Genomic DNA, 121,896 nt, shown 5'->3' on the forward strand with positions numbered 1-121,896 from the left:
ATGAGCGCTTTTAGTTTCATAAGCAGTGGAGACAGGCCATGGAGACATGCTGTACAATCTGTGTGAAAAATGTGTACCACATCATCTCTGTGTGATAATTAATTGCAAAAGTGGATTTTTTCCACCCGTTAAGCACAATCCAAATGTCATGCTGGGATGCTCATTTGGTTGATAAGGGGTTTAGCCTGTGAAACCCGGATGTATAGATTTGTAATTAGAAAATTACTGATCAGAACAAAAATCATGATATGAAAGACTATCAATTTGACTGCACTGCTGTGCTCATTAACCCGGACCCCAGGTAGTCCGCAACAAGGGCATGGCCTAACCTTCTCTCTGCTCCAGCGGATTGGTGTATTGGTGTGTGTGCGTGCGTGCGTGCGTGCGTGCGTGCATGTGTGTGTGTGTGTGTGTGTGTGTGTGTGTGTGTGTGTGTGTGTGTGTGTGTGTGTGTGTGTGTGTGTGTGTGTGTGTGTGTGCGTGTGTGTGTGTGGGTTTGTTGCTCTTTGTGTAGATTATTTGGCTCATGCCTTTATTGACTACATTAGCCATGTGTGCACAAAACCATTAAACTATGTCTACATAGAGACATTGTAACTGCATCAGAGCAACAGAGATGATGTGAGCCGCATTATAGCAAAACGGTTGTTGATCAGGGATCTGGAGCCATTTGTGATGGAGATTTTCCTTCCATTCAAACACTATACCAAGTAATTTCAATGGTTTCTTCTTCTGTGGTTGAAAATGCCTTATACAATGAAATCACCTGGTTTAGTCCTCATGTGGAATGAAAACCTGCGTACAGTCGAGCATGTTGACTTGATTTAAAGATGCATTAAGCAATATTTTGTGCCATTAATTATACGACTCCCTCCTGCTTATGGTGTTGGTAGTATTGCCGGTATCCTTGGGAATCAAAATCTCACCAGGAAACTACACAGCTTTCGACCCTTTTCCACTCATTGTTATGGTTTCTGGAACGACATATACAAAACTACGTTGGCTCTGACTTGGCTACGACTGTGGGCAGCTGCTCCCAACAAAGGCCTAAAACAAGCTAATTGTATGCTAACTGCCCAGCGCTAAAAGGCAAAGAGCCGAAGTAACTTGTGAAGAAACTAGAACATATAGCAATCTAAAAAGAGACATATATATATCTCATGCGCCGGAAGACCAAACAAGGGCTAAACGGCAGTGAATATTGGAATTACATTCAACAGGTGGCCAGAAAAAGGAGACCAAAGGGATGTTCGTGTTGCTCTGTTTCTGCTGGATTTGTAAGTAGGCAACTGTTTGCTAACATGTTAGCCATAACAACTTCATAAGCTAATTGCTAACTGTTGTGAACTTGTTCTGGAGTCTTTCCGCCCCCGAGTGGTCAAAAATTACTTAATGCAGCTTTAAAATCCATTCCTGGCAGCTGAATCAGTAAAACCCTGGGCACAGGGTAAAACGAATGCTGACAATCAATCTTTGGATGATTCAATGATGTAAGCCACCTACAATTTTTCAGAGGCACAGAAGCAACTCTCAATTTGTCTGCTACCTCTCTCAAAAGTCATATAAACACTCTAATGATGTAATAGCTTCCTCTTATATGCTTAATTGGAGGTATTAGTTGATCATACACGTCACTGGTTGAAGACTAAAAAGGGTTCCTTGAATACCTAAAACATATTAACTCCAATTAGCAGTAATTTGTTTTAGATTAATCCTTTGTGCACCCTTGCACTTTGTGCATTTTTCATACAATATGATCTTCTACATTATTAACCTGCTGAGTCCAACTTCAAAATTCACATTACATTAAATGCTAATTTGATATTATGAACCAGTAAAGTAGTTCCCTCATATAGTCATTTGTTTTTGTGATGCCCAGGACACCAGCTACAAGCTCTTTTGCTGAATACAGTGAACTGCTCTGTAAATGATACCTTTGTGTTTTGGCTTCCCTCAGACTGTGTTTGTCCTACAAGGATCGGTAGTTGACCCTAGGGCATTAGCTGTAACATTAGCTTCTTTCCAATGAGGTTCCCTCTTTCTACTCTGCTTGTCTGTTGTATGCGAGTCAAGAAGCATTGTCTATACAACCACTTTGTACAGTTTTATGTGAGTATTTGAGGCTGTAGATCCCTTAATTTGTTTTACCATTGTCAAGCAGATCTTTATGTTATCCCAGTAAGCTAACTTGTTTGCAGGAAACATCAATACAAGTATACAAGAATTCTTATGCAGTTTGGTGGGTTAGGGTGTAGCAGTTTTTATTTTTTTTAAATGGTGTTTTCGATCTTGGCTTTTTTACCTGGAGCTAGACTTTTTAAACATAAGACATTCTTAGCAATAACACAAAAAACTACTAAAGATAAAGACTTGATTCCTAATCCTAAGCATGTGTCTGCATGGTCAGGAAATTAATGACACATTTAAATGATCAGAATGATGTTTTTGGATGTACCAGCAAGTTGGAGAATTGTTCACCACTGGCACAGTTTTGTGCTGTAAAGATGCCTCCTAGATTGTTAATGAGCAACTCCACACTAAATCATGTATGGAGCCAAAACTGTTGCACTGACCTCTATGGGTTGAAAGGTTCAAGTCTGTTGCACCACTGACCACACCCAACAACCCAGTTGGGTGTGGTCAGGTGTGGTCTGTTGCACTTGTGAACACAACCAACTGCGATGTAAAGTTGCACTGTTGTGCATTGTGAAGTCCTGCACTTCACAGGTTGTGGCCGGAGCATGCAGCAAACGCTAGATGGCATCACATGTACTACGTTCAGCCTGTGTTTAGTTTCTTTGAAAGAGATGCATGTGTGCGCTTGCAACAATGCCGTTCCAAAGATCAGAACAGTGATGTCTCCCCATGGCTGAAAGGTCTCCCCTGCATTAAAACTTTGGAACATGGTTGCATGTCAGTCATCTGTTTGAATGACTACTCTCTTATGAGGAGGATGGAGCTCCACCATTAGACTCAGATCGCATTGTTGGATGTCTAGACTGTCTAATCCAGCTACAATTAAGCTGTTTCTTAATTGTAGGTTTTAAGCTAACCTATGCCCTGGCATAGGATAGATAATTATCCTAGGCGTACGTAACAGTGTTAAAAATAGAGACGGCCGGTCTCTAAGCAGTGGCATAGGTTAGCTTAATTAGGGTCTTTGAAAGAGACAAAGAAATTGAGAGTTGCTTCTGTGCTTCTGACTAACACAGGTGGCTTGCATATTATGACTCATTCAATGTGTGTGTATTGTGATTTCCATACGCCTGACTTCTAACTGGACAATGTACATACAGCGTGTGCATGGATAACCAATGACTGTAATAAAGAAATCATTGTCAAGGCTGCATTAACCTCTCTCTCCAGCCCAAACTAAATGTGTATATCACAGTTATAACGGCCTTTGGGCCTTGACCATTAAATTACTAACACTTCAGTTTGGCCTGTAAAGTGTCTCAATGTAGATCACTAGGTGTGATAATAATAAATACAAAAAATAAGTTTCTGCTTTTGATCAACAGAGGTAACCTGCTAAATGGTGAGGAAAAACCCAGGTTAAAGATATACTTGCATTTTATAAAAACAACTTCAAAACGATGTGTGAGTTTATTCTAGCAGAACTTGAAATGGACCATACTCTTGCTTGCATATTTCTACACATTTTCATCCACATAGACTGTGTGTTGACTGAGTTTCAAAGCAGCATGTTGCTTCAACTTCAGATGAATACACTTGTTATAAACATCTATTTACCTATTTGTGTTACCAAAGTGAATAAAGGACTTATTGATGTGGTGAGGATACACTGGTATACGTGTTTAATATATAACACCAGCAGCCTTGATAATGTTTGCAGTTTATTTGATGTTGTTCACATTATGACTTATTTGGTACAGGTTACAGGTTTGCAACAAATAGGGTAGGTCTGGTGTGGCATTTTGGATAGGAGTCTTGTGTAAATAGGCAAGTCTTGTTTCTTCAATTCAATTGTGCAATTCCTTTTTACATTACATTGCTTATTAGACTGGTATTTAAAAGAACATGACATAATGAATGGACATGATTAATCCAGTGGGATAAAACCGACTGCTTGTATATTTTGTCGACCCGCCAAATATAGAACTTTTTTTCACACATCAATGCAAACAACTCAATGATAAGGTCATTCGTTTGGCTTCTAGGATAATTGGACCAGGTAGACCTGAGATGATTTTTTTTTTTCTTACATAGATGGTTATTGATCTTTAAGGACTACCCTAAATACTGTGTGTACAAATCTGATATGTGACATAATTCTGTGATGCATATTTCTTATTCATGGCGATAAAATGTATTATACACAACCCATTACATATTTGCTTCTTCACATGCCGTGCTCAGGTGTTCTACAGACATCAGGTGTGCTCTTGTGTGTGTTCTACCATGAGGTGACGAGGCCTTTGGGTTTGAGTTAAACACATTGCAGGTAGGATGAAAGCAAGAAAGGAAGGAAGTGTGTTGTGCATCTTCCTCTATACTGCAATGCTGTAGTGAGGTCAGTGCCAAAGACAAGTAGAGCGCAGAAAAAAAAGACAAGAGGCAGAGATAATGTAGCACCAGAGTGATCTAAGGAAGATCAAATACTAAAGCCTGCAGGATGGAAGGATCGAGAGGAGAGGATTTGAGCTGTAGAACAAAAAAGGATACAGAGGAGGGGGTAGGGAGGGGAGTAGGAGTTTTCCTCTGCAGAGGTTCAATGCTGCGAATCTGTGTCAGAGCTCCTTTCGCTGACTGACCCTGCTGCTGAGGAAACGGTCTGCACTCAATATGTGTCCTCTGCATTGATGAGGGCTTCTAAAAACACACAAGACCTTAGTGTCATTTTAATTTCACATGTATCTTAATGTAACGCTCTAACTGTAGCTCTTATCACAGTTCAGCACAATGAGAAATGACATGCAATGTTCAGCATCCTTGCAAACACAGCAGTGCAGCATTGGCTGAATAAACACCACCTGTAAGGTCTGCTGTTAAAGGTGTAATGAGCTCATCCTGTATGTGGCATTACCCTCATGACATGTATATGGCAATAGTTTCAATCAGACATTGGGTCATATTTAATTAATTGACTTAATAATAATCTGTATCCATTTACCTGTTATTTGTTGTTCCTGCGGAGAGAGACAGATCTATTATTCACCATCTATCACTCCTCACCCTAGCATTATAAGTACTTCATAAAATCGTAATACATGTTATGAGGCCCCTTGTTGCAACTGATGTCAAGTCATTCATTAATAATGTATTCAGATTTGTCCAGCCTTTTAATGTAATGGATAAAGTGGTGTACAAAGTACTTTGGTAAAAACAACAGCACTTGAATTGACAGTCTGAAAGGTTTGATACAACCAAATATATCTTCACCCTTGTGTTCCGGCTCTAAAAGCAAAATAAAGACAACAGCCTGTCTAAAAGTGGTTCACTCCTGTAGTGCCCGTGCACATATTTGTATTCTCTCTCCACTTTGCCTAAATAGGTCAGGATAGCCACAAGAAGGAGGTACCCTGCTTTGAGAAGGGCACCCTACAAAAATAATGTAAAATGTTGGAACGCTCTGCTTTAATTCAGGGCATCATCCTGTCTGAACCAGAATGTATTTCATGTTTCATTAATGATAAACCTCCTGGAGCAAATCTATTCTGTCTTTGTGTTGCAAAGCAGACAAATGTGGAAGCAATACTTCAGCTTTTGAAAGGATTAGTTATCCATCATCCTCGGGCGAGGAGCAGCACTGTCTCTCAAATTAAACCATTTCTCTGCACATCTAGAGTTGTCATTAGTTTATTTGTGTAGAAATCCCTGCTGTTGAATGTTATTGATTGTTCTGTTCGACAGGGGGATTTTGCCGGTAAAGCTGAGCTCAGCTCTCATTCAGCGCAGGCTATTATTCATCTTAGCACCATATTGATGGTGTGTGTATGAGCTTTACCGGGCGTGTAATGCTTTCCTACACATAGCTTAAATGTCCTTTATTGCAACGATTTCCCTACGTGTTGGATTCACTTAATTAGGTTTGGAAAGGATTTCCTTGCTTTTAAGCCGTTTTTAGATACCTAGAAACACATATACCCAGATGTACAGTACCATGTGTTTGAGAATAATTTATGGCTCTATTTGACTATTTTCTGTACAGAGATTGTATGTACTATGCATTAAAAAGGAATCCAAGTAACACAAAGGATACATCGTAGACATGTTATTTAATGTAAGGATCTAATATGGTCAGATATTGTAAAGCTCTGCAGGTTTGTTGTAATGAACAATACATAATTAATGTAGTCCAATGAAGACCAATCCTTGTTTTTGTATTTATTTAGACAAAATAAATGTCAATTTGAAATGTAAAGAGAATTTAAAGGAATCTGAACAACTTCTTTATGTTGCATTCACAATGAAAATATATATTTGCTATGTATGTAGCAGTTCATTAAGATTTAGAATGGGATTTAATTACAGTAAGATATCTTCATAATGTAAGTACATAGTACATCAAGGAATTACAGTATCAAAAGGTGTCCCAATGGGTTTATTTATCAATGAGACCTATTTTCTTTACATTCTTGTTTGTGTGCTTTTCATTGTCAGAGTGGATCAATAATTAGATTTATATTGTATACTCAACTTTAGATCAGGATAGGTGGAACATCTATAAAGGAATGATGGAATTAAACACATCTAACTCAATTTATGTTGCAACTCAGAAAAAAAACCTCGAGGAACAATTATGAGCCACAATCAGGTTGCATAAATATGAAGAATTTTCCAAAAGTTGACCAAAGCCCAGAGAAGCAGGTGATGAGACACATAATCAAAGCTTTATTCAGAACAAGAGCAATTGTAAACCTTTCACATTAATGTCAAGTGGGATTTCCTTTCAAATCCTTGATTTATCCACCCATGACTTTTCTTCGCAAGCTGCACGCCCACGTTGGGGAATGCCTTTCATGACTTTCAGCCTCACATTCACACCACACAGTATTAACCACAACTCTAAGAAGCCTGCATCACCTGACCTGTAACCGTGTTAATAAATCATGACGACACCTCCGCCCGACATGATAAATGGACCGTAAGGTTAGCCATGTAAATTCCAGTTAACCACAACTGAACTTTTACCTGAGAAGCATTTTGCATTCACATCATCTATCGATTGACTCAGGTGTGATGTATATGGGTCCTATAGGGTTAACTAACATAATTCAAATAAAGCGGCTCTGGTTGGTTACTTGTAACTGCAGGAGGATAGCAATTCCTTTTCAAGAGGTGAATAAATGTTAAAGGCCTCAGGAATGATACATTTAAATCTGAATACAGCTCCATTGAAATATTTAAAATGTAAACTGTATTAACAGGAAACATCTTAACATGTTTCCTTGTGAGTCTGTTAGAATCCAAGAGAGAGGGATTTTCTCTTGTCTCATTGTTTCCTATTAACTACAGACTATGAGTCACTGCAGGTCCGTCCTCAGCAGAGCATAATGCAATGCAGCCACAAGAGGATTACATTTCCTTGAAAAATAATGCTTTACTGCAGCTTTAGCTAAAACAAAAGTGCCTATAATAATTCCAGCCCTGTTCAAAGAGAAAATAAGTTTGAGGAAAATACTTTTAATGAGTTTAATTTTCATTTAAGAGATGCATGCAGATTAAACTTGGTTTTCATACAACTTAGATTGTGAGTTAAATGGTTTTACAAACATAAAAAGAGTTGGTTGAATGAAAAAAAACATAATCTGCTTTTTGTCGTGCTGCAAAACTGATTATTTTCTCTGGGATGAAGCTTAGTCCTCCATCAAAAGCCCAATTAAGTCATCATTTTACGGCACAATGTGTGCGCATCTCTGCAGAACCTTTCTGCAGATAAATATGGTCTAATATTTGACATCGGGGTGAACCTCTTCCTCTGCTTTTATTTTTAAATTTGCGATGCTCATGTAGCTGTCATTGCTGTGAATACTGAACAGCAGCGAAGTGATTTATGGAATATCCTGGAAACGCATATTGATGCAATCAGCAAAAATGTGCTGGTTAGGAAGCAAAGAGGAGATGCTGATATCATGCATTTGATGGTTTACAAGCTATTCTAGATAGAAATAATTTAACATAATGTTTGCTATCCTTAGCTAGAATTGAGATGAAAGGCTAATTTGAAGTGGCATCGAGACAAATGTGAAAAGGGAAGGATGCATCTGGTTTACACTGACATCATCAACACGCACGGTTAGGCTGTGCAGTGAGTTAATTAAAAAGTTGTGTTTGGAATTTCTTCAAACACGATATCCTCCGGCCTTGGGCGATGGTTGTGTTATCTATTTGTTTCAACAAAGGAGTTCTGCTTTCAAAAAAAAGGAGATGGAAGATTTGAGCACTTTAAGGTTTTATCATAACTCAAAACAGCCAAGGTATAATTTAGGCAGTTACCTGTAGCGTCTCCCCCAATTAACTTTATTTGTCTCCTCCTTTATTCCTGAAAAACAGCTGGAAGTCATTTCCCTCAGAGTTGTTTGAATGAGCAAGTGGGATAATTGCTTTCTGCATTTTCTTCAGGCATTTTACAGTTATAAGGTCTTTATGATTGTTCAAAAACATCAGAACGGGCCTCTTTATACACGAGTAATGATTATTTAACTCTCAATTAAATATTGCTGATGAGTATTTAGTGACGTAAGTTAACCACCACACTAATGTCTCTGTCAAGACTCTTTGAGGCACCTCGGGGCGGTCGTGCCTGATACGTGGGCAAGACCTGAAACTATTAAAACAGTTTGAGAGAGGAACAGTAGATGGGGGGGGTACTCTGATAATTAAGCTGCACAATTTCTATGTCTGGTTAGGTCTTTATTCATCATGTGCTGCCATCGGCAATCAGTGGAGCTTATTATTGAGACCTGAAGAATATTTGTACTGCAGATAATACTGCACTTAGCCAGTCAGAATCCTGTCAGTGTACCTATATGTGCAGACGTGTGTTCGTTGACTTGTTTTCCAATGCTGTCCTCGAAGCATTGTTGTCTCTGGAGGCTGGCGACAACAGCTGCTGTATGAATGAATGTGCAGTGTGTGTGTGTGTGCGTGTGCGTGTGCGTGTGCGTGTGCGTGTGCGTGTGTGTGTGTGTGTATAAAAACCTCTGGTCCAGTTGACACACCAGCAGCTAGCATTACACTATACTCACAATCTCGCAGGTCAATCGGCTACAGATCACTTTGTATAGTCACACCGCAGCCGAGTATCATGTCCTTATCTGTACTTGCTTCCTCTCTGCACCCTATGGAAATAGCAGCTGTGACTGATGCAGCACAAGGAAATTGTGAACATTAGACAAATAACTTTCAAATGTGAGCCCAATCCAGGGATGCAGACTCTATTAATGCTCTTCCGAATCTTATTAAATCTCTGGCGCAGTGTGAGGGATTGAAAAAGTCTCCAAAAATGTGATGATTAGTCTCAGCTGAAGGGAGAGTAGGCGGATAAATGAGGTGATGAGTGGAGACTGATGTGGGAGATCCTTTACTGGAATTAAATGAACTCTAAGGAACCAAAGCACTGTAGTGCCTGCATATTTTTTATGCTTTCTTTTTTAAGTCTAATAAGCTAGTAGCCTTGCCCTAGGATATGATATTCTAAATTTCCTGGTATCTTTTTCATAATTTTTTGATGGTGGTCATTGAATATTCTGCAGCTTCAGGCTGTCCTGTCCCAATCTGCTCTATTGGCTCGTTACTCCGCAGGACTTAAAACACTGATGTTTGCAGATAACCTTCGTCCACTGCTTTCTGCTAATGCAGCAATCTGCCCCGTGCTGATTATCCTGTTATCCAGCAGTATAGCACACACACACACACACACACACACATGCGCGTGCACACACACACACACACACACACACACACACACACACACACACACACACACACTGCACAACACTCAATACTTGCACAGTCTTGGAATTTTTAAACGACATAGATCTGACCAACAAACAAGTATAGACAAATAACTGCAGTACAGTGCTTAAGAAAAGTTTTATATCTGAGGGAAGTCAATCTTTAAACTCTTACTGCTGAGGGAGCCGCAGTGGAAACATTGTATTGTATGAAATGCAGAGTTGCAGCAATGAGAAAAGGGAGACGGCTGTAAGCTGTTTTGTTCTTTTGTTGCTAATCCCCACAGTCACAATGATTTACATACATTAGGATGGAGAATTGGGAGTTACATCTTTATTAATTACCAAGTGCACTGGTTGTTTTCCATGTGATGAGGCCGTGATAAACTAGGACATTTTTACTTTTGGTTTATGTTAACTTAAGCAGGTTCAGCTGCACTCAATTAAAAGGCTATTCATTTGTAGGTGGTGCCTCTCTGTGGGTGAATACACGGAACATGTTTTATTTATAGCACCAGCATCTTTATTTTAATGTCATGTAGGGACAAGCAGAGAAAACTGCTTCAAAGTGCTGATGAGGGGTATTTAAACACTGTCTTATTTATATCTTTAGACCCAAAGACCTTTTTCAGTACATCTTTACAACGTGGATTAGTTATATATTCAGTGATTAAGAGGTCTTTGTAGACCTGGAGTTTGGATAAAGTCACTAATAGACTGCATTATGGTTTTACTTCTTATATTTATATATCAAAGTTTTGTATAAATAGTGCAACGATATTTATTAGAGGCATAAACTGTGTATTTTTCCCTTTTTTGGGGTTCCTGGCAGCTTTATACTTTGACAAATTATAGCTGAAATGTGGTGGAAAAAAAGGATACCATGCATGTGTACTATGGACAGTTAAAAAGGTGCTACACAAAAATGGATGCTTAGAGAGTCACAAAAGCAAGCTTCAGATAAAGCAGAGTCTTGTGTGGGAATCAGGAAAGGACATAGACAGTGTCCACTGGTAATGAGGAAGTCACTGGTCTGCAAATTGCTTTCCATTCCAGTCCATAAACACATATGTAAATAACAACACAAGCCATCTGTTATGTCTGTTTTTCAAAGAAAGTGATCACATAGTAGTGGACATATTACTATGACGTGTCCAGTCTCTGATCCTGTGTCACCGTACTGAGATGTGGAGAGCAGGCAGACTTAGTGACATTTAGGTAATGCTATTATGATGTAGTAATTATCACTGGCACGAGAAGAAGCAGACCCTGAGTAGAAACAGACAAGGGAATGCAGATGTTAACGCTTTCTATCCTGTGACTTTTGAATCAGCATCCGCTCTAAACATGAGCTATTTTCGTACAATCCAAACAAATATTTGCATATAAATGAGCAGTGTGGATTGCCGATTTCTATCTAATTGAGCAGCATGCGTCAGATGATTCCTTGTGGAGCAGAACACTATCAGTGTCAGCCCTTTGGTCAAATCCTCTGCTGTCAAACCACCAGTGAAGGCAGATACATCACAGCAAAGGATCAGAGAGTGACTTGATGTAAATTGCATACATGAACTGTTTTTAACTTCTGGAAAACCAAATTAGCAGGGAGGTTTTGTGTTGTTCTCTGAAACATACTGAAAGCCAGCGTAGCGCATATGCTCACAGCTGCTCCGAGCAGTGACGAGCGGACATGTTTGTCATTTTGCACAAGTCACACACATGACTGACTCTCCCTCTTTGTCTCTGTGTCCGCGCGTGTCTGTCTTGCTTACACACACAAATAAACACACACACAAGTAGGCTCTCGCAGGTGAAGCAGGAATAGTCCTGCAGCGGCGCAATGCTCTATTTTAAGTCGCTAACACGTGTTTCTTTGCTAAACCTCTCACCTTTAAAGAGCTGCCTCCTTAATCGCGTCAATGGAAGACATTTCTTTTTTTACCCCCCAAGGAATAACATCTCTACAGATCCTCACCTTTCATTATAATCCGCTGGTTGCTGTGGTAACTGGCCATGGAAATAGGGCGTGGGCATATTAAATGCTACATTATGGAGTCTCATTTGACACAACAACATGAAGAACGCTGACCAACTTTTCATCTTTCTGAAAAGCATTACGTTACATCGCCTGTTTAAATGTCATTGCCATATGTATCTGCCGAGTACCACAGTGGCTGTAACCCACCTGGGGGCCGCCTCCCATCTTTCTCTGTCCCTCGGTTTGCCCTGGGTGGCCCTCATGTCCTCAGAAACAATTGGCTCCTCCACACAGGGAGCATGCACATCCACTGCATTGTGGCATAAATACCAGGGAGCCCCATGATGTGCAGGCTTTCCTCGCTCATTATAAAGAGCTGACAGTGCAGCCCTAAAGCCCCAGTCCTCCTCCGCAGTGCTCACGCTGGATCGACACCAGGAGATAACAGTACAGCACACCAGTCTCTCAGAGGCCTCTAAAAAGCAGCTGCACTGATCCTCTCTGGAAGCTCCAGCCCCTGCACACAACTGCAGCACTGCACTAATGAGCCTCAATGGGAAGATGACACCTGTATGGTTCAGCATTAAGTTGCTAATAATAAGCCTAGCTGTTATTCTATAATCATGGGAACAGCAGCCGCCTCTGTATTTTGCCAGATTTGAGGATTTTTTTGGTTTCCGATCTCTTTAAGCGGAAAGACCCCTAAGACACTGTTTGGCACACACATGATGATACCAGCGATAAAGAGGTCAAAAAAAGATTTCATGTGTACAGCGGTTGAATGTTTGTTAAATAGCTCTTCAGTAATGATAAGATTCATGATATCATGAGAGGCAGGAATTGATATTATTGAAAAAGTACTTACACTTTTCCTTAAAGGGATAACTAAAGATTGCTTAAAGTGGGGTTTTAGGAGGTAGGTTTTCAGAGTAAGTGTATAACCTAAAATAGATGACGGTCGGCATGCCTTCAATTTGAAGCAAAGTACTGCTGTGGAAAGGGGCTGCAGCAAAACCTATTTTAGCATCCTTAAAGAAAAGCAGACGAAAATAATCCATATCAGTTTAATTGTATACTCTACCTAGAACCTTTTACTGATTTCACTGAATCCTTTGTATCCAGCTGTGGTCTTATCAAAGCTACCAGCTACAGTATGTCCATGGGAATAAAAACCCTGTAATTTTACCTTGAGGAGTTGTTGTGCTGCTTGATTGGTTAGTAAGTGTCACTTGAGTTTGCAGGCATAGGTAAGATTGTCTAAACGGCTTCCTGTCGGCAAGGTCAAACAACGGAAATATTCTTAATAAAGCTCACACAGATCGAGAATTTTGTAAGAATTTCACATGGCAAAAATAAGTTTGCATCTGCCCCTCTCCACAACAGTTCTTTGCTTAGCTCATGTGTCCTAACTCATATCTGTTTCTCCAAACTGGGTGCATGCCGACCGCAATCTACTATAGGTCATACAATCCCACCTCAAACAATCCAAACTATCCTTTAAAATCAATGAATAGCATGTTCAAGCATGTATGTGCAGACACACACACACAGAAGTGTGCTGATGCTGTACCATTTTAACTCAGCCGTGAAGAGTTAGTATGAAATCCCCTTTTTCTTCTGACAACCCCTCCTGTTTTGTTTTGTTTTGATTAGCGAGCTCATGTGTGCATGCCATCTAGAGCGCATCTCTACCATCCTGTGGTGTTGTTTGTCACAGCAGCTGAGTGATAACTCGGGCAAACACACACACACACTCACACACTTATGCATGAACATGCACACACACCCAGGAACAAAGTAAGGTACAACACCAGCCCCAAAACGGTTGATTTAAGGTACAACGTGATCATAAACAAAGCATTATCCAATAAGTTGAACCAAGACTTGCAAACAATTGTCAAAATTATACCCAGAAATCTCCTGAATCTCTGTTCATTTGGTCATTACTAACTGACATTGCCTTTCTCCCTTTCACCCCCTCCCCCTTTCTGCCCTTTCCTTCTCCTTCTGTCTCTCTGCAGGATCCTGCTGACTGTGGTGGTGATTTTCCGTATCCTGATCGTTGGCATTGTGGGGGAGAAGGTGTACGAGGATGAGCAAATCATGTTCATCTGCAACACCATGCAGCCCGGCTGCAACCAGGCCTGTTACGACAAGGCCTTCCCCATCTCGCACATCCGGTACTGGGTCTTCCAGATCATCCTGGTGTGCACGCCGAGCTTGTGCTTCATCACGTATTCTGTCCACCAGTCAGCCAAAGCACGTGACCGAAGCTACGCTCTCCTCCATCCCTACATGGATCATCACGGTCACAGCGGTCATCACGGACGCCATGACCATCACTCCCGCAAACTTCACTCACGCAACATCAACGGCATCCTGATGCACCCTGACAGCGGCAAGGAGGATCACGACTGCCTGGAGGTCAAAGAGATTCCCAACGGACCCCGAGGACTCCCCCAAACACACAAGAGTTCCAAAGTGCGACGGCAGGAGGGCATCTCCCGTTTCTACGTCATCCAGGTGGTGTTCCGCAACTTGCTGGAGATCGGCTTCTTGGCCGGCCAGTACTTCCTGTATGGCTTCAACGTGCCGGGGATGTTTGAGTGTGACCGCTACCCGTGCGTGAAAGAGGTGGAGTGTTACGTGTCCCGTCCCACAGAAAAGACCGTGTTTCTGATCTTTATGTTCGCGGTGAGTGGCGTATGTGTGCTGCTCAACCTGGCTGAGCTCAACCACCTTGGCTGGAGGAAGATAAAGACGGCCATGCGAGGGGTTCAGGCCCGAAGGAAGTCCATCTGTGAAGTGCGGAAGAAGGATGTTTCACACCTGTCCCAGACCCCAAACCTGGGCAGGACCCAGTCTAGTGAGTCAGCCTACGTCTGACAGAGGCCTTTCTGCCTGGGGGCTCAAGGACCTCTTACATTTTGGAGAAGAGCTTTTCCCTGGCCCAGGACCCCCGATCATTAGGGCACAAAAACTCACCTCTTCATTATTATTCAGGAGCACACACAGACTCAGTGCAGTCATGATGAAGCATCAATTCACAAAGTAGAGTCTTTGACACTTCAGGAGGGGAGAATCCCCTTCCTAAAAAGGTGACTGTCTCGTTGTATCAAAGCTTACACCTAAAGCTTACATGATGTAGAGTTCTGCTCTGCCTAGGTGAAACTAGGTGCCTTCAAAGAACCCAACAGCTAGAACTGAGCAATTACTAATTATAATAAAATACTGTAAAGATAGCCTGAGGTTGAGTTATCTGAAGTTCTTCATTATTTGCCTTTGCTGTAGGTCAGAAATAATCCCCTCATTTTCCAATGATGTGTGCATATGCAAAGGCTTACGCGTGTGCATGCATACGCATGTGTGTGGGGGGGAAAAAAGCCAATGTCTGACTTAAGTCAGAAAAATGAATGCTAAGCTAATCTGAGCTACTGAGAGAAATATATTGTTATTTCGCATTGTCCATGATTTTCGAGTAAAGTCACTCAGCGGACAAAAAAGCACCTTTTTAAACATGTTCTAAGAAATGTACACAAAAACCAACAGCACTAGCAGAAACTGGAACACAATAGTTGTTTTCAGTGTACCAGGCTTTTTCTTACATATTGTCACTCTTACTCATATTCTTTGTATCACTGGGTGCCAATCAGACAGCAGACTGACATTGCCCCGGGAGCTGTTGTTCAAAGTGAGACACATGGTGCTTTGAAGATGAGTTAGATTTACTTTCCAACACTGTGTCACGCACCGCAATGCTCCCAATGCCCGCAAGGCATGCTGTTTACTCTAAGAATACCACTGAAAACAGTCAAGAAAAAGCGTGCCATTGTTTCCACTTTGTTCCTGAAGTGTGATCGCTGTCTAAGGGGCTGAATAGAGTTATATAAAGAGTTTTTCAGCTAAAAAGGAAAAAGTATTGTAGTCACAAATATTTTAACTTGTAACCTCAAGCTTTTTTTCACAAGCAGATTTGGTGCCATATTTCAAAGTTACTGTACATAGATGAAATGTAATAGTTACACTTAGCCTTTTCCCTATGCGCTGTAGATGGGCTTCACACGGATGGGGGAGCAGGGGTTCGGGTGGTAATGAAGATTAATCATAGATTGCCAGCTTTAACAATATGTATTATTAATGTGCCCTTTGTTAAGCCCTCGCCCTCTAATGGAGACTATACTTTCCGAAAAAGTCCCCCTCCCTTCCCTCCCTTATGGACTTTGAAAAAGGCATGTTACCGAAGCATTAATAGAATGGATAGATTATGACATGTAACTTAAAAAGAGACTGTTTTATTTATTTGCATCCTGCTCCTGTGAAATGTTATACTCAGCATGCATGAAGATGAAAAATATAAAGAGATATGAACATAGAATCCCGTTGTGGGAATATTGAAGGTGAATACCTGAAAGGCTCCAGAACTGCAGCAATAATAATATATAGTATGTGAAAAAAATGATGTGAATAAATTATTATGCAAACAGAGATTTTGGCTGTGCTGTGTTTAACGAACAAGCGGGAATTAACGTGTAATGCTGCCATTAAGCTTTCATCAGGATGTTTTGAATGTTAAATAACTATACAGGCAGTTACACATACCGAAATCTGACCACTGCTGCCGCTAAACTATGAACACAGTGAGAAAATACAAGCAAAAGTCTTTCAAAAGTGTAATCAGCTAAATGTTGTTGAAGTATCAATAGTGAAAGAATGTGTTAATAGGAAAACAATTCCCTGTGAGTTTATGATTTTATATAATGTTATCTTTAATACAAATGCAATGTTTTATAATTAGCCTTTTATTGCTGTTCTAATGAACAGGCAATCGGGTAGTAAGAATTCCTCCTACATTTCAAGTAAAGTGGACTAAAATTCAGCATTACACACCAAGTTGAGGCAGAGTGGGATAATTAGGTGGCAGAAAATGGAAAAACTGAGCCCCTTTTTGGGTCTTAAAGCACTATTTGGTGTGAGGAAAAATCCCCAAAGATTTGTTATTATTAGTCGAGAGTATTTAAATCTGGTATAGTCATACTTTGGGCTTGAAGCCTATCCATAATGTAATAACAGCACATTTAGATCACCTGTAAAATCAGAGTGAAACAACAGTCAAAGGCAGGACTAATAAACTACAAAAGACACTTTCATTGTGTCTATTAAACCTATATGATTTTTCTTCTTTTTTTTTAAATATCTTTAATAATTATCCTGTTAAAAGTTCATTGATAAGAAATACTTGATTGTGCTTTTTGTAGTTTCTCAGATAGACCAATGTACTATTTTTACTTTTTGGACATTTTTTAAAAATAATATAATGAGATGAAAATCAGTAGTCCCAGGCATAAGGGTTAGTATTCATATTTGTGCTTGGCCCCAGATAACACTTTAAGCAAAGGACATTTTATATTTCAGTGGTGGCACAGATGGGTTATAAGTACCCGATCAAAGCTACTTCTTTACGTTTGGTGTACATGGCAGTGCGGTGTTACTGCAATATAAAATATACAGAGGCTTTTCAATGCCGTATATCATACATAGGTATATTCAACACAGAGTGCAGCTGCACAGATTGAAAACCCGTTTAAACATTTATTATTCAACGCTGAGAAATGATACATCTCTGAGAGCGGCATTAGTCGACTCTCAGATTCAGTTTATAAAATATAGATATTTAACATAGTTCCGTAATATAAGGGGGGGAGATGTGTGGGGGCGGTGACCCTTTTAGTGTTATTAAACCTTGGGCCGTGTCCTGGGGATCACTGAGAGCGTGTGGTGGGATATAGAAGAGGGACCGAAGTGATGGAGAGGCATGTTAATAAAGCTGATTGTCTGATAGGATGGAGAGTAATGAATTTCGTCGTTGTTCATTCACTTAAAGGCCACGCTGTGTTCTTATTGACATGTGGGTAGCCGTGATCGACTCTCTGCTGGGTCCGATATACATTCACAACAACAAGCACACAACAACCATGCACACACAAGGGTCACACAAGTCAATAAATGCCTGAACAAAAGCATTTTCTGAGGATGAAGTCAGGCCGGTTGCTGTGGTGACAGGAGGACAGTAATGGCATTAAGCACCACAGAGACTACAGTATGAAGAGCAGAAACAGCAGCTCTGCACCATCTCTCGGCCCGTCGCTTCACAGCAGCTCCTCGACCCACAGAGCAATTAGAGACTCACTCATGGTGAAAGTTAGACTTATAGCCCACTGTGCTCTTTCTGCTGCTGCAGCACATTAAGCTAAAATATAGGTAAGTACAGTTATTACCCTGCTAAACTGTTCTTTTGTTTTAAGGAAGGCTCATCTGCACTACTAGTAGACTGGTCTTACAACATAACCTGCAGTATTTTATTCTAATCTATCCTACTGTTTCATTTAGCTATTTTCTTTTAGTTGCATTGTTGGAGGTGCTAAGGATTTAAGATTTTCATTGCCATAACTACACTGTAGCTACTGTGCATGTGACAATAAAACCCTTGAATCTTGAATTAGTTGTAAAGTATGGATGAACAGAGCAGAAATAAAATAAAAACTAACATTTAAAAACATTTACCATTTAAAATGTAAAAGCTTGAGCTAGTTCAAGTTTTCAACATTCAGATTATTGTGTTGAAAGTATTTTTTTTTTATAAATATTGTAAAATGGATCATCTTGATGAAGTCACAGTTAAATTGATTTAATGCAGGGTAAACTGTTGCATTTCACACATTTAGAAATGCATTTTTAATAACCTATGTACATTAAATGTAAACACCTCATGCTCTTCCATCTGGTGCTCAGTACAGCGTAGTTTAAATAACAAACTTTAATAGCCTCCGCCTTCAGCATAATGACAATACAAGCAGACAGTGTATTGTACTTGTGGTCTGGAGGAGATATGCATGTGTATCTATATGCTCAGATCACGGTTATTAACAGAGCTGTCACTCAACACCCACATACCCCCACAAGTGTGCGCTCGGTACATTTAGCACAGATTCATAACTACAACTTAAGAGTTCATCTGCTTACTCATGCATTAAAGCTTGCAAATAAGCTTTCAACCCGCACCGTGTAATTACAGAGAAGGTAGAGGGCGGAATAAAAAGTTTAAAATTAGCAGCGGGTCGCATGCGAATAAGAAAAAGAACAAAACGTGAAGAGAAACTAGAGACCATCTTGAGATTGGATCACAAGTGGTGCCAGGGGTGTAAAGTGAGTGGGCCTCTCCCCCACTTCCTACTCTATTGCTCACATCAGACCCATCTTCAAACTAAACCTTAGATAGGATCTAAACTAAATACCTGTAACGTTTCATGACTGCAAGTGGCACGGTTGAATTGCTATTGCGGTGAAAAAACTGTCCACAAGCACATAAACAATACAACAACAATAGAATATGGATGGGCAAGCAGGTGCATCCCAACCAATGAGCCGTGTGCTGGACTCAGACCAAAATCATTTCTGCTGTAGTGGATAAGAAAACCTATTTAACCCAGTTATGAGCTATGAGATAATCAATCAACCATCCCTTTTGCTTTAAATTAGAGTGCCTAAACCCAAAGGTCTTTTCTTTTTCTACTAAAGTGGCTGAAATGAAACAGCAACATGTTAAACCCCTGTATGTTTGGCAGTACATTTCTGTATTTCTTTGCTTAGGGATATTGATGTAATACTGACCTACTTCATTGCTAAACCAATCGTTTTTCAACATTAGTAAAAACAGTACCCATATGAATCAGTTTTTTTAATTTACAAAATCAAACAAAAGCGGAAATGCATTCATGACCAACTACACTCCATCAGTTTCACCTTTGTTCACTTTAGTTTTTGTATCTTGATCAGATCAAGCAGCTCTGAAATGTCTTTTTGTTTCACTCTATCAGTTTGATCCTTTTTTAATTATCATGTTCGTTTTCCCAAGGTGCACTTAGGAAGTCTGCACATAAAGCTTCTTGAAATCGCTTATTTTGGATTGCAGATATAGAAAAGTCTCTCTTGCACTCATGCCATAGTCTATTACAAGACATTGTTTTGTCGTCCTTAACAAATGAATTTCCTCCATGTTTAAGCCTTTTAATTTAATGCGATGTTTTCCTTTTATCCCACTGTCTTTTGCTGACCTTGACCATACCGTTAATAAGTGCATTCACGAAAGTAAATATATACTTTTTTCCCATGTAAGGATAATCAAATAGATTTCCGATCGCTTCCCAGACATTTGACTTTTCCTCCTTTTTCATTTTCATCTGCTGTGTGACCTCCTCAGCTGATCCATTACTACCCCTGTGATAAGACGGCAATAAGCGAGGAATCATTTCATTATTAATTTCCCTTGTTCTCTCCAAATTTCCCTCTATGCCTCTTCACTCATTCATAAAGATGAAATTGGAGTTGGCTTATTCCTCTCCAGAGCCTGCTCCACTTCTACCCCTTAATGTCTTGGCCCATCAATTTGTGTCAGTCTCCATTCGGCTCTCTGCAGGGCCTCGCTCTCTTTGCATGATGTGGCCTCTCTCTCTGTCTCCATCTGCTCCTCTCCTCCACCTGACTCATTCGTCTCTCTTTCCACAGCTTCCTCCACCTCCACGTTTTATTCTGCCCTCCTGCCTTCTTCTGACCTTCTCTGTCCTCTTTCATGCAGGCCGGCTTTGTCTTTTCCACCTGGATCTCACTCCCTTTTTCCTCCTTGTTTATATGTGTCAAAGCTGTAGCTGAAGCACTTCAGGAAATCTCTTATTCACTCTCTGCACTCCTAAACCGTCTTTGACCCCAATTCCTTCCCCTTTTTCTCCCACCACAAAGGATTTTGTCTCCTCTCTCAAAGGGAACGCTGACAAAAAGCTGAGAGATCTTCTCCCGAAAGCTCAGCAGCTATCATTAACTCCTTGTATAACTTGTCTGATGTCTGCTTGACACCTCTCTCATCTCCTTAGAAATCCTGAAAGCACGATATGTGTGGAGCGGATAATGTGCAAGTTCTGTCTGATGTTATTATTTAAAAGTGTGACTTCCAGATCCAGTCGAGACTATTTTGACATCTTACGGGGTTAATCCATCTCTGGGGCTTGCTGTTTGTGAGAAAGATTCGAGTTTCATCTTTAAATTTCCCCTCCAAAAATCCCTCCATGAAGTCACTTTTACACTCTGCACAAATCCGTCTTCTGTCTTCTGGTCATTTCGTTACATGGTTGTCAAAATGATCACTGTATTGTGCTTTATTCAGATTGATGTTTCTAATTTGGTATATTTGTGATGACTGGGAGTTTTTAGCGGAAAGAAAAGTGGTGTGAAAATAAACATAATCTTTTGGATATTGCCCCTGCAAGTGGTCATCAATAATCCAGGATACCAAGGAAAAAGATTGCCAGTGTAAGAAGGTTGGTAAACTGGAATTTTCTACATGCAACCTGTGCATCTTGAAGGCAAATGACCCTTCTTCAGCTGAAGATTATATGTTAAAATCCATGTACCTACTTGCTCAAATTCAGTGTGACAGCTCCCAACATATCTTTAAAGACCCTCTTAAAAGTATGTAATCCCGCACTGGGAGCACATAAACCTACATCACATGAAACTTCATTTAGGATTATTACTGTCAAACTACTAATACCATGGTTTAAAAGCATATTTTGAGTGATACCGTACAGCGGTATGGTAATGTGTGTCAAATAAATCCTCTTCCTGAGCTGAGGAGATGTCTGCATCTATATCATACACAAATCTCAACATACAGTAAAACTCCTACTGCATCTGTTCTCCAAGACACACAGAGCAAGACTTACACAGCATCCCAGAGATGTTTTAAGAAACCTCAAGCCACACAAAGAGGAAGGATATTTCATTTTAGTCGGTGCAATGCTGGAATTTAAGGAAGGAAGGAGCTGGATGTGACAGAAAAGCACAAACTGTGCATCATTCTGTACAATATGATCTCCTCCTGTACAGCATGATCTGTCCAAACAAACATCCGAAAAAACAGGGTTACCCACGAATCTTAAACTCACAATGTGCCGCCTCTGCACCCATCCCCCACACATACACCTCTGCCTCCTGGATCAATAAACAGAGGTCACATCAATTAAGAGGAAGTCTAATCTTATTTTTTGTAATTGCCTTAGATAGCATGTTGTTGGCAAAGAGCAGCGTTCGTTGTGCACTGAAGTCACAGAGAATGCAGATGTTCTCACTGCAGGTGGGACACTGCTTTGAATGTTTTTACAAAAAGCCTTGGCACACAGTCTCATTTCTAAAGGGAAGAGGGAACAGTCATCAGATTTGGGCTTGAATGTAAACAAGTACTTACATGATTACTGTTTTGATTGACACCCGCTCCACCTTGAACATGTGATTTGCACTGTAGATGTTTTTTTCTGCACAGCTGGTTCCTGTGTGAAAGCATTATTAGAGGGGGGATGTGAAAAGCAAAAGATTGATATGGACATTTAGGGGTCACAGTTTAGAGGCTGAGTGTCAGCAGTGTGAACATTGTGTTTAGTGGTGCCGATCACACTGAGACACATCGCCTCCAAGAGGACCAAGCTGCACACTACAGCGCTCTTGTAAGAAAACATGCAAAAGAACGTGTGTTTATAAGGTCAAATATGAAATCTAACTCAGAACTTAACCATGCAATCATGAGTTCTTATGTCCTTTTACAGCAGTATAAATCCCTGCTGTAGTTGTTGTGGTGAAATTCTGCCAATCACAGTGTACTTTTAACTTTTTTTTTTACAGTGTTACTGTCATATTCAGTATATTCTTTCAAGCAAAAAGGTGTTCCTTCTCTATATCTGAGGTCATACTATACAGATGTTATTCATCCAACTTCTGAAACTGTACAATATTGTCTTGGTTGAAACTGCTGCATTCACTTGTCTAAGAAGAACAAAAGACTGTAAATAATTGTATAGCGGGCACCTGGCACAGATTCACAGACTGAAAGTGGAGAGAAGGTTGGGAATAAATGAGGAATTCAAACAGATGTTCCCTGCCCAGGATCAGGCACTGCTGGACCACCTGTGGTCTTAATCTAGGCTTTTCTATTCATCCACATATCTCATCATCTGGTTCAAAACTTTTTCTGTTTATTAATACAACATTGACAGTGCACAAGATCCGTTCTTTATCATTTCTCTGAGGGTTGCTTTTCAAACAAGCACATGAAATATTAAATGCATGATTTCCTTTCAGCTGACACGCTGCACAGTTTGTGGAAACCCAGTTTCAAGGACCAACAGCACACAATCACCTTAGCATTTAGCTTCAAGCTGGCTTTTGGCCACAGGAGCTTTTACAGAAATATGCAAACATAATCAAGGCCTGCAGTCCCATGTCTAATACAATGAATGAAGGCAATACATTAACAGAGGTTAAAAGGATAAGAACCATCCTGGGCTTGCCTCCAACATTTAAGATTTAATGATTTTACTCTCTTGATAATCTTATTCTTCAACTAAAAGGTTAAACATGGGCATATTCTGGTTTTTCACATAGGCATCATGACATTTTAGGATGAAGGACAAAATAGACTGCCTTTACGTACAAATCACATATTCTTAATATGTCTGTTAAGTGTTTATCTCCACAGCAGAGAAATATAATACATATTTATTTTATGATGGTGATCCCTTTGTTTAGCCAGTAAAAACAAGTGTCGGCAGCTATGCTAGCAGCTCTGTAAGCTAAATGCTAAAACCCTCACAATGCTAACATGCTGGTTTAGAAGTTATGTTATGTATACCATTCAATTTGGTTATTAGCACTGAAACAAAGTCCATCTGAGGCTGATGGGAATGTCATTAGTTTTGCATGTATGGAACATTTTAAAAATGCTATCTGATGAAGGCAAAAGATGAAACGTTTTGGTAGGGGCATTAATGGTTGCATACAATTTTGTGTCAATCTATCTCACATTACAGTCTGTTTCAAAGTAGTGGACCAGCCCGAGTATTGTCCAGACATTGTAATGTTTATTTCTGACCAAATAAAGCATACACCACTTAGAGTATTAACAACACTCTAAAAGTCAAAAACCACATGACCCATGTGATGGAGCATCTAAATAGAGCATCCACATTTTGGGGGGTTTTATACCCAAAATAGGCTTGTACTTGAATAATTCAGGCTTAAAAACAAACAACAAAAACCTTCACTTTTCTCTGACTATCCTCCTTAGTGCTCAGTTGCTCTCCTCCATGTGTTTATTTTCTATTTACGTGAAACAGCTTCAGATTTCACACCCTGATGACATTATAGTGTTGCGTCCACAATGCAGCACTTTCTCAATTAGCAGCTCTCAGCATGGGTATCAACACCCAGCAGTGCGTACCTGAAAATAAAACTATTGTGTTCAAAGGACAAGGTTGATTCTAGAGGATTAAACGTGAAATAGTTCTTTTGATAAACAAAATAACATTTAAAGAATAGCTTGCTGAGCATGGAATATAATGCTACATTTGGCTGTGCACACCCCTGCAGTGGAGTTAAGTGCACACCACAGAGGAAGAGGCAAAGTGTGGATGTCTGCTTTCTGCCCCCCTGAGCCACCAGATGTTGCTGTAGTGCAGGAGCAGCCTGTAAAGACTCAGGAGGGCTGCTAAGCATCTGGAAAAGAAAGCTGCAAAACAAGCTGTAATTCATATTTCCTGCAAAGGCAGCATTTTGTGGATGAAAAGGTTTGAGTGATTTTAGGTATATGGCAGGACGCCATCAAGTGCAGAAACAGGTACCTCTGTGGGATAAATACAAAACCAGGAGGAGGGAATTGCTCCTACTTTAAATTAGGGGGTAGGGTGGGTGTAAGTTTACACTTCGCCCAGAACTCAACCACATGTGGAATTTCTCATCTGCGTGTATTTCACCTTTTTACAAGTTTGCTGGATCATTTCCCCATGTTCTCACAGACACAGCTATCACAGGTTGAACATGAACAGTCCTCTTAGTAACAGCACCAGTGTCAACAGGTTCACTGTATTCACAATAATGGGTTGCCAGGGAAGAAGAACTGAGATCATTTAGTAGTAATGCCTGAATGTAACAATAATCCACTACAGCTAAAAGTCAGATTCCAAATGAAAGTTACCAAAGTATTATTGCCAAAAAATGTATCCAAATTAAAAGTGCTTACTATGGAGAACGGGCCCTAGTATGCTATGCTATGCTATATACTAGTATGCTATATTAGCCTTCAATTATATTAAAACAATCAATGATGAAAATAGTTGTTCATCGCAGCCCTTTACTTTATCAAAACTGACCCTTAAGTGAAATCCACATAAAAGCACTAATGTCCTTATTTTAATAAAAATGGTAATTGCTGAAAAATTGAAGATCAAAAATTCCTTAATGTAAAATAAAGCAATGAATGTATGATAAAATGAAATATTATTGTCAAATGATTTACCTTTTTTAAGCATGCATTTATTGCGTCATAATGACATGTCAAATGTTTATTAGAAGGACAGTTATCTAGCTTTTCGGCTATGAGAAAGCGTTACATTTAGAAAAAGGGCATTCGAAGATCACAGACCTCAACCAAGGTTGTGTCCGTAAGAGAAGAATACTGTGTGCATCTGATCCAAAATGTAATGGGTTCTTCTTTGGCCCGTGCTCCACTCTTCCACCCAGTTTCATGTCAAATTGCTCCTTGTTTTTTATTATAATCCTGCTGACAAACCAACGAAACGAACCAAAAACATAACCTCCTTGGCAGGGGTCAGAGGAAGGTGTGTTACACTGCAGTGTTGTATAACAGAGGGCAGCACGACTTCTTTCTTTGTTTGATTTGTGTTTTAAGTAAGGCATTTTAAGGCTTCAAAAGAGGCTGCTTCTGATTAACTGTATCTACAAAATATAAATTAAAAATCAAAATGCCATCACATGTTCATGATCACTTTGAGTTCTTTTTAAGTTCACTTGATAAAAAAAAAAGATCCTAAACCGTCATGTGATCACAGTTTGTTCGCAGGAAAGAGGAAATGTTTTTCTGCAACGAAACCCCACTCAGGTAGTGAGAATGATTAACTCTTTAAAGTCCTGGTGGTTAAACATTAGCCTGTAGTCCTGCAGTTGAATAACACTAAACAAAGCTGACATGGCCTGTCTCAGCTACATGACTTCACACATGCCAGCTCCTCACATTGTTATCACGTCTGATGTTTTATCTCGGAGCCCCGCCGGGTCCTGACATGCCTCTGAGGGAGTGTCTCTCCCTGTTGTCATGGAAACCGCCTAGATTTTCACCTCTGTGCTACAATTAATGACAAAGGGACAAGAGTCACTTCCAGATGTCTGTGTTTACATCTCCAACTATTAGGTAAAGAAATGCTGTGACGTGTCATGACCTGTTTATTCCTCCTCTTTGTGTCTCAGCATGAAACTCAACAGAGAGGAAGAGATTTGCATTCAACAGCTGCCTGTTTATTTCAGACAAACAAACAAAACCAGTTTGAATTAAGGCAATACATAAACTCCTACTCGTGCCTCACTGCTCTCTAATTACTGTAACTCCCTTCCTGGGCAATATTCTCCAGGATTTTTTATCATCCCTCCCTCTTAATCCTGTCTCATTCTTTAGTGGTGGAGGGAGAAATTTGGAGAATTCTTTTCAGTAACCACACCAAACTCCCCGGTCACATGCCCACTTTTTCCTTCCCGCCTTCTCCTAAATAAGGAATTACAATCTGAGTGAGGAACAGGGAGAAAGAGCAAAGGGGCGGGCCCTAGAGTGAAATAAGAGGATGTGAGGCATCTCTCTCTCTCTCTCTCTCTCTCTCTCTCTCTCTCTCTCTCTCTCTCTCTCTCTCTCTCTCTCTCTCTCTCTCTCTCTCTCTCTCTCTCTCTCTCTCTCTCTCTCTCTCTTGAATGTGGTGAAGTCATATATTACAGACGAGGGTGTTTGCTGTATTTGTGTTGGCCGTCCTGAGTGGTGCACTCTGTACTGTGTATAAGGAAGAAGAAGCGCGAGAACACACCTATTCACCTGAAAGCTACTACACAACGTAAGTAAACGCTTCTTGTTGTTTTTTCTCAGCCTCATTCAACAATCTCAGCTTTCTGGTTTCTCGCTTCTTTGTTAGGCTAACTCAAAGCAGGAAACAAGAAAAAAAGGAGTGTAATGTATCAGACACCCTCCCCTCACTCCCTGTCTCCTTCCCTCTTACTCTTGTTTGATCTTTGTTCTTTTTGTGTGTGTTTCTGTGTGGATCAGATGATTTCTGAACAGCCCACTAGTTTGTACATTCCTGTGTTATATAATCCTGTTTCTTATCTACCTTTAGTTTCAGCACTTACAGTGTGAGGCCTCATAGCTTCATGGGTTCAGGCTGTAGTTAAATCTCTAATAAGAGAGCTTTCAACATGTAACCAGTATGCTCTAATAATATGTCATTTTCAAGTTTAATGTATGCTGTGAGCACCAGGCTGCTGGTTCAGGATATGGCAGTTAAACTGCGTATATGTGTGCATCACATATGTTGTTCCTTTATGGTTCATGGTACAGTTTTATGTGTAGGCGAGCGCTCTATGCATGTGACATAACTTGAAGGCCGTGACTGTTCTCACTATCTTCAGTGATAAACTGATAGATACAGAGATGAATTCACAGTCAGCAGCAGCTGCTCAAGTATCGTTAATCCATTGCGTTCACGTCACAAAACTTGCCAAATACCCTTTAGCCTTTTGCGAAATGACTCAAAAAGCAAATATGATGAGTTTTGATGCTGTTGAGTTGACTCAGAAAATAACTGCGATGATGCAGTTTTACGCAGGCCTGTCGCAATAACAAGAATGTTGTGAAACATCTTGAACGGATGACTGCGAGTTACTATGATACAAAGTGGAGAATTTGTGCGGGGTGGATACGACAAATATATAAATAATAACTGGAGTTGCATCTGAGTACAACACTTAACCCTCTAATGACCCACAGGAGCAGATGAGTGTAATGAGGGAAGAGATATAAAGGACTGAGTAAGGTAAAGCAGAGGATTTGTGAAAGTCAGCCACATCAGTACGCAGCGGTTTTTTATTTCACTGTTGTTTCGAGAAAGGCCGCCAAAAAGAAAAGATAAAAAAGAAAACCTATCAGTGTGGTTTGTACTGCAGCGTAGGCGGACTGTTTGACTTTTGGCTGTGGTCAAAATGACAAACATCTTCAGTTAAGTTGTTAATGCAGCTGGTGTATAGTAAGCTTTATATATAGACTTCCATAATTTAACTGTGTGGCAATTATAATAAACTCTTTACTGTATACAGTAATTCGTATATTATATTAGTCAAACAGTAAAACTTTGTAAGCCATGTGATGACCGGTCGAGCGCTGAAGCATTGAAGTACACAGATCAAAAGTGTATGTTGTTGGATAATTCATTACAACATATTAAGACACATTAATTTAGATGTGGAAACTAAAGACACTCATTTAAAGAAATGTGGGTAGGAAATGAAAACGTGTTACTTTAGTTACTCTTTGCCAGAGCATGTTTGAGCAAGTTTAATAACAACACACATCTCTGTTTAATGACGCAATGGTTTTTGTGGGGTGTTGTAGCTGCTACTCTATGATTACAAGATGTTCCCATTGAGTACTCTGCCACTCCTAGTTCATTTCTAAAGTCTACATGTCCACACAATCTTCCAAAACATGCACTCAAACCCCATTACACACTTGCCTTTGAATGGCTGTGCTATTATGCTAGTTCACACCTTAAAAGTCACTTTGAAAGTAAAAATCTGTCCCACAAATGGTAGATATCAGTGCAGAGTTACAGAGTTATGATCCAATCGGCAGTTGACATGTATAGTCCAGAGATCAGAGCGCAAGTTACACCTAATCCAAAAGAACAAATACTTTGACTTCATGAAACTCCCAGAAAGAAATCTAGATGTTTGCAGCTGCTAGATGTTCTCTGGGCGTGCCAGGACAAAACAGATGGCAGTCCTCATGCAATTGAGAAAGAGGTTATCGAGTGTTTAGATATTTACTTTGCTCATGTTGTCGCAAACTGGTTTTGGAGTCACTCAGCGGACAGGAAGTAGCTGCTTCTCCACTTAACCACTGCAACCTTAGACAATGAACAGAGCCACAAGTGTGATCTATGGCAGCAGAGGCTCCAGTGTGGGACTGTTAGACACAAGGAAGATTTGTCATACCATTACCACATATTGTTTAAAACTGAGAAGCCTCTGTTTTGCAAGATATGTAATAGATGAACATATCTATCTGTATAATAAATCTGAGATTTTTGAACAATCTAACATGAACATGAATAAAATGCAACAAACTAGTACAGTTTCCCTGAAGGGCAGAACATATACAGTACCAAAAATGTGTTTGTATATTTGGCAGAAAGAAAAGGCAATCAAGATGATTTTCCTATCAGCTAAAAACACCTAAAGATTTGAATACACTTCCCTAGTTCTTCGGAAATGTGAGTGACTTGCACAACTCTAATAATCAGATCTGCAAAATAGCTGCAGCATGGTGGTTAACACGTACGTCTTGAACTTTCATGTTTTAACAGGCTTCGTGTTTTTTTTTCCTGCTTAAAGATTGTTACCATAGTGATCAGCAGTGTGTTGTTTTGTTTAGAGTCAAGTATACACACATTCTGTAGCTACCTTTGTCAGGGAGGGAGGAAGGAAGTGACAGCCGAATGAGCAAACAGGATGCAGGGTGCGAGGCAGTTCTGCTGAAGCCAACAGGAAGCTCAGACTGCATTAATACGTGAGATAGGCCAACCATAATGACTAACAGCAGGGTAGTAATTCTTCAAGACATTAAGCATTGTTCAACATCCATGGTACAAAATGTCTTTGTTAAATGGAGACACTGACATGGTGAGGATAATGCCATTTCAAAGCTTCAATCTGTGGTTGTTTACTTCACGAGGTAGTTATTAAATGTGCACATTGTAGTGTCATGATAAATAAAGAAGATGACGGACTCCATTAGAATTACATACCCTAATGTATTATAAAAGGCACACTCACTTGTGTATGTCCTTGTTCTGTACTTTTCTCTTATTTGGATTATATCCCTATTGCCTTCACTTTCAGGCGGAGAGTTAGATAAAAAGATCATTACCACCTGAAGGTTAGCTTAGCTTGGCATAAGAAATGGAAACAGGTACAAAACGGTGGTTTGGATGCAAAGGTTAATTTGCATACTAGCACCTCTTTAGCTCATACAAAAAAAAAAGAATTGAATGATTACAATCTAGTGTTTTCTGAGGGCTTATGTGCTATTGTTTGATTTGGAGCAGTACATTAGAGTTAACTGTACACTTAGGCTTTTCCTGTGATTGAACACACAATGTCTTTAGTGACCCTTGGAGGTTCTGGTTAGCAAACTTCAGACAAAGCTAGGCTAGCTGTTTCCCCTTTCTTCAGTCTTAATGCCAGGCTAAGCTAACCAGCCTTTGACTTTAGCTTCATATTGAACTCACAAATATAACAATGGTATCAATGTTCAACGGTTTGAACAGTAAAATTGCTCTTGGAACATGTGAGGACAAGTTAAACAAAAACAGAAAAACATATTCTGAACATTTTAAATCAATACGTTCCCAAAAAACTAGGTCTAACTCACAATAGAAACACATTAACACACGCATTAGGCAGAAACAATTTGTTCTGACCGCAGGCCAGGACTGTGGGTCTGGATAGGGCAGGGACTTCACTCTGAATGGTTTGTCATATATTAAATATCCATTTTGAAAGGACAGAATTTGCTGCCAAGGAGTACAGTTTGCTCAGCTAACTGTGTATCTAACACAAATCTTCCCTCCCAACAGGTTCAACATGTCCAACAAAGGTCCTCAATTTGGTTTGTCCCGGGAGGTGCAGAACAAGATTGATAAGAAGTATGACCAGGAGCTGGAGGAGAGGTTGGTGGAGTGGATCATGGCCCAGTGTGGCTCGGGCGTGGAAAGGCCTGAGCCAGGGAGGACCGGATTCCAAAACTGGCTGAAGGATGGATGTGTGAGTGTTCAGTTTGCATATAGGTGTAAACATAGACCTGCATTGTGTACAGTACTGTGTTTACAGAGATCTACAAAGAGGCTCAATTGTCTACAAAAAGCCTCAAAAAGACAACAAGACACAAAATTACTGCAAAGAATCTCAAAATTATTACAAAAAGATTCAAAAAGACTACAAAGAGATTCAAAGTTACAACTACTAAGGGACACAAAATGACTACAAAAATAAACAAATTGAAAACAATGACACAAAAATTGACTTTAAAGAGAAACAAAATGACAACAGTAAAAAAACAACTACAATCACTTTGTGTCTTCCTCGTTTGTAGGAAAAGTGGTGGGGCATTTACACATCATGAACCCATTGTCTAATAATGCACCTTTGCTTCATCTAGCTGCTGTGTGAATTCATTAATACCCTGTTCGGAGCCAAAAAGCCCATCAGGGCCATCAAGAAGTCCACCATGGTGTTCAAGCAGATGGAACAAATATCCATGTTTCTCAAAGCTGCAGAAGACTATGGAATCACCAAAACGGACATATTTCAGACTGTTGACCTCTTTGAAGGTAAGACATCCCGCAGCACTTCAGAGTAATTAGAGATAGTATAACTGTTTAGGGTAAACATTCTGTATAGTACATATCAATATGAAGAAGACATGTTTTGTATGACAAGTTTCCTGAAATGTTATGTTTTAAAATACAAATTGAGAATTATATTAAGGTTACTTTTGCAGAAATGTTAAGGCACATACAGAAAAGTGAAGCAAAATTAACTTTAATGTCTTTTTTCTCTTTCCATTTGTCAGAAAGAAGACATGCTAAAGGCTCAGAATAGCCAATACTCAAAATGAACCATTGCATTAAAAAACAATGTTTTATTGCCTGTAGTGTCACACTTTAATGGTGTGGCAGATGTACCTTATTGTATATATATATATATATATATACACAGTATATATATATATATATATATAAAATAATATACCTATAAGCAAGGAGAATGAGCTTTATTCAGTGGTGTACAGCACAGGCCACTGCCCCCTTCCCTGTATTTGGTGTGTGCTCTGTTCATGTGGGACTGTTGCATGTCTTCAGGCAAGGACCTGGCTGCCGTGCAGAGGACCCTGATGGCTCTGGGCTGTTTGGCCATCACAAAGGATGATGGGTGTTACAAAGGAGACCCCAGCTGGTTCCACAGGTGAGATTCCTCAATAGAAGAAATGTGTTTCTTCTCTCTTTGTTGGTAAAACAAAATAGGTTTTATTCCGGTGCTAAGGAGTGAGATTGTGGACTGAGATATGTCTGTATGTGTGCAGGAAAGCTCAAGAGAACAGGAGAGATTTCTCAGAGGAACAGCTGACCGAAGGCAAGTGTGTTATCGGCCTGCAAATGGGCACAAATAAGGGAGCATCTCAAGCTGGAATGACAGGCTACGGACAAGCCAGGCAGATCATCAATAACAACCCCTAAACCCTCCTCCAAGAAACTCCTTCTCCTGACTCTTAAATTGGCCATCTGGAGAAATGTAACCTGACTGTTTTCAACATAACTGGACCAAAACCGGGACCAATGCACATTTATCATGTTTGGCACACATACATAGATCGATACCTTTAACAGTGCAAGTGAACAATTAGACAGAGCATTTAACACAGTGAATTGTAAAGGATTTTCCTAAAGGGTCATTCCAGTTGTTTTGCATGTTTTAACCCACTACCTAAAAAAGGAATGTGCTTTAGTTTTCTGAAAAACTTGATTTTAGATTACTGTTTTCACCAGATACGCAAAGGTTTCAGTTATTTTCAGTTCACTATAAAAAAGCACCTTGCAGAGAGCTGTGACTTGCTTGAGACACATTCACATTCAACGTAGTTTTTTTCAGTTTTTATTTCAACACCTACATTATTGCAGCAGGCGATTTAAAAAAATCTGCCCGTTGGTGCATTCAAGGACACTCTGAAAGCTGACAATGTTTAATGGATGAAAAAAAACAATCCATTATTTTACACGATGTCCATATTTGCTTGGTTGCAATTATACCACAAATGAATGCATCCCTAAGGAGAGATTTGAAGAAGTCTGAACAAAACTGATATATAGCTAAAACCAAAAAATGTGCCAAAGGGAAAATGATACACTGGTTAAGTGAATAGTGATAATGTTATCAAAAGCAAGTTTGTCTCATTTGTTGTGTACTGGACTGGATTAAAGTGCAACGTGGAAGGTAACAAGTGTAGTGTTGTGGTTTACAATTATTTTAAGCACACCATTTAAAATGATTAGGTTACAACAAACAAATCCGTCTTGTCAAGTGTTATCGTTAAATACAGTTTTGTGTGTTTGACCTGCTCCATAACACAACCTGCAGTTAGTTAATTCATTTCCAACTCATCAAGATGTCAGTCCTTCTTTTTACAGTTTAATACATCTTATGTAAAGGCTTGGTTTTGAAATAAACTTAGATTTTCCTTTTAAGAAGACTCTTTTGTGTTGAAAAGGCAGTAGCAGGATTTGTCCACGTATTACTATTGATCACAAAAATCACGGTGCTTAGTGAGGCATCAGGTAAACCGTAAAAGTAATGTACTCACTAATGTACATAGCAACCACAAATGTGAGTGTCTCCAGGTAACATAACACTGCCTTGTTTGCTTTAAACCTGAGCTTTACTCTATAAAGAGATACACAGATGTAATAATGCCTGTTAAAAAAGACAATCTGTCCCAAAGGAAGGAGAAAAGAGAACATGAAGCCTGGATTTTTCCTGGCCGGGCTTGCCTGGTTGGATGGATTGAGAGAAACAAAGGGGATTCAGAGGAGGGCTATCACTATATCCTGCCAAGGTTTTGTTTATACTTTGATTTTTAAGCTGTTCAGCATGAACTGACTCTGGAGAGGCCGGAGATGGAGAGGAAAAGCAGGAAGGAGACGACAAAAAGAGAATTAAATCAGGTTTGTGGAGAGAAACAGATTACAATGAAACAAACAGGAAGAATTAAAAGAAGAGATTTCGTACGATCAAGGTGGCATTCAGGAGAGCAAAGGACCTATCAAGTCAGAGAGTGTTTCCAAAAAAGGAGTGATAATTGCAGAGGAAGGGCAAAAAAAACATTTCCTTTTCCTCTTCCTTCTTATTCTTAGTCTGTTAACAGGATGCTGTGTGTGTAACAGTTTGACACAAAGGGGTCAATTGTAAAATCAGGAGAAACAAGTATGAATTTGAAAAAAGTAGAAACAATACAGTAGACAGGTCTTACTTAGTTAATCTATTATTTTCACTATAAAAGCATTAGAAAAAATGCTTCTCTCCAGTCACACTTATCAAACAGTTCATGAATAGTTGTTATTCTTTAATGGATGACGATCCCTTAAAGCTGTTCTCAACACTATATAATATTTTAGTGTTGATGCTACAGGACATTAGTGTCTGTGGGACGGCGGCTCTGCTCAGCTCTAGATTAAATAAATATAATTGTGAAACCGTGTTTATTATTTCAACACTAATATTTATTTCCACACTAGCGTTTTCAACACTAACTAATGTTCTTAGCATGAGTGAGCACTTTGAGTCTCACACTGCTAAACACACATTTATCTCAGAGGTCCAATCAAATATCGTGCCAGCTTTTTGTCCCTAAAAGACCCTTCTTCACTCTCTACTGTTTTTCTGTCTGCAGCAAACACACTGCGTAGGTCTGGTGATTCTACTGTATGTGGATAAAATGGTTATTTAAACAGACATTTTCAACCTTTTATTTGTTATATTTTAGTTTTTTTTATTACTGTTTGATTGCCATGAGGAACTTTGCAATCATAGGAGAAGCAGGATCTTCCATTCATTTAATCAGAAACAATGCTATACCTAGTCCTCCTTTATTGACTTACTGAGCTAACAACCTTTAGCATATAATCCACTCCCTCACAATACAATCTTATCAGCTATTGTTGGTTACACTGTAGTGAAGTTAATAACACATTTATGAAACAAGTGAATCATGATAAGTGAAAGATTTGTTAAAGAGTAATAAATCATGAGCTATCCAGCCATGAGATCATTTAACACTTTGAGCAAGGTAAAGCACTGTGGTTGTGTAAAACTGCCTCAATTGTACCTCAAATATGTTCAGGTAAAACTGATAAATGCATATGATGGACTCATAATTCACTTTTTACCTGAAGAAATGTAGAACATAATATTCTTCAGATATTTTTCAGACAAGCTCAAGCAAACATATCACTCACTGCCTCCATGTAGTAGCTTTATCTCACAGTCGCAATGAATTAAACATTCCTACAGCTAGTTTTTTTGTTTTTTAACTGGCGCCCGGCCTTTTTGACACAGGAGCTATTTTTTCACATTCCATCAGGGTTTTAATAAAAGTGTGGAAACACTAACACACCGCCGGCCTCACAGCAGAGGAATGCACTTTGCTGCCATACAGGGGCATAACAGGGGCGACTATTAGACATGAGGTTAAAGAAATGGCCTTGTGACTGGAGAGATGCCCGTCTGATCCTTAGACTGTCGGAGAAAATGTGAATGGGGGAGCTGATGTAATACATAGTCCTAACACTAGGCTTTAAACAAGACAAAGGAGAGGGGCTCCAGTAGACAGCTGAATGAATTAACACAAAGGAAGTACAACAGAGTATTAGGGCTGTAGGTCAACTAAATAGCAAAGCTGGATGAGGGGGGTAAGATTTAGAGTTTAAAGTCTGTGGTGTATTGAGGTTGATACAAACTTGTAAAGCAATGTGGGTTAGGTTTACGGTTAGTTCCTTTGCAACATAGCAAACAAAACATTGATCTTTTTCCTGTACATTTGGTAAGCATTATGTGTTTTATTTTTTTATTTTTTGATACCTATATATATATATTTATCCATGAATATGTGTCCCCGGTGTTCCAGGGAACTCACCAAGTGTCAGAAAACACAACCCTCTCTATTTTCCTCCATACCCAAATCTCTAAAAACGGGGCTGCAACGGATCTGATACAGACTGATCCAGATTTGAATTATTTTCTACGTCACAGAAGTGGTGCTCCGCCTATATGGCCAACTCTCTACCTATCAGGGGAATGTGGGGCTGAGCCACCGCCGGCCATTGCCGCTCGAAAGCGCTGTAGACGCTGTAGTACATATGCCAGGCCTGTAAGTGGCGCTGTAGTCTGCCACAAAGGCAGCGAAGAAGACTTCCCGCGCATGGTTGCCATGGTTGCCCTTTTGTTTATTCTCCGCTGTGGCTCTTTTTCTCCCTCCCCGGGGCAAGGGTTTGCTCCTGCTGCTGTTATTCATTGCAATCCCTCCCTCGCTGTAATTCTCTCCGGTAGTCCACCAGCAGATGACAAACACCCACCTCTCCGCCTCTTCCAAGGAACAAGGGGACCGTGCGGCAGAGTTTCAGTTAGATTTTTTTCGCCGGTCAACATGTCCATTAAAGTTTAAATCTTCCGGACAAAATTTGAAAAGTGCCTGTCAAAGGTTTTCTTGGTTATTTATTGAGCTTCAAAACAAATGAATAATGACTATATAATCATATAAGAATAAAACACGGAGGACGGATATCTCTTTTTGTCCCCCTCCTCTCCCCGCTGCAGCCTAGCAGCTGATCTCAGAGCACGATCCCCTCTCCTGCAGGGGGGCGTGGTCAGCTGCAGCTCACAGAATCAGCCCCCTGCAAAAACAGAGCTGGAAAGAGCATATAGAGCTAAATGAGGCATGGCTAAAATGCAGGATCTGTTTGGTATTTGGAAAGAAAAACTATATTTATATACTTTATATAGTTATGGCCCTACAATATATTGTTCAAATATAGCATGATAGGTCACCTTTAATGTTAATCTTTATCCCAATTTTCTTTCTCGTATATGTTCTACTTTTATCTCTGGGTAGTTGTTTTAACGTTTAGTATTACACCCCTCACCTGGCTACGTAATGTATTTATATTCAACATACAATGGCCTCATTACGGCGTAACACAAAGGTCATTGAAGGTAAAAAAAATAGCTTTCAGCTGTGTCTCAATAGGAAGAATACAAGGTTAACCAGATGTTTACAGCAATTCTAGTCACGTATGTACAGTAACAAGCACATAATAGGTCCCTAATGTGAAACTCTTAAACCACCATACCAAGTAATGGGGTACAGTTTAAGGTAAACATTTGAACCAGTTTGAATGAATTAAAGTAAATGGCCTTTCAGTCTGATTATCAGGCTACTAATGCTTCAGATGAAGTCACTAAAGTAGGACACTGATCAAGGCTTCTGAGTGATGTGATGGAAAAAGTTGTCGCCCGGGCAGCTTTGATTCTGGCTTGACCCGCAACACAACCTCTGAGACCGTCCTCCCATGAAAATCCAGTCATTTCAGAAAGGGCCACATAAGGACAAAGTCAAATGGCATATCATGGTGTCAAATCAGAAAACGCTTTTATGTGCAGTTCTAGATAGCATCAATTTACTTTTATTAATTTTGAGGATTTGTTGTGTATCTTTTACCAAGGAAAGACTTATTGCACTTTTAAATTGACCGTTTTGGGGTTTGAATTCACGCATCTCAAAATAAATCTCTATTTAATTTTGAAAATGCTTATCTTGTTTTACAATAGCTGTCTTTCCATAAACAAGAAAGTACTTCAATTCAAAAGTTCTTTGTAGGCATGTTCAGTTTGTATAAACTGTAAAGAAGAAATGTCAGGCCTTAGGTTCTACTTTCTCAAAAAGTCATCATTTTTGTTTAAACATTCAAATTACAAAGGAGGACAAGTGGGATGTGAGGAAACCAGATGTGTAGCAGTTTAAATTCTGCTGAGGGAGAAAGGTTAAGACATGTTATTGGAGCGAGAGAATTCCAAAGGGCAGCTTGTCCTACAGATTATTCTGCGCGGAACCACATTTTAACACGGAAAAATAAGAAATGAATTGACAGCAAAAGCAATGTCAGGCTGCTTTGGTTTCTACTCGGCAAGGAGATGTCAGTCAGAAGTCATTAAGTGGTGCTAGTTAAGACAATATTGCCCTGGGGAAGTAAATAGGACAGCCTGACCCTGACCTGAGACCTGCTGAATTAGCTTTGGGACACACAATTACTGTGAAGTGCAGTGCAGAAATCAATGAGTATTAATGAATTTTGATGACTATAGTCAAGGAGTAGTAAGGCCCTCTGGAATCCTTCAGCACTGTGCGAGTGAGGTAAAGACACTCTTACACAAACCTCTCTGCGGGTAAAAAAGCAGGGCCAACAATGAGCCAGATTGGTTATTTTCTGGACTGTACAGCCTTTGAATGCTGTTTAATTCAGGTGAAATTTGCATTGGAGATCCCCAACGCATGAAGTGTTTTTTAAATGTTGAAAAGCAACTTGTTTGTGAAACATAGAAAAAGGATTTTAAACAACACTACGCAACACATACAATAAATATTGCCTCTGAATATCTGTGAATGACTCAGAGGCTTTTGTGGTTGATCCAGAAAATCACAGAGGAAGGTGCAGCAGTGTGGCAGCATGCGTCTGAAACTCTCTCTGTGGCTGCATTGAATGAAAAGAGGGTGAAAAGGTAGGTCACAGGAGTATCAGGTGTAAATGGTGGGTAATCTGAGTCAGGAATATGGCTACAAAAGGTTGTTTTAGAGGCCAAATATTCTGAGACCTGAAAGGTGAACCGTTCATTTAGACGCCATTAGAGGAGGACAAAGCTGTTAAGGCAGCGTGACAAGATGGAAGCTCAGAACGACAAGTAAATATCCACTGAAATCCCTCAAAGCTCACTTTGAAGAAATGCTGATCAGGTTTTTCTTAAACTTGCCAAAAACCCACATGTCATTCCACTTTATGCTACAATTTATCGCCTTGTCAACCAATTATTACTGTCTGTATGCTGCATTGAAGCAGAAAAGCATTTGGCGTTAGGAAGAAGTTCCTCAGGGAATGTGATGAGGCCTTTAGTCTGTTTATGAATCCCAAGAGGCGCAGTCATGTAAAATCATGTGCCAGATAACGTCCTTTCTGTTGACATAGGAACATGCTTTGGTCATGAACACGTACAAATAAATATACTCTATACTCTGAATATAGGGGGGGATGTGAGCATGAGAGTGTGATTGCATTCTCATTGTTTATATCATCTTTTAAAAATGACTTAGTCTCAGGCTGTATATTTAAAACTCAAAATGAAATGACTAAAAGATATAAAATACCAATACTCCTCAACCTCCGCACTACGGCATTATACTTACTACAGTACGCTAATGAGAGCCCTCCCCTGGCTGGTACTGGTTACAGCAGGTAAACCCAATATCAATCCCACCATCCATTGTTTCAAATAATTGCTCTGCTGCTTAGCACAACAAAAGGAAATGCTAAAAAAATTCCAATGTCACATTTTCAAACTTGTTTTCATGATGACAACAACTTCTGTATTTAATTTCCTCTTAAATGATATGATCTGATTGCATGGGCTTCAAAGACACTGAAACCCATGAGAAAATGTGACTAATTTAAACTGTAGAACTTCTTGTTTTCAAGTAAGTGAATTAGATTTGATCTGTAATTTATTATCAGACATCTTCAATTTAAAATAACTAATTCCACAGTACACTTGCATTGCAAATAGCTTTTGAAATTCCGCAAATAATCCATAACTTATGTTATACCGGGGCTGTTTTATACATATAGTTTTCATAGGTCTCAAATGCATTTTCGTCCATGTATCACTTTTGCCATTATATTGCACACCCTGACCCCACAGGTTATTCATTAAAGTAACCCCCTGGTAGGTGAGAACTTATATATCTAATCAGAATGTAGTGTTTCCCTTCTTGCCTTCAAAGTTCATTCAGGCCCTTGAGATGTCATGTTACAGACACACCAACATTGCCCGGCTTGTTAATACTGAAGTCCAGCCAAATCTCAAACAGGTCGATAAAGCAGGAACGACAAACAGAGCCAGATATAGATTTTATCAGGGTGTAGTCTCAGCCTCTAATGCCTGTTGGGAATTGGAAAGTTATCATTTTACATTTTCAAAATGTGTGGTGATAGACCAAGTGGGCAAATATTTATCTACAGAGAACATGTGTGGCTTTAAGACTATTGAGAACATTAAGTACATCATTAGATTTGAATCTCTCGCAGTCTAAACATATACTGTGTTGCTAGAAATGTACAACCCGTGGACTAAGTGTATACAATTATCTCTCTAAATAAAAAGGCACAGGAAAGTGCGTTTCAACGTTTCACCATTTCATTATGTGACATATGTAATGATTGTTTTTTTTATTGTTAAAATAGCAGCTTCAATAGGTCAGTAAATCCAGCATTGAATAGATTCGTTTTGGGCTGAGCTTGGTGTGTTAACAGAGCCTCAAACTTCAGACTTAGTCGACAGTACAGGTCTCTTAATGAACCAAATGTTACACCGGAGAAGCTTTGACTCAGTTCAAATGAATGAGTTTAACATTTAACATGAACAAATGGTTTAATAACTACGCATTTTACAGCTTGCAACAATAATCATATACACTCCAGCACAGATAACTACATGTTAGCACGAGTCTACATTGCTTCTAAAGGGCTGTTTGTGAATAATTACATTAGAGATGAATGGATAACATAATCTAATCAGGCATTAAGGAACTCTTTGTGAGGCTTATTATCGTCTCCTTAAATGAGTTGTCTGATGAAATGGTTCCCTCTGCTGGTGAGTGTAACACACAGCGCTGAAGATGACTAGCCTTTATTTCAGAACCACAAGGAGAATAGAGAATCTTCATCCCTAAAGAAGCCCTGAGAGGCAAGTGGGAGGGGGGGGGGGGGGGGGAATCACATATATTTCCTTAATAAAAAAAGAAATAAAGGAAAATAAAAAATAAAATCCGAGCAAAACCCCTTTCCTTGTCAGTGTTTTTGTCTGAAAATCACATACAATTATTTAGATGCTTTTTGTTTTTTTTCACTTTTTACCACTCAGGGCTTCCGTAGCCCACTCTTCAAAGCTATTGATAACAGGCAGAAATCAAAAAGACCACTCCCCACACATGATCAGATCCTTATTTTCTTTATTGGAATGCTTTACCTCAACATGACATGAGCCAAACAGTGCACATGTTGTATCGCACCAAACACAGACTCCCACAATCTGAACCCCCTTCAAACATCATTTCCTCAAGTTTCACGTCTTATATACAGCAGGGGTCACAGTTAAGACACTCATATGTCCAACTTACACAATCCAATACCAGACATACTGTACACAACCATCCCTAGGAACACTTAAGGCACACACACATACACCATTTATATGTCACGCAGCACGCAGGCGTGCAGAGCTTAAGACAGCAACATCGGATCATTTGACTCATGAAGAAACAGCTACAGCAGAAGCTAACAGACGTCATGTTTTTTTAAGGTGAATTGTATTTGCTTATTAGCATTTCGCGCGACAATGATCTGCATAGCCGTGTTCAGGAGATTAACCATGTGGCTACTTTTTATTCCTAAAAAGATTCAGTAACTACAGATGTCAGGGCCGAGGGGGAGAGTCGACTATAAATACAACAGGGAGAGAAGAGGAGGCGAGAAGCAGAATAAAGAGGTGATTTTTAGAGAAAATAATGAATATCCATGTATTTAGGAGGGAGAAGGAGAGAGAGCATGTGCTTGTCAAAGTGTTAGACTGCTAGTGTTTTAACATTAGTGTGAGATACAGACAGAGAAGATTTTCCAAATCCATTTGTATTTTCATATGGAATAACACGAAGACCGGAGCTGAAGCGAGAATCCCCATTTGTTTTACTTCATTTTGAAAAATAAAAATAAAATTAAGAGCTCGGTTGCACTGCAAAGCTTATGAAACAGTACAATCACAATTTTAAAAAGACGGCAGGTCTCGGTTTTGGCAACACAAAACGTTTGAAACGCTAGTTTTAAGACATCAAATGTCACAGTAGATTTATCTGTAAAATGTACAAGTAAAATGTAATCACATGTTTTACACAAGGGTGTTTGTGTTAGTTATCAGGGATCATCATTAATGAGTAAATAGGACGACATGATTTTCACTTGATGTTCAATCACTTAAGACAGAAGCGTGGTGAATGTGTGGTTTGTCGGGAAGTAGTTATCTCCCCGGATATACACGGATATATCTGATATTGATAGGTTAAAAATGACTTCCAAGTATTGACTTAATTCAAAAGTAAACATTTAGAGTGCTCTTGTCTTGCAGAGAAAATGAAGTAATAAACATGAAGCGCTGGACAGACAAAACGATATCAAAGTAAATGTGTGTAATTTGTATGACTTTTGCTACACTGGATTATTAAAGCAAAATCATCTAATAGTGAGATTTTTTTAAATAGTGCGATACATAATTGTATAAAGACAGTGACTCCCGACCCTTGGACCAGGCAACCTTAAAATGTTTACTTTACTTCTCAGATTGTTTCAATTTGGCTGAAGAGGTAAGTATATTTTCCCATCTTAACTCTTAACTATCTTTTGACCTTTAACATTTGTGGTGCCACCTTAGGGGGCCGTGACCCTCGGGTTGGGAACCACTGCTCTGCATCACGCAGGTCAGACTCGTAACATTGTTCAATGTTTTTTAACATACTCGTTCTGTATGTGTGGAGCAGTGCACTTCTTATGTATTAACATAAAGTTCACACAGCTAACTGTTTTGCAGTCGAATCACAGAAGAAGAAATGTCATCGTTTTTCTGTTTTGCATCATATCTCAGATGGAAACACACTTTTATTGACTAATTAATCTGTGTGTTCCACTGCAGTCCTGCGTGAGCTCGGTATATCCGTCTATAATTCATAGTAGGCTGACATTGGTAAACCTTTTGCATTCACAGTGTGTACGTCTGTAGTGAGGTCTCTCTCCCTCTCCACACCCACCCCTCATGTATGTGATCCCACACCCCTTCAGGGCCCACTCACATTGGTGTGCCTCCCCCCCACCCTATGAGTGAGCCCTTCCTCCTCCAGATACCAGGGACATGTCTCCCCCGTCTCCCACAGCAGCGGGTGAGACATACCTCTGGATAAATGTGGTGCTGGGCCGCGGCCCCTCAAATCAGGGGGGCTCGCCGCTCCCCTGGCTTCTCCTCCAGGATCTGCAGCAGCAGGTCACTGAGGGGCTTGGACAGCGTGCGGTAGCCTGTGGGCGTCAGGTGGAGGAAGTCAAACATGTCCTGCGGGCTGATGGCGCCGTCAGAGTGAACAAACTCCCGGCTCACGTCCAGGAGCTGAGCCCGGCCCAGCCGCGGCAGCGAGTCGCACAGAATCTCGTTAACCGCCGCGTTTTTCTCCCTCAGGGGGTTGGGTCGCTCCCCTCGAGGCAACAGACCCTGAGTCAAGACAAATATTTTTAACCCATTTATTCAAGTCCATATGTGAGTCAAACCTTGATATATATATATATATATATATATATATATATGTTTTTATTTCAGTTGTTTGTTTATATAAAAAAGAGGGCATTTGATACCCAAGGGCAAGGATAGTCTTCCACATTATAAACCAACACAAAAAAATTGAGGATCCTTGTATGTTCATTTGTACTACTACTCCAAGTATCATTCATTATGGCACACTAGCCTTTTAGCAGAGCATCAACAGTATTCCAAACTGCAATTTACTGAAAATATTTAAATCAAACACCTTTGAACCTTAAACTAATTGTATCATATTATATATTTGTTCATTATGGAAACAAATTCAGCTTCTTTCTCATTCCTGCATTTTGAAGATGGTAACTTGTGAGGGAATTTTTCTTTATCATGCAATGTTCATCATAAAAGGACCAATCGTTTGTGTCGATTTTAATAACAATGCTAAATCTTTACAAAATATTGAATCAAAGTTAACTTGGAAATGTAATGTTTTCTCAATGTGATAAGTGCAGAGAGAAGACAACAAAGGAAACTAAATGGCAAGTTTAAACGTGCCTCTTAAAAAAAAACTAGAGTACTTACCAGAACAACTATCTTCGCCTTGGGTAGGCGGGAGGTGAGCAGTTGCGCAATAGCATGAACTCCTCCTGCAACTTGCTCTGCTGTGTGTTGGTGGTTATTGGTTCCTACCCACAACACCACAACCTGGACAAGGCCACAGACAAGACAAATTGTTCATGTTTACTGAACACAGTTATGTAGCTGACGCTCAAAGTGCCCTTGTTTATTGTTTTGTATTTTTTGAAGAGTGCCTAATGTATGATTGAACTTTGTTAAAAATGATAATAGTTTTCTTTCCGGAAGTCAAGTGACCTCTAGCCCGGATGTTTACTTTGTGTTTGTGAGAGAGTAAAGGGCGCTAAAAGTGTAAACGATGTATAATGTAATTCTATTGCTGGTCTACTAGGCGAACACGTTTTCACGGTGTTTCATGATTGTACAAAGAAGAAAATAAACGTGATTGTGGACATCAGTTCGATGCGTAACGTTCTTTCAAGACCAGAGAAGTTACAAGTTAAATTGACAGAAGTGTGATCAAAGTATTGCATACAGTAATGCTAACATCCTGTTAATTTTGACTGTAGGAATGAGTTGTCTTGGCTTTATATCTGGGTGAGCAATGCAAGCTGTTCCCTATGTCTATATCATCAGCACCACCATAAGCACTGTGAGGGGGATACAACAGACTCTTGCTCCTCCTAAAAGGGATCCTCCAAATCTGGTATTTCACAATACCAGAAATGTGTTTATTGCTAGGAATACCAGTGAATTGTGCTATTCTTGATACCAATTCATTGTAAAAATCAATAAATAAAAATCAATTAAACCATGGCTCAACTCACTTATACCGTTGGCATACTGCTTTTTGTCAGGAAGTTAACTATGTCATAATTCCCTGTCTTATATCTCTTTTATATTGCAAAAATAACTTGTTTTTATTTGTTTCTTGCAAAAAATTATGTTTCACTATAATATAATTGAGCAAATCATGGAAAGGTTATAATTAACCTTAGCCCATGTAGGTTTTTACTAAATAGAGCATGAACACATCATAGTGCAACTTAGAGGAACCTTGCTACACCGACTGCTAACAGCTAAAGTTAACTAGCTCTCCTGCCGATTTGTTTTTCACAGTGTTACAATATAAAAGGAAACCGTAGGATGCATTCCCTGGATGTGTTGTGAGTGCCAAACCAAAAAAGTATCTTTGCCTACAGGAGGATGATTAGAAATGATAAAGAGGGCAGGGAAGATCACATGCAAGATTTTTGTAAAAGGACCAAACTGATTTCTGAGTCAAAGAGACAAAAGAAGTGTATGCACATGGATAACGGAAATGAAATGTGTATGCAGAGTATTTGTTGTGCATGTGAGATGTAGAAGAGTGAACTGTATGCTGGAGGTCTAGGCAGGTGTTTCTCACCTTGGGACGGATGTTATCCAGCTCTCCATTCTGCAGCCTCCACAGCACATTACAGGTGTTGTCCCCTCCAATGCCAAAGTTGAGCGCATGAAGAGGAGAGAATAACTCCCTCCAGACCTGTGCGGAGGAAAACAAAAATCTACAATTCATATGAACATTTCTGAACTTTGGTGACTTTTATCAAGCAACTCACTGAGGCGGAGTAAATGTCAAGAGAGTAGTCATTACAAATGTACATTTACATTAGAGTAGTGATTGAGAATAATATGGTTTAGTAAAAGCTACATAAAGATGCAAGTGTGTCGAATGAGCCTGTTTAGAAAGATAATTATCTTGTCTCACCTCATACTGCTTCATTAGTTGTATCATAGAATCTCCCACAAAAAGCACGTCTGGTTCAGCATCCTTACACTCCTGCACAAATCTTATGTGCTGTAAAAAAACACCCAAAAACAACACAGCCTCGTCACAACAGAGTATGAGATGCAGTCAAAAATCATGATCAAAAAATACACTTTAAAGAAAACCATGCCATTTAAATCAGTTACTGACATGCATTTCAATCTGATCTAAGGCCTCAGTTTTTTAACGTTTAGATAATTGTCCTTCCGAGTCAAACAAAAATAATGCAACCTTCTCGCACGACAAGACTAGTTGTAGCTTTTGAAAACTACATTTGAAAAGACAGACCAGAAGGTGCCACTAAAAAACTACATAAAGTGATGCTCTGAAAGAAAAACACCCATCTTGGGAATGGTTACTTCAATCTTTGCCCCACATTTGTAAATTGTATAATTGAAAGTACTGTCAAAGCATTATCTCATGAGAATGTATTTTTCTCGCCTCTAGCTGTGGGATCAACGAACAATATTGAAAATGAATGGTGGATATTTAACACAATATTAAATGTATTGTTGCTGCATTATAAAATGTGTTGTATTTGGGGCAGATTAAATAATAAGATTTCCAAGAATATACATTCTAACAGATTCAAGAGATGTGAATGTCAATCACTTGAGCATACAGACACATTAGAAAAAATATATTAGATAACATACGTTTTATATTTATTGTGCATGTGTTTGAGTGGGAAGGGTCAGGCAGAGTTGCAGTGGTTTGTTGTTTAGACAGAGCAGAAAACAACAAACCACTGAGACAACACTAACATAAAGCATGCATAATAAAGACAAAGCCCAATCAAATGTTCCATCTGATCAAGAATGGAAAAAATACAAAACGTTCAATGAAATAATGCCAAATCCTCCAGATGGTAATAATGCATTGTAAATAGTGAATACATTGTCATTTTGATATGATATAGCTATTAAAAAAACAAACCTGAGACATCCACCGGTCATCTCCTTGCACATCCTCTACTGGCTTTGCCACTGCAGCTGGGTTCACTTCATCACCACTCATCCTGCAGGAGAAACCACCACTTATTCACACGTAAAAAACAACATATAGCTCTAAATTAACAGAGACACGAGGCGTATATGAAAGAGGACGGGTTCATGTTGTGGTAGGTTGGTGGGGCTGCGTTGAAAAGGGAAAGCATCAGCACTAGCAAGCAGAAACCTATGCTGTGATGCAGACGCTTAACATATCAGCAGCAGAGACTGGCCTAATAGAGATACAGGCAAACGTACGTTCGCATCCAGGCTTATGGATCACAGAGCAGGTGGCGATACACTTGCTGTGTGACAGTTTATATGACGTTAGCTTGCTAGCCAGCTAGCTATCCTGCTAATGACTGGAACCTGTTATGTCTCTCCAACGTTTGACAAGACCGTCATAAATATAACAATGTAAAAACATATTTCGTCCTTGATTTAAAAGATAAACTACCTGGCAGGGTGTCAGCCGTCACGTGTCGACTCCCTCGGCTTCAGAGTTGCTGTTTTGCCCTAACTAAACTTCACCGCTGGCGGGTGATGTTCGCTAGCTAGCAACGGTTAGCCAACTCTAGCTAGTAGCTAGACGAGACAACAAAAGGTGTGTCAAGAAGGCAAACTACAGAGAGTGTAACGCGAGAAGAGCGCCCATTTGATACCACTAGCCGTAACCATTCAGTCTGGCCGTTCGAGAGCACTGCAGTGAGCTAATGCTAGATGATGGAGTTTGTTCCCTGGGTATTGTCTGACAGGCAGGCATTTGTGACTGGCTGCATACATCACCAGAACCAAACTCTTATTTTCATGGCAATAAAAAGCTTGTGTAGCTTAAACCAAACATGCTGTGGAGGTTTTTGAGGTCGACACACAGCTTAAAGATGCTCTTTCCTGACAGACGATTCTCAGGGGAAGGAAAACCCCCAAAACAACTGGTCCCGCAATGTATCATGGGTGATACATTGACACACTGACACACACACACTGACAAATGCTGCATTAAAACCATATACTAGAACTTTATAACCCTAATAGAGTTTACTTTCGATTCACAAACAACGAACTAATCCGTGGTTAGACACTAAGGAGGACATTCATTCGAAGTGTGAGGGTATAGTTCAGACAGTATACAGCACTGCTGACATATGTTCTGTATGACTCTCTTACTTCCACTGTTTAACCATCTTAACACCAGAGACCGTATGTTTAGAGAGCATCTTTGTTAATATACCATCTCTGATCTCAGCCATGCCTGTCAGATTATCGCAATGCATCATGGTCACGTTTGATAAAATACTGCATTCCTGTGCAGTATGAAATACAGGAAATGTCATGAATCTATTATTTTTAGCAGTTGTTGGAAATAATGCTTTAAACACAACCAACATTAATTACACAATTTCATGAATTAATCACTATAGATATAAACAATTGTGTCATGGCCTCTTTAGATATTTTACCCTAAATTACAGTGACCATTTGAACATGGTTGTTGATGTCACATCAAATCTGAACTAACACATGATCAACCAGATCGGCAATCCATCCAGACTGTTGATTTCCTCTTTATGCCATACACAGCCACCTCTGAGAGCGGTAACACCACAGTTCTTTGTGTAACTGTACACTGTTACTATCTCTTTAGTTTATTTTTATTTATTTTTTTAGCTTTGATGGCTGGTAATATCTTGTCTTCCTCGAGCAATCAATCTTTCTATATCTGATTTATAATGCCCTAACATCACAGCAAGGTATTGTTTTATATATCATGCACAGTACTGAGATGCATTCAGACTCTGAAACAAAAACAGCATACTGTACTGTGCAACAACATGTGTACAGACTCCTAGAATTGAGTCTTGCTTTGCCTAATAATCATTTGTGTTATGCAAGCGCATAAGGAGAGGTGTCAATATTCATCATGAGATAATCATGATAACCTCCTAATTCCTTTTAGGCTAATTTTACTCCGCCCATCAGAAACTACCAAACATTTTCACCACCAATATTTAGTCCTCCCCAGTTTGCTGTGAAGAACATCCATGACTGAAAGCATGTCTAATACAATGGCCCTTTCTCATTTCTCTAACTCCCCTCCTCGACTCCTATCCTCGAGACTTAGTCCCGCCCACAGGAGATGCGAACGGAGGAGCCGAGGAGGGGAGCCGAGGAGAGAGGAGGGGAAGCTGCAGGCGGTTAGAGAAATGAGAACTCCTCTCCTCTGAGCGGTCATTTTAAAGAGACTTCCATTAATGATGACAGGAGGCACAGCAGCCCTCTGTCTGATGGACAGATGTGTTCATGACGACTTATATTTACTTTTAATTAATTCACAGTGCGGAATAATGAGACAATAACAGGCTACAGATGCGGACACACATACACACAGGGGCGGACCTAGCACATTTGGTGCCCTAGGCGAGCTTCACCACTGCGCCCCCCCCAAAAAAAATATCAAAACATCTTAACAGTTATACAGTAAAGTACTGCAGCTTTATTTATTACAAGCAAGAACAAGAGCTAAGAATAAATGTAAAGTGCACACTAAAGAATTAAAACAAATAAACAACTTAGCTAACAAACAATAATAATATCAACAAACAATAAAAGAATGTGCAAATTTGCTTTCAAAGAAAATTAAGAAGAAATGTAAAGTGCACACTAAAGAATTAAAACAAACAACTTAGCTAACAAACAATAATAATAATAACAATAACAAACAATAAAATAACGTGCACATTTGCTTTAAAAGAAAATTATGTATTGTAAAATATGTTACACATGTCAAATAATCAAAATATAATATGCTAAATAAACAAACAAATACATAAAAATTACAAATTCACTTTGTCTCAAGAACTATTTACAATCCACTCCCTATCATCACACAAGGTTGGCCTACATATTAGCTCCTACTGGTTTCCATTTACAGTGCAATCCTTCTGGCCTTCCTCGCTGCAAAGTCATCAATCACATCATCATATGAAATCTGACCACCAACCTCATGGTTAATACTGATTACAGCCAGACCACTGAGGCGTTCTTGAGCCATGGTGGACCTCAGGTATGTTTTCAAGAGTTTTAATTTGGAAAAACTCCTCTCGGCTGAAGCTACTGTTACTGGTAGCGTTGCACTGATCCGCAGAGCAATACACAAGTTGGGATATATTTCGGTGAGCTGCTTTGTATGTATGAATTTCAACAACTCAAGAGTTGTCATGCTCTTTGATGGCAAGTCAGGTACATTTTCCAACTCCTGAGCCAGCTCCTTCCCATCCAAATCAGATTGCCCTCCATGGCTTAAGGTGTGTGCAAGTGCCTCTGCTTGCTTCATCAGCTCTTGGTGTGGCAGGTCTGGGAAGTTGTACAGAATGCCAAACTTGTCTTGCACATGTTCAAGAGTGGTAAACCTCTCCTTTTGTGCTGACACTGCAGCATCTACCACCACGTTAAAGAACGTTACCTCCAGATTTTGCAAGGCATTCCTCAATGGCTCATCAGGAGACTCATATGAGAAGTGCCTCTTTGTTGACTTCAGCCGCTTTTGCACAAGGACTGCATCCACATTCATGTCTTCACACATGTCCTTGGCTGATGTTTGTGCAGCCACAAAGCCTGTGGCTCTGTAGGATTTGAGAGCTTTTTCAGTCTTTTTCAGTAGACTTACTGCTACATCCACTTGCATTGTTTGGGACTGCAGGACTTTGCTCACCTGCTGAATTTGACTTAACATGTCATACCAGACCACTGTGCACAGTGAAAAGCGGAATGACCCCACTTCTTCTGCCAGAGACTGGGCTTCAATCCTGATGATTGGGTCTTTGGCCTGGTTTCTCACCTCAAGCAGTGCCTCTCTCACAGCTGCGGCTTCATATCGCAGAGGCTCCACAGCTTTCACTCTGCTCTCCCATCTGGTTTCTGACCACATTTTGAGTGAAAGGTTGACGTGTTTCTTGAGGATGGCCCATCTCTGTGTAGAGGCAGAAAACAGGCAGTATAGCTTCTGCACAATGCCAAAAAATGATATGGCATCTTTGGAGCTTTTGGCAGCATCAGCAATGACCAAATTGAGTGTATGTGCCCCACAAGGCACAAACAAAGCTCTTGGGTTCAACTGCAGTAGCCTGGCCTGTACTCCCTTGTTCTTCCCTCTCATATTTGCGCCGTTGTCATATGACTGTCCTCTGCAGTCATCAAAGGCAATCTGCAACTCCTCCAGCCTCTTCAAAATCAGGGCGGACAAACTTTCACCAGTGGACTCCTCTGCTACTAGGAATCCCATGAAGTGCTCTTTAATCTGGGGGTCTTCTTCCAGTGTCACAATTCTGATGACTACTGACAGCTGTTCAGTGTGGCTAACATCCGGGGTGCAATCTAAAATGAGGGAAAAGTACTTGCATTTCTTTATTTCTTGCACTATTGTTGATAGAATCTTTCCACTGATGCATTCAATCAACTCATTCTGAATGGTTTTGCCCAAGTAGCTATGGTGGGATGTTTGACTTTTAATCTTGTGGATGTGGTCTTTCATCACTGGGTCAAACTGCGCCAAAAGCTCAACCTCTTTCAAAAAGTTTCCATTTGAAGGAGAGTATTTCTGTCTTTCCTCTCAATGCCATATTTCGCCCTGCCAGAGACTGTACAATAGCAACCAGTCGTGTCAGCACTGCTCTCCACCGACTCTTCTCTGCCTCAAGGAGGGCCTGCTCTTGTTTGTCTATTGTTGTACCTTGTTTTAATCGAACTGCCAATTCTTTCCATGACGCCAAATTGTTCAGGTGTTCCGGACTATTTTCATGGCTGGTCAAAGCAGCACTTGCATTTTTCCAATCCGACAGTCCTGCATTTGTTAAATTAATTTGTTTTGGAGATAAAAGTTGACAACAAAAACAAAAAAGACTGTTCTTCTTTTTTGAATATGTCACCCAACTTCTTTTGATCCTTTCTCCATTTACTAAGGTCCTGCTGAAGTACTGGTGGTGGCAACTTCTCCCATCATCTCTCCTTGGGAAAATGAAATCAGGTGTTATCTGATATGGTCCTCTCCGAACAAACTCTGTCCTCATTGTGTCTGTGAGATGTGAAGGGCAGTCAGCAGGATCGGTTGGTAGTGGATCGTCTGTCTTTGCTGCATCTGGAGGGCATGTGAAGCACATTTTCTCACCTCATATTCACAATATCTTCACACACACACACACACACACACACACACACACACACACACACACACACACACACACACACACACACACACACACACACACACACACACACACACACACACACACACACACACACACACACACACACACACACACACAACAACCCCAATTCCAAAAAGGTTGGGACAGTGTGTAAAATGTAAATAAAAACAGAAAGCAATTATTTGAAAGCATGAGGACAATTAGGTTTATAGCTAAACATCTTTACATTCATAAGGCACACACCTGAGAAGAGTGTATGGGTGGAATCTGTGGTGCAATCAGGATGAGATGCAGCAGGCTGTTCTGACGTTCCTTGCAGTGGTTCTGGGCCTATACATATATAGAGAACACACAAGAGCAAATATATTGGCTGGATTAGAAATGGCACGACAGTCATTTTTACATTCAATTATTTATCATCACATCAGGAACATCTATTGACATATTGTACTCACCAGAACAAACAGACACAGTGGTCAGTGGCAGGGTGGAATCAGTGGTCATCTCATCAGGATGAGCAGCTTGCTGTTCTGACGTTCCTTCATGTGGTTCTAGGTCTATAAATATAGAAAGAACACACAAGAGCAAATATATTGACTGGATTTCACATTCAATTATTTATCATCAGGAACATCTATTGACACATTGCACTCACCTGAGGAAGCCGGCACAGCTGAGGTGCATGGCGGTTCCTTGTCAACTGATGCAGCAGATGGTCCCAGATATTTTAAAAGTGAATCTAAAATGATATAACAAAATGTGTATTATCAACATTGAATCATTTCCATTTGTTAAATGTAGCTATTATTTAGTTAGTAAGCATTAGGACAGCCTGACAGGTCTGATTCAACTAATCAAGAGCTATGCCTATCTTATTAGAACAGTTGAATCAGGTGTGTTAGTTCTGGGTTGGAACGAAAACATTCAACAGGACTGGAGTTGAGAACCACTGAGCTAGTTAGCTAACGTTAGCGCACATTATGACAGGGTTGAATTTGGCAAATGTTTGACTCGGATAGTCAATGTGCTTTCTGAGGTAAACTTAACGTTAGCTAACGTTACCAACAAACTAACATTCCACCACACTGGCTAGCTCGCTACACCAAAACTAACATTGTTTTTATTACTAATATTTCTATTTCATGACACAAAGAAAATAGCCTTATGACAGTTTCGACTGAATGGCAATAACAAACGCTGGCTAGCTAACGTTGGCTTTGCTAACTAGCAAGATTACATGATCCATTCGCTAATGTTGACAATACAATCAAAATTGCATACCTTTCACCTTGGCACGTTTCTCTTCTTCTTCTTTTCTTCTGTTTTTATACTGCGCCCCAGATGGCTTTTGCCTCTTCATAGTTCTCTAACGTTAGTCTTTCTTTCCTCAACGCTCAATTTGATAAACACTTGACCGATACCCATCAATGCACAGCGCTCTAGCATGTTCTGACTGTGAACACCTAAAGCCGAGGCTCTCCGACCGACCGTTTTAGATTTTTGGCTCATTTTCCCTTATGTTAGAATTTTTTTTTTATGTAAGAATAATGGTTGCAGATATAGAGGGGGGGCGCCAAAACTGCGCCAAGCAAAAAAAAAAAAAAAAAAAAAAATTGTTGCAATTTTTGGCGCCCCCCTCTGGGAGGCGCTCTAGGCAACCGCCTATATTGCCTGTAGGAAGCTCCGCCCCTGCATACACACACACATACTGTATATATATGTATATATTTTATATCAATATATACAATTTCAGAATCAAACAGAGCACTCTCATAATAACGTAACACTATCAGAGACTGGATATATCCCCCCCCCCTCTCTGGTCGCTACAATGGGGAATTGAAATTACGGGCCAAACGTTTTATTTAGTTAGGCTATATTACAAGTTAAAAGTAAGCATAGGACACCAAACCAACTGAGACCCGTCTGTCCGCCGCATCTACGCACTGTACAACACACACACCTACACACTGTACCACGCACACACCTACACACTGTACCACACGCACCTACAGCTCCTAAAGCATATAATCAGGCTACAGCCGTTGTGTATTTTATTATGTGAAGCACTAAATGCTAGAAAAAAATCGACTCTTTCTTAGATATCTATTAAACTAAAGCAAATAAAGAGAGTAGGCCTGTTATACTGAGTGGACGGAGTTAATAAAATAATATCCAGGGGATGCATGCAGAGCTGTCATTGGCTGAGATAAGTCCAGCCGTGCGTCACGACTCTTTGAAACATCTCTGTTCCCGGAAATGCATCTACGAAGGAGCCGTGGAGGACCCATCAGTGTATCCTCGGTTATAGCTCCTCCAGAGAGCCTCCTTGACGCTCGATCCTTGGTCCTCGAAGTGCATTTAGAGAAATGAGATGTCCTTCAACATGGCGCGCTGAAATTAATTTCCGGGTCACTACCGGAGGACCGAGGAGTCGAGGAGGGGGATTTGATGAAATGAGAAAGGGCCCATGAATCCGATGATTCTGCTTTGTGTTTTCGTGGGAGGGTTGTTGCTGCCTGGTAAGTTTAAATAACCCACATCTTTCCTAAAGGCTGTAAACACAAGTTCTGAATAATACTTGGATACTATAATAAATGTAGAACCTGAACGCAGTGCATCACCACAAGCATGTATATTTAATTCACAGAAAGGTTTGCTATTTTCATTTGTAGTAAATTATTACTTACACATTATTTGAGAGTGGTATACAACATAATATATTTCGAAATTAATTCATTTTAAGTTAGGGTATTTATTATCTCTTCCAGTACTCAAGTTGTAAAAATAAATCAGGGGGGATGGTGGATTTTACCATATGGGGACATAATTTGTGCTGATAACCCGCAGAGGGTGCGAGACCAACCAGCATAAAGATAATTATTATACTCCTAAAACAACATGCATGTTATGGATGTTCAGATACTCCTGCCATTGCTCTTGACAAAGGCACCTCAGAATTGGAGTCGGTCCCCGGGCTGCCGTGGGACCACTTACACTTAGGGTCAAATGCAGAGGACAATTACTGCAAAACAACTTATTTTTACTAGGGATGCACCGAATATTCGGCCACCGAAAATTATCGGCCGAAAATGGTTAAAAAGGCCCTTTCGGCTTTCGGCCGAAAGGGTTTTAGCACCGAAAAAATATCACTGAATGTCAGAGAACAGGGTTACGTTGATCATACTCCGCATATTTGTCCGAGTGTTCTGATTTCAAGTGGTGGAGCAATCCCAAAGTGGTGAAAGTCTTTGCAGTTACACCCCCCCGAGAAATGTCAGCTGAACACGTTTTACAAATCGCAATCCGCGCCTTTCTCTGATATTTTTAAATATCTCCAAGCGGCAGACATGTTGGCTGTGAGCCAGCCGCGAGCATGGTCGCGCGCGTTTTGATTACGTCATCACAACAACACGTTAGGTTACCAAACTTATAGGTGCATTTGTTGTTGTTGAAGGCCTGGCTGTTACAGTCTTTATTTACACTATTTAGTTGTAGGTCTACTGGCCTAGATGTTTATGCAGTTTTAAAGCACCTTGGCTTTGTTCTGAATGCACTTTGTTGTAGTTATCCTACAGAGAAAAGAAAATGCACTTGACTTGGAGTTAATGTACTGTATGCATTCAAAAGTGCTGAATAAATGTTTTATGGACCCATACTAGTGATTATTATTTAAGTTAAGTTTTGCCATAATCATGTCTTTTTCCATAATCAGGCAGCTGAACAACATTGGTAAAAAATGTATACATTATATATATATATATATTTCTATATATATATATATATATATATATATTTCTATATATATATATATATATAGATATATATATATATATATATATTTCTATATATATATATATTAATCATTTTCGGCCTTTCGGCATTCGGTTTTCGGCCAACTGTTTCCTATTTTCGGTATTGGTTTCGACCAAGAATTTCCCATTCGGTGCAACCCTAATTTTTACTTTAATTTAAAGGGGGGGAGGGGATCAAAAAATGTGGTTATAATGGAAGTCTATGGTACAAATCTTGTAGGTTAACAGTCCAGTACCTTTTTGTTCAATCTGACAAAGTACAAATTCACCAAAATCAATCTTCTCATTTATTATTCAGATGGATCAGCTGATAAAGTCAAAATTGTTTTTAGAATATTGAATTAGTGTAATTTTTCAAAAAAGCAGTTACTGGTATACAATCAAAACTGGTATCTAAAGGGTTAATTTTATATCGTGATTAATTCAATCATTATGTAAATTAAACACTTCATGAAAAAATTTAGGAAGAAAATTAGAAAAATATGGATCCGTCATCATTTTATTGCAGTTAAAAAATACAAATAGTTTATGTCAACATTCCCAATGTTACTTTTTTTAACAGGGCATTAAGTGATAAGATAATAAAAAAACAGCACCAATTTTGTCAATGGCTGCCTACTCCACTCCCCCCATCTCATAGAAGTTTCCAAAGATTTTCATAATCATGCTTTTTGGTCTCAATTTTTCTGGCTCTTGCTTTTGGATTGTTAGCTAAGCAATGGCTTTGAAGCCAAGTCTTGACATATACTGAATTTGTTCAGTGGAGGGCTAACACACTTGATGAAAAGCAAGGCTGACATGCTTTTTACCTCTAGGGAGCTTCTAGTTGTGTTTAAAATGTTCATCTGACTAAACCCACGTTCACACTCAGCTGTGGAGATGACCAGAGTGTTCACTGCTTGAAGGAGGGGTTTCAGCTCTTCTGGTGCTGGTGGTATCATTTCATCAACAGTTTTGAGTCTGACCATGTCAATATATTCCCTCATCCCTAGTGCTGCGTACCGGTACGCCGAACCGGTACTGGACTTGTAAAAAGTTTCGGTTCAAGTCCGGTTAAAACCGGAACGTCAGGAACCGGTACTTACGTATATTCTCCTTTGTGTTCTAAACCATCTAAAACCTTCCATAGATCGAGAAATTTGCGCTGAGAAAAGACGAAAAACATTGTTTTGGCTTCTGATATGGCGGCCATTACTGAACTCACGAAGTCTCGCAAAATATCGCAACTGCTCGCGAGATCTGTGTGACGTCAAGGGAAGCTGGCTTAGACATAGTGGACACTGACAGCGTGGGATGCTGGTTGCCATATTTGGTAGTGTAGCTAAGCTAACTCCTTTGTATGTATGGTGATATAGTGTCTGCCGAAAGAGCAACACTTCACCCAGACAATGTCAAAATGCTGTTGTTCTTGAACAAGAACACATAGACTTGTACTCTTGGATATTGAGTCTTGTATGTACATCACTATGTATGTAGTTGTGTTGTGTAGTTAGTAACACATGTAGAGTTCTAGAAAAGACATGGTGTAGACACAAGTTGGAAGGGGGCACAATAAACCTGACGAGTTTGAATTTGAGTTGATTATGAGTTTATTTTCAATTGTTAATTAGCTCACAATAAGTTCACTTTAGTTACTCACACAACTTGACACAAGTCCGGACTTATAAGTCCGGACCTGAACCTGAACCTCTGGACTTGAGTCCGGACCTGAATCTGAATGTGAGTCCAGGTACACAGCACTACTCATCCCTCTCTGAATTTGTCTGGCATTATCAAGCTTGAAAAAGGTGCAGATTTCCTGTATTTCCTTTTCAGCATAACGAAATCCACAGGCATCTGGCCAGCTAGATGGCTGCAGCACTTTGACGTTGTTAAGAAAGCTCTGGTATTCTTCCTTGCTTCTCTGTTTACCAGGCAGGCAACCCATTCTCGTCTCAATACTAGCAGCCAAGGCATGAAAAAAACGTTGGTGGTTTATTTCTCTGCTGTACCTTGAATTATTTGTCATTGGCATTCCTTTGAATAGCTTCAAATCCCCTGCTGTCTGAGTCTCCTCTGCCCTTGGTCCAGGTTGCTCTGCCATTGACTTTAACACGCGGATCTGCCGACTGAGACTTGCTTCGGCCTTGGGGAGCGTCACGTTTCTGTCTTGAAGGGAGAGCGAGAATTCAGACAGCTCTTCTAAAGCATCATACATAACTCCAAGATGATGGACAAAGGTTGCATTAGAGAGGTGATTTGCTAAACCACTGAACATGCATCTCTCTGTTGATCTTCTTTTAGGATCAACTGAGGCATCAGAAAAGTGCTTGTGGAGCGCTGGGTACTGTTGCCATACAGCTTTAATGGTCCTATAACTGGATGCCACCCATCTAGTGCTGAGAATTCTCCCTATGTTCAGACACTGTAACGCAAGGTCCTCACAACATTCAGTGAGCTCGCGACGGTTTTTGGCGGATGCATGATAGAGACTGTATATTTTGTCTGTATAAAAACTGGAAATCATTCATACCTGCAATTTCCTCAACAGCATCTCCAACACTCAACTCAAGACGATGTTTCATGCAGTGCCACACCATCACGTTGGGAAACTTTTCAACAAGTTTGGTTGCAACACCTGATTTACTTCCAAGCATGACGGACGCTCCGTCTGAAGCAAAGCAAACAAAGCGCTCCTTCATAATAGCTTCAGAGAAGCCATGGTGTGACAGGTTACTCATCAGAGCTTGATCAATTCCATCTGCATTGGTAGCAGAAAGCTCAACTAGATCCAAGAAGAATGTTAGTGGCTCTTCACTCATCCCTAGGCTCGCTCTAATATAAATGATCAAAAAGGATTTTTTACTGTCAGTTGTAGATTCATCTATCAGAACAGAACATGCTGTTCCACTTTGAAGGACCTTTCCGACTACTCTCTTTCTCATTTCACTTCCTGTGTGTCGGCTGATTGTTGAACAGGAATAGTTTGAATGTAAAGTTCTTCCCATGTCAAGTCCATTCATGACTTGCAGATCAATATCAGTTTGTGAAAGGCCTTGCGGATTTCACAATCTTGTCAACTGTGGGAAATACTCGATCAGTAGTTAAGAATTGATCCCTCTGCATATCTGAAGTCAACGTTTCCATTCTTTTTTCTTTTGCCGTCTCCATGGTCTTCTCAGCTGCTTGATGATAGTCTGACATTCTATGCATGTGTATCTTCTTCCGAAGAGACTGTAGCGGTGCTGCTCTCGTTGCACCATAGGCTGTCACTTTAACTTTAGACCACTCGTCAGCAATATGCACCTGGCTCCCACTAGCATTTGGCCCAACTGCTTTTATCTTCTGGCAAGTTAGACAACCAAGTGTTTTGTTTTGGCATATTAGCCATGGGTATTGCTTAGTTTTTCTCTCTAAACATGTTAGATGTCCAGCATTCAGGGATATCTTGATAATTATTTCTCTCTCCCTGGTAACTTGGGCCGTCAGAATCTGGGATGCTTGTTTCTTCAGCACTATCTTGCCCTGCTGCTGCTTCTTCCTCTCTTTTTCTTTCCACTACAAAAACAAAAAACGATAATAAAACTAATTTGCCTCTTGTCCACTGACATAATGAGCTGTATTAGGCCAATTGAAATAACAGTGTCTTAACCCAACATGTAGAATTAAGAATGATCAAACCTGTTCCTCCTCTAGCTCTTCGCTCTCCTGCTGTGTCATGTCCTGCTTCCTGGCCATGGTTGTCCTCTATGTGAGGAAAACAAGGTCATTATGGTTTTGTTACAATGACTGAGCAGACTTCTTATGCAAGCAGGTGACATTACTCTTCTAGTTGATTTTTAAGAAAACTACATATTTTCATTAAAATGCCCAACATTCAAGTTTGGATATAATAGGCTAATAACAGTTTTGGGGCTGAAAAAGGAGTTTCTCACCTTCCTTTTAATATCACTATTTAAATATTCATATAACAAAATATTCTGTGAGTCTCCAGAGATTAATAGAAATGCCCAAAAATGCACTGGGAAAGAGTTAATAATTATTACCTTAAAATTAATAGTTATCAAATCTTCTATTCTGTTAGCTTCTGAATCAACACATTCTCACTCCCAACTCGGCCTATGTTGACGTTATGTCAGTGTCCCTTGTCGTGTTCCTCTTTTTAACATGATTAGCTGACGTTAATGCTAGCCTAGTTAGCTAATGAAGTTCAAGTCCTCATCTTTTAGCTAGCTAGCTAGCTAGCTAGCATTAGTTAGCTAGCTAACACGAGAGAAAAACGTAGCTAAACTCCAAACTAATTTGTTATTGCTGCTTATGTCCATAGATTCCGCCTTTGGTGACTAAAGTAATGAGTAATGACTAAGATTACTGACTCTGGACTTACCTGAAATGTTATTTTCAGCCTTTTTAGATATCAAGTCCTTCAGATCGCGTTGTCCTCCTGGTCGCTTGGCCATTGTGATGACCGTTACCTGCGCTAGTGCAGCTTCTGGCATCAATCAAACAGGCGCATCACGGCGCTCTGGCGCCCTAGGGCACTCGCATAGCATAGCGTCAGTGACTTGGTAAAAATGTCATTGCATGTATGCCTGCTCCCTCGCCAAAAGAATTTTACTCAATATGCGCAAAATTAATGTTGAAATGGCAGTAATACCAGTGCCACGTTCATTGATAAAAGGACATAGGGGATGGAAAGGGGGGATGGCAGATTTAGAAGGGGGATGATTTTTGACCGTTTTTATTTCAGGGGGGATGCCATCCCGCCTCATCCCCCTTCAACTTGAGTATTATTCTAATTCTACCTTACCTATGCAGACTAAGTCCACTTGAAGGGGGTTGTTTGATACCATTAGATATAAACATATTCTACTCCACATGAAGCGGTGGTTTGGCAGTAAAACGTGCACCCAGTCTGGTCAGTGTTATTTGTCAAACACATGCAGTATCTAGTCAAAACCTTGAACTCTACACACCCTTACAATCATTAACCAGTTGTGAAATTAGAGCATTGACCAGAATGCATTACAGGCAATAAAAAAGTCCTCTGAATTTGATTTATAAACCTAATTAATATATCAATAGGTACAAAAACTGTTTATTTTACAATTTATAGCTACAGACACAAGACACTCTTCTATAAGTAGACAACCCATTAGAGAGCATTTGTTCTAACATCATTTTTCTTTCTTTAGGGATGCAAAAAGTCAGTGGGATGCAAGTTTATACTGCATGGGAGTTGGAAGCATTGAACGGGACGGATGTGAAACTGAGGTGCATCTTCAGTTCCAGATATCCTGTCACGTTTTTGTCAGTTATTTGGATGTTCAAACCCCTGCATGGAAGACCTGAGGCGGTGTGTGGCACTGGATGTTTTACGGTGATGCTCTAAAGATATTGAAGTTGTGTTTCAATGCCATTTTGTGTGTTTCGGGTGATGTACTGTGAGGCCGTATCCTCCGCCTGAAAGGCGTTTTAGAAACCAGGTTGTGTTGTCAGGGGATGTCGTGAAAAAAAACGCCTCCATCACCCTGCTGCAAGTGTCCCAGACTTTCAGTGGTACCTACACCTGCACGGTGTGCAACCCGCCTGATGTACATGGAAGAGATGGAGAGGTTGCCCTCAGAGTGGCCAACAAGACAACAAGTAAGCCCTGTTTCATCCCTTATTCACAAAGCCATGTTTCATTCTGGAGTCCCAGATTTGCCACTGGTCATTTATGTCTCAATAATTGTAATCGGTGGGAGTCCTTACACTATTGTTTCTATCACTCTTTCCTTCTCTATCTTTCTTGTTGCAGGATGTTGAATGAGTGAAATTGTTTGATTACTGAAATGTTCAGGTCCAAGTATTACTATAAGACCTTTAGAACTAAAAACAAGGTGTGGTCCTGTTGTAAGTGGAGGATCTACTTTTCCTCCTGTACAACAGTGACTTTAGGTCTGTCACTTTCACTTCTAAATAAACATTCTGTGGTTTGAAATCTGTGTGATCTCCTTATTTTTTAGACTCCACTGAGCCTGTGTTGTGTCAGTGCGGGTATTTTTAATAATATTTTCCAACAAAAAAAACATATCAGACACACATCATTATTCAAACATGCTTTTATCAGTCCTGAACACATAGTGTAGATGTCTGAGTACATAAATACTTTTGAATTATCCAAATTTCAAGAGATATGTCTATTTAGGAGTTTGAAAACTTAGAAAATGAACAATATGTAACGACGTACAGCACTGTACGAGTCATACAAATATCAGTGACTCAATATGTATATTTATTTTAGAAACCTTGCCATATTTATAGATTTTTCCTCTAGAAAGAGATAATAAGGATGTAAATCTGTGAATGTTTTGAGGTGGCAAAGACAGTGACCTCGGGTCTAAATAAAAGGCTAATAAATAATACAACAGTGATGATACTTACTATTCCATGCAAAATCCTCATGTTAACATTATTTTCTTTTTATAATCAGGAATTAGCTGTAGGCCACTAAACCTATTATCAGTATGCAAAATAAAAAATGTTAGAAGCTTTTTCTACTATTTCCCATGATACTCGAATATAACAATGTCTTCTGCTTAAGTGAACAATGACTATTTGTGATATGACCAGTGTTGGGCAAGTTGTTTAAAAAAAAGTAACTTGTAATAGTTATAGTTACTGCTCTCCCAAAAGTAATTAGTTACCTTATTAGTTACTAAATTATAAAAGTAACTAGTAACAAGTTACTTTACTTTAAAAATAATAATCAAATACAAGTTTTTGTGTTGTTCTGTGGCACAGTGAGAGAAAAGACAACTCCCCACATGTACATTACTTAGGTGCTTCAGGAGATTGGCATTGCTGTGTTTCGATGTGGACAATGCTTTCTGTCCTGCACAGTTTACATTTTACCGTAATATTTGTTTCGTCCTTTATCCCCACAAATTGAAAATAGTGGTTATATTTCCAAGTTGTAAATGCGTGCTGCTCTCGCTGATACTTGCATCTGCCATTAGGCTTGTTTGAGACGCGTTGCGGCTCGCCTCGAAAGTAGACGAGAATAGCCGATCGCAGCCGGGGGAGGTCTCAAAAAGCTCGCCTGAAGTCGGAGAGCTCCAAGTCGGGTTCTTCTTCTTCCTCTTCTTCTTCTTCTTCTTCTTCTCTCGGTTTTTTGGCGGATTGCAAACAACTTTAAGGTGCATACCGCCACCTCCGGAGTCGGTTTGACTCGGTTTACATTTATAAAGAATGCACACATGTGTTTAATCGTTAATGTCAGATATGTACTAAGTAAATACATTTGTTCCTGCTCAAGATTAGATTCAACTCTATTGTTATTACACAGATTACAGGTACTGAGACAACAAAATGCAGTTTAGCTTCCAACCAGGAGTGCAACAAGCAGTAAAGTGAAAAGTAATGTACACAATCTACAGAATAAAATATAGAATGAATTGAATGATGAATAAACAGTGAGGGGTATGAATATACACAGCAGCCTGTGAGCAGTATGAACAGTGTGTATGAATATGCTAAGATACATAAAGTATGAAAACGGTAAGCAGTGGAAGTATAGTATAAAATATATAGATATTAATTTCATGATGATAAACATTGTGGAACAATGATGAAAAATGTTAATGGAGGGGGCGATGTAAAACCGACACAAAACAAATACAAACTTTTGCCGAGCCAATTGGAGAGTTTCATCACCAGCACGTGGTAAAACCCACCAATGAGCGCTCAGCTCGAGATACCAGCGAGTCGTTTCCCATCAAGCATTTAGCTTCCGCAGCCCCTGGAGAGGAACTGCACTGCCTCGCCGCGCCTCGCTCTCAAGGCTGCGGGCGTCTTTGTCCCGCGAGATTTCAACGTCTCATGTAATCGAGCCTCCAGAGCAAGTCGGACAAAATGACTAACCATCATGCAACGCACTAGCAAGACGTTGATCGAAATTGCGCAGGTCTCGCTTGTCTCAAACAAGCCTACTGTGTGTGTGTCTGTGCTGGTGGTGGGCGTTGCCGTGTGTGTGTGTGTGTGTGTTAGCATTAGCAAGTTCTATTTCGTATATGGCTTCGCCCTCTAAGGCTATCGCTATTGGGTAATCCCCCTGCGCACCCGCGCAGCACTGAAACACTTGTAGTCCACGCCCACCCGCAAGGTCGGCCCCGCCCTCGGGCCTCCTTCCGGTATAAATATGAAGGAGGCCCGGCAATCTGCTCCCTCTTTTCTTCAGCAAACCTCGGCAGTTACTGAAGCACAGAACCATTAAACATCATGAGCAACAACTGTGTCCGAAATTGTCCCTCATGTGGCTCAGGATATATCATGAGCTATGACCAGCACGCAATGTGCTTATCCTGCCTGGGGCCAGAGCCCGCGGACGCGGCTCTCAGCCAGCAGGTCGCTTGCTCACATTGTGCCCGTCTCCCATCAGCCGACAGGAAGCGAAGAGCGGACGCTCTAGCTCAGGGGTCTCAGACTCAATTTACCTGGGGGCCGCTGGACGTAGAGTCTGGGCAAGTCTGGGCCGCTTCAAGTATTCCGCAAAACATTTATTAAAAATAACAGTTCTTCAACATCTTCTTAACATTAACTGTTCTTCACAACATAACTATGTACAGTTGCTCTTTCTTGCCTACTCCTTGCTGGTAGAGACCTGGCAGTGCTTCCTCTAACACAGCTGAGCCACATTTGGTTTGAGGGAGGAAGCAGTTGAAACCCTCAGTATGGCTTGAAGATGTGCATCAGTAAGTCTGGACCTGTACTTTGACTTATTGAAGTTCATGGTGGAGAAGAGCTGTTCACACATATATGTGCTCCCAAAAAGGCACATGGTCTGCTTGAACATCCTGGAAATCTCAGGGAAGGAGGGGGGCAATTCTCTCATGAACTGTCCAAGCTTGTCTGCTTTCCCATTCACTTCCCTTAACTTGGCTTTGAGCTCAGAATTGCACTGCAGGTCGATGAGCTCCATTTGAAGCACACCAGGGGCATTTTCCACATCAAAGGAGAAGGGGTCTGCAAACATTTGGAAAGTGGCTCTGTGTGTCTTGAAGTCTGCAAACCACTGATCGAATTCCTCCTGTAGCTTCACAATGGCATCAATATACTTCTCACCACTGAATGCTGTGCCCCTGTCCATGAGAGCCTTGCATGCTGGGAAATGGCAGAGGTTTTTCTGAGGGAGCTGGGCTTTCCATAACATCAGTTTTGTAGAGAATGCTCTGACATTGTCATATGCTGCACTAACAAGCTGGCCCTGGCCCTGCAACTTCTTATTCAGAGCATTCAGCTCCTGCGTGATGTCAACAAGAACAGCTAAGTCCATGAGCCATTTGGGATCACTCAGCTCGGGAACAGCCATCCCACCCTTCTCCAGCATGAATACTTTCAGTTCTGTTCTCAACTCAAAAAACCTCTTCAGGACGTTTCCCCTGCTGAGCCAATGTACCTCTGTGAAGTAGAGCACATCCTCATATTCTGACTCAATTTCCTCCAAAAAAGCACGGAACTGGCGGTGCTTTAAGCCCCTGGATCTGATATGGTTGATGCATTTCACAACGACAGACATCACATTGTCAAACCTCAAGCATTTGCTGCAAAGGGCCTGCTGATGGATAATGCAGTGCAGAGCAATAGCCTCCTCCACACCCTCCTCCTCCAGTTTTCTTTGAACAAGTGCCACCAGCCCGTTTTTTCTCCCTGTCATTGATGGCGCTCCGTCCGTCGTAATTCCAACAAACCGCTTCCATGGCAGACCGATATCCGCAATGGCATCACACAGTTGCTGAAATATCTCCTTAGCGGTGGTCTGGCCATGCATTGGTTTCACTGTAACTCCTCTGTCACTTCAAAATTGTCATCAACACCACAGACATACATTGCGAGCTGAGCGGTGTCAGTGATGTCTGTGCTCTCATCAAGAGCCACAGAGTATGCACGGAAAAGTTTGGCTTTGTCGCACAGCTGATCATATATGTCACTTGATAAGTCAGAAATGCGCTCTGCCACTGTGTTAGCTGACAGGCTGATGTTGTTGAACTGACCCTTCTTTTCCGGACAGAATATACTTGCAGCCTGCAACATTGACTTTGGTGTTACGCGCACTAAGGAAAGCCCCATTTGAACCTTTAGACCAGGTTCCCCTTAAACTGTTGTCAGCCAAAGTAGTATTACTTTTGGCTCTATCAGCGAAAAGGGTGAGTGATTTGTCTGCTCTCTCTGTGGCTCCGTCATGCCTCCGGATCCAATGAGATGGCAGTTCAGCTGTTTTACGCCCTAACCCGGCTTGTATGCCAAAGGTCATCACAAGCTCGTTAGAGTCATGAGTGATCACCTTGGATGGCTTCTTTCCCCCTCCTCACAGGTCGGAGGAAGAAGCCGCGTCTCATCTCCTCTGTCCTGTGCGCGCGCTGTCCTGCTAGTGGCGCGCACGGCTGCCTTGCGCCATTCTCAGCGCCTGTTTGTGCATTATAGAGAGCGCTCGATCGGGCAGCCTCTGTCTGCACAAAGGCTGTCACACTGGCTGTGTGAAGCTGTGTCACAGGCATACGTCTCCTCATGGGGTGGATCCCCCGGAGAACATCAATGCGCACTCCACCGGAGGAATTTCCTCCTCCACGGCTTTGCACGGAGGAAGGTCAGTGGAAGACATTTGCACTGCTGCATCTTGGTCTTCCCCCTGCTCATTTATTCAATTGTATTTAAGGGATGTCTCCCATTCCTCTCTGACACACCCTGTACGGAGTGTCTTGTCAGAGTGATTGACGTCAGGGATCCAGCTGTGCGCCTCTCTCCTGCCTCTCGGCACGCGGAGCGCGGCCCTTTTTCCCTCTTATGAGAGGGATGTTTCCTTTTTTTCCTCTGACACATTGTTGGTACGGAGTGTCTTGTCAGAGTGAGTGACGTCAGGGATCCAGCTGGGCGCTCTCCTGTCTGACACGCAGAGAGCTGCTGTTCCCCTTCTATGATCGCTGGGCAAGGTGGGACCTTCGTCTCCACTTTCTCACAGCGGCTGGGTATGTATTGTTCCCAGCCTGCATCCCGTCAGGGAAGATAGGCATGTTTTGCTATGTTCCAGGGACGGTGATGCGCCATTACGCATGGCACAACAGGCATGGGGTGTTATTGAGCAGGTGTGTCTGTTCTTCTAGTGCCGGGCGGACCCAGTGGGGCGCAGACTACATCATGCTTCGCCCTTAACCCAATAGCGAGAGCCTTAGAGGGCGAAGCCATATACGAAATAGAACTGAGGTTACCTACTGCAACCCAAGCTTCTATGAGTAAATGGCGCAGCCCTCTAAGCGCTGGGCCCCACTGGCTCTACGAATAGCTGAAGAAAAGTTATTTTGTATGGGAGTAGATTGCCGGGCCTCCTTCCTATTTATACCGGAAGAAGGCCCGAGGGCGGGGCCCACCTTGCGGGTGGGCGTGGACTACAAGTGTTTCAGTGCTGCGCAGGTGTGCAGGGGGATTACCCAATAGCGATAGCCTTAGAGGGCTTCGCCATTTACTCATAGAAGCTGGGGTTACAGTAGGTAACCTCAGTGTTCGTGTGTGTATTTTCCCCATAAGGCAAGACCCGCCCAACTCTGTCTCTGATTGGCTTACCCTGAAATGTTACCCCGCATTATCCAATCATCACTCCTCTCTGGTTACTTTCACTTTTCCATGGTACTGTGAGAGGACATCGCTGTATTCGCCTGTAAATTACATCCACAGGGAGATTAGGTTCAGTTCCATCACATAATGTAACGCAGTAACGCACCCATTTAAATCACAGTAACTATAACGGCGTTACTTAATTGGAATAGTTAACTAGTAACGCTATTAGTTACCGCAAAAAATTGTTGCGTTACAGTATCGCGTTACTTTGTAACGCGTTAGTCCCAACACTGGATATGACCCAGTTGCCACAAGATGGTACCAGTCAGCAGAAAACTCCTTTAATCATTAAAACCTTAAGTTGACCCTCAGCCACAGTGGTGTAAGTAGATTTACTCAAGTAACGTACTTAAGTACAATTTTGAGGTACTTGTACTTGACTATTTGAATATGTACTTCTACTACAGATTATTGATATAATCAACACTTAAATAATACTTTAGTTACAGCTTTGATAAACACAATAATACATCTATAGTTATAATCAAAACATATCAATTATATTATTCTGAAATAGGCCAATTCGCATAATGAGTACTTTTACTTTGTACCTTTAAGTATATTTTGATGCCAGTACTTTTGTACTTTTACTTGTAACAGAGTAGGCTATTCCTACACTCTGGTTTGTAATTTTACTTAAGTACAATATCTGAGTACTTTTCCCACCTCTCCCTATTTCTCATGACACTTTATACCACTGTCTTCTGCTTAAGTGAACGATGTTTTTGTGATACGACACTGTGGCCACAAGATGGTACCAGTCAGCAATTCTAACCTAATTGAAACTTTACGTTGACCCTCAGTAAAGCTTTGATTTATAAGCATACACCGAGTGCTCCTGCCCATATCCACACTACACGCTCCGTGAGAGGCTAACAACGAGCCTGAACAGGAGGCGTACTGGCAGGTCGTGTGTGTCGGTATGTTAACAGGTTTTACCAGAGGATAGGTGAGGCAGTAGACGCCGCCCCTCAGGTGTGTGCGCACAGTGACTCACTGTTTCACCACCGACACACGGCTATTTCAGTCCGACACTCCGCGGAGACGTTTGCGTTCATGCCTCCGTTCAACAAATGTACACGAAGAGACTTTTAACAGAGTAACTAACCTGCCGGAGGTGACGTAGTTTAAATGTTTTATCCCATGTTTCGGATATGGCCTCTGCTTCTGCTGGGAGGACTCGTGCTGCCAGGTGAGTTTCAACAACTTCCGGTAGAGGGGACCGTAGGCCACTTATTATGCAACCAAAAACAAAGTTAAAGGATGTCTTTTTAGGCTCCTATTTACTTCAATATCCTGCCGGAATAAGTAGGAGCTGTTTGGACAGGCACACCTGTCTTGTATTGTGTTGTGTGCTTTGTTGTTAAACGCAGGCTATTTCTTTTCTGGAAATGAGTCTTTGGCAGACATGGTAGACTTTTTACTCTTGTTGTTGAGTTGTTAGAATATCCACCATGAGAATGCTCCATACCTGATTGTAGTGACATTGTGAGGCTGTCTGTTTGATAAGCACTTTCATGGCCTCACAATGAATAGATAACATGGAGCAGGATTTGTAACACTCCTTATGTTCCCAGGGTTTTTCAATTGAGGGCAAAGGAACAACTGAAACTAAACTGCTCTTGCAAGTAGCACAGACCTGTTTTATTGGCAACACTCACCTGCAAAGCTATGCAATTGGAAAGTCTTTCATTTGAACTGTCATTGATATTTATTTGGAAAATTGCAAGTGTTGAATGTATTTTATATTGTATTTCTACAACCAGTTGTGATTCTACTTTTCGAACTTATTCCTCTATCTGTTTTTTCCTGATGATAGGCTGTAATTGGCTATTAAACAATCTCATGCTAGTTTTATGGTGGTTATCTCAGTTGAATTGCTCAATCTGTGCCAGGCAAATACTGTACTGATCTGTCTTAGTAAAAGGAGCTTCCATTACAGTGTCCACTGAATGCAAACTCCATAAACATCAAAAATATTAAACACTTAATCACAACAAACATTTGATTGGAAATGAAAAGTGTTACTTTAAACTACTTTGTGAGCCTAAATCTCCACAAAATGAGGGAAATGCGGTAATATTAACTACGTACTTTAAAAAAAATCAGTTTACTTTTTTTTTTATTCTGTGGAAAAGATGTTCTTAGGCTTCCTCTATGGATCTAACTTGCGGTATCATATGAACTTGCGCTCTCCCACAAATATATCCTGCACGACCACACCCCTATGATTAAACTGTAAGGATTCAAAATAAAGCTTGCACATTTTCCTGTCAGTCTTGGTCTAAGAAAATTGTATTCAAATGTTATTTCCATCTATGGCTGGCAATGGGCACGAAAACAAAAGTCAAAAAGGTTGCTCTGGTATATCCAGGTGCAAAGACATCGATAAGAGGTAGTGATAATGTTAAGAATATCAAGTTATCAGGAATTAAACAAAGAAACCCTTTCTTAATAGAAACTATACTGACTTCCAAACCTATAAATAGCTTTGGATAAATAATCCATCAAATCATTGAATAAAGTGACAAATAGGGTCTCTCATTTGCTTAAATGTGTATTTAATTAATGTGTGAAAAATATTCAGTATTTTTTATATGTAAGTTCATTTGTATCCTCTTTTATTGTTCAATGTCAGTATAGGTAGGTCTTATTACAAGTCCATGTAAGATTACCATACAGAGACACTGACCATGTCCTAAATACTGGCTGGGTGAACTGGGGAAAATCAAATATCACAATATTTGACAAATTGCATCTATATTGATAAGACTTGTGCTATATCAAAATCCAAATAATATATCTAGTCTTATCCAAACCTGTTTTAGATATTTTCATACCCCCTGGGTTTCCGAAGGCACCTGTAAATGCTGTTTCTATCTAACCCTCTGTACTTGCACACACATGCAATCATTAACCAATTGTAGGCGTATCAGCTTGTAGAGTACTTGAATTATTTGCTCTCTTGTTTGCTGTACCGAAGCCCTGAAGTAAAGTCATAGAGGAAAGAAAGAACCCAGCTCTTACAATTTCAAGAAGTGGCTGTGGAATAGCGGGCAGTTTTTGTCCCAAAAAAGTACAAAACATTAAACACCAGATATCTGAGGCTTTCTCTGTTCCTGTGCTCTCAACTTTCAAGGACATTTTGTTTGTTAAATACGCAGTGATAACTATGTTTGCACCTAAGGAATGAAAAAAGTGTGTTCATTATTGTCGAAGAGTATTTATTCTTACTTGCTTGTCTTTATTACAGGGGTGCAACATGTCAGTGGAATAATGATTTACACGGAGAAAGAGGTGGAAGCGGCCAACGGGACGAATGTGAAACTGAAGTGCACGTTTTCTTCCAATCACCCAGTGTCAGCTACGTCTGTCAGCGTGTCCTGGAATTTCAGAGCCCTGAACTCAAATTCAGATGAGTCGGTGTGTAGAAACTGTGCTTGAATGTGTTTTTTTATTGTTTTTATTAATGTAATTATTTTTGAAACCTTCTCATTATTTAGTTAGGTCCTGAAAATATGTAATTGTTAAGATTAGTAATATGGCTTCTCCAATTTTGTAAAAACAGCCTTTCACTTTGCCGTAATTTAACAGAACTTGGTTAGGAGTTTAAGAAAATATCAATACACTTGAGTATCTCGACATGTTTTATGATAACCTATATATATATATATATATATATATATATATATATACAGTTGCAAGAAAAAGTATGTGAACCCTTTGGAATTACCTGGATTTCTGCATAAGTTGGTCATAAAATGTGTTCTGATCTGCACGTTTGAAGTTCGCAAAAGAGCACCTGGATGTTCCACAGCACTACTGGCAAAAATATTCTGTGGACAGATGAAACCAAAGTTGAGTTGTTTGGAAGGAATACACAACGCTATGTGTGGAGAAAAAAAGGTACAGCACACCAACATCAAAACCTCATCCCAACTGTGAAGTATGGTGGAGGGAGCATCATGGTTTGGAGCTGCTTTGCTGCCTCAGGGCCTGGACAGATTGCCATCATCGACAGGAAATATGAATTCTCAAGTTTATCAAGACATTTTGCTGGAGAACTTAAGGCCATCTGTCCACCAATTGAAGCTCAACAGAAGATGGGTGATGCAACAGGACAACGACCCAAAGCACAGAAGTAAATCAACAACAGAATGGTTCAACAGAAGAAAATACTCCTTCTGGAGTGGCCCAGTCAGAGTCCTGACCTCAACCCAATTGAGATGCTGTGGCATGACCTCAAGAGAGTGATTCACACCAGACATCCCAAGAATATTGCTGAGCTGAAACAGTTTTGTAAAGAGGAATGGTCCAAAATTCCTCCTGACCGTTGTGCAGGTCTGATATGCAACTATAGGAAACGTTTGGTTGAGGTTATTGCTGCCAGAGGGTCAACCAGTTATTAAATCAAAGGGTTCACATACTTTTTACACCCTGCACTGTGAATGTTTACAGGGTGTGTTCAATAAAAACATAAAAACATATTGTTTGTGTGGTTTTAGCTTAAGCAGACTGTGTTTGTCTATTGTTGTGACTTAGATGAAGATCAGAACACATGTTATGACCAATTTATGCAGAAATCGAGGTAGTTCCAAAGGGTTCACATACTTTTTCTTGCAACTGTATATATATATATATATATATATATATATATAAAAAGAGACATTTTTAGTTAATAGACAATATTACTAGCATTTTTATTAAATAAATGGGTTTTTCTTTGCAGAATAATGTCATGCTTTCTGATGTTAATGGACTTCTACATAGGGATTGTGTGTGTGTTTATGTTCCAGGTCTTTTACTACCAGGAGCAACCATACCCTCCCATGAAAGGGCGTTTTAAAGGCCGCGCGGTGTGGTCGGGAGATATTATGAGAAAGGACGTTTCCATCACCCTGCATGAGGTGCCTCCGACCTTTAATGGCACCTTCACCTGCCAGGTACGCAACCTTCCAGATGTGCACGGCAGCATCGGAGAGCTCACCCTCAGAGTCGTCAACAAAGGTTAGACTGGAGGCACGGCAATGTTCTACAGAAAACGAACATTTAAAAGATGTTAAACGGTTTATTTGTACAATGCATTACTCAGGCCTTTCTACAGGGAGGTCAGGGCTCAAGGTCTTCAATGGGACAGGTAGGGGTTCAGTGTCTGGCTCAAGAGCACTTTGACTGACCACGGCATTGTGTGAAAAACAAAAAATTGCATTTTTATCAATTACACTCTTAAAACTACTGGGTTAAAAAATAACCCAATCATAACCCAGCTGCTGAGTCACTGTAGGACAGAACACACGCTGGGTTGTCTTAACCCATGTGCTGGGCTGGATAATTTTAACCCATGTGCTGGGTTGTTTATTTGACCCAAGCTAGTGATTGAAATTAACTATATCACTGGGTTAAATATAAACCATACATTGGGTTTTTTATTTGACCCAAGCTAGTGATTGAAATTAACTATATTGTTCGGCTAAATAGAATATAATAATAATAATGTATAATAGTGTAATGAATTATCTCCAAACACACCGTATATATATATATATATATATATAAAAAATGCATTTATTGATAATTTGAACAGCTTTGGCAAATCGCCAACATTTCATTTCCACTATAAAAGAACAATGCATTTTAGCACAATACAAATTCACGTAACATGAAGCATGTGACTTAAACAGCTGAGGAGGATGTAACCTTCCTCACATTAATACATGAAACATGTCTTCCAAGTCCATCAACATCTCCACATTCTTCTCCCAACCTTTGAGGTTTGACTGGTGTTTTTTTTTTTAAATGGCATCGGTTCACAAGAGCGGCTGAAGAAATCCTACAGTCCAGCATGTATCTTGTTCTTCAGTCCAAGGACTTTGGGGGAAAGCCTTTCACCATCCATTTGCAAGAGCACTTTCTGAATGAATTCATAGTAGTACCTTAGCTCTTTGGGGTAAGCCATGTTCAGTGTATAGATGACTCCCAGCATGATGGCACAAGCTCGGGCTACAGATCCAATGTTGTCCAGAATGACTAGTCCTTCAACAAAAATCCCAACGTCGTCATAATGTCCGGGTTCTCCACCCTCCTTGTTGATGACATATATGCCCATGGTAGATTTCTGCAGGTCTCTGGTGACGTCATCTCCTTCGATGTCCTGTATATTTAAAGAAAAAACATGCATTTATTCAATATATGTAATTTTAATGACATACTTTATCGTATACATTTTTTGTAATATTGCTCCTATTAATCCCTTAAAACAAAGCTGGTCATATTGTATATATTTCTGAATCAAACTAAATATGTGTGGGGTGTTTTTAAAGATTTACGTAGGAACCAATAAGCTTGGTGCTGAGTGTCAGAAGTCAGAAAGGATTGACAGATGGACAAAGACATTGTTGATTATGGTCTTTCCATTGGACAATAAGAAAGATAATGAATAAAGCCAGCCTCATCGTATAAAGAACCATGCTGATGATTTGAAATGCTTTCAGGGTATATGCAGGAATCCTGAAGTCAAATTGAATACCTTATAAGATCTTTTTTAAGACCCTTTTCATACATTTTAAGACCTCATCGCCACTTCGAGTTCTAACCGGTTACATTGGCGACACACTTTACCTCACATTGACTATATACAGTATTGATTGTAAGATAGTACAACTAAACAGCTTGTGATAACTCCTTATCACAATTCAGATAGAACAAAGCAAAATAGAATTAATTGTGAGACTAATCCAATGCAAGGTTCATTAGAAAAATAAACCATTAGAAAGTAGTATTTGATTTAGGCATTGTTCCCAAGAGATACAAAAAACAAAAAACGATATATAGCCTATGTTAACACTTTTCTCGTTCTTAGACTATATTTAGGGTCGATATGTGTTGACTTTACTTTTAAAATAGCAGATCACTGTGACCGGATATAGTTCGGCTTAGTGAACGTGCTCCTTGGAGGAGCAGCATCGGCCGGACTCCTCTGCTCCTCCGTGCAGAGAGTCTGAAGCGGTGCGTGTCAGCGACGTGCAGTCAGGGGAGGCACGGATTGGCTATCGGGAGAGTCGGGCGTTAAACGCCGCGGCTTTCTGGCCATTACTTAGAATTTCGGACCGGACAGCTTTGATCCCCATCGACAATGGCGATTCTAGAGTCTGTGGGGGCCCCTCGAACCAAGCAAGGCAACGAAACTTAAAATTAGAAGCAGCATTTTACGGCGCGCTATGCATGGGGCCGCCTTGAGGGGGTTTCCCGACATGTCGTTGCAGTAAATTAAAGGGTGTTTCATGTTGTCGTTGCTGTGGACATTCTTAATACCTTGGAAAATGCCGTTTTTAATACTTTTTAATAGCCTTAATTTTCGCTAAATTGATTTATCAACTTTTAATACTTTTTAAGACCCCGCGGACACCCTGGCTTTAGTCTGTTGATGAATATCAACATTCATACATATATTCATATAAATATTCTCAACCGTCATGCTCCTTATAAGGTAAAACATAATTATCTAAAATTGATGCCTGACACTAGGATTTTAAAACACTACATGTGACTGGCAAATGCAATTGACCTTTCGCAAAGCCACGCCCCCCCTTGGTTACTGTTGCTAGTCCGACAAGCTGAGAGCCAGATGCGTTAAACAAAGCCATAATGGAGGGTCTCCGTAACGTCGGAGTCGCCTTAACAGACTCATTTTGGAGCAATAACGCAGCAATATCCTCCAGGTCCCGACAAAAGGGGCTACAATACGCTATGGAGGGTTATATCCACAGTATAAACATTAGAAAAGAGGGAGGCACAACATCAATAGAGGCACTTGCATACAGGTCGCAGTGCAAGAGTGAAAAACCACATGAGCTGTATGTCAAATTCGACGGAATTATTATTATTATTTTGGAATAAAACAATACAATCACAAGAGGCATTAAATGTTGTAGTTTGTCTAAAGTTAACTACCGTTTCCTTGGTGGCTTTCTGCATCCACCTTGTTGTTCCTTTGTGGGGGTCGGGGTGCCCACTTGTGCAGCAGGATTAGGGAAGTCGGCAGTAGGCTTTCCATTAACAAAATGCTACAAAGATTAAAGCAAAATATAAATGAATGATTGCCTGTTGGCTTTCTTGTTTGTACTTTGACCACAGGTAGACTAATAACGGAGCTCAGCTGTTCAGACATTATTATGCATCAAGTGATATACATGGTCAAAACGACCTATAAGCACACAGCTTACAGCTGTAGTCGTGTGACTTTAGCTAACGTTAGTTAGTGAAATTTGTAAATTAAATTAGTTAGTTAATTTGTGAATGTAATCTTTGCTAGCTAGCTAGCTACGTTTGCACGTATTTAACTTTGAGCAAACGTATTTGTGTTTGTTGATATTCGCCATATTCAGCTGGGCATGGGGCCTGCCGCATTTCTTTATCCACTGGCGGCATCCCCCCTCCCTCTAAGCTTATGGGATATCTGCTATCCGATTTGCAAAGACCATAAGCACAACGCTTCACCATTTTCGCAATGAATTTAAACGCTAAGCTTGTCGGACTTCCACAGGGAGCCGCGCACGTGATCGAATATGATTGGACAACGGGCATTTAGGGGCGTGGCTTTGCGAAAGGTCAATTACAGTGACTTACCATATACTCCCGAATTAGATGTCCATCGTCCTCACCAAGGTGGATGCAAAGTGCTTGAGGATTGCTTCCCTTTTAAGGTTAACATCAGTTGTTGCCTGTGTACAAAAATTACAATTATTAAAATATTTCTAAATACATCAATAATAACAAAATTGTCTATACATTGTAGAAGATTTACAACCTGTACTAACCTAAATATACAATATATATTACAAATTCTACTCATCCAGGGACTTTTCACCAAGAGCAATGCTCTGTTCTTCACAGTTCACACCTGGAATCTGCCTAGTACAACCACAGTCTGATCTGTTGGCAACTGAAGATTAAGTGACTTGCTCAAGGCAGGTTCTGCTTTTTCACTTTCCCCACCTGGGGATTGCATTTGCACCTTTCCAGTCACAAGCCTGCTTCTCTACCCAGTATGCCACTATTGCCTTATTAAGATCAGATTTCCTTAGAAATGTGTCTTGCATTCTTGCACCTGGCAAGTAATCCAGGCTGTTGTGAGGCAAATAGGGCTCTATACGGTACTAGACAGGTATATTTCATAAAATTGCTCCACAGAGTATAGGACAATTTGTATAAAACAGTGTATACACACACCTTTTGCAAGATCGCCAGATGTTTGGCTAGTTTCTGGCCAACAACTCCTCCCTTCTTCTGGAATACAGATGTCAGCTGAGGTAGATGGCTGTCCAACTGCGCCATGAAGGCTGTTTCAAGTGGGATAGTTGTTATGCGCTGGAATTCAGCATGTATCTGTTATGCAAAAACAAAATGACAGAAGACAAAGAGCACATTCAGCCATTGGTGAAATGATATTTTGTATCTACTATATAATTAAAGGATAGATTCTAAAAGTTAGTGAATATTGGACTTATCAGATGGACAGAAACACCATTTTAAATGTATGATCATGTTGCTCTGTATCAGCTCGATGTGTAGCCTACAGTAAATAGGCATTTCACAATACATTCACCATGTGAAATATATAACTTACCTCATCAATATGGAGTATTGTGAGTAAGGTTCTGTTCCACATCACACCAACATCAGATAGCAAAACCTGCAATAAAAATAAAGATGAGCAAAAAAAAGCATAGTAACAGGCAGTTAACATTCAACTTGTATTATCCACAAACTAATAAGAAAGTCTAACAAGACAAAGATTGAATTTATCACGTATTTAATTTGAAAGCAGTATCAAGTTATCCTATAATGATAATGATGCATGTTACACTTCAATTAGGTTACTTAAACATTACTACACAACTAAGCTAGGTTAACAGTAGGCTAACAGTTAGCTAGCTGCTGTAGGCCTATGTTAACGGTTACTAATGTTAATCTATCAAAACACACAGTCGATAGCGTTAATGTTAGCTATAAAGCTACCTGTTTAAGTATAATATAATACACCCAAGGCTATAAATGAGCAACTTACTGGAGAACGTTCACCTCACGACAGCGGAGCTACGCAGGCAGCTGGTCCTTCAGATTCTGAATGGAAAATGGAGGGAAAAGTGGCGGGCTGCTTGTGTATGCACATGCGCAGACAGGACAGTATATGTGGTAATTCAATTGTACATATTTTTTTCTAATTAGGCTACTTTTAAATGAATTAAATGAGCTAATTTTAAATAGTGACAATATATGTTAAGATTAATTAAAAAAGATAAGAAGGATGCAATAACACATTCAAATCTATTAAAAAAGGCTAGATTAAAACATGTAACATCTAAAAGGGGTCATAATAAGTTTTTTCAGTGTGTTTTGATGTGAGAAATGACAAAAAAGGTGGTTCCAGAATGATTCAGAAGTGGGAAAATGAGTAAAGCAACCTCTGGGTTAAAAATAACCCAGGCAGGTGTTCAACTGCAATTGAAGCCCTAATAACCCCTTTGACCCAGCATGAACAACCCACCAGTGTGTTTACAGTATCCCAAATAACCCATAATTATGACCCAGCCAAATCAACCCAGCAATGTGTTTATAGAAATAACCCAGCATTATTTAGAGTGTACTTAACCTGTGTTACCTTGAATTCTTTAACACTTTTCTTGCGTGCCTTTATGTGGTTTTATTCCCAAACCTCACAATTTAATACACTTTGGTCTGGATCAGTAGCGTGAACTGTTGAGGCTTTAGACTGTATGTGGAAGTGGTATTATATGTGCCCCCATTTACTTAAATTCATCACCAATTTTTCTCCATTTTTTGATTATTTTTCCCTATGGAGACATGCAAGAAGAACAACGTTTTCTTTAAGAATTCAAGATAACAAGGAGGTATGATTTATAAAGAAATCTATTTTTATGGGGGTGAAGTATTGCTCCAATCACTCAGGCAGCGTGTCTTCTTTTTTAATTCTTATGGTATCTCTATTTTGTCAAATTTCCCATTAGGCTGCACCCAGCTTTCACCCGTTGTGATCCCTGATTTGAGCTTATTATTGCTTCTAGTTTCCTTCTCTGAGATCAGCATCCTGGCTGCAGCAGTTGGCGGCACCTGTTGTGTCATCCTCATCCTCCTCTCTATCTTCATGGTGGTGAAGTTCTGCAGGAGAAAAAATGTGGAGTGTGACCCTGAGATGCAAGTGCGGGAACACGAGTGGAAGGACCCGACCGTGTGGTGAGGGCCGGAGAGGCAGAGCTCCTCTTCTTCTCGGGACTGGTGTCGAGCCTGATTGGCTGCTTGGGTCCAATCTGCTGGAAAAGACAAATGAATGTTGAGGGTGGGGATGCATCTTTTTTTCTTCCATGTTTGCTCCTCCTATGTGAACCTCCTTGGTTATTATTATAGTTTGCCTCCTTCAGTATTAGAGCTTTAATATCCGAATTGTAGTAACGCCAAATTATACACTTTCATGTGTTTTTTACCAAAAGTTTGCCAGTGATTGTAATTACTTGCTTAATTTTTATTGAGAATTGTATAAACTCTCGAGGAGGAGATGTACATATGGAGATTTGTCTTCCTTCCTACAGTACATGCTGTTCTTGGAGCTTGTTAATTGACCTCAATTCACTCCAGCAGTGCATTAGTTTACCTTATTCTCTATTGATTCTTTTATCATATTACCATGTGATTTAAAAAATATATATTAGTTGAATTATGTGTTTTATAGAATTACACTTAAATTAACCAATAACTTTAAACATATCATTGATCACATCCCTAAATTGCAGAAAGAGCATTTCAAACATCATACTGCTGCAGTGAATTGAATTGTATCTTCTCGACTGCCTGCTGTTTACGTTTTGAAGCTATGGAAGATAAGCTGAAACACTTTTTTTTCCTGGCAAAACATTTCCTTCTAACTGTGAGCAGTAGCTGCAACAACAACTGGTGCTTCACAGTTTGTGCCACTTTGATCTGTGACGACAGGTGAACACTTTGAAACCCAGAGAACCATGAACTGGATTTGTTGGAGAAATGTTCACAAATTCATGTTATGGTCCTCTTTGTCCACGGAAAGAAGCAGTACATCAATTCTCCGCAGTACTCTGGGTTTGGTTAAAGGCTAGGATTTTGGGTATTTTATTCTATAAAGCCTCCATATTTGTTATTTTACCTTTTTTTACACCTTCCCTGCTGCCGGATATCCATGAATAGTCTGTTTCATTGTTAGCTTGTGTGTGATGGATTTTTTTTTTTGCGTGGGTTGCGTCAGTTCACCTGAGGAGGCCATTCATCTAACAGTTTTCAAGGAGAAAGAACCTGTTAGCTCAGATGATGAAGCATCTGAACCCAGCAGTGGAGATGATGATGAGGAAGAGGATGGCCTTGAAGATGACGATGATGATGACGACGATGACGATGATGACGACGATGATGATGATGGTGGAGATGACGGCGATGATGATTAAATGGACACACTGAAACAATTATAATCGTCTTTCCCGGTATAACGTCTGCCTTTCTGCATCTCATGAACATGATTTAAATGGTTATGTGTAATTTATTGTACAATTTTCAGAGTTTCGTGCATTATAGTCACCGAATTACAGTATAAATAAGAGTAGATGCGGAATGCCCACCCTAAAATTGCTGTTTTTCTAACAATAACTCACCCCGTACCTTAAATTCGTAAAGAAAAAGTAGTTCTTTATTGCGTGCCTCAAGTGTGGATTAAGAACTCAAAATCTTAAAAAAGTTATGATGAATTAAAGCAAACAGCAATACTTTGTACAAACTAAATTGTTTACAAACCCTCAAACAACTATAAGCAGACTTTGACATGTACAATTGGCAGAGTTCCCCTTTTAAGTTCTGTTTGATGTACTGTATGGATGTGGATTGATTGAAGTGAGTTTGTTGTACATGACTCCTGTAACTTCGCTTATTTGTTGTGTTTTTTTTTTACTAGATTTCCATACAACTGCTGCTGGAATTCTATTGACTCAGATCAATTTAGTGAAAACTCGTGAATTTTCATGTCAAATAAATGGTCTATGGATTTTCCAGAGAGAAGAGTCAGTTTAATTTGGCTCATTGCTTAAACTTCCACTTGCTGGTGGACACATTGTTTTTTCTAACCTAGTCATAAATGTTTCTCCGGTTTAATCTTTAAAAGCATCAGCCGAGGGTACACAAATCCTCATTTCAGAGAGAAACGGTTTACCTGTGTTGCCCATTTGAGTGATGAACAAAGCAATGTGTTTAATAGATTGTAAAAGTGATTTTGTATTGAGATTTTGTACATAGTGTAAAATAAGCAGAACTTCACACTTTAAAAAAAAATATTCAACCCTAGAACTGTTGTCATGTCGATCTATTTTTAACCTATGGAATAAAGCAATGTTTTTAAGATTATTGAGCAGTATGAAGTGTATTTTGATTATTTATTTTTGAAAGAGTATAGTGTGTGGGAAGAGACCAGGGGCCGTATTCACAAAGGATCTTAAGGCTAAAAGTAGCTCCTAACTGGCGAATTTAGGAGAAACTCCTAAACATAATGGGCGTGTCAGTCTTAAATTTAGGACTCCTAATTGTATTCACTAAGAGCAATTCACAAAGTATTTTAGGCCTAAAAGTAGCACCTAAGTTTAGGAGAGCTTAAAAGTCCTCGAGAGGACTCCTAACTCAGTAAGACCTATTCACAAAGAATCTGAAAATGGCTGCGAGACGAAATGTTTTGGAGACAATGGAAGACTGAATTGATCAAGAGATATAGGCTAAATCGTGAGGGTATCAAACTTGTTGTGGAATTAGTGCGGGATGTAATAACATCCCCGACTAACAGGAATAACCCGATTAGTCCGGAAATAAAATGTTTGGCAACACTACGATATTTAGCAACAGGCAAAATGCAACTTTGCAATTCCGACGATTTAGGAATATCGCAACCATCAGTCAGCCGTGCCATAAACCAAACCATACGCGCTCTCTAGACCACATATCATCCAACAGTTTATCCGGTTTCCTTTGGACAATCAACAACTACACAGGATCAAAGCCAACTTCATGGCAATTGCAGGTATGCCCGGTGTTGTCGGTGCTATTGACGGGACGCACATAAAAATAATTGCGCCATCAAAAGATGAGGACGTGTTCATCAATAGAAAGAAAGTAGGCCTACATTCCATCAACACGCAGATTGTTTTCATTCATCATGATAGGGGGACTTGAACGGCGGTATGGGCTGTTATTGAAAGTGTTTAAGTGCTGGAAATATGCTCATTGGATAATAGTTCGCAGGGTGCTTTTAATTGCCTCCTTGATTTAATGCAATTTACGTATTTTTATTGTTTGCTCTCTCTCTTTAACGTGCATATACGTCATTATCGTGGTCTGCACAAACTTGTCATCATGCGTGTATTCTGCTAACTGCACTGTCCATAACTATTTGATAGGAATACATTTCTAGCCTAGGCTATTTCCTTGTTTTAGTGGGCTCGTTTGTGGGATGTTGCGGATGAGTTTCACCGAGACCGCCTGCTCTGAACAACCAATCACCGTAGGCCTACTGAACGCTTCTAAACTCATGCACGAGAATCGACGTAAACCATAGCAACGGCGCGTCACTCTTAGTTCACTCTTAGTGATTTATCCTTAGTATGAGTAGGTCTCAGCAGCTTTGTGAATAACTTTTAAGAAAAAACTCCTATGTAAAATGTTTTAGCGCGAGTTAGGAGCATTCCTAACGGTAAGATAAAATGCTTTGTGAATACGGCCCCAGGTTTGTAGGCTTACAGATTGAGTGAGTGTGAAATTCCATCAGCCACTCCTACGTACGTGTACGTGTGTCACACAGGACAATGAGTAACGCTCACACTTCCTGGCCTGAGTGAATCTCAGTTTATTCACCTTTGGATCCTGTAGTGCAAACATGGAGCTGCCTGTGACTCGGAATTACTTTGTTTTCTATACAGGCCAAATTATTCTCACTATTTAAAAGGTTGAAGAATCTTTTAACACCTACTGAACAAATATATAAATACCAGGCATTGATGTTTTCACACTTGCATTATAACTCACTGGAACATGGGAGTGTTTTTCCAGTGCAGGGATTTGAGCACTGAGTCATAAAAACAACAGTAGGGGCATGTAAGACACTCGCCCCCTGGTGGTAACATAACCTCCCCTTTTCATTGTCCTTAATATAAGGGGTGTTTTACTTAGTATTATTTGTTTAACTTGGACACAATCCATGCTTTCATATCCGTCCTACTAAAACAAAAAAAAACAGTGCAGTCAATATAGTTATTCAAGTCATGTTAGAAAGGGACTCTGGCTGGGGCACGTGGGAACCTGCCTGGAATTACACAAGTTCTCCTCGTGGTTTCTTTAGTTCAGTCTGCATTGTACATAGTACTTTGTATGAGATGCCGTGCTAACAAATTAAAAGAATAACAAAAATGGTTTTGGGTTTATCAAGCTGTGTGTGGCTTTATACTGTAGCTATAGTAGGCATACGTAGGCCTATGCACAAAAATAAAAATATTCTGCTATTTATCATTCTGGGTGTTTTTTGTAATTTGTGTAGCCTAGAGGTAGAATGTAACAGCACATCTGCTCAAGTGCCATCCTTGAGTACAATTTATGCTACTTGTATTAGGCTATACTTCAGCATTAATTCTTCTGAATAGCCTCCGTTTCACTTAAAAGTGCAATGCCTATGTTAGCATTTCCACCAAAGAGTAATTCCTCTTAACTGCTCAAATGTAATTAACTTGGGGGCAGCATAAAGAAGATGGGAACAGAACAATAACAGCTCTTAAAATTCTGAGTTAATATTTCGAGCTTCTTGGCATACGTTGCTTATTTAACAGCATTAGCATAGTGTTTATAGCTATCTGATAAAGGTAAGTCCAATATTAACTCTCTTTGTTTTCCTTTAGAGAAAATGACATTCTGCTAACTGTCACCCCTAATGTAGGCTGATTCATAAACTGGGGCTAGTTCAGTTTAGCCATTAAACATTACTTACGAACTTGCTGGGTTTTTTTAACTTTTGGAAGGTATTTGCCTTTTGAAGATGACGATATGGGTGACGGTTTGTTTGTTCGTTTGAAGTTATGTTTTGGATGAAGCCTTGAAGTGGTACAACACAATATAACATTTGGGGAGATGTTTGTTGTTTGAGTTGTTTGCCGTTTCTGGGCAGAAGCAGGTCACAGTTTGTGGTAATACTGGATTTTAATGTCGGTTTCCCCCCAGGCAAAGATGCTTTCATTATTAACAGATTCTAAACACATGTGCAATCTCTGAAACACCTTTGAAGAACTAACTGGTGCCAGATAAATCCGTGTATCTATTAAACACGTATATGGAAGAGCGTCTGAGTAGCGTTTTTGCTTTTTGCTCTTTACCTTACTAAATGGTCAAATTGTCATTGGAGCGAGGGGCGGGGAGAAACTCACGGAAGTGATTTCAAAACAAAAGCCCTCGTTTGCTTGGAACGGTGATAATATTATAAGCAAGGTGAATGTAGCGATCACAGCGAAAACGGCCAAGAAACATACTGAGCCCAGAAGACGAATGTTATTAAGGGCTGTAAATATAATAAGCCTATGTCTAAAATGGTTGTTGTTAGGAGATTTAAACTATACAGCGATTCTGCACTGCGGTCACTCAGCCGTCTCTCGAGTTTGTTTTTTCAAATCAGCTGCTTTTTATTATTCCCGCTATATTTGACGAGTGATACAAATATTTGTTACCACAAGCTCGTAAGGAAACTGACACGGTTGGACTCGGTTCTAGTTTGACTGCTACCAGAAATAAAATGAAGTACTTTTACTATGTAGGCTACTTTGTGAGTAATCCTCTGTCAAAGTCCCCTCCATAGTAGCCTACATAATGCATGTTTTTCTGCTATCTTTGATGAATGATACGAATATAATGTTACCATTAGTTCTTAATGGAATTGATACTGTTGGACTTTGTATTAGTTAGCCTACAACTAACAATACATTGAATACAATATTTTTTGAGAAATACTCTGTCAAAGTCCCCTGCTGAGAACAAAATCAAGCCACTACTGCTAAGTTTAATGAGGGAATTCTTTTTTGTTGCCATTAGTTCTTCGTGAGATTAATCCTGTTGAACTCAGTACTAGTGAAACTACCCCCACAAGTAGCCTACTATGAAGTACTGCCTGTGTACTTTTCCAGTACTCCTCTGTCAATGTCCCCTCCTGAGAACAAGAATGCATGTTTCTCTGCTATTTTGAATAAGCGTTAAAAAACCTTTTCTTCCTGAGACTTATATTGTTGGACAGAGTATTTTAAGAGGATATTGTGGACATGATATCAGCAATACTTCCAGTCAGTACTCCAGCAGCAGCATTTTTACACCTGGGAAAGTCTTTAGAGTCTGGCCTGGATAGCTGGTCACAACTATCCTTCAGCAAAGTGACACACTCTGTCACATGGTTGCCCTCTTATGATGCTGCTGTCTTTTAAGATTATTTCTCAGCCACTAGTTCATTCCTCGCAGATTCTTCAGTCTCATCAGCCTCATCCTTCCATCAGGCCCAGTCAACGCCTCCAGCACACTTCCAGTGTCTGACTCCATATGATATTGTCCTGATGCTGTAAGGGTGATGCCCCATTATCACAAAATGACCCCTCTAAAGTCTGAGTGCCTCATAGTGGACCTCATATTATGTCTGTCATTAATGTTACATTATAACAGTTTTCTTTCCTTTTTTCTCTTCTCTTAACGGCATAGTCCTGTCTTTAAGTATAATACAATGTAAAGTATTTTTCCTGCACCATTGTAAGGCTTCAAAACAGGCATTTTTAGCGTATGTGTTTGGAGAAATTACACAATCAATGGCCCAGAATTGCACTTTATAAACTCTGAATCTTGTGGTGCTTGGTGAAATACAGACTGATTAAGCCGGCCAGGTTATATGCCTTTTTTGGAGCCCTTTTTGTAATATTTATTCAAATGTCACTGGTTATTTAAACAAACCACTATCTGAGGATTATACAAGCAACCATAAAACACCCTTTATCTAGAGAGCCATTGAAGCCCATGAAGAATGTATCCTTTCACAAATCCTTTCATCTGCTGTATTAATAAAGTTGCCACGTGTTTCCAAATTCAAGTTAAGGCACTATCTGTGCAGAACATTACACATATTCTTAATTTGCAGCATTTAAAAAAAAAAAAGTGTTCAGAAAGACTGCATCAATTATATGCTATATATCTATATTTATATATATATAATATCAATATTTGTATTAACTAACCAAAGTCAATTTAAATAGCGGGCACAAATAGGTTAATTGCCATGGATGTGGTATTTGATATAGTTTACGTTCAATTTCAACTATTTTAGGCAGAAAAACGTTTATTGACTAAACCTTTTTTAATAATTTACTATAATTTAGAAAGGTTTTTGTGAGAAATCATTTCAAAAGTAAACTTGTTTTTCATTTTATATTTAAATTTGAAATGTTGCACACAACATTATTAATTTATACATTTTTATCAATTTAAAAAAAAATTATGAATCCATTTATTTTATTGTGTTTCCTTGAGACTGGGAAGATACCCCTCATGTAGTTCAACATGCAAATGTTCTAATGCAAGTAAGTATAACATGGAAAAGGAAATAAAATACGTTTCATAGGAGGATGTGGATTTATTTTTCTCTCACCTTCTAATTAAACAATCAAACAATCTATAATTTAGCTCTGGCCTTCACTCACAAAAAGACATTTAGTTGAATTGGACACATTTTTCTAAGCTCTATTGACTGACATGCAATGACTGGGACTGATGTAATAATCCTTGAGGAATGAACTAGGAGCAGAGAAATAATCATATTTTAAAAGACAGCAGCTTCATAAGAGGCCAACAAGAGTGACAGAATGTGTCAGTGTGCTGAAGGAGTTGGGACCAGCTATCCAGACCAGACTCCAAAGACTTTCCAAGGGGTAAAAATGCTGTTGCTGGAGTATTGACTGGAAGTATTGCTGATATCATGTCTACCATCCTCTTAAAATACTCAGCAATATCAGTCTCAGGAAGAAAGGTGTTTTAACGCTTATTAAAAGAAAAACATGCATTCTTGTTCTCAGGAGGGGACATTGACAGAGGAGTACTGGAAAAGTACACAGTAGGCCTAAGTACTTTATAGTACTTTTGGGGGTAGTTTCACTAGTACTGAGTCCAACAGGATCGATCTCACGAAGAACTAATGGCAACAAAAAAGAATTCCCTCATCAAAATTAGCAGAAGTGGCTTGATTTTGTTCTCAGCAGGGGACTTTGACAGAGTATTTCTCAAAAAATACACAGTAAAATTACTTCAATGTATTATAAATAGTAGGCTAATACAAAGTCAAACAGTGTCAATTTCATTAAGAAGTAATGGTAAAATTATATTTTTATCATTCCTCAAAGATAGCAGAAAAACATGCATTATGGAAGGGACTGTGACAGAGGATTACTCACAAAGTAGCCTACATAGTAAAAGTACTTAATTTTATTTCTGGTAGAAGTCAAACTAGAACCGAGTCCAACAGTGTCAGTTTCCTTAAGAACTTGTGGTAACAAATATTTGTATCACTCGTCAAATATAGCAGGAATGAAGAGCAGCTGATTTGAAAAAAAAAACTCGAGAGACGGCTGAGTGACCACAGTGCAGAACCGCTGTATAGTTTAAATCTCCTAACAATGTTGTCCATTTTAGACAAAGGCTTATTATATTTACAGCCCTTAATAACATCCATTCTCTGGGCTCAATATGTGTCTTGGCCGTTTTCGTTGTGATCGCTAAATTCCCCTTGTTTATCAAAATCACCGTTCCTTCAGCAGGATACTGTAGTGATTCAGTGTGATTTTAGCAAACGAGTGCTTTTGTTTTGAAATCACTTCCGTGAGTTTGGCCCCGCCCCTCACTCCAAGGACCATTAGACCATTTAGTAAGGTAAAAAGCAAAAAGCAAAAAGGCCTGTCAGACGCTCTTCCATTTACGTGTTTAATAAAGAAAAATAATTGGACGGTAGATACACGGATTCAGATAACAGGTTCAGAACAACTATTTATGGTTATTGTAGTCTATGGTAAATGTGGTAAGAACAATTTTTACATTTTATTTATACCCATTATAGTCAAACTCGATCCCCTAACCGTACAGCACCGTACAGCACAGCTACCACAGCTGGCAGATTATTTATAACAGTTTCTTTTTTCTTTTTTTTTTACAGTGTAGCCTACTGCAGCTACTGTTAAATTATGCAATACAATTATAGTACAAGTAGCAGAAACCTTTTAATGTAGTGAAGTAAAACATGTGAATACTATTTCCACCACTGAATTTATGTTTTCATTATGTTTTGCTCTAACACTCCAACGCACAGAGCGCTGACACGTGTGTCCTTGTCTCTTTCCTTTGGAGCAGCACACATTTTGCTGCAGTAAGAGCAAGTGACACCTACGTGCTTTTAAATGCTGAGGTTGCACCTACATGGCATCTATTAATAATATAGGACACATGATAATTCATGTTTACGACATACCAAGTGGTTGTATTTGTGTGACTGTACATGAGCACTCTGTGTTGTCCTGCACAGGTCTGCAGCAGCACCCTGTCTTTCTGCAGCAAAATGCTTTTTCTTTTTTCCTTTGCAGTTCTGGAAGAGTTCCCACCGCTGCTGCATTAAAACTCCAGTGGAGGGGCCTGCAGAGGAGAGCAGTGAGCCTGCAGCCCGGCCACATGATCTCTCACTTTAGAGTTTCACATCCGTCAAACCACTCCCCACTCTATCTTTACTGTCACCCAGCACCACACCTACTTCCATATATGCTTAATATGAACCATATTAGTTATTATTGGTGTTTGTAATTTACAGCTTATTAATTGTGTTCAGGCCCTGCAGGTTCCAGCCTCAATAACATCTATTACTGTTTAATTAAACACAGATGTACTTTGTGCACTCATCAGCCAATTACACACATTAGATTTTAATTTAATTTCTTCTAGTTTTGCTTAGTGAGTTGGGTCAATACCCTCTTTTCCCTCACAATCCACTAAAACTTGCTTATGATATTGAATGCAATAGTATAACAGCTGACATCTGAATTAGATGTGTTTCATAAAATCTAAACAAATAATAGGTATTTCAAATTGAGCATGAGCTACCAAAGAAACAAGATGCCATTCTTAAACATCTGCATATTTGCATTATAACTTTCTCAATGAAAAACAGATTGCAGTGTATTTTCAAAGTATTGTACAGTATACATGTATACTGTGTGACCAATACCTGCATCTATCTTTGAAACTGAAGTTAAACCTAGCAAATTAAATTCCAGTTGCATCCTCTTACGAGTTGCAAACATTACCTTTTCTTCTCATGTTAAGGAAAAAGGATTTCTGTAAGCTGAGAAAAATACATCAGGAGGTTAAGTCCAAAATGGATGTGTAGCTGTCCCCTTGTCCTCTGCCTGTGTAACTGTACCTCGGCTCAGATGGGAAGTCACATGGTCTCAGTTGCATCCAGTTAACACTCACAATTCTCAATTTTTCCCAATATGAAACTCTGATTAACCAGTCACCAACCTTTTTTCTTCTACTGAACTCATAAGACACCATTACTGTGTAGTCACCTTCTATTTCAAGTAATAGATGGAGTTAGACAGGCATATGATCTTAAGTGTATGAATGCAACGTTATCCAGGTCTAACCTCAAATAATCAAATCTCTGAGCTAAGCACTTCATGCACCATGTCCTGCAGTGAATAGTGCAGACAGACGCTATTGGTCAGCTGTCGATGATTGATGCGTGGTTACATTTATGGGAAAGGAGCTGTCCCATTGTGAAATGACTACACACACAGCCTCGTATCATAATGTATTTGCTGCTGCATCGCACTGATCACACTAGAGTAATGAAAGCCTCATGATGTACAGGACAGTTTGACCTTCGAGGCATTGAATGGGACACATATGCACACATCACCAGGGGACGTTGATTATCCTGAGCCAGGAGAATATGAGTCCCAGCAGGGGCATGCCTTTCAGGGGAAGGGGGGAGGAGAGGAAAGTGCAATCATCAGAAAACGTCTCCCACTATCAATAATATAGAAGACAACAAAAAAGGGTAACAGCTTTCAGAGGTTCATCCCATTTGAATAGAGAGTAGCAACTGGTTTATCCTGCTACTTGTAATTCTGTAAGTTTGTTCCTTGAAGGTGATGTTATCAGTGAGAGAACATGCCTATTTATGAATGGAGAGTTTTGGTGTGGGACTGTGCTGGCCCAGGCCCTGTGGCTGCATCACTCCTCTTCCTGCTCAACCTGCACTGCAGAACTTTTCTCTGATCTTCACAAACACTCTGAAAAAAGTGCCTGAGTCTGCATTCACGCCCCGAGTCAGGAGATGGGGAGGAGGGTGAGGCAGGGAGGGGAGCAGAGAGAGGAGGAGGAGAGAATAAGATGGTTCGGCAGGGGAGGTGAGGGAGGGGAGACGGAGAGATGGGTGGGGGAGAGAGAGGTGGCATGCAGCCAACAGAGAGGACGGGGAAAAGTTGTGAGGGAACCGGGGGGACGGGGCAGGGAGAGGAGTCGGCGTCATTGATGCTCTGCTGAGGGGAAATGAGAGCAGCGGCTTTTCCTCCTGTCCGTCTGTCTCCCTACATTTGTGTTTTTCTCCCCCCTCTCCTCTCTAATTGTCTCCCGTCCTGGCTGCCGCTGCAATGTGGCTGGCTCTGCAGTGAAAGTGCTGGCTGGCTGGATTCTCCTTGACTGAACCCTGACTGTGCGCAGTGTGTGTAACTCCGCTGCTGTCCTATCCACACTGACTCAGCTGTGCAGCCTGCCGGCCTCTGAGAGAGCACCGGCTGCAGGAGCAGGTAACATGACAACACGTAATCTGTGCATGTGTTTTTTCCTTCAGCTTACCCCTTTTACATGGGGTGAAGAGTAGTTTCTAGCATGCAGGAAACACACACAAGCCTGTACCTTTACCTGTCCCGAATGTGCTTTTGACTTTATATCCTATTTTAACATGTCAGTTGATCAACTTTTTCTTTCCGCCCTGCTCTCTCTTTCTGTCCCTTTCTTCTTATTTGCCCTCTGTCTAACCTACAGTCTCTTTCACAGGAGTGTAGTGGGGGCTGGCGGTCAGGCTCCTCACCCCCAGCTGCTGCAGGGGCACAGCTTGGACTTGTTTGGGCTGAAGACACCCAGACAGCAGCTTCCAGATTTAAGTCCAGTATACCAGAGAGGATAAGTTGCTGTAAAGGATATTTTACAAGTTCTCTGGAGCCCGCTGGATTCTGCTGCAGCAATTCTTTTGGAGCTGATCTTGCTGCCATGGAGGTCCAGTGGGCCGGGGTTGAATTCCAGAGGATGGGCCCTCAACACACAGCTGTCGGCCTGATCTTCCCTCTGCTGCTTGGTAATGTCATGGCTCTCACTTTACGTCACCTCTCTTTACTTGCTATGGGATGCCACAGCTCGTGTGCACAGTGCCTCTTGTCTCTCACCTTTATTTTTTAAACTTAAGCTAATATGAGCATGTGTTTGTATTGTTATGCAGAGTTAGATCTGACATTGACCTTCATCAGCTCCTGACATACTGTACGCAGGTGTTTTTTGCATTTTTATTTAGTCCATGTGTCGGTACACTATAGGATTTACAAAAAAGGTTTTTTTTGTTGATAGGACTAGTTTAAAAGCTGTGTGAGTAGTCGTTTGTGGAGTTTATGGGTTTCATTACATCAGCAAAATGTGCTGCTGGGTCTGCCTGGAAACAGAAAGGACACAGACCATGACGGGTTCATAAAATGCAGTTTTCGGAGTCTTTGACTGATAGTGGCTTTACACTGATCTGTGATCCAAATTGCTATGGATTGGGATTGTATGTCCACAAAAGGATATGTCAGCAGAATAGATGCTCTTGTAAATAGAAAGCTGTGACAGACTATAGGCCCTGCCATGCACTGTTTATTGTGCTGGACCAGAGGTGCATCTGCAGCAAAGTGCAGTAAGGTCACTTTAAGCAGTGTCTTGTAAAACATCAGGAGTGCTTTTGCAGTGCACGGACAGTAGGTAACTATGGTGTGGGTTATCAATGCAGTAATAGTTCAGCGAACACATATTTAATAGATAAACATCCATCAGACAAGGTCACTGACATTATTGTCAGCTCTAAAACATCCATTCAACATGACCAGTCTTTCAAAGTCGATCACATTAAAAGTCAATAATACATTTAAACCATTACTGTCCCATTTACACATGTGACCTTCATTGTCAGTGGTGATGTGCTGCCAGGTTAACATTGTAATGGTATTTCCAGGATGTGTTGTTTGCAGGTCTTATCTTTATTTAGAATGAACACCAAACAAGATGGCGGCCTATAAGTTAAACTGCATGGTAGACTAACTAGCAGGTGCAGGTGGCTAAGGAGCAGAAAGAAAGATGCTACAGCGGTTTCGTCAAAGCTTCAGCATTTTACAGGGCTGTAATGATATGTAGTGATCTTATGTCTTAGTATGTTTGGCTTCCAACAGGCTGTTCATGTTGAATTATGTTTCACTTTGAGAGACACTGTTTTTTTTTTTTTTTTTTCGAAATCCTCATAATTCAAAGCAAATCACCTTTTAGCTCAAATAGGTTGTTTTAGGAACCCCTTGCGAAAATCTCAGTTTCAATGATGTGGGTAGCTTGGTGATAGCATTACAAAAACAAGGTTTGTTCTAGTTGACATATTTAGGCTAGAAACTAGAGCATTGCTGTTCTACTTTTATCTGAAGCACCACATCTTTACCTTGCAAAACAAAACTTGATTGGATACCTAAAACACAAATTCAAAACAGAGCCCTTACTGATTTAAGGGGGAGTAATGTTTTAATGTTTAGACACAATACAAAAGAAAGTCAGGCTCATTGAAAGGAGAACAGATACTTTATCAAGAAATTAGACTTGTTTTGTTCTTGGTCTCTTATCAACAGCTTCAGTACCTAGAGTAATGGTAGCATCATTATATTGTATCTTCATTGAAAACAAATATTTTAAGTACACACAAAGGAACACAAGTTGTAAAGAATGCAGAATGCAGAATGCACATCTTGCATAAGGCTGATCAAAAAGCCAGCGTAACACTAAACATTTGCACAAGGATCTAGACGGGAGGGGTTGTTTCTATTAACAAAATGTGCAAGCTCACTGTGCTGCATTGGACCAGCTGAGGAAATGGATTGGAGAGAGTGAGGTTTGTGAGATAGCCGGGGTGAGAGATGAGAATGAATCAATATCGTTCCCACATACAGTACGCCACAGCTCCGCATGGATGGAGCCGTATCTGCTGTTACGTTACTCCTCTTTGCTGCAGTGGTGCTTGTCAGACGTTGACCTTGAACATGTTATGAGCCAGGCGTAACACACTGTGCCCAAAACAGAGGGCACAATCCTGGGAATGTTAGAAACAGCACCGAAAATACAGCTGCTCCTAAAACCATTTATCTTATCCTGGTGTCAGGTTTTTTTGTATTACCTCTGCACATGTGCACTAGTTCTGCACAGCATCTTTTGGGCATGCAGTTTACAAGTCACACACTAGATGGAAGCATTAAGCACTAGAAGCCCATGGTGAGAGCATTCAGAGAATTGTAACAGCTGGTTAAATGCTAAAGTGAACCTATTTGTTACCTGTGATCTTGACACAAAACTAGTTGGCTAAATGAGTATTGAAATATCTGCTAAGTTGAGAACAAATAAGGAATAAGGCAAAAACATCTAATAAAAAAGACATGGCAGTTTTCTCTTTTGAATGGTGGAAGTCAAATGTAATTACAGGGACTTCCTGTCTGTGGTCCCTGCTGTACAGTAACAGTTCTTACTCTGGGCACAGCAGAGTTTCTCTTCTCTTATTTACATAAATGTCACAGGTTTTTGGTGTCATGTCACTGTGGGTTTGACTAGCCTAGTGCCTTAGTATATGTTTACCTAAAATAAGATTAAACTGGTTTCCAACAGAAACGTTCAAAGTGGGAGACAGGAAAATGTGAATTTGTTCTAACGTTAGCTAAAAGAAGATCATTTAGAATAGCCTAAATGTGGGTTATTTGTTTAAAGAGAAGGAGCCGGAAGTAATGACTATTTAAATGTTCAATGAATCTGCTTTAGCCTATTAAAGATAATGTATGTTCGGGATTTCTTGCTGTTCTGAAATTGTATTCTGAACGTTAATTCCACCTTTAGTTAGTCGGATTTGATAAATTGACAGCTAAATGAAATGCAATGTAATGGTAAATGAACTGTATTTGCATAGCACTTTATCCAGTCTTTACGACTCCCAAAGCGCTTCTCCACCCAGAAGTGATTATTCACCCATTCATACCCCATTCATACTGAGCAATGTGCCACTTGCTCACACTGTTGGCCATCAGGATATAGGATACATCGACATATTGACTACAGGGGCTGGATTCAAATCTACAACCTACTGATAGAAAGCCCACCACACTTCCTCACAGCCACATCACAGTAATCTGTTGATTGTTTCTCAATTAATTGTTTATTTTGAGTAGTCTCAAATCTGTGAACATCTTGCTACAGCAAGCAAATGATAACTTAGCTTAGCTGAGTGACATCCATAATAAGAGCTGTTCAAATTCTCTAATTTCTAAGGAAAAGTGCTTAAATGCCTTCTTTCTTATCACCTTAAGCACAAGTGACCCTATATAGACCATCCTTAATGAAAAGAAAGAAGGAAATGCTATCCCACACTTCATTTATAGTGATGGCACACAATAACATTCACATAGTTAGGTAGCCTATAGGTGCAGTCCAATTCTCTTAGCGCTGTAGTTTTCTTTTCTTACTCCTTTCCGGTTAGAAAAACAATTCTATTATAATATAATTTGTACTCTTCAACCGCACAGAAGACTTTCTCTTGACCCCAGGAAAAGTTACTTCAGGAAGTACTTTCTCACGATAATGGCAAGACTTCTCAATGCACGAACACACAGGAAAATCTTTGTTCAAAGCTTGAAAACAGTCTAGGACATAACCCCCTGTAAAATTGCATAAAGAAGCACATGATACCCATTTCTCAAAATGTTGAATGTTGCTTTAAAGTAGACTGACACTGCTGCACTGTAAAATGTAATTCTATTCCCGTTCATCCTCAGGCGCGTGGTATGTCCAGGGCCTGGAAATGTCTGTGGGGAAGATTCCCTTCCTGCAGGCGGTGAATGGCAGCACAGTCTTGTTGCCTTGCACGTACTTGAGCTGTATCGGCATTAAAGACCTCTACTTCAGCTGGACGTTTAATGAAAATGGCACCATGCAGAAGGTAAGATCCCTCTAGTTGAGAGAAATGTTCAGGTAACTAACTGTTTGGAAGTTTTTAGATGATTGACTGCTTGTTGCTCCTGTCAGGTGTGCGATTCCTTGATAGTGTCAGAGGAGTCGAAGCCAGAAGTGAATATATATCGAGAGCGGGTGGAGTTCATTGGGAAGAACATTGACCGCAACGTCTCCATCTTGCTGTGGAACATCACCTTCGAGGACGCAGGCGAGTGGACTTGTTTTGGACGCAACCCCAAAGAAAAGGGCCGGAACCACAGCACCATCTTCACCCTCATCGTGGTGGACGAGTGTGAGTGGTCTAAGCTGGTAATGTGGGTCATATATGTGAAGGAGGGATATGGTTTATTTTCCTTTCATCATATGAATGGGTTCTAAGGTGAAATTGTAATCTTATTAATTTGTATTTACATTTAGTAACTGCCCAAACGATCTTAAACCAGTCCAACATAATCTCACCTTGAACAAATATTTGTCACTTTCAGCAACAAAAGTGGACCTAATTAAGTGGAAAATGTGCCAATCTGACAACACATCCCCTTAGATTTGACTAGTTTAACTATGTGCCCTGACATACTGTATATTGGCCAATCACAATGTAGGACAACTCATTGGGGCTAGCTTGATAGCCCCATAAGGTGCATGCTGAAGTACAAATAAACTAGAACATGCATTCATTTGTATGCTAATTAGATAAATCAGGCCACATATACATATAAGGCATATAAGGCATGTACTGCTGAGTAAAATAATGAAAATTACCAAAAATGATCAGATAAAGAATTTACATCGAACTTATGTATTTCTTTAAAAAAAAATTGAATGTAGTTGAAATTAATTATTTGGTTACGACCTCCCAACAAAAACAAAATTCAAAAGAGCTTATAGTCCTTCTGTTAAAAGTTGGAGAATTTTTTTATTTTTTGGAACCCCTCATTAAACGGATTATATATACATTTGTTCCCCCAATCATCATTCCTCTGGTGTTCTGTCCATGTCTGCAGTGAGGGTGGTGGACAACACACTGACCATCATCATAGCCTCTGCTGTGGGCGGAGGAATCGCAGGGCTAATGGCCTTCATGTTGCTCAAGAACTTCACTCTTTTTGTTCTTGCCAAGCTTGAGGAGAAAAAGTGAGTTCACCACCTGCGCGTTGACCAGCTATGTCACTTTTTCAGACTGTTTGATCAGAGCCCACTTTTAGAGGTCGGCAGGCAATTTCAAGTAGCTCAGATACTGTAAATGCTGAAGAAGATTTTTGAATGAGCTCAAAATGTGTCTTTGACCTGCCGTGCATGTACAGTTCTAACTTTGTCTTCTTTTTCCCCCTGACGCCACTGCAGTAAGGAGTGCCTTGTAACTTCATCAGGGATCGACAACACAGAAAATGGCCTCTCAGGATCCAAAGCTGATTCAAAACCAACACCAAAAAGGAAATGAGAAAGTGCACGTATATAACAGCATATAAGTACTTATAATGATGTACTGTTGCATATATTTGTATATGCACACGTGTTTGCACACAAGCAAATTCATTATGTTTAGGTAGGTTCTTAAAAACTGCCTGGCTGTGGCCTTCAAAGGTGAATACATACATGTGCACACAATGCTACTGCATGTGCACGGAAAGGTAGCTGTGCAGATGATATACAACTATAGCTTGTGCAAGTCAATGCACACAAAATTATTAAGAAAACAATATTTAAAGGATAATGTCACCTACCATAAACACTTATCCTCTATATACTGTATAGGATTCATATGTACTGCCCACCTTCCACCTGGAATCCCAAAGACCCTTTGCCAACACATTACCAGAAAAAACAACTGAAAGGTGTCTTTGTTTTTCTTTTGTGTGTGGCTTGCTGTATCTTATGAAATGTCCCTATTAAAGTTAATCTGCACTTTTACTAAATGTGACCTGGTGGCACACAGAGCCTGTATATCAGGTCCTAAAAGCAACTAGGAAAAACACTGTTACCAAGTTGCCCCTGGTTAGTCAACAACTTAACTATTAAAAAAATAATAGTCTGGAAATTCTTCAACTGATCGATTCCCCACTGTTCGGCAGGCTCTGTAAAATATAAACACATCAACATTGTATTAGATTTGTTGATTTATTTCTGGATTTTTGGTCTTTTTAAAGATTCCCAGTGGTCATCATCTGATACCTCCGCACCTAAAAGCATGCTTCTTAATGAGCATTAAGCTACGTGTCTCTGGTTGGTGGTTTCTTGTTGAATTGGTTACATTAAAACCAAAGTATGCACACATTTTATTAGATTATGGGAATGTTTGTGTGAATGTTATTTATTGTGTGTGTGTGGGTTTATTCAAGAAAAAATACCAGCAGTTGTATATCATTTTGCACATATCAAAATCTGTGGCCACAGCCAGAGTACATACACATTTAAACTTTGACTGTTTTCATCTGAAGTCAAAACAATATTTTTTTGTTTAAGCGCTTGAGACAGGATAAAATGCAATGTAGTTATAGCTGGGCTGAATCCCTCTTTAACAAACAACAAATTCAAAGTATCCCTTTGATGAGATGGACATCTGAGTCAACATCAAATTATATGATGTGATGTCTGATTTATTCAAACAACTAACAAAACAAAGTGTTCTTTGTGACAGAATATTATAGGACTCAGCCCAGCTCTTCATCCTGTACCTTTCTGCTTGATATAATACACAGGTGCCTGTTAGTGCTTCTATGCTCCTCTGCCAGCGGGGACAACTACATATTGCAAAACAGTTTATAAAGCTCAGCAAAAAAGTAATAATACAATAAGCTTCTGAACTGACATGATAGACAATCCCTTAAAAACAACCCCACCCCTAGAAAATGAATGACCCTCCGATGATGCTGCTTTTAAGACAAATAACCAATGCATTTTAAGCATGTGCAACACAAGCCAGATTTTAGATTCAATGCTTGAAAACAAAAACACTTCCTTTTTGGAGAGGAAACATGCTCCGATGTACTAAGACTAATAGAGTCAGCTCTGAGGTTAACTGTAAATCCCATTGTATGCCATGCTAATTTCATTGTGCTAACCCTTGCTAAGGCTAAGCACTTTTTGGTGACGTCGCCCTGGACACTGTATGCCTTGATCAAACATATATTAGTACGGGCCACCTTGTAAAACATGACTTGTTTCTTCTTAAACAGAAACAAATCAGTCTGTGTTTTGCAATAAATTCACAGCAGTGAAAAGATGACCCTGCCCATGCATTCAGTAAATTAACACCTATTTCAAATGTTATCAACCCATTAAATGGCCGTTTATCAGTTGTTATCACTGCCATTGAATTGTAATGCTGTGAAATGGTCGCGATTTTAAACGTGGATTATGTAAAATGTAACAAAAACACTTTGTTAGCTTTAGAAGATAATGGTTTAAGTTCAAATACGTACATCAGTCACATAAGTTAAGTTATACGTAAGTAAAGTGTGTTACTGCTGTTAAGGACAACAAAGTATGTTCACTTTCCTTTATTATTAAATATAGGTCAAGATTTTATTCAACAGAGGACACAAATAGTAAGCCCTTGATTACAGTTGCAGAGATTGTTGCTTTAAAAAAATGTAGTCCCACATTGGCTCCTGTCATTATTATTATGGCTACTACATGTTGCAGCTTAACGATTTTTGAATGTCCCAGCGTTGGTCCAACTCACCAATAGATAAAAAAGGTCTACTGAGCCAACTATGAGGTAAATTAGAGCCAAACCCCCTCAAATCATTGCTTTGATGACAACTGGTACAAGGCATTTATTCGGCTAATAAGATTTGAAGCAGGTGCATAAACATCCGTTCAGCCAGCCACTACTTTTTGCAATAAATCATCTTTAGCAACTGCACTGCAGTGAAAAATAATTACCATGGTTGTGCTGACAATGCATACAGTAAATAACCCATACATTCATACTCTAAATGATCATGGGATGAGGCCTCAGAAAGCTGGCACGGTATGGGGGCTGTAGTTCAAGCAGGAAATAAAACATGCCAAACAGGGATGATTCCTACTGAGCATTATGTTAGGAGATGAATGTATCTGCATCACATACTAAAGGTGAATACAATTTCCCCTACATTTACTGTTGCACATTTAAGACACTGAATGTCTCGCTTTAAAATAATTACCTCTGGAGAGTGGGACAAATGTGTGTGTGAGCTCTGGGTCAGATATGATTGTACCTCCCCAGTTTCAGCAGGTGTTAGCTCAGCGTACTGTACACTGTGAGTTTCTGGTGGTGTCTGAAGCTAATTTTTATGTTGACAATAATGTGCCTCCACATTAAAAAGACTACAGCCTTTAGTCACTGGCTTGAAGCAATATTATTAAATGGATGTGTGTGACACTTTAAAAACACGTTAATTTTTTTTGTACATGATTATCCAATGATGAGATCGTAGATGCTTTTTTGCTTTTCGATGCAGAGCTAAATATTTCAATACCACCCAATCTGACATGGTGGGTACGAAGCTAATATCTGCTTAGCTTAGCATAAATACTGGAAATGGGGAAACAGCTAGCCTGGCTCTTTACAAAGGAAACAATCCGCCTACAAACACCTTTAAATCTCACTAAGCATGACATATCTCATTTGTTTAATCTTAAGTGGCACTTAGAGGTGTTGGAAGTTAGATTTCATTTTTCAAAAGTGTTTGACAGGGCAAGGCTAGCTGTATCCCCTGCTGTCTTTAAAGCTATGCTCAGCTATCATTTCAAAAATATCCCATTAAATAAGTTATAAACCAGTGGACTATTTGCTATAAAATATTGAATTATTATTTAGAAATAATTATCAATTTTGGGCCTATTTGATGACACTGATGGAAAGGCAAAATTGCAGAAAAAGCTGAGGTCACTTCATTGTCCCAATTATTGGGATCTTTAAAAAAACAAGGTCATTGCAGGTAGAAGGTGTAACGTGTAATATATACATTTATCATATTCCTTTACAATGTTAGACTCAAGAGAAAAAATCCACCTTGGGGAAGAACTGTATGAATTGGGTTTTCAAGATATCAGGTCTTAACCTCCGGCTGTTGCTTTAAAAAATGGATAGCCTACAATGTTTAGCAAATTATTTTATGGCAATCATTTTTTTTAACTGTTGAAAAGTGGGTTTTCTTTGACTGGCTAATCTATGTCAGTTGTTGTCCTGTTAGACTTCAATGAGTGAAGGAATTGAGAATGTTTTTGGGCAGTGATTGTGTCAATGAGGGCAAATGATGACAAGCAACTCTATGCAAATCACAAAAGTTACAGTTTGTCACACTGCACCTTTGAGTTACTGTGACAGTTCTGTGAGCAATACAACAGTGTGAGATATCCTGGATCAGTGGAACATCCAGAGAGGAGTTTGGAGTGGACTCGAGCCCCTGTACTCGATCAGACCCTGCAGAGCGTACAGACTCACCAAGTCATGCTCCACCGCTGCTCTCTGCACGCTGTGTCTCCATTTTCAACCTTTCATCTGTCCATGAGCTCTTAATGTCTTTATTATAGAAACACAAAATCTAATAAAGTTTTTAATCAAATCTGATCTGTGCTGTTTGACTATAAAGATTACAACACTACATCTATTTTTTTTTGCACTTTTATTGTTCTTACATAGTACAGGTAGTATGTAATGAAATGGTTTCTCTGCATTTGACGCATCCTAGTGTTAGGAGTGGTGAGCTGACATTATGCACGGCGCCCGGGGAGCAGTGTAGGGAACGGTGCCTTGCTCAGGGATACCTCGGTAGCACTTGGTCTTGCCGGAACTTGAACTTCCAGTTGCCAAGCCAAGTCCCTATGGACTTGTTTTTTATATTTCACATTATTAATCCATAGGCTATCTGTAAAGTAACTAAAGGTATGTAGTGATCACTGATTGACATAATTCACTCATGGAACTACGGGTTGGGGGTATTGTTCCACACGGAGACATATGTTGACTATGTACTGTGTGCCCTCCTTTTCTTCTTCCCTTCTCTTCCCGGGCTTCAAGCCGACAACATGTGTGTTTCTGATGCTTAATAAAGCTAACTTTGTACCTTCGATGGACCGCCTCCCGTCTCTCGGCACTACATTGGTGACCCTGACAGAAGTCTCGCAGAAGTATCCGAGACTGAACCGAAGATGGCAAAAAACGAAGTTTTTCTCGAACTGCCGGAGTTTTTGGGAGAGCGGCTGCTTTGTTCGCACCGACTGTGCCTCGTTTCGCCCTCCGCGGAATGACCGAGACGACGCACGCTATTTCCACATAGTTTCGGCACTGGGGGACAGTAAGCCTTCCGACCACATGGAGATGATGCACGACCTACTAGGTACGGAAGAACCTGAATTATTTTTCATGGAACTGTTTATTCGGGACATGCGGCCGCATGCCCAGACAGCGCTCGCTAACACAGCTTGTGTTGAGCTCCGCGCTTCAGCCGGAGAAGCTGACCGGTTCTTCCTGGCCGCCCGGCGTTTTACCCCTGAGGTGCTGGCTCCGACACGCAGCGGCACCTTCCCTTGTAGAGGCACGCCACCTAGCACAGGCTCCGGGGCCGACGACAGCGACTGACAGCGACTGACAGCGACTGACAGCTAACGGCTTACAGCTAACGGCCGTCGACAACGACTAGCGATTAACAGCTAACAATGACGAGTAGCAGCTAACGACGACGACTAACATCCAAAGGCTAGCAGCTAACGGCTGACTTCATCCATCTGTTAACATCCAACTGTTAACCCTTTTTTTGTGGTGCCGGAGAGGAGGTTCGACCAAGTCTGGTCGGCCTCGTGTGGATCCTCTAGTAGTATTATTCATCCCGCTTCCATCACATTAGTATGCATAGAAAGTGACAGGTGCTGTGACAGGTCACACCTCTCCCTACTTATGCTAATGAGCTAAGTCCCGCCTCCCCTTTGTTCGAGGTGTGAGATCTCAAGTAGGTGTGATATCCCAAGTAGGTGTGAGATCCGTCGATAGGAGGGGGGTGATGTGTATTCACAGGTGTGAAAAGCCCCCACTGTTGCGCCTTATGGTGTATAATAAAAAAATGTTCAATCACATTAGTATGCATAAAAAGTGACAGGTGGGCCCGCCCCCAAGTCTATTAAAACAAAATGCCGCTTCCATCACATTAGTATGCATAAAAGTGACAGAAGAGCCCGCCCCAATTATGTGATGTCAGAAGACCGAAGGGGTGGAGTGAGATAAAAAAAAAAGAACCCCGTGCAGATAAAAAGCCAGTCATTTCCAATCATCAAGTCATCTTTCCAAAAAGAAAAAATGGCCAAAAGACGCCTCGATATAGGTTTAATCAGCGAGACGCCTGTGACAACTTACCGCCATCCGTCCGGAGCGCCAATCAAGAAACGGATGCAGTATCTGTGCCGGGTTCAAACACCTCCGGTCGAAGATCTTGAAGAGAAATGGCTTCTGGAAAATGAACATGTTTGGGGATACGTATTCAACTATATGGCGAATGAACTGAATTTCTACAATCTGAAGAATGGAGAAACGTATGGACCCCACAGTGTTAAAGCAACATTGACCTCAACAGATTGGGCTGTGTTAACTCTGGTGTCTTCCAGAGATCTCCACGCAACCATTGTATCGGAAGAAGTAGTGCATCAAGAAAACACTGTGGAACCAGCGGTGTACAAGATATGTGCAACACAAAGCAAAGAAACGCAAACAAAAAGCGAGATCAAAGAAGAGTTTTCACCGTTACCCCTCAATGTGGAGGAAGAAGAAGGAAATATCCCCCCGCCGCCAGAAGTGAAAAGAGTCCTGACAAGCACCGTCTGGGAAACTAAAAGCGGACCATCTGGGCGATGGTATTACCGCGCAAGCCGTTTGCTGACGCAGGGGGGAGGGGTTCTCTCTAAAACACAGTGTCCTGCCATCTCTCTCTGTTTCTGCTGATGTGTAAAATATACAAAATAACGTTTTATATACTAACTCTCTTGTTAAAAGGTGATGAAGTTTGTAGCGTAAGCCAGCCATCAGTGTTCTAGTTTTAAGGATCGAAGGATCCAATGTATTTTTAAATGGAGCAGAAATAGAACTAGTCTCCCAGTGCAAGTATCTTGAACAGAGAGTGTCATATTGGACTCGCACTTGGCTTTTTAAGAAACATATCCAGAAAGTATCCAATACCATTAAATTCAACTTGCAACATTTTAAACAATTTAGACCTTTTTCTTAACTGTCAATGCTGTAAAGTCATACCTCCACTGTATGATTCTATCCCACATTGAATACTGTTTTACAAACTGGTCGTTTGCTTGTGCCACACACCTGAAACCCATAGAACAGCTGTTCAAGAGAGCTATCCAGGTGTTTGACAGAAAGCCACAGTCATACCACCACTGTACCATCCTTGAATATGCTGCTCATGCTCTTTCTGCATATCATGTATTTATTTTTGCTGTATGTATATATATAAATGTCATGTTCTTATATGCTGTATGTGACGGGACTATAGATGGAAATTAGCTCAGAGCTAAAATCCGGCTCATTTACACTTGTAAGTATTATATTTGTTTTAAAGTGTTCATCAATGTGCACTACGGTAGCCCTGAAGAAAATTAAACATTAAAATATGTTATCGATGTCCCCATTCCCAGTTTGTTTTGGGAATAATTGCGATGTTTACTATGTTTTTGGTAGCTCTTAACAAAACAGAATTTTTGTAAAAGACTGCGACTCTAAAAGGCAAGTTTGTGATTTTAACACTGTTTCGATGAAACAATACATTATACAATATTACGACTTTTTGCCATATTTTTAACACAATCTTTTTTTTTTGGTTGTAGGGCTTCAAGATATTTTGCATGTCATGCATAAACACGGTGTCATCTTTTCCTTGAAACTGACGTGCTGCCCGTTTTACAAAACAAGTTATTTTTCTGCTTCTTCATCCTCTGAATTTTCCTCCCCCGTCCCTCTTCCTTCAGCCAGCACAACAAGAATCAAGGTGGATCTGTGAAATGAAACACCTCTTCCCAAAGCGTGACTTCCCTATTGAGAGCATGCGTCTAGGGCAGTAGAAACCAATTGGCCAGATATACTAACATGCAGAACGTATGGTATGTTTGAAGACTAACCATTTATCCAGTTCAAGCTGTCTTTAAGATGTGACATTGCGCTCTGACTATTTCCCTTAAAATCGTGACAAACTATTACTTATTCTTAAATTTGACCTCTTGCTGCTTGGTTGAAAATGATAGATGAAAAAATAACTTTAAAAATAAAGACACAAACAGCGAGGGACATTATACTGGTGAAAAAACTCTCAACGACGATGTTCAGTAAACGATCAATCAAAATCGAAGGATCCAATGTATTTTTAAATGGAGCAGAAATAGAACTAGTCTCCCAGTGCAAGTATCTTGAACAGGGAGTGTCATATTGGAACTCGCACTTGACTTTTTAAGAAACATATCCAGAAAGTATCCAATACCATTAAATTCAACTTGCAACATTTTAAACAAATTAGACCTTTTTCTTAACTGTCAATTCTGCAAAGTCATACCTCCACTGTATGATTCTATCCCACATTGAATACTGTTTTACAAACTGGTCGTTTGCTTGTGCCACACACCTGAAACCCATAGAACAGCTGTTCAAGAGAGCTATCCAGGTGTTTGACAGAAAGCCACAGTCATACCACCACTGTACCATCCTTGAAAATCACAATTTCTTGAGTTTTTGACATTTTTATGTCTTTTCAAAGTATGTGTTTTAAAAAAAAATATATTTACATGGGCTGGCCCCCCTCCCCTTGGGGGAATTCTTCCACAGAAAACACACTGGACGCAGCACTAGGTCAGAAACCAGAGGAGACTGTGAAGTCCACCACAGACGGACCACCTTTGGACAAAATGTCCTCTCCATTAAAGGCAGCTCATTGTGGAATAGCCCCCCAACTGAGATACGGGATTGTCCCACTATCAATAGTTTTAAAGGTCAACTTAAAGAATGGTTGAGCAACAAACAGACGTGTAATCACCGCTAAATAAATGCACTTTAACACAGGGGTATCTCCTCTTGCACTTTATGTAGCGCTTTTATCTTATCTTGCACTTTATATATCATAGCTGCTACATTGTACTGCCATGTGGTAAATGCTTGTATGCTGCTCATGCTCTTTCTGATTATCATGTATTTTATTTTTGCTGTATATATCTATATATATAAATGTCATGTTCTTATATGCTGTATGTGACGGGACTACAGATGGAAATTAGCTCAGAGCTAAAATCCGGCTCATTTACACTTGTAAGCATTATTTTTCAACTATCATTTTCAACCAAGCAGCAAGACGTCAAATTTAAGAATAAGTAATAGTTTGTCACGATTTTACGGGAAATAGTCAGAGCGTAATGTCACATCTTAAAGACAGCTTGAACTGGATAAATGGTTAGTCTTCAAACATACCGTACGTTCTGCATGTTAGTTTATCTGGCCAATTGGTTTAGACCCTACTGCCCTAGACGCATGCTCTCAATAGGGAAGTCACGCTTTGGGAAGAGATGTTTCATTTCACAGATCCACCTTGATTCTTTTTGTGCTGGCTGAAGGAAGAGGGACGGGGGAGGAAAATTCAGAGGATGAAGAAGCAGAAAAATAACCTGTTTTGTAAAACGGGCAGCACGTCAGTTTGAAGGAAAAGATGACACAGTGTTTATGCATGACATGCAAAATATCTTGAAGCCCTACAACCACAAAAAAAAAGGTACAAGTATATTGTGTTAAAAATATGGCAAAAAGTCGTAATATTGTATAATGTATTGTTTCATCGAAACAGTGTTAAAATCACAAACTTGCCTTTTAGAGTCACAGTCTTTTACAAAAATTCTGTTTTGTTAAGAGCTACCAAAACATAGTAAACATCGCAATTATTCCCAAAACAAACTGGGAATGGGGACATCGATAACATATTTTAATGTTTAATTTTCTTCAGGGCTACCGTAGTGCACATTGATGAACACTTTAAAACAAAAATAATGCTTACAAGTGTAAATGAGCCGGATTTTAGCTTTGAGCTAATTTCCATCTGTAGTCCCGTCACATACAGCATATAAGAACATGACATTTATATATATAGATATATACAGCAAAAATAAAATACATGATATGCAGAAAGAGCATGAGCAGCATACAAGCATTTACCACATGGCAGTACAATGTAGCAGCTATGATATATAAAGTGCAAGATAAGATAAAAGCGCTACATAAAGTGCAAGAGGAGATACCCCTGTGTTAAAGTGCATTTATTTAGCGGTGATTACACGTCTGTTTGTTGCTCAACCATTCTTTAAGTTGACCTTTAAAACTATTGAGAGTGGGACAATCCCGTATCTCAGTTGGGGGGCTATTCCACAATGAGCTGCCTTTAATGGAGAGGACATTTTGTCCAAAGGTGGTCCGTCTGTGGTGGACTTCACAGTCTCCTCTGGTTTCTGACCTAGTGCTGCGTCCAGTGTGTTTTCTGTGGATGAATTCCCCCAAGGGGAGGGGGGCCAGCCCATGTAAATATATATATTTTTAAAACACATACTTTGAAAAGACATAAAAATGTCAAAAACTCAAGAAATTGTGATTTTCAAGGATGGTACAGTGGTGGTATGACTGTGGCTTTCTGTCAAACACCTGGATAGCTCTCTTGAACAGCTGTTCTATGGGTTTCAGGTGTGTGGCACAAGCAAACGACCAGTTTGTAAAACAGTATTCAATGTGGGATAGAATCATACAGTGGAGGTATGACTTTGCAGCATTGACAGTTAAGAAAAAGGTCTAATTTGTTTAAAATGTTGCAAGTTGAATTTAATGGTATTGGATACTTTCTGGATATGTTTCTTAAAAAGTCAAGTGCGAGTCCAATATGACACTCCCTGTTCAAGATACTTGCACTGGGAGACTAGTTCTATTTCTGCTCCATTTAAAAATACATTGGATCCTTCGATTTTGATTGATCGTTTACTGAACATCGTCGTTGAGAGTTTTTTCACCAGTATAATGTCCCTCGCTGTTTGAGTCTTTTTTTTTAAAGTTATTTTTTCATCTATCATTTTCAACCAAGCAGCAAGAGGTCACATTTAAGAATAAGTAATAGTTTCTCACGATTTTACGGGGGATAGTCAGAGCGCAATGTCACATCTTAAAGACAGCTTGAACTGGATAAATGGTTAGTCTTCAAACATACCATACGTTCTGCATGTTAGTATATCTGGCCAATTGGTTTTGACCCTACTGCCCTAGACGCATGCTCTCAATAGGGAAGTCACGCTTTGGGAAGAGGTGTTTCATTTCACAGATCCACCTTGATTCTTGTTGTGCTGGCTGAAGGAAGAGGGACGGGGGAGGAAAATTCAGAGGATGAAGAAGCAGAAAAATAACTTGTTTTGTAAAACGGGCAGCACGTCAGTTTCAAGGAAAAGATGACACCGTGTTTATGCATGACATGCAAAATATCTTGAAGCCCTACAACCAAAAAAAAAGATTGTGTTAAAAATATGGCAAAAAGTCGTAATATTGTATAATGTATGGTTTCATCGAAACAGTGTTAAAATCACAAACTTGCCTTTTAGAGTCGCAGTCTTTTACAAAAATTCTGTTTTGTTAAGAGCTACCAAAAACATAGTAAACATCGCAATTATTCCCAAAACAAACTGGGAATGGGGACATCGATAACATATTTTAATGTTTAATTTTCTTCAGGGCTACCGTAGTGCACATTGATGAACACTTTAAAACAAATATAATACTTACAAGTGTAAATGAGCCGGATTTTAGCTCTGAGCTAATTTCCATCTATAGTCCCGTCACATACAGCATATAAGAACATGACATTTATATATATACATACAGCAAAAATAAATACATGATATGCAGAAAGAGCATGAGCAGCATATTCAAGGATGGTACAGTGGTGGTATGACTGTGGCTTTCTGTCAAACACCTGGATAGCTCTCTTGAACAGCTGTTCTATGGGTTTCAGGTGTGTGGCAAAAGCAAACGACCAGTTTGTAAAACAGTATTCAATGTGGGATAGAATCAGGGCCGTGGGAAGTAGGGGTGCTGAGGGTGCTGCAGCACCCCCTGGTGGAGGACAGGGGATCTGCACTTCCACAAGATTAAATACAAATATAATTTTTTTAAAAACGAATTTTCAGCCTTGATGTAACAACATTCATAATTAAGTAAAGATAACACCCTTTTCACCCCGGTTACATTTTCCATTTGCCCTGTACGATGGGCGCTGTAGTGATGAAAGTGGGGGATGTTGGCTTATCAGGCGCCCGCAACTCACAGCCAAAGTGAGAGAGATAGAGAGAGGGGATACCGTGGGGATATCGCGGGGATACCGCAGGGATACCGCGGTACCGGCGGGGATTGTTGTTAGCTTCTGCTAGGCCAACGGATATAAGAAGCCGTTTCTACAATAATATGGAGGGAGAGTTCTGTCCTGTCAGACTGAGAGGCTCAGTGTGGTAAACGACTGAGTGTTTAGATCAGGGGTTCTCAACCTTTTTTGGGCCAGCGCCCCCCTGTCCATTATCCAGGTCTCTTACCGCCCCCCATCAAAAAAAGTAGACTTATTTTCTTCCCTGAATATTAATGTTGACTAATATTCTGTGTTATATCATTTAAAAAGCATGTCACTGAATGCCAAATAATAGATTTGATTTAACTGGGCAGTTGGAATATCATTATCATTAGTTTACCAGAGAGCAGAAAAGCCATGTGAATGTGAATAAAAATGATATTTATGAGTGTTAAACAAACTCAGACAAGAGCAGAGACTACAAACAGACTGCTACGGAACAGCAGCAATTTCACACATGTCCAGTGCAGAACAAACAGTAGGCTACAAAACTGTACATTAGGCCTACAGAACTAACAGGTCGGAAAGGTGTTGCATTTCGCCAAATTGCGGGGGGGGGGGAAGGTTAGTGTGAGCCCTGCGCTTGGTGGTTCTCATCTCCGCCAGTTTCTTCACTGCGGGTTGCAGAGAACTTAGTTTCAGTCGCAGTGCACCTGAGGCCGTCAAGTTCAAGCGATTGCGGTACTTGGACTGCATGTGGAGGACCTGGCTGAATCCCTGCTCCACGAGGTATGTGGTTGGGAAAGCCAGAAGAAGCAGCCTCGCTTTCTTCCAGAGAGCCGGGTAACGCTGAGAGTATTTGACCCACATGTTGCCCCAGCCAGAGGTGCGGAAAATAGCCTGGGCCTCATCATCACTCTGGATGTCGATGAGATGCTCCTGTATTGCTGGCTCGCATTCCGCCACGTCCGCCTGAAAGGGCTGCACCACCCAGGTGGGAACATCGAGGTCCAAAAGATCTCTGAAGCGGATCTTCAAGTCGGCATTCACCATCCACAGGTGGTCTGTGTAAATGAGGAGGCGCTCATCGGTAAGAGCCTCAGACACCTGCAATGAGTATAACCAGGAAATTGTTATCGGTGCAGAATGTTTCCATCCGATTTTAAATTGGTTATTTTATTGCTAATTAGTTTACTAATTGATGTTTCTTTATTCTCATAATACATTCAGAACATAAGTTATTTATACTAACCAGGAACAAAAATATAGTGTTGCATAGAGTAGCCTACATTTATTACATGTATTATTTATTATTATCATTATTTAGTAGCCTAGGCTAGATCACCTTGGTCAACAGCGGGAAATGAGCAAACTGCCTCCTGCCTATGCTCTGCCGGTATAGATCCAGCCTGGAGGTGAGACTGTGGATGACCGCCTTGCTCTGGATCAGAGTAACTCCTTTTCCTTGGAGCTTCAGCGTGACTTCATTCATTTTGCCAAAGAAGTCTGCGAGGTACATGATGTCGCAGCGGCTGGATGACACCTGTTCCCCGAGAGCTGCATCCACCTCCTCCAGGAACTCCACGATGCTGTCAAACAGCTCACAAAAACGAGCAAGGCAGTTTCCTTTTGAGACCCAGCGGACATCAGTGTGGATAAGAAGACGCTCAAAGGTCTCATCATTTTCCTGACACAGCTGTCGGAACAATCTGTTATTCAGGGCGTGGGCTTTTATTTTGTTTATTGCCTTTACTGCAACATTGAGAGACTCGTGGAGAGGTGGACTTTTAGATTTGGCCACAAGGTTGTGGCGGTGCAAGACACAGTGGACTGTGAGGACATGCGGGTCCTGCTCCTTCAGCAGAGTGGTGAAGCCACGGTACCTGCCAACTGCACCGAAAGTAGCACATGCAAGGATGTTGTTGATCGGGATTGACTTCTCCTGTAGATAAGCATCCAGTGCATTAAAAATGGTATGGCCCTTGGTGTCTGTGACCAGATATTTGGAAAATAAAAATTCCTCAACCATCTCCTGACTGTTGGAGGTGCTATAGCGGACATAGGCCATCAACAGAACATTGTTGTCAGAAGTGGTTGTCTCATCCAGCTGAAGGCTGAATGGAGTTTCCCGCAGGATGGCACACAGCTGCTCCTCTGTATCAGCGCCCATTTCATCAATCCTGCGTGCTACGGTGTCATTACTGAGTGGGATGGATTTCAGCACCTGTGTGGGATCACGCTCCATCACAGTAGATATGACCTCTTTGATGGCAGGGAGTACTAACTTCTCTCCGATTGTGAACGGCTGCCCACATTTGGCTATCAGCAAGGAGATGTTATATGACGCTATTAGCCCGCTGTCAGTCTGGGTGGTCTTCCTAGCGAAGAGACTGCTGATGGTGCTCCTACCATGTTTCTCTTTGAGGGCCTGGAAGAACCGTCGCTCCTTATCTGCCTTATCCGGGTGGATCTTGGTAAGGTGCTCCTTTAAACGTGAGGGTTTCATTCCCTCATTGGAAAATACATGTTCGCAAAGTAAACACATTGGGAGTTGTGCATTGGTAGGAGACGGTATGAAGCCATAGCTAAGATATTCAATAGAGTACTGTCTGCATTTTATCTTTTTCGCGGCCATTTTGCTGATGTGATATGATTTTTGTTGTTTTATGATGCTAATATTTAGGGGGGGGGGGGGGTAGTGTCACGATATGGCGGCAAACGCTAGAGGGCTAGTTGGTGACATGACAAGACATCGTGCCGGGAGCGGACCGGAAGTCGTTGTAATTTTGAACAAACAGAGCTCTGTGTGGAGCAGCCTGGCTAGCCAGCTCTTCCATGTCGTAGCAGACATAGAAACGGGTATTATTTTCATAAACTGACCACTTAGTTCGAATCTGTTAGTGGAATTTGTCATATCAAAACATATCAAAATTTAACAAAGTGACACAGATTATTAACAGTCGCGATCCCAAAATTACAACGACTTCCGGTCCGCTCCCGGCTGCTTTTTGTAGGGGACATTCGTAAATGCGCTCAGAGCGCTCCGAGCGTCCCCGTTCCACAGTCCAGAGCGCTGCGCTCTGAGCGCTCACAGCTGGGTGCTCTGGCGGAACAGACGGGTTGTCCGAGCGGACTGACCGTTCGTGCATTTACGAACGTACCCGTAATAACACTGCTGACAGCTGACCAATCGCAAGCAGAGTTGTGGTTTCCTATAGCAACAAAAGATGCTGACAGCTGCTTTTTGTACAGGAAAAGACGCTGTGGCCAGCGTTTTTCATGACAAAAAGACATTATGCGTGAACGCCCCCCAAGAACACCTCAACGCCCCCCTTTCAAAAATATTGCTTCCAGCGCCCCCCGATGTTCTCTGAACGCCCACTGGGGGGCGGTACCGCCCCCGTTGAGAACCAGTGGTTTAGATAGTTCACTTTAGTCTAAATTATCTCAGTGAGTCTCAAACGTTTTGATCACAATTTATGTATACATATATTTCCAAGGCACTCCTTTATAATTATTAGGACAAATAAAAACAGGTTTGAAATCATTCCAATGTATACTATAGGACAGTAAACCAAAAATATCGTTTAAAACTGGAGAGATTAAAAAATATGCATAAATAAATAAATAAATGTTAACTGGTAAAATAAGATATGAATGAACAACACAAATAAAATAAGTTACATTTATTTGTTATTGGCTATGGTAGGTTATTGGAAATGTTCACATATTTGATGAATAAAATGCAAACTGATCTTTTTCATATGGGTGTTTAGAGTTGTACCCCCTAGATCAGTCTCTAGTAATTGGGCGCTCAAAGTGCACCAGATTGAAGCATTTTACTTTAAAATGTTAAAAAAATCTTCCCGGGGGGAGGGCACCCCCGGACCCCCCTAGAGGATGTGAAATCCACCCCCCAATTAAAACATGTTATAATACGAAATACATTTGAAGCCTTTTATATAAGCTGTCCACCATGTCAATATGTTTCTCTTTTTGTAGTGTATTGGTCTTTTGTAGAGGTTTTTCATTGCCAGCTAAAATCTTGCCTATAGGGCAGCACATTGGTCAGAACCAGCCCTGGTGTCATTCCCCCATTTGAAACATGTTCCCACGGCTATGGATAGAATCATACAGTGGAGGTATGACTTTGCAGCATTGACAGTTAAGAAAAAGGTCTAAATTGTTTAAAATGTTGCAAGTTGAATTTAATGGTATTGGATACTTTCTGGATATGTTTCTTAAAAAGCCAAGTGCGAGTCCAATATGACACTCTCTGTTCAAGATACTTGCACTGGGAGACTAGTTCTATTTCTGCTCCATTTAAAAAATACATTGTATCCTTCGATCCTTAAAACTAGAACACTGATGGCTGGCTTACGCTACAAACTTCATCACCTTTTAACAAGAGAGTAAGTATATAAAACGTTATTTTGTATATTTTACACATCAGCAGAAACAGAGAGAGATGGCAGGACACTGTGTTTTAGAGAGAACCCCTTCCCCCTGCGTCAGCAAACGGCTTGCGCGGTAATACCATCGCCCAGATGGTCCGCTTTTAGTTTCCCAGACGGTGCTTGTCAGGACTCTTTTCACTTCTGGCGGCGGGGGGATATTTCCTTCTTCTTCCTCCACATTGAGGGGTAACGGTGAAAACTCTTCTTTGATCTCGCTTTTTGTTTGCGTTTCTTTGCTTTGTGTTGCATATATCTTGTACACCGCTGGTTCCACAGTGTTTTCTTGATGCACTACTTCTTCCGATACAATGGTTGCGTGGAGATCTCTGGAAGACACCAGAGTTAACACAGCCCAATCTGTTGAGGTCAATGTTGCTTTAACACTGTGGGGTCCATACGTTTCTCCATTCTTCAGATTGTAGAAATTCAGTTCATTCGCCATATAGTTGAATACGTATCCCCAAACATGTTCATTTTCCAGAAGCCATTTCTCTTCAAGATCTTCGACCGGAGGTGTTTGAACCCGGCACAGATACTGCATCCGTTTCTTGATTGGCGCCCCGGACGGATGGCGGTAAGTTGTCACAGGCGTCTCGCTGATTAAACCCATATCGAGGCGCCTCTTGGCCATTTTTTCTTTTTGGAAAGATGACTTGATGATTGGAAATGACTGGCTTTTTATCTGCACGGGGTTCTTTTTTTTTATCTCACTCCACCCCTTCGGTCTTCTGACATCACATAATTGGGGCGGGCCCTTCTGTCACTTTTATGCATACTAATGTGATGGAAGCGGCATTTTGTTTTAATAGACTTGGGGGCGGGCCTACCTGTCACTTTTTATGCATACTAATGTGATTGAAACATGTTTTATTATACACCATAAGGCGCAACAGTGGGGGCTTTTGACTCCTGTGAATACACATCACCCCCCTCCTATCGACGGATCTCACACCTACTTGGGATATCACACCTACTTGAGATCTCACACCTCGAACACAGGGGAGGCGGGACTTAGCTCATTAGCATAAGTAGGGAGAGGTGTGACCTGTCACAGCACCTGTCACTTTCTATGCATACTAATGTGATGGAAGCGGGATGAATAATACTACTTCCTCTAACAATTTCGCCCACCTGTTTTCGGTAGTGGACAGGACATTGACAACCCTTTTGAGCTTTTTCTGGTGCCTGAGAGGAGGTTCGACCAAGTCTGGTCGACCTCGTGTGGACAAACAAGTAGGCAGTGTTGCCAACTCCATAGTAAGGAAAGTACCCAGATAGCAAAATACATTAATTCAACATTGGATTTTGGTTAAATTGGTTATTTTTGGTTGAAGTTGAGAAATCATTGTTGATTCGATGTGTTATTACAGATACCATTTCAACGTTTGAAAAAATGTTGTTGAATCAATGAAATATAGATGCCGGTTTTTCAACATTGAAATTCCCTACATTCAATATACATTGTTTCAACGTGAGACCAACTCTCCCCTCCCCCTCCCCTATACAGCTGTATTTAAAACACAGCATAACAAGGATTTTTGAGTTAACCGTTAATACGTTGCAGTCACATTTTCCTCCATGGAAACCCAGACGACTGCGCGCATGCGCATTGCTTTCTTCTACGGGGTTTCCGCAGGGTCTGAGCAGGGTCCCGTCACTGTCTATGAGCGGGCGAGCGAATTTGTTGGACATTTTGTGGACAGAAACATCACATGTGGCCGAATTTGGATTTGAAATTGAGGATTCTTGGGACATTTGTCTGCCTCGTTTGCATAATGAGGTAAGTGTGTGTTTTACCTAACAAGGAATGTTAAAAGTAAAGTGCACTGTACTATTTAAACCAAAAGATAGATACAATGAGTTCAACTACCCACCACAGTTAGCTTTGCTAGCTTAGCTACAGATGGCGTCAAATTTATCTTCAAGGCGTTTATAATGTATTTTGATGGTGAGACGACCGGTGTAATAGTAAACCGAGCCAGAGGTATAACGCACTTTACACACAGCATTGATTGGGATATGACAACGTTGCTGCTGTGTTGAAACTTAGCCTTGACTTGTATTTTTACAGGCCAGCCTTGTCCGATATTGGGTTGAATACGGTTTCCCCGTTGAAACATGGCGGCGAGGTAAAAGCGCATGTAGACCATGGCGGAAATGTATGTGTTATACATTTTCGCTGTGAGCCGTGTTCGTACGTTTTATAAAGAACTTGTGTGTATGTGTGACGATACACGGAATGGGAGGCATTGTTGTTAAGCGGTAAGAAACGTCTGTTTATTGGGGTAGCCGGCCGCCGGTGACTCTGACATTGTTGTGTTACAGGTCTTGTTGTTTGGTTGAGGGTAAAAAACATCTCAAACTTAAGAGAAAAAATATATACTTCGCCGCCACACCCCGTTGCCAAGCAACACTTATTGTTTAGGTCACGCAGCTCCGTGATCACCTGAAGCTCAGCCGCTGTCAGGGTTCGTACATGTGCTTGAAATCCTTGAAAATGCTTGAATTTTTACGAGGTGTTTTCATGACTTGAAAAGTGCTTGAATTTTGGGAATGGTGCTTGGATTTGAGATAAAGTGCTTGAAATTGTAAATGCTTTACTTTTACAATAAATTGCTGTCTGACTGAATAGTTCGCTTTTTAGATTAAAAGAAAATAAAGAAGTCGGAGCGAGCTTAGTTGCTTCGTTTCTACATAAAACAGCTCCGCTCCGGCCTTCCCGCGCTATGCGCGCGACCTGCAAGTGTTTTATTTTGTGTGACCTGGGCATTCTAATGAGAGAATGACAGTATGCCAGGAGGTTGATGTTTTAACGAGCGTTGGCTATCCGAAAAGAAGTACAAGCTGTGGCTAAAACGAGAATCAACCCAACGATTCGCCTTCTGCACAGTTTGCCACAAAGAATTTCAATTATTCGCGATGGGAGAGTCTGCGCTGACGAGCCATATGAAAGGTAAGCCTTAGTAGAGCATTTTGGATTTGGCTAATGTTGCATGTTACGTTTGTTTAAGCTAGTAACGTTAGCGAACTCGATGTGGGATAATTGCTTATGCAGGTGACAATAATAAAAAGGAGCGTACCTATGTCAGTATGTGCGACAGTTGCCATCCTGTGGATTTCAGAGGATGAAGCACATAAAAGCAATGTATTTCTACTGGTAGTATTTTTCGTGCCTAAACTTGCTCCATCGAAATCAGTCACATTGACCCGAAGACACATTTTGAGTTATACACTGTTGGAAAGAGGATATTCCTGGATTTCTAACGGAGGAAACATATTTTCGTTTGTATTACTGATCTGGGGGAAGCTCGCGAGTGTGTGTGTGTGTTTGTGTATTTTTGCGTTTGTGTGTATTGTGTTAGTTTCCCGGGGAAAACACTCACGAGAAACACCGGCTGTTGCTATGCCTGCTTTGACGTAAAGTTACTCCGTTCTCCGCTTGTAATTATGCCGTTACAAGCTTCAAAGTTGTATTTATCATCTGAATTTGCCGAAACAAGTTTAATATTCTGAAAGCCAAGACTTTGTTTATTTGAAATCAGATGAAAACAAACTTTAACGGACCCTGCCGTGTTATCTATGATTACTATACGCCATACATTCATAATGTTAGCGGGAGGGAGGGGGGAGCATCGCTACGTAAAAGCATTAGTGCGAGGGAGAGCTGTCATCTTCCCTTTACAAGCTTCAAACATGTATTTATCGGGAGATTTTGGCGATAAAAGTTTCATATTCTGAAAAAAATTCCCTGGAAACCTCCAAAACTCATACACAGAAAGAGGATCTCTGCACATGCTTTTTTTTTATATCAGCTTTGTGTTTCAATGGTTTTGTCCTAACCTTGGAGAGCCGTATGTTTACTGCCACCCTAAAAGGACCTCAAAAATGTTAATAAAGAATTTATTGAAAAGTTAGTTGGCTGATTGTTTCATATTGGCTCAGCCAGGTTATATGGGATGCCCAGTCTACTATATATGATATGGGTCACTCATTTTACAATATTAAACTTTGTTTTCTTATCTTTAATTTTTCATCCTTATGTAGAATTCTATTACGAAACACACATTTGGTTGTTTATAGCATAAAGAACATCTGATTTAATGTGAGGTAGGGAAATAATCATTTGAGTATAAGTATGTGCATATAAATATGTAATTTACAACAGCTGTACGCTGCTTGAAAAGCTTGAAAATGCACCTTGAAAATGCTTGAAAAGTGCTTGAATTTGACTTTGGAAAAGGTGTAAGAACCCTGCGCTGTAACGGACCGGTGAGCGGAGCAAAACACACGTTTCAAGTTAGACCAAACACACTTAGTTATTTTATCTACCTCTGGAACTAGCTAAACTAGTTATACATATGTTTATTCTTCACTGTCGGGTCACTCATTACTGGAGTAGCGAGCTGCATGAGATACTGACGGGCTGTCAGGAGAAGGAGAGAGAGGAAAAGAGAGCGCTCCGTTTATTATACCGGTGTTATTATCTAAAATGAATGTTAATTTTGAATAACGTAGTTAATATACTATTAGTGGTTTGTTTAAATGTTTTCATTGTTTTTTTTTTTGTTTGTAGAAGAATACAATTTCTTGATAGATTGTAAAATGAATCTGAACGTTTTGATCTGTTATGATGATAAACTGAAGCAATTTAAAAATTAACCGCATTAACTGAGTTTTAAATATTTTTTTTGTTAAGTCCTACTAAGTATATAAGGAAAGGATGAAAACTAACAAATTAAACGTTTCAAAAATGATATCTCTGCGAGTGCTGACTGAACTGAATGTACTATATGTTTCTCTTGTGGTCAGGGGTTATCACATGCAGTGCAGATTTTGCAGATTTGCAAGCTCCAATCAAGAGACTCTTCTATAACATTGTCGCCTTTGTCACGGAAAAGGTGCGAACTAGCCCTGTATTCACACTGACTGTGTATGTCAGTCAATTGCAAACTATACTATGCCCTACCACTCCACTACAGGCCCCACTTTCCAATCAGTCGCCAACATTTTAATACCAGTTTTTTTTTCAATTAAAAACATCAAAACTATCCCCTTAAGATGGTGCAGACTTTGAACAAGACAGCTACCCGGGAATTTGCTGCACAGAAAAAACATAACATTGTGGTTACAATCAAATTACATTGTTTTGTTATTGTGTTTTTCAGATATCTGAAGAATTTCATTGGATCACCAGCAAAGACCTCCTGGGGACCTTCGGTGCAGCCTTTGACAAACATGTGCCTTGCTTGCTGAAACTGTACCGGGCTAGGAAGGGAGCTTTTGGACAGAAGATGGAAGAACTCTTGGAAAAACTTGATGAAAAAGTGAGTGAAGTGCCTCAATCTAAGAGCATGCAAAAGTTGAGGGGAAGATGGCCGGAGCCTGGTCCACCAAAGCCCTTTCCCCCCATTTGAAAATATGAAATGCTCCTTCACCTAACATTTGCAGGAGCAAAAACGCTTTGATGGAAAGGCTTCTGTAAAAATGGATGTTAAAAGTCATTGCTTGGTGTTCTTAGTTGGTGCAATTTGAGAACTATAACAGTATTTTTAATTTGTAAAAGTAGAAATTAAAATTGTCCGCAGGATTGCAGTTTTTCTTTTCTTTTCTTTTGCCAGTCTTTTACTGAAGCATGCTACTGGGATCTGACCTGTTCTTTATCCTCCTCATTACTATACAGAACGTCGGATTTTGTATAAATTTACTACGGCACTAAACTAATTGATATGTTTGTGTGTTTCCACTGGGTACTCCTTAGACATCCGACATTGTGTCTCACCGAAAGACAGCAGCACTGAGAGGCCTGCCGAGATGACACAACCAATTTCTCTTCTGGAGTGTTTGGTAAGTAATACTAACTGTAGGAAATAAACTTACACAATACAAGTAATATTGCTTAATGTAGTTTAAAGATTTTATGATCTCATAGCTTATGCTAATAATTTATGCATAATACACTTACAGATTTATTTTGAGCCCAGAGATGTTTTCACCTCATGAACCCGAGCGCGATGAGTTCAAAATAAAATTTAAATAAATATCAGCGCTGTTTGAGCAACAGCCAACCCGATACAGCTGGCCATTGTTGTCTGGTGTTCTTTATCAGAAAATACTTCTTTATAGAACTCGGCACAACAAGGTTGGTGGGTGATAGCCGCCGTGCTGTTGAGTTGCAATTATAACTTCCACAAGCTGAATGTTAAGATTCAGTAGCTTGGTGCTAAAGTTAGAATCAGTGGATATGCATTTTGTAGTTTAGTTTTCCATAGCATTCATTCATGCATATTTTACTTTTCCTCAGGAAACTGACCATGAAGAACGATTGCTCGGAGGTGTGTCTGTGGCCATCCTCACCGTCATTGAAGATGATGATGCCGCCATATCGCCAAATGTGCGAGACGTGGCTGTTGTGTGGGAAGGGACCATTGTACTGCATGACCTACCAGACAACTCTACTGCCTTTGCATACCTCTTTGGCCTAGTTTATGCAATGAAAATGGATTATCCAAAGGAGATGAGGTATACCTTTGAAGCCATTCAGACTATCTTTTACGAGCTTGGCTCTCGATGCTCGCAGCGCATAAGCAAAGCTTTTGCTAAACAAAGCTTTTGCTGTGAATGTTAATGGGGAAGCCAGATATGACTTTAATCTATGTTTCGCCTGTTCTAGTGCATCGTGGTTAGTGCTCATGTAAAACCTCACAGCATTCATTTCATTTTAAGCATATAAGTTCTCTTCTGAAATAGAGAATCAAAGAATGTGTAGATGTGTAAGTTGCCAGTTCAAAAGAGGGGCATATCCAGTATTTCTACTGTTCAAGTTCATTGTTAGTGATCAGGTAAAACTTCAATGTATGTACATGCTTGCACATGCAGTCATTTTAAGCTTGAAGTCCCATTTGCCTGTGAAATTGAAATGTGTGGAATTGTGAGTTGCCAGTTGAAAAGAGGCACTGGATTGTAATTGTTATATTTGTTTATTCTTAAATTCTTTGATTGTGATGTGCTGAAGAGGCTGAGGCCTGATATATCACAATGATGTCAGGTGTGTGAATCCTATTTTGACCTGATGGATAAAAGTAGAAGCAGAAACGATCCTCAGAATCTGTGTTCAAAGGCCATCATCATTTTCTGTTTAAAGCAGCTTTGCTAGAGGTTTATTATGTCAAGAAATGTCCTTAACGTGTGCTATGTTGTAAAACGTGCATTTTTTCAAATCCATATCTTCAGCATGTGAAGAATGCATGTTATCAACGTCTAGCAAAGCTGCTTTAAACAGAAGATGATGATGGCATGGGGTCTGCGAGACAGCGAGACACAGAGGAACTCAGCCTGAGCCTACACACACACTCTCACAGCCAGGCTGTGTGTGTGGAAATCCGTTACGTCACTTTACTCAGGAAGTAAACAATGGAAAAAGAGAAATCCCCAACGAGGCGTTCTGGGGCAGTATAGACAGGTATTTTCTGTGTTAGAGTTTTACTCCCTACAGGGTGTACTTTGAGGGTTTTTGACTCTGCAGACCGTTTACATACAGAAAAACCTACATAACACAAGGGGACGGGTAATAACCAGAAAAGCATGTCATGGGACCTTAAGAGAGAATGTTTTGTGTGCTTGTGGACAAAAGATGTTACAAAATGTTAAAAAAAATTAAGAAATGTAAGCTTGTGGACAAAAGATGTTACAAGATGTTGATATCGTTGAATCGGAATAAATAATGGGCTCTTTTTTTGTTTGTTCATTTTAGTTTATTTTCAATGTTGATTGCAATCTTCAGCGTGACAATATCTCAATGTTGATTCAATGACTTTTTGCAATCTGATAATAACATTGTTTCAATGTATAATCCAATGCATAATATAGTTGAATCAATGTTGATCCAATTCTACATTCTTTTAATGTTGATCATATCATAATTGAATAAAGGTTGATAAATTGTTGGGATTGGTTGAAAATTCAATGTTGTTTCAATGTTGATCATATCGTAATTGAATCAAGGTTGATTCATTGTTGGGATTGGTTAAAAATTCAATGTTGTTTCAATGCTGATCATAGCGAGCACATTCACTGTTGTTTAAATGTCTGACTTCAATGTTGAACTGAGGTTACCTACTGTAACCCCAGCTTCTATGAGTAAATGGCGCAGCCCTCTAAGGCTATCGCTATTGGGTAATCCCCCTGCGCACCCGCGCAGCACTGAAACACTTGTAGTCCACGCCCACCCGCAAGGTGGGGCCCGCCCTCGGGCCTCCTTCCGGTATAAATAGGAAGGAGGCCCGGCAATCTGCCCCCATACAAAATAACTTTTTTTGTATGGGGGTCATGTTTACGAGCCACGCCATCACCGCCGCTAACCGTGAGGCAAAAGGGCTGCGAGGGAGTTTCCACACGCTGCATTTCACTCCGTCTCTCATCATGAGGCACGTACACGCCCAGGGGATGAGAGGTGTGTGCATGCTGTCCACACGAGGCGTTATAACGGTGCTCGTGGGTTATTATGACCGTGTGTAGGAGGCATATCTGGGACAGAGGAATACCGCGAGTTCTGCAGTTTATAAACCAATAGGTTAAAAACAGCAGGCTTCTGCAGTGAATGAACCACCTCTGGAGTCCCCCTATTGGAAGAGACTCAGGGGTATCATCACGTGACCAGCTGACGCCAACGCAGAGCAGCTGCGTCACGGAGAGGGCTGTGTGGGTTGTGACACGCTGGAGGAGAGCTGTCAGTTCCTCCACTCGCTGCCGCGAGAGTCGCGCTCTCATGCTGGCTGAGTTTAATTCCACTCCCAGATAACGATTGTCTGAGAGGCAAGAGGACAGCTCTTCTTCCAATTTATTATGAAACCCAGGCTTTCACAGATGCGATACGAGATGTACCGTCTGTAAAGCACTTCCTCTCTGGAGCGAACCAGCAAATAGCAGGTCGTCCAGAGAAAACCACACTCTCATCCCTCCTCTATGTAGTGGCTCCAGCCTTCTCTACACAAAAATGCGAGGAGCCAGGAAATATCCGAACGGCAGACGATTGTCTGGTCTGATATTCCCTGAAATGAGAAAACGCAGGAATTTCCTGTGTTTTGGGATGGTGGGTACGTGGAAGTATGCATCCTTCAGGTGGAAGTGAACCAGTCGTCCTGGTGAACACATTCCAGCACCTGTTTGATCGTCAGCATGTGGAATACTGACAGATCGAGGATGTCTCATTCCCCCAGTCTTTTTCGGGATTAGAAAAATAACGGGAGTGAAAACCCCCGATTTTCCTCCCTTTGAGGAACCCTGGAAATATCCTCTTTCAACAGGAGTTCCAGCAGCTCGGATTGGAGCGCAAGTCATAGCTTCTGGGATAACAGGAGTGTTTCCTGTATCCCATTGAACTGTGGGGGGGGGGGGGAGAGGCGAACTGCAGGACGTATCC

General features: G+C 40.3%; 9 protein-coding genes across 17 annotated transcripts in view; 5 read left to right on the top strand and 4 right to left on the bottom strand.

The window, feature by feature from the left end:
- gjd1a (gap junction protein delta 1a) overlaps positions 1-16,383 on the top strand; it is an 18,424-nt gene extending 2,041 nt beyond the window's left edge. The window contains exons 2-3 of one of the 2 annotated variants that reach the window (XM_079648780.1): positions 1,221-1,277; positions 13,920-16,383. In XM_079648780.1, coding sequence (XP_079504906.1) covers positions 1,221-1,277; positions 13,920-14,784 — 922 coding nt within the window. In that variant the 3' untranslated portion in view covers positions 14,785-16,383. The remainder of the gene's footprint in view (positions 1-1,220; positions 1,278-13,919) is intronic. The other variant, XM_079648781.1, reaches the window with a different exon arrangement.
- A 10,349-nt stretch (positions 16,384-26,732) lies between these two features.
- On the top strand, positions 26,733-33,103 carry LOC307018530 (transgelin-3-like). The gene is made up of 5 exons (XM_079648799.1): positions 26,733-26,888; positions 30,684-30,870; positions 31,265-31,436; positions 31,968-32,070; positions 32,189-33,103. Exons 2-5 carry the CDS (start codon positions 30,691-30,693, stop codon positions 32,340-32,342), a joined length of 609 nt encoding a protein of 202 aa, XP_079504925.1. The 5' UTR covers positions 26,733-26,888; positions 30,684-30,690; the 3' UTR covers positions 32,343-33,103.
- A 7,810-nt stretch (positions 33,104-40,913) lies between these two features.
- On the bottom strand, positions 40,914-47,500 carry pafah1b2 (platelet-activating factor acetylhydrolase 1b, catalytic subunit 2). The gene is made up of 6 exons (XM_079648794.1): positions 47,105-47,500; positions 46,595-46,676; positions 45,599-45,688; positions 45,257-45,373; positions 43,855-43,977; positions 40,914-43,227 (listed from the first exon to the last, which is right to left on the bottom strand). The coding sequence occupies exons 2-6, from the start codon at positions 46,673-46,675 to the stop codon at positions 42,949-42,951; spliced, it is 690 nt and encodes a 229-aa protein (XP_079504920.1). The 5' UTR covers position 46,676; positions 47,105-47,500; the 3' UTR covers positions 40,914-42,948.
- Positions 47,501-49,040: 1,540 nt separating this feature from the next.
- On the bottom strand, positions 49,041-53,445 carry LOC307018512 (zinc finger MYM-type protein 1-like). 5 transcript variants are annotated; one of them, XM_079648770.1, is made up of 5 exons: positions 53,133-53,445; positions 52,507-52,590; positions 52,307-52,408; positions 52,095-52,181; positions 49,041-51,781 (listed from the first exon to the last, which is right to left on the bottom strand). In XM_079648770.1, the coding sequence occupies exon 5, from the start codon at positions 51,176-51,178 to the stop codon at positions 49,574-49,576; it is 1,605 nt and encodes a 534-aa protein (XP_079504896.1). In that variant the 5' UTR covers positions 51,179-51,781; positions 52,095-52,181; positions 52,307-52,408; positions 52,507-52,590; positions 53,133-53,445; the 3' UTR covers positions 49,041-49,573. The 5 variants fall into 5 exon arrangements, with proteins under 5 accessions (XP_079504896.1, XP_079504893.1, XP_079504895.1 ...); XM_079648767.1 differs by having other exon boundaries at positions 52,507-53,445; XM_079648769.1 differs by having other exon boundaries at positions 49,041-51,827; positions 52,507-53,445.
- A 14,651-nt stretch (positions 53,446-68,096) lies between these two features.
- On the top strand, positions 68,097-80,731 carry mpzl2b (myelin protein zero-like 2b). Its single transcript, XM_079648786.1, has 5 exons — positions 68,097-68,489; positions 70,551-70,720; positions 72,094-72,304; positions 78,382-78,550; positions 79,590-80,731. The coding sequence occupies exons 1-5, from the start codon at positions 68,429-68,431 to the stop codon at positions 79,783-79,785; spliced, it is 807 nt and encodes a 268-aa protein (XP_079504912.1). The 5' UTR covers positions 68,097-68,428; the 3' UTR covers positions 79,786-80,731.
- Positions 72,346-78,374, bottom strand: LOC307018531 (uncharacterized protein). Of its 3 annotated transcripts, XR_013802423.1 has the most exons (6): positions 77,364-78,374; positions 76,923-76,988; positions 76,526-76,681; positions 75,923-76,017; positions 75,248-75,360; positions 72,346-73,448 (listed from the first exon to the last, which is right to left on the bottom strand). XR_013802423.1 is itself a non-coding variant. In XM_079648800.1 (4 exons), exons 2-4 carry the CDS (start codon positions 76,962-76,964, stop codon positions 73,128-73,130), a joined length of 519 nt encoding a protein of 172 aa, XP_079504926.1. In that variant the 5' UTR covers positions 76,965-76,988; positions 77,364-78,374; the 3' UTR covers positions 72,346-73,127. The 3 variants fall into 3 exon arrangements, 1 of the variants encoding a protein (XP_079504926.1); XR_013802422.1 differs by lacking the exon at positions 75,248-75,360; XM_079648800.1 differs by lacking the exons at positions 75,248-75,360; positions 75,923-76,017.
- A 9,170-nt stretch (positions 80,732-89,901) lies between the features above and the next one.
- scn4bb (sodium channel, voltage-gated, type IV, beta b) lies at positions 89,902-100,287 on the top strand. Of its 2 annotated transcripts, none has more exons than XM_079648788.1 (6): positions 89,902-90,228; positions 90,467-90,776; positions 94,516-94,679; positions 94,766-94,985; positions 95,698-95,827; positions 96,038-100,287. In XM_079648788.1, exons 2-6 carry the CDS (start codon positions 90,692-90,694, stop codon positions 96,132-96,134), a joined length of 696 nt encoding a protein of 231 aa, XP_079504914.1. In that variant the 5' UTR covers positions 89,902-90,228; positions 90,467-90,691; the 3' UTR covers positions 96,135-100,287. The 2 variants fall into 2 exon arrangements, with proteins under 2 accessions (XP_079504914.1, XP_079504913.1); XM_079648787.1 differs by having other exon boundaries at positions 90,479-90,776.
- Positions 100,288-108,232: 7,945 nt separating this feature from the next.
- LOC307018510 (zinc finger BED domain-containing protein 5-like) lies at positions 108,233-111,415 on the bottom strand. Its single transcript, XM_079648763.1, has 2 exons — positions 109,367-111,415; positions 108,233-109,128 (listed from the first exon to the last, which is right to left on the bottom strand). The coding sequence occupies exons 1-2, from the start codon at positions 110,654-110,656 to the stop codon at positions 108,586-108,588; spliced, it is 1,833 nt and encodes a 610-aa protein (XP_079504889.1). The 5' UTR covers positions 110,657-111,415; the 3' UTR covers positions 108,233-108,585.
- Positions 111,416-115,267: 3,852 nt separating this feature from the next.
- LOC307018532 (uncharacterized protein) lies at positions 115,268-120,364 on the top strand. The gene is made up of 5 exons (XM_079648801.1): positions 115,268-115,431; positions 117,288-117,376; positions 117,644-117,802; positions 118,237-118,322; positions 118,780-120,364. Exons 1-4 carry the CDS (start codon positions 115,398-115,400, stop codon positions 118,291-118,293), a joined length of 339 nt encoding a protein of 112 aa, XP_079504927.1. The 5' UTR covers positions 115,268-115,397; the 3' UTR covers positions 118,294-118,322; positions 118,780-120,364.
- The last annotated feature ends 1,532 nt before the right edge of the window (positions 120,365-121,896 follow it).

This window comes from Notothenia rossii, assembly GCF_949606895.1.
Source record: "Notothenia rossii genome assembly, chromosome: 9".
Taxonomy (NCBI): domain Eukaryota; kingdom Metazoa; phylum Chordata; class Actinopteri; order Perciformes; family Nototheniidae; genus Notothenia; species Notothenia rossii.

What these genes read in the sequence shown, in the direction of transcription:
- LOC307018510 (XM_079648763.1), bottom strand. Translation starts at nt 110,656, where the DNA reads ATGGCCGCGAAAAAGATAAAATGCAGACAGTACTCTATTGAATATCTT. An exon ending in ATTTCCCGCTGTTGACCAAG is followed by an intron (nt 109,129 to 109,366) that starts GTGATCTAGCCT and finishes TACTCATTGCAG; the next exon opens with GTGTCTGAGGCTCTTACCGA.
- LOC307018530 (XM_079648799.1), top strand. Translation starts at nt 30,691, where the DNA reads ATGTCCAACAAAGGTCCTCAATTTGGTTTGTCCCGGGAGGTGCAGAAC. An exon ending in GACTGTTGACCTCTTTGAAG is followed by an intron (nt 31,437 to 31,967) that starts GTAAGACATCCC and finishes GCATGTCTTCAG; the next exon opens with GCAAGGACCTGGCTGCCGTG. An exon ending in GACCCCAGCTGGTTCCACAG is followed by an intron (nt 32,071 to 32,188) that starts GTGAGATTCCTC and finishes GTATGTGTGCAG; the next exon opens with GAAAGCTCAAGAGAACAGGA.
- LOC307018512 (XM_079648770.1), bottom strand. Translation starts at nt 51,178, where the DNA reads ATGAAAGACCACATCCACAAGATTAAAAGTCAAACATCCCACCATAGC.
- mpzl2b (XM_079648786.1), top strand. Translation starts at nt 68,429, where the DNA reads ATGTTTTATCCCATGTTTCGGATATGGCCTCTGCTTCTGCTGGGAGGA. An exon ending in ACTCAAATTCAGATGAGTCG is followed by an intron (nt 70,721 to 72,093) that starts GTGTGTAGAAAC and finishes TTTATGTTCCAG; the next exon opens with GTCTTTTACTACCAGGAGCA. An exon ending in CCTCAGAGTCGTCAACAAAG is followed by an intron (nt 72,305 to 78,381) that starts GTTAGACTGGAG and finishes TATTGCTTCTAG; the next exon opens with TTTCCTTCTCTGAGATCAGC.
- scn4bb (XM_079648788.1), top strand. Translation starts at nt 90,692, where the DNA reads ATGGAGGTCCAGTGGGCCGGGGTTGAATTCCAGAGGATGGGCCCTCAA. An exon ending in CCTCATCGTGGTGGACGAGT is followed by an intron (nt 94,986 to 95,697) that starts GTGAGTGGTCTA and finishes CCATGTCTGCAG; the next exon opens with TGAGGGTGGTGGACAACACA. An exon ending in GCCAAGCTTGAGGAGAAAAA is followed by an intron (nt 95,828 to 96,037) that starts GTGAGTTCACCA and finishes ACGCCACTGCAG; the next exon opens with TAAGGAGTGCCTTGTAACTT.
- LOC307018532 (XM_079648801.1), top strand. Translation starts at nt 115,398, where the DNA reads ATGGGAGAGTCTGCGCTGACGAGCCATATGAAAG. An exon ending in GCTGACGAGCCATATGAAAG is followed by an intron (nt 115,432 to 117,287) that starts GTAAGCCTTAGT and finishes TCTTGTGGTCAG; the next exon opens with GGGTTATCACATGCAGTGCA. An exon ending in TGGAAAAACTTGATGAAAAA is followed by an intron (nt 117,803 to 118,236) that starts GTGAGTGAAGTG and finishes GGTACTCCTTAG; the next exon opens with ACATCCGACATTGTGTCTCA.
- pafah1b2 (XM_079648794.1), bottom strand. Translation starts at nt 46,675, where the DNA reads ATGAGTGGTGATGAAGTGAACCCAGCTGCAGTGGCAAAGCCAGTAGAG. An exon ending in TGGATAACATCCGTCCCAAG is followed by an intron (nt 43,978 to 45,256) that starts GTGAGAAACACC and finishes GGCCTTGTCCAG; the next exon opens with GTTGTGGTGTTGTGGGTAGG. An exon ending in AGGCGAAGATAGTTGTTCTG is followed by an intron (nt 43,228 to 43,854) that starts GTAAGTACTCTA and finishes GTCTTGACTCAG; the next exon opens with GGTCTGTTGCCTCGAGGGGA.
- LOC307018531 (XM_079648800.1), bottom strand. Translation starts at nt 76,964, where the DNA reads ATGTGGAACAGAACCTTACTCACAATACTCCATATTGATGAG. An exon ending in CAATACTCCATATTGATGAG is followed by an intron (nt 76,682 to 76,922) that starts GTAAGTTATATA and finishes TTTGCATAACAG; the next exon opens with ATACATGCTGAATTCCAGCG. An exon ending in ATCTGGCGATCTTGCAAAAG is followed by an intron (nt 73,449 to 76,525) that starts GTGTGTGTATAC and finishes TTAAATATACAG; the next exon opens with GACATCGAAGGAGATGACGT.